The sequence below is a fragment of the Malania oleifera genome, chromosome 9 (genome assembly GCF_029873635.1).
Source record: "Malania oleifera isolate guangnan ecotype guangnan chromosome 9, ASM2987363v1, whole genome shotgun sequence".
Taxonomy (NCBI): Eukaryota; Viridiplantae; Streptophyta; class Magnoliopsida; order Santalales; family Ximeniaceae; genus Malania; species Malania oleifera.
In genome coordinates, this window is record NC_080425.1 from 81,034,745 (window position 1) to 81,178,923 (window position 144,179).

The window sequence follows — 144,179 nt, forward strand, 5'->3', positions numbered from 1 at the left end:
TAAAATAGCCTTTCTAATCTCAGCATCTGCAATAGCACACAGTCTAGTATGAAACCATAGGGTTCCATCATCTAATATACTGAACTCCTCCCCCTATCCATCCTACACTTTCTCTATCAGCTCAACCAATTCTGCGTCATTTCTCTAAACAACTTTATTTCTTTCTTGCAAGGTAGGCTATATCACCAAGTTGACAACAAATGCCTAGTGACCATACTCTATTAGCTCCACGCCTAACCTCTCCAAACTCATTCGAATTGGATGTTAAATCTCCTCTACTGACAATGTTGTACTCACTGACTTTCAGCTCAGCGCATCAGGCACCACGTTTGCTTTCCCTGGATGATAGCTGATAGTGCAATTATAATATTTAATGAGCTGCCTCATATTCAATTCTTTCTGGGTGAAGAAATACTTCAATTTTTTCACTCACCACTGTCATGTGTAGATTGGTGGTTCTGCTCACGCAGTGAATCGTGATGGACAGGTACAAGTCATTATATCCTTTTTCTGCCCATGGAGGTGTAAGCCCAGGGAGTGGAAGCTCCCTAAGTATGTAGATGACATTGTCCAATCCGTGTTGCCACATTTGGACGATACACTCATACTTATTGCGCGAGTTGATTTGATGACTGTTGTGCTGGTCACAGTCGTGTAGATTTGAATTATGGTTATCGGGGTCGTAACCTGTAATGACCCAAAAACTGCACTATTTATATATATATATATATATATTTATATATATATAAATTACTTAGATACCCCTATAATACCTGCTATAACATCTCAGACCCCAAATGGGCACTAAGGTATCCCTGTATACAAATTGACACACCTATGTAGTGGAAAACATAAAGTCATACACCCATATTTACAATACCAGAATTCATTGTTTCCAAACCATACATACATATTTACACATCACCTCAGTATCATCTACTTAAAAATACAATCTCCTGAATACACTTACCCTATGAACAGGGCAGTACAAAAGATCTCTTTATTTAGGAGCCTGATCTACTTACCTAACTAGATCACCTGAAAAATGTTAAATCACTGGGACAAGACAACGCTCAGTAAGAGGAAATATGCTATTACTAGTGTGTGGCAACTGAGTTTCGTAAATGCTATACTGACAATATCTGAAATTGTAAAAGCTGGTAAATCAATATATAGTATAACTTGCATCTATCATAGTTTAAAGTATAATTGTAATATCTGAGTTTCTACTTTTTCTTACTTCTAGTATCATACTATATCTGCTGATATTCTGCAAATCTGTATACATATACATAACTGAGATGTTTACCTTGGAAAACTATACGTCATAATTTAATCCCTCATGACAAGGTTGTGTGGCCCGTAGGTGGGACTTAATCCTGGTTGGCCTACCACGTAAGTCAACTGTAACTCTACCAATCCTCAGCGTGGCCAAACTGCAACCTCTCCTAGGCACAAAACTGGTAACTATCTCGTCAAACCTACCACCTCAACCCAGTCTTCTGAGGAGTCTGCAATCCCTCTAGGCACGGTTGATGAAAACCATCCACACATTATCTAAGATGGTGGTTGCACTCTAATCTATACTAGAAATGGTACCGTGCTCTACTAACTGAACATAACTTGATTCATTAGTGTATGATATTGTATATACTATTTCTATAGATATCCTACTGTTTTCATCATGATTCCAAAATAACCATAACACTATAAATCTAATTTGAAAATACAATAACATTTGCATTGAAATAACTGTAATACTTAAGCTGTAATTTCTGACTGAATAAACTGAATTATCTGAGTGTTATTGTTTTGAAATTCTGGAAATCATGTTATTCTGTTAATACTATAAAATATGTCTGTATGTATATATATACTGCAAGTTATACTTTCGTAAAATCTATAAGAGCATACTCCGATACATATTTACTGTAAATCATAACATTCTGAAAACTATTTACGTTATGTACTATACTAATATTTACTCATGCCACACAATTACCAAATAATACACTTGCTCTAAAATTTATATAATTTATACTCTGTAAACAATTACTATAATTTGCTAATAAAATTCTTGAATTTACTAGCATAACATATGTCCCTTACTTAACGGACTGGGAGGCTTGCCTCCAAATCCACTCTCACACCCTTAGCGTACTATCCTCAAAATCTTGAAATAATACATATATACCAATTCCTCAGTAAATCACTGAATTCCCCAGAAGATCATCTCACTCATATTTCCTGAACCTACGTACCCATAATTTTCTAAACTATAATTTACCTAGGCTCCTTTAAAATATCTGTTGGGGTCCTCAACCCATGCCTGCAGGGTCCTAAAAACACCTTAACCCTAAAAACATAACACTCAAATTTTACTCCACAAAGCATCAATATACTCTTATATAATACAAAATTTAAACTCAAATAAACCTGCTAATACTAAAGATACCTAAATAATCTACTTACCATGATTTTGGGATGGTGCCCAAGTTGCCCTAATCGACAATCTGTTTCGGCACACTTGTAGAGAATCTCTCTAGGATCAACGTAGCAGCTTCTGATCGTTGAAATGGGGAGAAACGAGGCAAGAATTATAGAGAGAAGGAGAGAGAACCGAGTTAGAGAGAGAAAGAAAATAGAGAAAATGAATTTCTCTCGCTGAAACCTGAATTTGGCTATATATAGAATGCTCTCCACGTGGACTCGTTGATGAACCACGACACCTTGTCGACGTGACCAGGAAGAAAGTTTGTTGATGAACATATGACTCTTGTCGATGAAATTCATCATCCCCTCGGTACATTCTCGTCAATGAAATACACATCCATGTCAATGAGCCCAAAAAGACTGTTCATCGATGAACGCTGAGTCCCATTTAAAATTTCCTTTTTTTCCTTATTTATTTATTATTTAATTTATATAATTAGCCAGGTTTCTACATTCTCTAAGCTGGACGAGGGATCTGCTGCCTCAGCCCAAACTGCCGCATTACACGATCCGGTAAGTGCCCTTTCATGATCTAAAAGCAAATCATAGGAATGCAAATAAGCCAAACTTGTACACCTATGAATCATATAAGTGGTAGATTCGTATAGACATCTGTAGTGTATGACATCCATATAAACTGCTAACAATGAATTTATGTCAAAAAATTACTATGACTAGTACCCACCCCTATTAAACAATTCAAATGCAATAAATATGGTATTATCTGGTCTTCACTCATCATATCAATTTCATATCGATATGACTACAGAGTATGTTGAGGGACATGCGTGGCATGAAATGAAGCTCACCATCTGATTACATGTGGGAACAGGCCATCATCGACATTAGTAAGCAGATGTGGCAAGCCAACTCTAATTGGAGCAAGAAAAGGCATGCGCTCCCATGCCCGAACCTATAGGAGGAATAGTATAACGACCTGAAAATTTTTAATTATTTAGAATAATAAGAAAGATAATAAAAGGAAAAGGGGAAAATAGAAGAATTGGAAAAAGAAATTTTAAAAGGGTAATAAGTAGGTGCTTGTCGACGAGCAGGATTTTTTTGTCGACGAGCAATCTTCTGAGCCTCGTTGTTGAGTATCCATGTCTCATCGGCAAGGGTTTACCGAGAGAGGTTCTCACATTTCTGAATTTCGTCAACGAGGTCCTGATTTTGTCTACGAGTGGTGTTCTTGGGCTTGTCGACGAGTCCAAATTTTCGTTGACGAGACCACGTGGCGAGTTGCCTATAAATAGGAAAAAATCAGATTTTCAGTGGAAGAATCCATTTTTCCTTTTATTTCTCTCTCTAACCATGGCTCCTCCGCCTTCTCTCTTCGATTCAGGGCTGAATTTAGCTCGGTTCGATGATTGAAAGCTACCACGAGATTCCAGGGAAGATTCTCTGCAATATAGGTGGAGCGAATTTTCAATTTGAGAGGTTTGGAAAACATCCCAAAATCAGGGTAAGTGAGTTATCTTGGAGTTTCCTTAACAAAAATAGTTATTTGAAGCCTAGGAAGTATTATATGGGTATTTTTTTGAGATTTCAGAAAGTTGGAATTTTTGGAATGCAAGATCTTGTTTTGTTAATTTTAGGCCGAATCCCAAGGAGCGGGTAAGGGGAATACTTTATAATAGCTTTTTAATAATTTTAAAATGGTTATATTTGGGTATAAAATTATATATATATATATATATATATATATATATATATTGGTATAATTATCAGAATGATGCAGGAAATGAAAATGTTGTTTTTTTTATTATATATTATATTCGAAAAAATCGTGTGGTTTGAAACCATCTTTGTGAATTAAATGGTTGTGAGTACTGTGGAATGATGAATCATTGTGATTGCGAATATTGTTGGGTTGCGAATTTTGCTTGATTGAAAATACTGGTTGGTTGAGAATGCTGGTTGATTGTGTATACCATGGTAGTTGTGTGGATGTGTTAAGTGATTGGATTTGCTATTGGTTTGTGTGTGGTTCATGTAAATTGTGATATAGCATTGGCAGTTATATGAGGAGGTTGTTATATCGTACCTGATATAATCGTCATATAACGTTGGTAGTGGTATGAGGAGGTCGTTATATAGGCATTTATATTGGGAGGTAAACATTGGCGGTGGTTTGAGGAGTTTGTTTACCTATTTACCATGTACAAGGTGGTTTGTGTTGTGTCTTGTGTGGACCAGTACTGTGTGGATATGTATGTTGTGTGATTGATTAGTCCTGTGTGGACATGTATGTTGTATGGTTGACAGTCCTGTGTGGACGTGTATGTTGTGTGTACTAGAGTCCTGTGTGGACGATTACATTTTGTGTGGATATAGACCCTGTGTGGGTAGGATTGAAGACTATGTGGATTGATTGTGATATGTGTTTATATGTGGAACTTTGTGAAATGATTAATATTGGTTGCAGGTGATTTTAAATAATTAAGTATTTATGGTAAAGTAGATTATTCCACCTGAGGGCTTGCTGAGGAAGGCGAACACTCTGGTAATTATTTGTGGATACTAGGAAAAAGGGAAATCGCTTGTCTGGGCGAGTGACCTTCCTTATTTTCAGCGACTTTACCTAGATAGGTAACCAAAGGGCTTACTGAAAAAGGTGAGTGCCCTGATATTAGCACTAGAGCAGAGGGAATCTACTTGTATGGGCGGGTAGATTTCTCTATTCTTAGGAATTATCAGTAAAAATAATCATATATGTGGGCATGTAATTAGATGACGAAGAGGTTGACCATGGTGTGATTATGAATGCGTTATCTTGATTGTAATTGGATTATGAATGCGTTTTTATGGATATTTTAAATATATATTAAACACTTTAGCCACACACTATTGTAAACTATTTCTTCTTTATTGAGAGGTGTCTCACCCCATCGAATTATTAATCTTTTCATGTTTTTCAGGTGATCGAGCTTAGATAGCTCCAGGGCAAGGTTAGTTTCTTTGTGAGTGGACATTAAAATGGATATGTATTTAGTTTTATGTTTAATATATTTATATTCAGGTTTTGTAATATAGAAAATGTGGTTGTATTTTATGAGTTTGTTGATGTGAATATAGAACTCTGGTATTATGTTTGCAGTTATTTAAATTACTTTTGCCACATGAATGGTATACAAAATGCGTGTTGATCTCTTAACACTTCGAGCCCCACGTGGCGGGTCCAGGGTGTTACAGTTGGTATTAGAGCATAATGGTCTTGTAGACTTTAGGAGGATTAATACCAGAGTATAGGTTTGGGTTGAATGAGGGCAGGAAGGAGTAGATTAGGGTATAGACAGGAGTTTGAGATTTTTTTGTAGCTTGGAGGCAGAAATCCCTTGACGAACTTCTGTGATTTTCTAAATTAGTCAATGGTTTCAGAAAACCACAGTAAATCCATCGAAGGTGATGTTTCCAAGTGGAGAAACTGAAATTTTGAATTTGAATTTGAAAGTTAAGATAGTTGTGGATAAATGGATGTTGGATATTTAATAAGAGGATTTAGATATTAAATTGGTTTCATGTTTTGTGATTATGTCAGATATATTATGATGTGGAGATTCAAAATTGCCTCTATTGTATATTTATATTTAGGGATAGATCCTAGAGGCAAAGGCGTGGATGAAGGAGGAGGAAGCGAATTGGGAGCTTCCAGTGGGGATGAGATTGACACCTCTCAACTGTTACGAGGAATAGCTCATCAGGTTAGGGAAGAGACGAGACGAGATTTTGGGGGATCAAGATATCCACCGATGCACCAGGGTTGCACAATCGATCAATTCATCCATCTGAAACCCTCATCTTTTAAGGGTGGTACTGATCCAATTAATGCTAAGATGTGGGTGCAGGAAATGAAGAAGATACTGACAGTGTTGAATTGCACCGAGGAACAAAAGGTTCTTTTTGCCATCTTCAAACTGGCTAGAGAAGCTGAACGGTGGTGGCATGCAATGAAACTCTTGGAGGAACAGCGAGCGGTACCTATAGCGATGACTTGAAGTCATTTCAAGTAGGTCTTCTACGATCGATACTTTCCTGCCATCACTAGAAATGCGAAGGTGGAGGAATTTTTCAGCTTGACTCAAGGGCGCCTCACTGTTCAGCAGTATGCTACTAACTTTTTAGAACTATCTCGTTTTGCATCTTGCATGGTTCCAAATGAATACCAAAATGTGAGGTGGTTTGAAAGGGGCCTGAATAAGAGGATTCACGAGCATATGGTGTGTTTGCAGATTTAGTATTTTGCGGAATTGGTGGAGAAAGCTACTGTTGCAGAGTTGAGTCTACAGAGACCTACAGAGGCATCAGAACGAAGGAAAAGGGATACATCTCCTCCTTCCCAAAAAAATGTTAGACAAGGTTCGTGGAGGGGAGATAGAGATGCAGCAGGTCAGGGGTTGGAAAAAATGATCGAGGACAACAAGGTGATTCGTCACACCCCTATAGCCCCAGATGTAACTAGTGGTATTGGGGAGAATGCCGGAGTAGGGGTGTCATATGTTATAGATGCGAAAAACATGGTTACATAGCCCAGGAATGTCAAGAACCTCCGAACAATGCACTAGCTCTGAATCGAAACCCAAGGAACAACCCGGTGCCTCGCGGCGGCGACGCCCCGACACGTTTCTATATGTTGGGTACACCTGAGGAAGACAACACTAAAGACTGATGTAATATATTTATGTTAGCATGTATGTTAATGTTGTTTGACTTTGCATGATTTGATGTTGTAGATGTTTGAATTGATTGAAATTTGTGAATGTGGTTAGTTAGCTTCTTGGTTGTGGAAATGGATAATTAACGAATTTTGGGGACCAAATTATTTTAAGCAGGGGAGAATGTAACAACCTGAAAAATTTTAATTATTTAGAATAATGAGAAAGATAATAAAAGGAAAAATAGAAAATAGAAGAAAGGGGAAAAGAAATTTTAAAAGGGTAATAAGTAGGCGCTCATCGACGAGCAATCTTCTCAGCCTCGTCGATGAGCAATCTTCTAAGCCTCGTTATCGAGTATGCATGTTTCATCGATGAGGGTTTACCAAGAGAGGTTCTCACATTTCTGAATTTCATTGATGAGCTCCTGGTCTCGTCTATGAGTGGTGTTCTTGGGCTTGTCGACGAGTCCAGATGTCTCATCGATGAGACCATGTGGCAAGTTGCCTATAAATAGTCAAAAATAAGATTTTCAGTGAAAGAATCCATTTTTCCTTTTATTTCTCTCTCTAACCACGACTCCTCTGCCTTCTCTCTTCAATTCCGGGCCAGATTTAGTTCGGTTCGACGATTAGAAGCTACCACAAGACTCTTGGGAAGATTCTCTGCAATATAGGCAGAGTAGATTTTTGATTTAAGAGGTTTGAGAAATATCCCAAAATCATAAGTGAGTTATTTTGGAGTTTCCTTAACAAAAATAGTTATTTGGAGTCTAAGAAGTATTATATGGGTATTTTTCTGAGATTTGAGAAAGTTAAAATTTTTGGAATGCAGGTCTCGTTTTGTTAATTTTAGGCCGAATCCCAAGGAGAAGGTAAGGGGAAATACTTTATAATAGATTTTTAAAAATTTTAAAATAGTTAGATTTGGGTATAAAATTATATATATTTTTTGGTATAATTATCTGAATGATGTAGGAAATGAAAATGTTGTTTTTATTATTATATATTATATTGGGAAAAATCATGTGGTTTGAAACCATCTTTGTTAATTAAATGGTTGTGAGTACTGTGGAATGATGAATCATTGTGATTGCGAATATTGTTGGGTTGCGAATCCTGCTTGGTTAAAAATATTGGTTGGTTGAAAATACTGGTTGATTGTGTATACCGTGGTAGTTGTGTGGATGTGTTGAGTGATTGGATTTGTTATTAGTTTGTGTGTGCTTCATGTAAATTGTGATAGAGTGTTGGCAGTGATGTGAAGAGGTTGTTATATCATACCTAATATAACCATCATATAACATTTGCAGTGGTATGAGGAGGTCATTATATAGGTGTTTATATTGGGAAGTAAACATTGGCAGTGGTTTGAGGAGTTTGTTTACCTATTTACCATGAACAGGGTGGTTTGTGTTCCGTCATGTGTAAACCAGTTTTGTGTGGACATATATGCTGTGTGATTGATTCGTCTTGCGTGGACCAGTCCTGTGTGGATATATATGTTGTATGGTTGACAGTACTGTGTGGGTGTGTATGTTGTGTGTACTAGAGTCCTGTATGGATGATTACATTTTGTGTGGATACCCTGTGTGGGTAGGATTGAAGATTGTGTGGATTATCCTGTGTGGATTGATTGTGATATGTGTTTATATGTGGAAGTTTGTGAAATGATTAATATTGGTTGCGGGCGACTTTAAATAATTAAGTGTTTATGGTAAAGTAGATTATTCCACCCAAAGGCTTGTTGAGGAAGGCGAGTATTCTGATAATTATTTGTGATACTATGGTAGAGGGAAGCCACTTGTATGGGCTGGTGACCTTCCCTATTCTTGGAAACTTTACCTGGATACATAACTTGAGTGCTTACTGAAAAAGGTGAGTGCCCTGGTATTAGCACTAGAGCAGAGGGAATTTACTTGTATGGGCGGTAGACTTCCCTATTCTCAGGAATTATCAATAAAAATAATCATATATGTGGGCATGTAATTGGATGACAGAGAGGTTGACCATAGTGTGATTATGAACGTGTTATCTTGGCTACTATTGGATTATAAATGCGTTTGTATAGATATTTTAAATATATATTAAACACTTCAGCCACACACTGTTGTAAATTATTTCTTCCTTACTAAGAGATTTCTCACCCCATCGAATTATTAATCTTTTTAGGTTTTCCAGGTGGTCGATCTTAGATAGCTCTAGGGCAGGGTTAGTTTCTTTGTGAGTGGACATCAAAATGGATATGTATTTAGTTTTATGTTTAATATATTTATATTCAGGTTTTGTAATATGGAGAATGTGGTTGTATTTTATGAGTTTGTTGATGTGAATATAGAACTCTGGTATTATGTTTGACGTTATTTAAATTATTTCTGCTGGATGAATGGTATTAGAGACGCTTGTTAATCTCTTAACACTTTGGGCCCCACATGGTGGGTTCGAGGTGTTACAAATAGCGCACCTCCAACTGATTGTGCCTGCACACGACCAACCTGTCACATCTCTCTGTACAGCAATGCAAGGGCAACGCTACCCCAGCTATACGTCGACACCCTCTCCAAGTCACTTAGCAGCGGGAGGAATATCAGCGACACATAGTATTGTGACTTGTTCACGAACAACAAGCCGCACATTAGATGTAGTATGTACTCTCGAGCATACTGTAATACAACCTCCTCAGATGTTTCATAAGCTAGATTAGGCAAGTTCCCGTCCATCCATGTCATTGATAAGGACATGCCATTTTGTCTGCTCCAGCCAGTTGGGGGGGGGGGGGGGGTTGCATCCAAGTAGGCTTTGACATAGAATCTCCCAATCTTGCTGCATTGTGCCCATAGTAGCATCGCCATCGACGGGTAATCCTGTGATGATTTTGACATCTTGCAATGTTATCGTCGCCTCGTCGCAAGGAAAATGAAATGTGCGCGTCTAAGGCCTGCAATGCTCCAACGATGCACTAATTAAATGATGGTTTAAGCGAATGTACCGAATTTGGTACAGTGGATAGAATCCTGCTCATTGAATCTACGAAATGCTTTTAGGATGGACATGCCATATAGTCTCTAATGTGCGCATACACTGACGCCCTTTAAAGGCATTAGAATGATCCTCCTCCCATGCCTTATAGGAAGGATATGCAGTCCCCAATGTCAATATAGATGAATCAAGTGGACCAAATTCCATCTTTAAGTGTTTTATATAGTGGAGAGTATGCAGGTAGAATAAATATTTTTTTACGAAGAAACTAATGAAAATAATGCAACTGTAGAAGTGATAATGGGATGAGGATAGTTGGAGGGCAGTTGGAGGATGATATAAATATATATATATGAAGAGAGAAAAAATTTACTGAACCGACTTTTCAAAAGTAGGTTGAAAAGTCGGTTTGGTCACTTTTGAAAACAAAATTTAATTTTTTTTACCAAATCGACTTTTCAAAAGTCTATTTGGTCACTTTTAAAAAAAATTTAAATTTAAATTGGTACCCACGACATGCAAAACCGGCCCCCTCGCCTCTCTCCCCTCTTCTGACACCCATTAATGCCCCGTCCCCTCACCGTTTTTTTTTTTTTCCTGCAAGCAAACTTCCCCCGCCTTTTTTTTATTCAGCTGACACATTGGCATTTTTTTTTTCAAAAAAAAAAAAAAAAAAGAGAAAACCCAAACCGATTTTTCAAAAGGCAGTTGGATACAAATTTATAATTTTTTCCCATTTCATCCATTATTGTGTGTGTGTGTATTTTTTTTTGTTTGGATAAAAAACTCTACCAAGTAGTGGAGGCACCATCCGCCACCGGCTGCAACATGGTCTTTGCCTAATAGAAGCAGCGATCCTTTGTACCCAAAGAAAGTGAAAGTGCAACGGTGCACATAGGGTTTACCAGGTGTAAAAGGAGGGTCCTCTCCCTTAAGAAGTCAGTTCCTTCTGTTAGACTTGATTCCTGCCAACTCGAGCCTGCTCAAGTTGCTTGTTTTCTATTTTTCTTGCAAGACTCGAGACTGATCTATTGATATGATGGCTGCGCTTTCAAAAGCGAGAGATGTCAAAGCCACCAACATGGGAAAAGCACTTTTCAAAACTTTTACCAGAAAATTGACGTACGAAGAAACCATTTAGAAGTAGGCCGCATGGCATGCATTTCAAGATGCCAATTGAATTTAAACATCACAATCTTCAATCCAGGGATATGGAGAAGGTATTATGGGACGAGAGAACTGCCTTGTCCTCTTCTTTATTTCTTCACATAACTCAATTATTATTATTATTCATTGAAATGGTAGGGATTTGGTTAAGGAGAACAGGCAACAACAAGGGGAATAGGAAATCCTCCTTGGAAACGAGAAGTACCAAAAATATCAAGGCAGCAGTGCCAAACAATCATGCAGCGACTCTGGAAAAGGGACGACTCCGAAACAACTTGCCAAAAGGAGGCCGGCGAATCCAACCCCAAAACATAGTTGCAGACGTGCTCTTTTCCCAATTGCGTTTTAAAGAAATGCAGTTATACCCAATCTTCACAATTTCTTTTAGGACACCTATTTCAATGTCACCTAATAAACGTCTAACAAGGGGTAAGCACCCGCTGTTTTCCAGAGGAAAGATTATAATGACAATAATAATAATAAGTTACAAAGAGATGCAAACTCCGGTATGGCAGGAAATAAATAAATAAAAAAAATTGTGGCAGGTAGCTTCTGCTTTTTGCGTAGTTGAGGATGCAGAAAAGGTCTTGTTTGACAGCCTCCAAAGAGATGGAACACAACTGCTCGTTCTTCTAAATTTTGATTCTTTTGGATGGGCCTTGGTCAATAATGGGATCAACAGCAGGGTGTTGGGGTTCCACCGCTTGCTGGTGTTCAGAGCCTTTCTCCCCTTCCGCAGCTGCAGGTGGAGCATAACCTTCTGGAAATGGTGGCGGTGGAGGGGCTGGCGGTAGCTGCACATAATACAAAACACATTACCTACTAGAGATAATTTCCTTCATAAATGCCTATCCAGTGCTTTGGAGAATAAGGGGATCAAATTCCATTAACTTTTTAAACTGAAGCAAAAGGTCAGAATCTTTCAAAGACCACCGGAAAAACTGAAGTAAATCCCTCCTGAACTAAATTTCAATAAAACTAAAACATTTATCCTGAAAGAAAACACAAGAATCTTTAACACTGGAGGCAGGTGTGAAGCTAAAGTCTGTTATGAAGAACGGTAACATGAGATCAAGTCAGCAAGCAGAGGTGTGCACAGTTCCGCACTCCCCTCCCCCCCCCCCCCCCCTTTTCCTCTTTTTATATACCACACTCAAACCAAAAAGAATATTATGGTTTAATTTTTTCCGCTTGGTTTTCAGATAGGCAAATATATAGTATAAGTATTCAGTTTAGCGCAATATATAAGACACATATATAAAAGCTATTTCTATATATAATTACACAAAAATATATATTAATGATATATTTAAAAACATAGTAAACTCCAGAATCACATCATCTCTCAATTTTCTTTTGTTCTGTATTGTGTATTGTATTGTATTGTATATCTTTATGATAAACAAACACTTACCAGAGAATAGATAAAAGCAAAGCTAGTACCGCATGAGAACACAATTATAAGACAACAAAATGAAGTTAACACTAAATAAAACTTTTCCTTCATGGTAAGTGCCAAATAGTGGCATAGCTGCACACATGTACCAAAACATGCTAAGATAATTATCCCTCACCATACATGTGAGAAAAAGGCTCATAAAGCTTGTACATATATACTTGCATAAGCCCTGGACACTCGAACTATTAACTAAGAAATTATCAAATGACCACCCTTTCCTTGGGCAACCCATATGACATCAGTATGCAACTGTTCCTTCCCCATTCCTCCCAATACTTGGCTATTAGTTCATTCATGATTTCTACTCAAGAACATGACAGATACCTGTTGTGTATCACACACAATACGATACCGTATCGTGATATAGATCCTCACAGAGTGCTCAACTGAACACGACTTCCAATTGGCCCTAAAAAAAAAAATCCCTCTCTCTGTATTTTTTTATTTTTTATTTTTTATGATGAAGCTATATTAGATTGAAAGAAGAGAAGGTGCAACTGAAGGGACAATGACTCTAAGAAAAGGCCATTTAAAAAAAAAAAAAAAGAAAGCAAAAAAAAAAAAAAAACACATGCACACAAACAAAAGATCACAAAATAAAACTAAAGAAAATTAACCAAGGAAACCCCTTTTCAAAACCTTTCCGTCATGATTACCGAGCTCTTCAAATTGGCTAATTCCCTTTGACCAAGATCTTCGGACTTTTGCCACTGTCCATGCACTTCAATTCCTCCAAAATCAGTGAACCTTAAATACATTTTATCCAAAAAATCTTGAGCTTCTAACTCCTCAGGAATCTCCTTCACGGGTCTAGGCAAAATTCCATCCCTATGCTGTAAATTGTGTAAATCAACCCATCACTTTCGAAAATAGACACTCCCTCCAAACCTTCCAATGGAGAGGATAAACATAAGATAAATCCCTATTTCGTCACAAGAACCAGAAACGCACCTTTATTGCTCTCAAATCTCATCCAACAACCACCCCCCACTACAGTCACTCACTAATATCGTTACTCTCTGAATCTGAAAAATCCCCCAATTTCTTTACCTTCTTTCCTTTACTTGCCAATTGCAGCCCCCAGCATCCTTTGCAGGAGAGTCTTCCACTATATATAAACTCTCCTTTAGAACCTCTTCTTAATATCTTTGCCACTGATTCACCAGATTTTTCTCTCTTACCAACAAACACCTTCCTCATCTCACCACCCATACGAGCTGCCTTCCACCCCCACTGCAGTTTTCTTGGGGGTGGGGGGGAGGGAGCTAGCTTCTGATTTTTTCACCACTTTCCACCCCATCTTTTAATTCCTCTTGGAAACTTGTCTCATCTCTAACACCACAATCTTGTCAAAAAACTAACTTGCAAATATTCTACGCTTGTTCCGAAGCTTGTTCAGTTCGATTTGTTACTTGGAGAGCTGGAGACTCTGAAAAGAGTCCATTATCCAAAGGTATTGAATCCTCCTTCCCACTATTCGTCTCTTGAGTGCAAGGAGAAGTAGTTTGGGCCTGCCCATTGTTGGGGTCCAGCAAGGAAGTATCTAAATCACCTTGTTCATTCAGTGTTGAGAGCCCAAAAGTGAGGTCCTCTCATAAACTCAATATTACAGACCATATAAGATTTACCAAAACATCGAGTGTGCTCAAATAAGTGGCCCAGTTTGGACAAAAGAGACATTCCTCCTTTTTCAATTATTTGGGTTAAGTCCAACACGAAAAAAAAAAACCACCCAGCCTACTCCTCTTCATGATCTCCTCCCCGAAATCAAGCATGGCTGGCTCAGAGAGAAGTGCATCTCCCACTGGAACCCTAGCTTCCTTCGCATTCTAGTCAGCCAATTCTGATCAGTTTGCGCTGGAAGCTGTCTCCAAAATCCCATAATCCTTCTGCTGTAGGGCACCTTCACACATACAGCACCACTCTTCTCTTTGAACCTCCATACCCTGATTTTTAGAAAGATCTTGACTTCTGCGACCCTAGTCTTCACCTTTTTTGCTTTCCAGCACCACCTGACTCCACAATCTGGGATGTGAAGAACCATTTGCAGCTACACCTCAAAAATCCTTCCAAAAGTCCCTAGCTAACTCGCAAAATCACTTTGAAGTTCACCATCCATTGCCCTTTGTGCTGCAAGGAACAAACACTGAAAATTTCTTATCTTTCCACCCCAACCCATACTCCAAAAACTTCACACCTTCATCCACCTAATCGAAAGCTGACACTGCATGATACACTTGTGCAAACATCAAAATTCCCTTTCCATTCAAGATGAACGACAATCCATCAGCAAACCAGGATGCAGCCCCTCATGGAAACATAAACCATCTGTTTCAAACAGCATTATTCTCAACCAAAAGCAAAGAAGAGAACCCCCCCACCCTCGGGACCTTGTCCAAGCATAGATTGAAGGATTTTCATTCAATCTGTTCTTCGATTATAGTGTTGACCCTATGGGTCATACCTTGTTTTGATTATGACAAATATTCAAGTATCTAATGTCTACCAAATTGATGTGCAGGTTTATCTTGATGGTATCATATGATGACACTCGGAGACTTGGAGGAAAATGAAGACCCTCGTTATAATTTAATTGTTGTAATTTCTATTCGGGTCTGTAATATTTAATTAAGAAAATGTCTGTAATAATCTGCATTTCATGCATATAGGAACTACAAGCTCAAGACCATAGAACAACTCTAGGTCCCTACATATCTTCTGAAAATCAAAATGACCATAAAAAGACCTTAAGGAACACCCTTCGGTCGACCGAGACCAGATATTTTTGGTGCACTCAAAAAGGCCTAGAAATGACCCTAGGACACTCACTCATGCATACACATGTTTGATTACTTGAAATAGGGTGTTTGTTGGATGAAACAGGACTAAATTGCACGAAATGTGCACCTTCGGTTGATCGGAAATTCATGTTCATTTTGCCCCCGGTCTACCAAACCTGGACCGGGTCAACTAGTTGACCACGGTCCGGTCGACCGAACTCCTATAGTTCAATTGGCCCCGGTCGACCAAACTTCCAAGGAAGTCAACAGTTTGACTTCCTGGTCGACCGAGTGATTTTTGACTACCGCCAACCTAGTCGACCGAGTTCCCACACGGTCTAGTTGATCGACAGGCTTAGTTCAATTCAGCCTAGTCGACCGAACCTCGCAAATATTCAAAATTGCCTTCGGACTTACATGTTCAGTCGACCAAAGACCACAGTTCATTTCACGCTTGGTCGACCGAACCCATGGTTTTAAATAAAGGCCGCGACCGTTACGTAATGCCGTTACGTAAAGGTTTTTTGGGTTATCGATACTGTTACACACCGCGAAATTGGTGGGAAGAAAAATCACGGCCGTAGTGGTCGTTACGGACCACGACCGTTACGTAAAGGCCGCTACGTAACTGCTACAGGACTGTTACACCAAAAAAATATTTTATTTTTTACTTTTTCTTCTCATTTTTTTTCTCTCTTTCATATAGCATTCTCAATATACCAAATGGCAAGAGGGGGAAAAGATTATAATGAGAATGACAATGATACAAAATTTAGTATTTCTTTAAATACTCACAATAGATGCATTAATTAACAATATCAAAATACTAACTTGTTAGGAATTTTTTTTTAATAATATTAGTAATGTGATATTTATGTTCTTTATTTTTCAACTTCAACCTTCTTTCTTTTCTAGCTATTTTATATTTATATTATTCGTATGTCTTATGTGTCTAATAGATTAATGGAGTGTATAATGTATTTTATTTTATTAATTCATTTAGCACACAAAAGAATTTATCACTAGATAAGAACAATGAGAAGTATAAATACGCACACACACATAATTTTTTATCAATGATGGTTTAAAACAAATGTAAACTTGTTGCCCTAACTAACTAACTTAGTTACTCGAACTAAAGGTCCAAAATACACTAAAACCCTTTCTAAGAATGGCTAAAAGCTTAAAACATGCAAGTACACTAATATGCACAAGGTTGTGCGTGCTTCAAAAAAATTCACGGCCGTTGCACCCGTTTCCCGTTATGTAACATCCACTGCTCCTGTTTCCCGTTACACCCATTACCGTTACGTTACGCTACCCGCTACCGCGATTTAAAATCATGACTGAACCCCAAGAACTTCGGTCGACCAAACTTGTCCTGGTTGACCGGTGCTCTCGGGCTGGACTTATTTTTTTTACCACGATTAACACGGTTAAACAGGGTTAAAATAATTAAATAATGTTAAATCTTTTATAATTATTTTAATCATGTCCTTAACGGTTATAATTCAAGGGAAGTCTATAAATACCCCTTCATTTGGAATAATTAGCAAGTAGATTAGAAAACCAAATTAGCAAATTTTCTCTCAAAATCCAAAATTCATACTACTCATTTCTGAGCTCCATACACTCATTCTTATCTTCTTATATTGCCAAAAATCCTTTGTAAGTTGTTTTGAGTGTTGATTAGATTTGCTCCACTAAGTGTTGTGCTTGATTGATACGGTTTTTTTTTAGAGCAAAACCCTAAGTATTCTTAGGGGACTTTGTTAATAAGTCTCTTCTAAGAAGACTTCTATTGAACTTCTGATTATTGCATATTCATTGCAATATCTTGTGAAGTTTGTATTTCATTTTGGTTGCAAAATTTTTTCAAAACTTTTTCAAATATCTTGTATGTTTTATCTTGACAAACCTTTGAAAAAATATTTGTTTATGTGATAAAAATCTTTGTTGCAATATTCATTGACTTATATCTTTTGTTGAATACAAAGATTAAACTCTTTTTGCAAACCAAACATATACATTACTTGAGCATCATACGATTGAGAAAATCTGCTGATTGAAATATATATATATATATATATTGTTTGGCTAATATTTTTGTTTGAGCATGTTGATTGAATACATCTTGTGATACAAAGATTTTATTGATTGCACTCTCACGCACTGATTACATCGATTGCAAATATATTTGAGAGTTGATATATTACACCATTGAGCTTATAGTTCTTACATGTTTGGTGTGGATTGATTATTACTTGCGCATATTGGGTACATATCTACTTTACATGAAAGTACAATTACTGTACCAACTTGATTGAGAAAAATACTGTTGTATTTCTAGGCACGGGCCTGAAGAGAGAGACTAGCCCTTTGAAATAGTCCCGGATTGGCTTAGACCCGGTTAGGAAAGCTAGGTGCACCATCCCGTTAAGGTGTAGGTTGAGGTCAGCCCCGCTAATTGACTTGATTGTAAAGGTTGAGGTCAACTTTGTGCTAATTGACCTGATTGTAATCGGTACCGCTCCACCCATTAAGTGAGTCTTTCGTGGAATCCTCGGTCTTGTAAGCTAGAGGCAGGGATGTAGGCACATTTGGCCGAACCCCGATAACATATCGTGTGCCTTGTTTATATTTCTACACTTTATATTTACTGCACATGTATGATATGGTATGAATGATGCGCTTGATTTAAATTTCCGTACATTATATTATTGGCGCATTGGAATTGCATAGAAAGACCCTAGGTTGTATTATACATGTATTTCATTTAACCTAGGAGATAAATTTTTAAAATTCCAATTCATCCCCTCTTGGGAACACACCAATTCCAACATATAGTAATAGGCTTCATAGCAACGTACGCATGAGGGGGGGAGAATCGTTTCATGAGAGGGAAAGAGTGAGAGTGAGACATCCCCCACCTTGTTTACTTAGCCTCTTTTCTCTCTTTTCATCAAAAGTGAAAGTTATGGATCCCTAGCCTTAGAAGAAGAAGGTTCTTTCTTAATCTTCAAGGGGGTTTTAAAATCCATTTTTCCCACTTGTTCCCACAAAGAAAATAGGAGCTATAGTATGTGGCTTCTATAGGGTTTTGTGGTTCCATTGATTTTGCAGATTTTGTTCATGTAAGTGGTGGCATGTGAAGTTCCTTGATCCTTGTTTTTCTTTTTTTTTTAATTGAAGAATGATTAACACAAATGGAAGGGAAAGAGAGGGGTTGACCCCACATTGGATTATTGATGTAGAAGATGGTGGAGCTTTAAGAGTGATATGTTCAAGTTAATATGCCAATATTGTTACACCCTTCGGGGTGCTTGACTTGCCGTACCATGGTCTGGCATCCCCTAGATGCCTTTTCAATAAATTTTCCTCATAAAAAAAATATACACATACCAATATTATGGGAAACAATATTGGGTGGCAGAATAAGAATCAAACAACACTTGGCTCATATAAACAAGGATGTAGCTCCATGTCAAAAATTATCCAAGGAAGTTTGTGAATTTTTTAGTAGCTGGACACCTTGACTGAAAGGAAGGATTTTGACAGGGACAATATTGAGTGCTTTTAGAATGTGGATGCTTAACATGGTGGTGGTTGGTGGAAGCATTGGGGAGGAGTGGGAAAGAAAAAACCAAAGAACTGAAACAATATTGGGGTGGCAGAATAAGAATTGAACAACACTTGGCTCATATCAACAAGGATGTAGCTCCATGTCAAAAATGACCTGAGGAAGTTCGTGAATTTTTCAGTAGCTGGACAACTTGACTGAAAAGTAGGATTTTGACAGGGACAATATTGATTGCATTTAGAATGTGGATGCTCAACATGGTGGTGGTTGTTGAAAGCATTGGGGAGGAGAGGGGATAGAAAAAACCAAAAAACTGAAACAAAAAGCAAAACTGAACCAAATGGAACCAAAAAATTAGGTAACCATTTTATCAGCTTGGAGTTTTAATTTTTTTTTTTGGTTAATTGTTCCATTTCAGTTTGGCAATTCAATAACTGCATTAACCAAACCAAACCAATATATTATAAATATTTAGAATATATGTTATATTATGTTCTAATAATTTATGTCCAAACCCCAGCTGCACAGCTATGTTCCTCCTTATGCCCTTACACCTTATGCCCAACAGTATTCCACAATCCATTGGACCCTTTTCCCCTCTGCAATTATTTTCCTTTCCCTCGCCATAGTTCTAGTGGATAATTCTAGTGGTAGCTGATAATTGATCTGTCTAGCATCCAGCATTGACAATGCAGCAGCAAAGAGGAACAAGAGAGCGGTAGCCACCGCCATGACCTTAGATGACCATCTTGAAATCACATGATTTTCCGTCTTTGTGGGGGATCAGAAAACACGCCAACTTGTAGCGATAGAGAAGAGCATGAGGGCACCAAGGCAGCCAATTTTCTTGGAAGTATAAATATTATATTGAGAGAGAGAGAGAGAGATCTCACCGCGTGAGTGTGAAGAAAATCGGGTAAGTCTCTGTGTCCTCATGTTCTTCTCTATCACCACCCTCACCTTCCACTGCACTTGCAGTGCTGCATGTGCACCATCTCCAAGCTCCTAAGTTCGGTTCAATTCAGTTAATTATTGGGTACAGACCTTGAGCCCAGCTAACGAAACTTCAATTAACCATTTGAAACTGTTTGGTTTCATTTAGCCTTTTCTCATAAACCAAAATATCCATCCCATTCCCGTTAATTTTAGGGGTATGGTTCGGCTGAGAAACCATGCCCAGCCCTAGGACAGCATAAAAAACAATGAATTCCTTTATTGAACCTAGAAGGAAGAAACAAGTCACCTAGCCAAAACTGGTGAAGGATCACGTGCTAGCATGTTTAGATATATGATGATTCTTGCATGGTCATGCTTTGCCATTCAATTTAGTAAAAGTCCATGGATTCTGTTGGTGAATTTGGAAAAGATTTAAATTTAAATCCCTCTAATCATGAAGCAACATACAGTAAATGGGATTTATACACGAGAATATATTCATTTACTTGTGTATCATACAACACTAACAACACTAGACAATAAGAAAACATATCATACTTTTGGCTAAACCAAATAGTGCAACCCTTAGTGGCAAGGAGGTCAAACTTTGGATTTTCGGTCTGTTGCTTAAATTTAAATTAGCCAGAGGAGGAAAAGCTTCAGAAGGCAAATAGCTAAATTGTAAAACTGATATGCAGCGAGAAAAATATATTTGCCCCAAGTAAATTGGTCCTAAGAAAATATATACTGCAATTACCAGTATGCATACACCATCAAAATGACTTGTAATTGTTGTTCTTCAGTACATCTTTTTCCATCAAAATAATAGAAGATGCTCCATATATATGGTAGAAGATGTGCTGAAGAACATTTTGATGGTGGAAAATGTGCTGAATAAGACTCTGGGCCACTCAAGGAAAATGCTAGACTTGGAGATTAGGGCCTCCCTTGTAGGATCAGCACCCATTAATGGCACTCTCGTCCATTCATATGATATAATAAACGCTATGCGTTATAGGCATATAGGGACTTAGTCCACACATAACCAAGTTACCCTGCAACTTTCATCCATTCATGTGATATAATAAATGCTATGCAATGTAGGCATATAGGGACTTAGTCCACACATAACCAAGCTACCTTGCGTTGTAAGGATGCAAGAATGTGATCTACTCGCTTGACTTCTTTAAAATCAATTGTCTCTTTGCCAACCTTCGATTCAAAGGCCGCACTCTCATTTTCAGCATCAACTGCATTAGATATGAAGTAAACACTGAAGGTTAATGATGAAAAAAAGTAGCATCAATTAACAAACATTGGCAAAACATACATTAGAGAGAGTGATAAAATTTAAGGTTAACAATGGAAATGAGCTTAACAAATCGTTGCTATACATCAGCAATTGTATTCACACAAAGAAAGGATATGCAATTGAATAAAGATGGAATACTTACTATCAGTATTTATTTGGTGCAAACCATGAAAAGGACTCATGTTTAAGAAAAACTCAAATGATTCTAAACTCATAAGGGGGTCAGTGATCATTGATATTTTTTGAGACTAGTTTTTTTCCCATGCAAATACTTTTTAAAAAAAATTATAAGTCCTAATGTTGATAAGAACCTTAATAAGTTAATGGCTTAATGCCAGGGCTGGAAACAAGCGAAGCTGGGTCAAGCTTCATTATTTCATCACTGAGTTTAAACTCACCATTGAGCTTTTAGTTTATTTCATTTTACGAATACGTTCACTCACTAAATTTATCAAACCATATATAAATAAATTTTTACAAATTGAATTATCAAATACAAGTAATTGTAAAAAAAAAAAATCTACATCATCATAATAGAAGTTTACCTGACAAAAGAAATCTAACAATATTACCTCAAGGATATTAGAATTTTTTCGCTTATTTTTTAAAATTTTAAACTAATTTCTATATATGCTAGTTCATTAAATACCATTCGTACTCAAATAAATTTACATCACAGGTTAAACTAAACATTATATATCTATAAACAAAGAAACACCTAGAAACAAATAAGCTTACTCACAAGTGTCAAAGTATAATAAAGTGTCAGAGTATAAGAAATTTTAAAAATAAAAAATAAAAATAAAGATAAAAAACTGTATTTCCTAGAGTATTTTATAGCAGTTGTCAAATATTGTTCCTTGCATTTATTACAGTTGGCAACAAAATAAAGCACATTACATATTATCATGAAACAAAGATCATAAATCACAAATAACTCTTATTCTCTTGCAATCTTAATAGAACTAATTCACACCAATCGTTTTCAGAACTAAAATAGAGGCAAGTGATTAATTGCTTGAATTGCCAATTAACTACCTTCTTTTGATACATGAATCTATTTCCATATTTCCAGCAAATACAAAGTTATGAAGTGGTATGCATGTAATCGCATGAGAACCAAGAATTTTTCCATCATGTCAATGCAATCAAACAGCTAAAAAGTAGCTTCTTAACTCAAAGTGTCAATGCAAACAAAACATGATCAGAGAACACGTGTCAATGGCTCATTGACAGTGAAAAAATAATTATTTGTTAATGCAAAACACTGACTCATTGTAAAACAAAACAGCATCCAGCTGACCACCATATCATCAGCCAGGGCTTTTCTGGGTTTCAACTTTGTTGGAATTCCACCAACATATAGCACAGGCTTTGCAGGCATTTGACTTCATTGGAATTCCACTGAATGGCAGCCTCAATATGAGAAACAAATGGAATATTGAAGAAAAATGAGAAAAGCAGGATCACGTTAGCTTAGACTGCCATAATAAGGGGAATTTTATTTTATTATTATTATTATTATTATTATTATTATTATTATTATTAATGATGATGAAGTTAAGAAAGACATGAGCCTTAAAACATTCTTGATCAGGAGGAGCTATTTTGGAAACAGGGGCCCGCATACTGTTTGCTGCCCAGCCTCTTTACCATAAACCCATGGGAGCATGCCTCCTATGAGCATTGGTCATTCTATGAAAGAATTTTGTGTTGAAATCCCTTTACGTTAGTCAAAATACGCGTCTAGTCAAAACACACTAGATGAATGGCATCATAATAAGGTAGTCTGGCATCATATGCTAATGGTAAGAATCACATTAGCAACCTCCCTTTCAACTCCACACTCCAAACTAAATTACTATTATAGCATGTCTGACTACCAATTTAGCATCTAAGTCAGTTTATTCCCAAATGAGAGCCTCCTTTGTCCCAAACATTAAAAACCACCATTTGCTTCCATCTCTTCAGGTGACTTTCAATAAAATTTTCAATTTCTCCACCAACACAGAACTAGCGAGCCCCACTACATTCGACTTGTTCCACCTCCCCAACAAGGCATATAAGATCTCTACTTTCACTTCTCAAACCAGTAAAATAGAGTAATGATTGGAACATATGCTATCAGGAAAAGAAAAAGAAGGGCACTAGAAAAATGCTCTTCTCATTCCCCAGTTACTCAAAAGTCTATCAATTCTCAAACAAGACAGGATATTGGCCAAGACTAGACCACATATAGAAGCCACCACAGAGGGGTAAATCAATGGAACTAAATGAATCAATAATATATGACTTCTTTTGAGGAGATTACTATCTCACCATCGCTTTTCTCATGGAGAAATATGATTCTTCAAAAATTAGTAATATATATCACAAAAAAAGAGTTATTTCATAAGCATAATGTTAAAAAGTCCAACCAATTCATCGGTTGCTATTTTTTCTTGGGAATTAAGAGTTAAGTGGCTGTTTTAAAGCCCACTGGCAATTGCATCGGCTCATTGTTCTCAGCAGCATGTAACTGTATAGGACAGTCATGTTGTAGGTACATACTACCAGTCTACCATACCAAACAAAATAAAATTGAATGAAATATATTATTAGGGGAAAAAATCCTTTTTATAGATAATAAATTTTAAAATTGAAAAAATAAAAATAAAAAACAGGCACCGCATGTACGAAGGAAGTTCAAAAAATATAGAAAATAACTTTACTCTAAGAAATAAAAAATTTATTTTGAATACTATCTGCAACGTATTTTGAAATCTATTCAAACATAATTTTAGTGTTGTTCATGCATTGAATCCATTTGGACAACCAAATACTCCCAAGAAAGATAGAGCAAAACAGAACTACCACAATCAGTGAATAAGATTTAGTGCCCAGCAGCAAATAATGACAAAATCAACAAAAAACTACAGGTAGTCCAACTTCCATGTTGAGAAATATAAAATTAGCCATTTCCTCTCACCTATATATATTTTTTCACCATTCATATAAATTAAGTGTATTCAAATGCATCTACTATTAAAATTCTCTAAGTTCAGAACTCTTACATTCATTAGCTGCACAACTTAAAATGGAACTCAAATTTTGAAAAAAATATTTATATGGAAAAAAGGCCAAAAAAAATATGCCAAGATAAACCAGCAAATATAGCTATATAAAACTTTTGTTCCTCTTTTTTCCTCAGTTGCTAGGAATCTAGAGTAGTCATGTTACCTGATATGGTAACCATAGCATTTTACATTCTTAAAACATTTAAACATCTGTCAGAAATGATGACTTCATCATCAATAAGAACCAAAAACAAAAGAATGAATGAAATTAACATATACCGTATCCAATCTTTTCCAACTTCGATGCAACAGCTGTAAAAGCCTTTGATATATGATACAGAGCCCTTCCCTACCACATAAGTATACAATCAAGATGCAGCAGCAACTATCCTGGGGAAAAAAGAAACACTGGACTGCCTTTCAATGTAACCTGAAAACCTTAAATATTCTACCAGATGAATCCATCACCATCTGAAACCCACAATGGCATTTGCATTCCCAATTTCAACACTAGGAAGACTAACTAAAGCTCCCATGCAAGAAGGCAAAGCATACGAAAATTTCAGTTTAAATTTAAAGTAAAGTCTGCGTTAAGTCATTTTTTCAAAGGCAGGGCACAAGGAAGTCGTTTGATTGAATTGCAGAAGAGAAACATAATACAGACAGAAAATTTAAATTATCATGAGTGAAACAGTGCTCTTTCCTAGTGCTTAAATGATAGGCTAACAGCAAGGAAAATCGCAATCAACAATAATTTTGGTGATGCATGTCTCTGATGTAGTCATTGATAACTAAAAAATGGTGGCATCCATTGGAGAAATAGATCAATTTTCCAACTGATTCAGCAATGACCTAGGAACATAAATTGATTAGTGTGATCGTTTTTATGGTTGTGACCATAAAATATCTGAAGTACTTAAGTACCACAGTATCAGTCATGGGAATAATTGTTTCACCAGTTAAATCGATATGCTCTGCAATTTGGTTACCGAATGTCAGATGCAAATAATACATAGAAACTAGCAGGAACTATAGGAAAGGAAAAGAAAAGCAGGGAAAGTTCTTACAATTCGAGCTGAAAAAACATTGCACAGCTGTGGAGCTTGATAAATGGAACCATCAAAAACATAATAAGTCAGCATTGGTGTGACCTTTTCAGGACTATCCCTCTTTTGTTTGCGAATAACAAAGAGGTGGGGTTCCATAACTTCACTCAAGGCATATTCCGTGCCTGTCATTTTCCTGTAGTACAAACTAATCAGAGTCTTTTACAGTGCCTTATGCCAGATGTATGGTATTGGAAGAACACTTCTTATTAACTACTCTGTCAGTCTATCAAATGAAATATTCATAAATCAAAGCACAAGATTTTTCGTATGGTGTGCATACGCCTTGCCCTCACCAGAACCCCCGCGGATGGCATGGTAGCCTTGTACACTGAGTGTTACATTCATTTTATTTTAACCAGCCAGTCTGCCAAGTTATACATGGTCCATCAGAAACAAAAAAACAGGCTGACAAATGTTGAGAATTGAGTTTGTGCATTAGCTACATATGTCATTTGATAAGAAAAGATATAGAATGACATAAGCGCTCAGCTAAGCCTAGTCCATGGTTCAAAGCTGGATTTGCATTTTCCTCTTTTCTTAATCCATTATGTCACCAAGGCTACATTGCAGTTCCAAGAGTGTAGAAAGACCTCCATATGAGGTTATCTTTGAATTTTTCTACCCTCCTACAATTACTTAGCATTGATGATTAATGACCCAAAAAGTTTTGTTTAAGAAAAACAAAAAAAAAAAAAAATGATTCCCATAGCCTGCACTTTGCATTGTGCAACCACATAAAGGTCACTAAAAAGGTAGAACCACCAGCACCTTATTCCAAGAAAACCTGCTATGGTTCAAAAATTTTAGTCACTAATTGTCCGTTTTTGTCAACCTATATAACCAATGTGCCTTCAAAATGAAAAGTCACTGCCTTAGTATTCGGGGAAAAATTTTGAACCCACGGGTGGTTAGGGTGACATTGGGATATCAAAGAAGGGAGCCTGAATGAGCAGCTCGAGAGCTTGGCTTGGTAAGAGCTCCTTCAAGTTCCTTGATTCTATAAATTAGTGATTCTTGAGCCCAAATTTGAGGCATGTTTAACAAAAGCCTGAGCATGAACGGGCTCAACTCGTTTTGGCTCGAGAGCAGCTTGGTTAAAAGCTTGGTTGGGCTCCTTTAATAGGCCTGGATTATGCTCAAATTAGGCTAGATAGACTGCAGTGGCCTTAAAAGCAGGGACTATGTGGGCTTCGACTTGTTTAGTTCAAGCTCCATAACCTAAATTTAGTAATAGGGTTAATGCTCACGAACAATAGGTTGGCTCAGTGGGGGCAAAAAAACCTTGAGGCAGTATCAGTAAAAGCCTCTTCACTTTTTTGCTAAACAAATTCGTAAGTCTCTCATCCTTCACAATACGAGGTTCCAAAAGAACCAAAAGGTTCATGAACATCTTAGTAGCTTATCTTGGTAAGGGCTCATGAGCTCATTCATTTGCATAAATGAACAAGCTTGAGCAACAATATTCAAGATCAGTTTAAGCTCAGCTCGAGCTTGAGCTCAGTTAAAAAATTAATAAACAAGCTTGAGCATGGTAAAGCTTGGCTCAGCTTGGCTCTTTTGCAGTCCTAGGAATAATATTAAGAGTAGACCATAACATTAAGCTACCTAAAAGGATAAAGATGTTTTCCAAATCAAACACAACAATTGCATGCTAATGATCAAAAGAAAAACCAAAAGTTTGCACCCTAATTGAAAATAATCTGAGAGTAAGAGCATCCCCACCACTGGAAGACAATTAAATTCCAATTCAAGTTGTTAAGAGTTCTGACATTGGTCTCACATAAAAATGGGGTTTTCCTCAAAATTAAAGCCCAACAACTATATCCTAATGACCAGTTGGCAAAAATTTTGTCACTCTAGGAGTTACGGCATTGATTTTTTTAAAAAATAAAAAAATTTAAGGTTCAAGGGCCATATCCAAATGACAAAATGAGTCATGGCTATGTCCTTCCTTGTCCTTGAAGTTAAAGAATTTAAGCCTCGACCTAAAGAATAATGAAAACAAAACATATATTGACATCACGGTCTCAGATTCTGGAGGGTTCACAACAAAATCAACATCCAACTACGCTTTTTTTTTTTACATTATTTCAGCTGAAATTTCAGGAATTTAAATTAAAATTGAAAAAAAAAAAAGCAAAATTTGAGGCTCCTTACTTTGTTGCTAAACTACTTGCAATCATTTTTTTTTTTTTCAAATAGAAAAGAAGAAATTTTATTAAGAGAAAAGAAGTACACAAAAAACAGCAAAAAAATCTTCCTAAAAATAAAAAAAGAACCAAAAAAAAAAAAGGAAATATAGAAATGCTCCACCCTCCAGTCATGCTGTAATTCTGAAAAAATAATCTTTTAAAACAGCCAGCTGCAAAAGCCCACAACAAAGCCAAGTACTGAATACTGCCCCAAAGCATAAATGAAGGCATCTTCTTTCCCATGAATATATGTGCATTCCTCTCCAACCAAATCCCTCGTGACACAGCAAAAATATGACACTTTCACAACGCGACACCATCTCTACTCCTCCCAAACTTGTAAAAGAGATAGCCAATAGATCCTCAAACAATTCCAGATACATTCAATTCTCTCCAAAATGTACAAATAAACTACTCCACAGTCCAAATAAATTACTCAACAGTCTAGATCCTCCATGAAAAGGAACAGTGAAGAAACAAATGAGAGACAGATTCTGAATTACCAAAACATAACAAACAAACATACTGAGATAAAACCGTGAAAAGGGCATCCTACTCTGCAACAGTAGTGTTAACCCTTTTAAGAACAGCTAACCAAATAAAAGCCTCAATCTTAGAGGGGACTCTGGCATTCCAAAGAGTACAATGAAGCTGGAAACACATGTTCGTATGGGACAAATACTCAAAACAGATTTACAAGAATATTCCCCCAAAGAACCAAGGACCCATATCCATCAGTCTGCCCTTGAAGAAGGACGATCCTCCAACAAACATAAAAAAGAGGTGAGCTCCAATACCTCTCTATCATTAAGAGACCTTCGAGAATGGAAATATAAAGCGACATCATTACCATTAGAAATAAAGAACTAAGAAATAGGATCATTATGCAAAGAGGACAGCCTATAAAGATGAGGAAAAGAAGTGCAAAGTGCAAAATCTCCCACCCAAATGTCATCCCAAAACCAAATGTGGTACCCATTACCCACAATACTATAAGGAATAAAAAGAGGGTAAACCTGAAAAATACTGTTCCAAGGACTCTCAAAAGAACATCTGAACAACAAATTAGCATTCCACACATTACCCTGCATGCCAAACTTACTTTTAATAACTTCGTGCCAAAGGGAAGACTCCTCTAAAGGAAAAGACCAAAGCCATTTATCCATCAAAGCAATGCTCCTAGACACCAACCTGCCAAGACCCAAACCCCCTCCTTTTTAGACCCAATAATATTTCCCAGTGTTTTATTCATAATTTCCATAACTTCTTGTAAGTTTCTTGTGTTTCTTTAAATTGAAATCAAATTTTCTATTGAAATTAAAATTTGTGTAAACTGAAACCCTCAAAATTTCCACTGAAATTGAAATTTAAGTCCACACTAGGAATTGGAGCACAAATCCTTAACCTAAGTTTGCCCAGGTGAGTTAATTTTGAAAAAAGAGATGTTAAAAAAAAAAAAAATCATCTAACAGTACTTTGGCTACTTGGCAGCGCTATACAAAAGCGAGACTGTACACTTAAGAAGCAATGGCTGCCAATTTTGCCATGACGGAATATTTCTTTGAGGTGCTTAGTACGACACTGTTAACCCAACTAAAGAACCCAGCAACCAGAATAAGGAGTCCATCAACACCTTTGATGAGCAGCAATATCAAGAGGGAGATGATAAGTCAGCTATCTCAATAAGCTTGCTCATGAAAAGAAAATGACAGAGACAGATGTCCTAAGAAACAAGATGGAATAGTTGAAAAAACTCTCATAAAAAATAATGGGATAGCAAGCCCTCAAATCACTTTCCACGTGCCATAAAGCATGCCTTCCTCAAAAAATTATCATGCCTGAGTTGAACTGCATTGATGAGACAGGTTAGCCATCTGTTCATCTTATGAGTTATGTTACAACTATGTAGCTGCATGGTCCGACAAAGACACATGACTCAAACTTTCCACTTGTCCCAATCTGGGGTAGCCAGGCATTGCTTCTTCTTTCTAGATAAGGAAAATATGAGAAAGAGGGAGGATCTCTGCCACGAATTTAAAAACCAACAACAGTACAACTTCAAGCTTAGGGTGGCTACGAGGTATTTGGAGTAGCCAAGCAAAAACAAATGAGACTACAGCTTCCTTTGTTACAAGATGGGAAAATAAAGAAACCAACATGATGCCATTGAGTTAATGAAATGAATACCAAAACAACCCCTTAAAATGAAACCTACATAGTGAATGCCATCCACCCAACCAAAGGTTGCTCCAAAAATGCTGTCATTATAATGAACTGTGTGTGTCTAAGACGCCCTGGTTTTCAACCAAAGGTGACTTTGTAGGCAAAATAAAAAGGAAAGGAGAAAAAGGATCCCCTTGTCTTAGGCCTTTTGAAGAGTTAAAAAGGTCAAGAGGAGCTCATCAATGCAAATGGAAAAATTCAGCAGAGAGACCCCTCTTCTAACCAATTTCCAAGCGAGACTTGAAGCCAAACCCATCTGACTCAATACGTAGAAAAGGAAACCCTAGAGAGACATGTATGTACACTTTCTCCATATCCAGTTTAAAAATCAACCCTACACGACCTCCTTTTATTCTGCTATCCACCACTTCGGCAGTAAGGATCACATCAAGGATTTGATGACCCTCCACGAAAGTATTCTGATAAGGCCAACAGCTTTTCCCACCACCTCATCTAATCTATTAGCCAAAACCTTAGCCTAAATGCAACCAAACAATTTCCAATAACTATTTTCTTCTTATCTCTAAAAAAATTCTTGTCAATGAACTACTAAAACCTTGATGGGGATCAATATGTACCTCGAGTATCTTTCGCGGGTATTGTAACACGTGGATGACCACTTGAAGTTCATTGGATGTGAACTTTATTTGCAGCAGTTGAAGCTTCTCTTGGAAGCTAGCTTGGAAAGAGGATGACAATTTGCAAGTCAAAGAGTCTTGGGTTGTCAAGAAGCATTTATTTCATTTCAAGTTCCTAGACTTCACTATTATAATTATTCTAGTTCCTAGGTACCTATTTCCTATGACAAACTATTTCCTAGGAACCTCATTACCTATGTTTTAAATGTTTTATTTTACTTTTGTATTTTCTTTAATATCTTAAGAAACCATGTGCAAGTCATGTGCATGGTCATGTAAGGCTATAAATATGCCATCACTTGTATTATAAAAGGGGACTTTTGAATTATCAATTAAAGAAGCCTTTGCTTAAGCTTGTGAAGCTTGCTCCTCTCCTTATGAGTGTGTAGTGTGAGGCTACATTCCGTCTCCCCGGAGATTGGATGGTGAGAGACCACGACTCAACGTCATCATCAACACTACACGCCCACTCCTCTTTCATAGCTCACAGCCACAACCTTTCTCAAGCTTCATTCTTGTCTCAAGATTCCTAATGATCAACAAGCTTGTTTGTGGTGCGATCGAGTACTCATGTGTCTTGGTGTTTGTCATTTCGAATCTTTTGGTAAGTTCGTTTCAATTCCTTGTTTGTGACCATCTAAAACAGCCCCTAAAGGTACCTTGTAAACCTTGAAACTCTAACCGAATATTTGATTGAAAAACCTTGTTCATTCTCTCTGAATCTTCCTAGATTTTCAACATGAACATGCTTGCTAGTACCGTGCTTAGGGATACTTGATTTGTATGCTAGGACTTGTGATCTAATACTTTAATATAACATCTTTTAAGTGAACTTGATTACTTGAATGAAATGAACAACTAAGGGCTTTTAACCAAATTATATACGTTTTCAAAATCTCAAAAACTTGTGATCATTAGAATATGTTTGTGATGTTCACGTTTGGTTAATTCAATTCTTCCCATAGATTGTGATATTGTGTGTGCGCTACAAAGAGGGTCAATCGTAGGACTAGGGCTACTTAGAACCGTCCTACATCAAACCTTCTGTCCTAGAAAATGTCAGTGTCGTAATAAGAAACAATTCATCACACCCAGTAGGAGACTGTAACAAGTCCTAGACAGCCTGGCCAACTAAAAACTACAATGCATGCTTGCAAATAGATGGTAGAATAACATCAACAGCAAAAAATTTGTGATCTAGCCAACTAAAGCCCTATCTCAAGTGATTTCTTTAAATGCAGCCAATTCCAAAGATAAGAAAGCAATTCCAACACATGAACACACTCCCTTTCACCAATGAGAAGTTGAAAAAAGAAGATTAAATGAAGTGTGAATCTTAAATGATAAGCTTTTTCATGCTTTGGAATAGCCTTGTAGAAGGTTGGGGTTGCTTGTAAACCATGAAGTGACGTTAGGACATGAGTTATGACACAAATTGAAAAGAACATGACAATAAGTTAATATAGAACCACATGCCTACACTGTATATGATGGATATTCTATATATTATTTAGATAACAATATACATTCACTTATATAAACATATACATTATATACCCAAAGAAATTCTTGATATATCACTTCTTCCATTCTAAATTAACCAAGTTTCTTAAATATAACTTTGTTATAATCACAATAGAATGGAATTCTTTTTTTTTTTTTCCGAATAAACATGGCTCCTATTATAGAACTCTCTCTGCTAAACAATGAGAAATTCGCCTACCAGCCTTAAGGTCCGAAACTTCATAGTACTCATATTTGTTTTGCAGATAATTTATTGGCTTTAGTGGAGGAGGAATTATAGAATTTGTTGATGCAGCTACTAAGGAGAACTTAGCTGACTTCTTTTCTGCTTTTGGATTAAAGCCTAATAAACTAAAAGCTCTGTTTTTATAGCTGGGGTTTCAGCTAAGAAGATAGATAATATTCTTTTTTTTTTTAGATGAACAGATTGCTAATATTCTTAATCTGTTGTTTTTTAAAAGGATACTGACTCCCTATCAGCTATTTGAGAGTTTTCTCCTCGCTTGTTTCTTTCAGGCTTACTTTCAATGACTGTCTATAGCTAGTGCCTTTTACAATGCCCAAGATGTTGTTTGTTGCATCAGTCTTGCAAGCTTAGAGGTATTTTTATTCATTCTCCCAAAGAAGTGGAGTAAATCTACATAAATTTTTCATCAAAGATAGCTCTAATTTAAACAAGAAAAGTTGGGCTGCTTTCTTGGCACAACTTAATGATGTAGGACGGTTCTAAGTAGCCCTAGTCCTACGGTTAACCCTCTTTGTAGCACACACAATATCACAATCTATGGGAAGAATTGAATTAACCAAGCATGAACATCACAAATATATTCTAATGATCACAGGTTGTTGAGATTTTGAAAACACATATGATTTGGTTTAAAAACCCTTAGTTGATCATTTCATTCAAGTAATCAAATTCACTTTAAAAGATGTTATATTAGAAGTCTTAGATCACAAGTCCTAGCATACAAATCAAATATCCCTAAGCACGCTACTAGCAACTATGTTCATGTTGAAAATCTAGGAAGAGTCAAAGAGAATGATCAAGGTTTTTCAATCAAGGATTAGGGTAGAGTTTCAAGGCTTACAAGGTATTTCTAGGGGTTGTTTTAGATGGTCACAAACAAAGAATTGAAACGAGCTTACCAAAAGGTTTGGAATGTCAAACACCAAGACACACGATTACTCGATTGCACCACGAACAAGCTTGTTGATCCTTAAGGGTCTTGACACTAGAATGAAGCTTGAGGAAGGTTGAGGTTGTGAGCTATGAAAGAGGAGTGGGCGTGTAGTGTTGATAATGATGTTGATGTTGTTGTGGTCTCTCACCACCCAATCTCCAGGGAGATGGAGCGTAGCCTCACACTACTCACTTACAAGGAGGGGAACAAGATTCACAAGTTCAATCATAGGCTTCCTTTTTTTTAATTAATAATGCAATGATGCCTTTCACAATACAAGTGATGGCATATTTATAGCCTTACATGCACATGACTTGCACATGGCTTCTTAAAGATTAAAGAAAATACAAAAGTAAAATAAAACATTTAAAACATAGGTAATGAGGTTCATAAGAAATAATTTTTCATAGAAAATAGGTGCCTAGGAACTAGAAAAATTATGATAGTGGAGTCTAGGAACTTAAAATGAAATAAATGCTTCTTGAAAAAAAAAAGACTCTTTGACTTGCAAGTTGTCATCCTCTATCCAAGCTAGCTTCCAAGAGAAGCTTCAATTGCTACAAATAAAGTTCACATCCAATGGTGGACTTTGGGTGGTCATCCACGTGTCACAATATCCGCAAAAGATACTCTAAGTGCATGTTGATCCCCATCACTTAAGCTGTGCTATAAGGAGGATGTAGGACTATAATGTAGAACCTATGTTAAATGCTTAAAACACTTACAGAGCTTTATCACAAAAGAACCTCCCTTGCAGTTTATTGGATGCACGAAGTGCTGACCAAGTGTATTTGAAGCGTTAAAGTTAAGTTTGGATTGTGAAATGCCTATTCCTAGGACTAGATTAGTTATAATAAATTAGTTACAATTAGTTAGACAAAATATTATCTTGTTATCATAAAGCAAATAATAATGTGAAATTTTTTATGATACCATGACAGAGGAATAGACAAGTAATAACTCTTCCCAGATTTCATCATGGAAATGCATATTCCCTTCTTATTACATGTTAAATAAAATAATGAGAAACATATAAGGAACAACAGTTACCTACATTCCCAAAATTTACACTATATTCAATCTTATTCCAATGAATAGCCATTCTGTGAACCAAACAGACACTAGTGTCACAGGCAGCATAGTTCGTTGGCCATAAAGTCTTTCCCATGACTGCCCAGATTTCACAGTGGAAGCACAACCATGCAACAAAACTCCACAAAGTCCCATCCCACCATCCTTATCTATGAGAACACCCATGGATCCATTTAGTGGCCCAAGCTTAGTAATAAAATTGCTGTATGAACCTCACACAACGTAACTCCCAAAATAAACTGTTCTTTTTCTTCTTTCGCAACAACCAAGCGGAGTTATCAAGTTTCTATTTCCAATGTTAATTTAATTTCCAGGATAACTGGCATATGCTTCAAATTCCCAAAACTCGAACATCAAAACTTGTCCGGTAATCGACAGCTAGGCTCAAATTCTTGAGAGATGGAACTTACGAGAGATGAGAGGCATCGAGAGGGTGAATGGAACGCATACGGAGCTGCTCGTTGTTGCAGGCCCAATCGTAGAAAGGGGACAGCGCGAAGTAGTCGAATACGAGGTTTCGGTCCAAAGGGTACGTGTTCAACCACAGCTGGTCCTTGAAGCATATCCCCGTCATGTCCGTCCCCGGAGGCGGAGGCGCTGCCGCCATGACGGCGTTCCCCTCGAAGTTCTGATTACCGGGAGCGGCGTTCGCCGACACCATCGGCGTCGTCGCCATCCTTCACGCTCCGGGTTCCGAAGCAACCGAGTCTTCTGGACCTGCCCTCCCTTGTTCGGGTCGGATCATCTGGAACCTGAAAGGGAGACTAACATGTCAACAATGATGAAAAATTTGCTTTGTGCTCCCTGAGCATTCTTTTAATTACAAAGATCACCCCTTAGGTTTTCGAATTCGTGCTCATCTGGCCGTCAACGTTCTTAATTCTTAACAAATGAATGTGATGGCAAAATAGAAAATACACGATAACTGAATATAATTTATACTTTGTTTCATTGTATTTTCTTTTTAATTTTTTGTTTTAAGCCTTTCATATCCAATTTTATTTCACAAATTCAATATGACGCTTGTAGAATAACCAATTATTTAAAAATTAAAAGTAATTAACAATCAAAAATACAAATTGGCTGCACTATCACAAAAAAAAAAGAGAAAAAAATCATAACAGGTGAAATATATTTTGTTAAATCAAGAGACATAAATATGCTTATAATTTTCTATAATGTTAAAATAATAGGTTACCAAAGGTCCTTACTAATTGAAATTAGATAATATGTTGGCATTAGTTATTAGGAATACAAATTGAAATTAGATGACACATATAAAGCAGTATGTAAAATCAAATTAAAATGAGAAATGTAAAGATCGCCCAAAAAATAGATATTGTCAAAACCACAAAATCAAACCTAAAAAAATCAAGTTTCAGTTAAATTGTCTAAAAGAAAAGAAGATGAGATGAGTCATGAATGACCTATCAAAATTTTAAGTCAATTGGATTTAGTACACTATTTTGTTGTCAAGACCAAACTTACTGTGCAAACACATTTAATGCTAAATTTTTAAGGAAAAAAAAAATATTTTCTTATCTTCATCACTTTCTTCTTAACTACCCAAATGATGCACAATAACTTTCTAAAACAACTGTCTTTAGTTTTTTCAAATATGATCATTCATCTTGCGTATTAACAAATTACAACTAACTAATTAACATACCATTTCTTACACTTGATTATAATTAAGATTTATTAATAGTGAGATGTCATGAATCAAAACAAATGCGTTTTATCACAATAAACCAATGTATTTCAATGTATGTGTATTTTGTTTCCCATTAAAATTTATATGGTTATGGACATGTTATTTTATTTCCACCAGTATATTTTTTTAAAAAATAATTCTTAAATATTTAAAACTTTACATGCATGAAATTAAGCCATTTCACATGTTTATAAAAAAAAGATGTTAAAAATGTTTAAAAAATATTATTTTATACGATAACACCATAAAATTTAAAATTGTGTCACATATATGCCCAACGCATAATAAAATATTATGTGATATAACACATACAATTAGGTAATACATTTAATAGTAATTAATAAAATAAGAGGTACATTATTGTATTTAAAAAATTGAAGAAATAATTTAGAATTTATTTCTTATATTAAAATAGTAAACTTATAAAACTTGAGTTTTAAATTTAAACATGTGAAGTAAATAAAATTGAATATAATTTTATACTACTTCTGTTAGCAAAATCTCATGAAATTAAATGCGAGACTCAATTGCCAAATGTTTATTAAAGAAAGTTTAAAATTAAAAAATAAAATATATTTATTATGCATGTGAAAATATGAATTTCAGATATTTGATTTGAATTTAAGTAAATTTGAAAAAATTTCAATATAATTTTATATTACATTTTTCGATTTACTAATTGTTTTCTTGTGGATGAATGATAATTATAAATTAAAACCACTTAAAAAGCCAATTTACAAAAGTAGGCCAATACGGAAGTTGGAATTGCGGAGAAGATGCATGCGGACAAGTCATCCACCAGTCCAAATTCCAACGGTAGAAAATTACGCGATCGCCGCCCTCTACCATTTCTTCAGATCATCTTTATGCAACCCTTGCATTCTCCATCTCAATACCCTCAAATTGCTCGCTCCCGAATCATTAACCGAGGGCGATCTAATTTATATCCTCTGCCAATCCTTCCATTCAATCTACAGGCACACTGTGGGCTAGGTCAGTCGTATTTTTCATTCAACCTCATGATTTTTCTCTCGTCTTCCTTCTATTTTTCTCGTTTCTGTAATACATTGTTTCTTTACAGATATCGTCGACCAAAGATGCTGTCGCGGGTGTTCAGCAAACCCAAGCCGGAACCCAAAGCCAATGCTCTCACAAGCTTAGACAAGTTGAACGAGGTTCTACACTTCGCCCATTTCAAGCTTATTGTATGTGTGTGTGTGTGTGTTTCAGCTTATTTTTAATTGCTTTTGCAGTAGTTTTCTTCTTGTTTTGTTCGACAGGTTAGAAGTCTTTCTTTCCTTTTTTTTAATTGAAACAAGTGAACCTATTTCTTTTTGGGTATAGCCACATGTTTGGTTGCCCAGAAATCTTTCTGAGTAAGTGAAAAAAAAAAAAAAAGGATGGGGAAGTTGGTTCTTGTTTTTTCAAAAAACAGTGCAAAATTTCCGAACTTTTAATTGGGTTACTACTTACCAGTGCCCTTAAGAGTTGGATCTTTGCATGAAATGAGCAAACGCGCTTGATTAAACTCCAAAGAGTGCAAGTTTTACTTTCCTTGTATAGGTTTACCTGTAATAAATGGCCATTATTGCTATTCTTATGTTGTTTTAATTAGAAATACTTTTATGTACTTAAATTCTTAACTGTTTTTTTTTCCCATAAAAAAAAGCGGCACCTCATTTATTTATTAGAAAACCCCTCACTTATGGTGGAGGAATACTGTAATTCCAGCAAAACAAGTTACAAATAGATAAAAACGAAACGGAACGAAAACGAAATGAAAACAAAACGATACATTAGACTCTTAAATTAGGAATACCAATTTTGTCAATTTGTATCATGCTTATTTAAGGTCTGTGTAGTGGCAGGAAATAATTATTGTTTCCCTTTTCAGTTTTCAAATAATTACAAAAATACACAGTTTTCTAACATTTGTGTTGGAAAGATGGAAAACTTTAAAAGATATCTTCTAAATTTTCCATACCAAGTGGAGAGGCTGAAAAATAAGGTGGCATTTTTTATTTATTTTGAAAAGTGTAATCGGAAATTAAAACTATTTGCCACAACTCTCTTGCCCTTATTAGCAATACTAGCACCACACAGGATCAGACCTCACAGCACAGCTACTCAACAAATATTTTTTGTTACAGCCAGCAATCTCCAGAATGATTTTCTGTTGCATATGTGTCCTATTTCTCTTTGTAATGCTGAAATCTGTTACAAAGAAGATTCCTTCTTTATGTATATAAATACCATGTCTGTATCAAATGCTGAAATATATGAGAATGATATAATTCCTCTCAATTTTATTTTATTTTCTTTGTTTTTGTTTTCTTTGCTCATGCCATGGTATCAGAGCTAGCTAGGACTCACGTCCATTGTTCCAGGTCTTCTGTCTAAAGCTCATAAAGCCTTTCTCTAATGGCTGAAACTCTTGAACAACCAAAAATCCCTGAACAGATGATTCCTTCACCCCCAAACCTCTATTGTCTCTCTTTCCTCCCCCACAAATTTCATCATTGTCAAATTAAATCGTGAAAACTATCTTTTGTGGAAGGCACAAATCATGCCCTACCTCAGAGGACTGAACTTGTTCCCCCCCAAATGCTTGATGAAAGTTCACAGCAACCAAATTCTGCCTTCTTATTTTGGCAACAACAGGATCAAGCCATCATGAGTCTTCTGATTTCCTCCCTATCAAAAAATTTGATTGCAGATGTTCTAGGGGCATCCTCTGCTCGTGAAATATCGGATATCCTCGAAGAACTCTTTGTTGCAAAATCCCATGCTTGCATTATGCAAGTGCAACTGCAGCTGACAACCCTCAAAAAGGGTTCGGATTCTATTGCTAAATATTACCAACGAGCCAAACTTCTCCAAGATACTCTTGCTATGGCTGGTAAAACTTTATCTTCCTCTGATTTTATCACATTTCTCTTGGTTGGCTTGGGCATAGATAATGACTTGGTAGTTACCTCCACTACTACTAGTGCGGAACCTCTCAGTCCAGCTCAAGTCTATAGTCACCTCCTTACTCATGAATCTCGGTTAAACTATCAGCAAATTGGTCTTACGACGTCCCCTGAGTTCTCTGCCAATATCACTAAAAAACAACCTGGTAGCACTCCTTTCCGAGGTCGTGGTTTCTCTCGTGGAAAGGGAAGTTTCTGAGGGCATGGTTGAGGAAGAAATAATGGTCGTTTCCCTTCATCCCCATCCCCTTTTTCACCTAACCGTCCCACTTGTCAAGTATGTCACAAGCAAGGCCATACAACCAGTGCATGCTACCATCAATTTTATTACAACTTTCAATCCCCTCAACCACCCTCCCTCTCAACACATTTCATCTTTGTTCCACACTACACTCCAGCACCTCACCTCCCTGTCGACAATAATTGGTACCCTGATTCTGCTACTACATACCATTTTACACATGATTTCTATAACATTCCTCTTAATCCATCTGAGTACAAGGGTGAAACACAAGTTCGTGTAGGTGATGGTAATTCTCTTACAATTCACCATGTTGGCAGTTCCACCATCCCCTCGACAAATGGCAATTTTCTTCTCTCAAAACTTTATCATGTTCCCTCATCTAGATCTACAACTCTTCAACTTCTATTTTCAGACTCGTGGGGGCCTGCACCAATGCTATCTCATGGTGGTTTTAGATACTATCTTTCCCTTGTAGATGACTACAATAGGTTTACCTATATTTTTCCATTAAAATGTAAATCCGATGTAGTCATGGTCTTTCTATCTTTTAAACGTCATGTAGAAAATCTCTTTAATACAAAAACTCGAGCATTACAATCTGATTGAGGTGGAGAATTTAGATCTCTTAATAATGTGTTGCATTCTTTCGGTATTTCTCATCGCATTTCTTGTCCCATGCTCACTCTCAAAATGGTTTGGTAGAAAGAAAACACCGACACATTGTTGAGACTGGACTTGCACTCCTTGCTCATTCTTACTGGTCCAATGCTTTTGTCACTGCTGTTTTTTTAATTAACAGATTCCCTACTCCTGTTTTGCACAACAAATCACCATTTGAAGTCCAGTTTCATCAAAAACCAGACTACATGTTTTTAAAACATTTGTTTGTCAATGCTAGCCTAATCTTAGGTCGTATAATAATCACAAAATGAGCTTTTGGTCACTCCCGTGTGTCTTTCTTGGATATAGCTCTACTCACCATGGCTATATGTGCTATCATGTTCCCACAACAAGAATGTACATCTCTCGCAAAGTGTTGTTTGATGTAACTAACTTTCCCTTTTCTTCTTCTAACCCGAGCCCATCTCCTTCCTCTCGGCCCAATTCCTCGCGTGTTCACTGACCACTCATTTCCTTTTCTCACACTTGTGGGCTTTCACAGCATCTTCATTCCCATTCTACTCAGCCCAACTCATCAGCAAATCCTTCCATCATTAATCCATCTATCTCCCACTTACCCACTTCGATACTTCATAGTCCTAGCCCTATTACACTTACATCTCCACCCAACATTGACTTAGCCAAATCTTTTTCAGACCCAAGCCCACCTACTGACCCCTCTAGGGCACACTCTACCTCATCTTCCTCAGAATCAACTTACTTGTCGAGCCACCTCCTCCTTATGTTCATCCCATGCAAACCAGAACCAAATCCAACAAACATTGTCCCAAAATCAAAATTGACGACACCATTTCCAGCCTCTTCCATTGCTATTCCAGATGACCCCACCTTTGTAACTGAAGCTTCAAAATTTCTCGAATGGAGACACGCGATGTAGCTTGAATTTGATGCCTTCATGCCCACTAATACATTATCGTTGGTTCCCCCTACCTCTACTCAGAATATTGTTGGTTGTCGATGGATTTTTAAGACCAAGCATCTGTCGAATGGTTCCATTGAATGGGGAAAAGCAAGACTGGTAGCCAAGAGCTATAGTCAACTTGAAGGTTTGGACTACAACGAAACGTTTAGTCTTGTGGTAAAGTCAACTTCCATCAGGTTAGTCTTATCCATTGCAATTTCTTCTGGTTGGCCGATTTACCAGCTAGACGTCCAAAATGTCTTTTTGTATGGGACTCTTGATGAACATGTGTTTATGACTCAGCCACCTGGGTTTGTACACCCTCAATTTCCTCAGTATGTCTGCAAGCTCAATCGAGCTTTATATGGCCTTAAACAGGCTCCTTGCACCCGGTATGCTTGTCTTAGTTCTTGGTTGCTAGAATTGGGCTTTGTTGCTTCCAAATCAGACACCTCACTGTTTATTTATAGACATCAATCCGTGGTTCTCTATTTCATAGTCTACGTGGATGACATCGTACTCACCGGCTCACATCCGAGTGTTTTAGCTCAAATTATTTCAGTTTTAAGCACTGATTTTCCTATTAAGGATCTGGGGTCTTTACATTATTTCTTGGGCCTTCAATGTCATTGTATTGGTATTGGTCTCATGTTATCTCAATAGAAGTACATTTTGGATTTGCTCAAAAAGACAAATATGTTGCACTGTAAACCTGTTGGCAGCCCCATGTCACCTTCCACTAAGTTGTCTGCTTTTGATTCCACCTCTGTGGAAGATCTTTCTTTATATCACAGTGTAGTAATACTTGCTATTTACCAGACCAGATTTTGCCTTCTCTGTCAACCGGGTTTGTCAGTTTATGCATACCCCTTGCCTCTTCCATTGGCAAAGTATTAAGTGCATTTTACGCTAACTAAAGCATGCACTTCACTATGGTCTAGTTATCACACCTTCTCCTACTCCATTTTTAACTGCCTATACCAATGCAGACTGGGCAGGATGCCCAGATGACAGGAAATCGACTGGTGGCTATTGTGTCTTTTATGGCAAGAACTTGGTTTCGTGGAGCTCAAAAAAACAATCCACTATAAGCCAGATCTAGTACGGAGGTAGGATATAAGGGCCTTGCCCCTGCAACCTGTGAATTGTTGTGGCTGCAATCACTTTTGTCTGAGCTGGGAATTTTCTTGTCAAAACCTCCTACTCTTTACTGTGATAACTTGGGGGCCACATACCTCTCCATGAATCCTGTGATGCATACTCGTACCAAACATGTAGATATTGACTATCATTTTTTACGGGATCGGATTCAAGCAATAGCTCTTCAAGTCTCTTTTCTCTCAAGCAAGGATCAACTTGCCAACATATTTGCAAAGCCCTTCTCTGTTTCAAGGTTCTCAACACTTCGATCGAGCCTCACTGTTCTTCCAGACATGCTCGGCTCGCAGGGGCAAATTAGCAATACTAGCACCACACAGGATCAGACCTCACAGCACAGCTCCTCAGCAAATATTTTCTGTTACAGCCAGCAACCTCCAGAATAATTTTCTGTTGCATATGTGTCCTATTTCTCTTTGTAATGCTGAAATCTGTTACAAAGAAGATTCCTTCTTTATGTATATAAATACCATGTCTGTATCAAATACTGAAATGTTATTTTATTTTCTCTGTTTTTGTTTTCTCTGCTCTTGTCGGCCCTAGACCCCCCATCATGCATAGTATGTTTCATGATTTTGAGCCCCAGTGTCAATATGAGAGTTATTTTGGGGTTTTCACATGGGGTCTACATATATCAAAGTTGAAATCCTAAGGTAATTTTCATTGAAGATTGTGGAGATTTCATGGAGGGTCTTCAAGCATATTGTCTAAACACATTTTCTTTTATTTTATTTATTTATTTTTCTTTTGATTTACACATGTGTGCATGCACGAGCATAGCCCTAGGGTGTGTTCCACAACAATAGAAAAGATGTGCATGAAATCTATTCATGTGGATAGACTGCAAATGGTCCTAATCAAACCATCTGAATTTGTGCCTTTATTGCTGGCAACTCAATTAACACTGCATGACCACAGGTGACCTTTTATAGAATGATTGCTCCTGCAGTGGGGTTACTACTGAGTTCCCCTCTTAGTCATGAAGGCTCAACAGACTTTGGAATATGGCCTTGAATAGTTAATGGAGGAAATATTTTAGTAGAAATCAGGTGGCTGAGACAAAATCCTTGTTAGTGGTAGGTAAAATTGAATTGTGTACTATTAGTTTGTGTAGTCAATGTTATATTAGCAGCACATTAAGTTTGTAACTTATGTACAATACTTTAAATTGTAATCCTCTAGATTTTTTCTTGTATATATATATGTGTGTGTGTGTGTGTGTGTATTTTCTAGTGACGTTGATATGGCATGAGAGTAGGTGTTCATATTTTTGGAATTTCTGTTTGGGCATAGCTTCTCTTGGTGTAGCCATTGGCCCGGATGACTAAAACAACCATTGTATCTTTTGCATCAACATCAAAAGGACATGGCTGTCTAAGGGATCTATTTAGTTAGGTGTGATTTGCTTGAAATATTGAATTGGTTACATTTGATTATTTTGGAGGGAGGAAAGGAGCTAAATTCTTTCTGCTTTTCCCTCAATATTCTTAAAAAATACATATTGTTTTCTTTCTCTAATAATATGTTATACTTAAGTGGTTTTTGCTCATCAAAGAATAAATTCTTTTGTTCTTTGATTTCACATAATTTCGTATACTTTCTCTTTAGGCAATACTTTCTTTGTGCAAATTTGTGTGCATGAGGGATAATTAGTTAATCTCATGCAGACACTTGAAATGCTGGAGAAGAAAGAGAAAGTTCTTGTAAAGAAAGCTTCTGCAGAGGTTGAGAAGGCTAGGGAATTTACAATATCGAAGAACAAAAAGGGTATGGTCTTCAATTGGATCAATTGTTATGCTTGTTAAAAAATATTTTTATATCGTACTCTTTTGCGCTATTTTTATTTTTAAAAAGGGTTACAAATTATATTTTCCATGGACAGTTGGAACATTGCATTTATACTTTTTTCCATTTTCTCATACATAATAACATTTTCATTGCCATACTGAAGTTTCAGAAATTGACTCAAGAAGTCATTCAAAAATAGTTTTTGATGTTAGAGATAAAAAAGGGCAATTGCAGTGCTGGAATTCTTAAGGGGCCAGTTTTTTTCTGTGCATTTATTTAGGACAATACTAGGTTTCTAGCATCTTTCTCAGGGTCTCAGCTTGATCAGCTGATTGTTTCTTGGAATCTGTTTTACTGACTTACAGTGGGATTGGATGGTATTGTTGAGTTGATTTTTTTTTTGTTTAATGTTCCCTAGTTTTTTTTCTCTTTCCTTTTTGTTTTTGTTTTTTTTTTTTCCTTTTTAGGAGGATGTCTTATCCTTTTACCTTTTTCACCTCTTACATATTTTGAAAAATTTAAGATAAAAGTATGTTTGCAAAGTTCAAAGCAATATAATGAAGTAAATGCAAGAAATAAAGCACATAGACAAAGAGTAAAGGAAATGCAGAGAATGTAGAGAGATAGAGAGTGAATACACAGTTGCACAATGACCATACATGTTTGGCTCCTGATCTACACCCTTTCCCCAAGGACAACATTTCCTTCATTGTTCTCCACTAAGTATCAACTTGATATAAAATTGCTTGCTTCAACCGTGCAAGCTTCTGCAAGGTGCTTCTAGGACCCTACTACAATTACAAATAAGGGTATCTCACCCTCTTTCACCGTAAGAGGAGTCAAATATTACAAAGAAGATTTTTCTTGAGAATTGACTTACAATGATCAAGCACACTAGGAGGAGAAGGATAATGCAAGTTGAAGCTCAAGATTCTCTTCGGAAGGTGTAGGACAGCTTAACAATATAGCTAAGGAATTGGTTAAGATTGGTAGAATAGCAATGAAGCCTCATATTTGTAGGTAGAATTTGAACATAGTGAATAGAAAATTCTAGACCAGGATCAGATGTTTGGAACTTCATGGATCGGTTATCTGACCATACTAGTTGCTCGTAGCTGTATGATCTGCTAGTACAAACCAGGTCTTAAATTTTGATTTCGACTCAAATTTTGAAGCTCCAAAAATATAGAAGGTTTGACATATTTTTGATTTTGATGTCAATTTTGATTTTGATTTGAAAAAATAACAAAAATTAGTCCTGAAGCATGAAATTCTTTTATGAAACCTTAGAAATGGTTAATAGACATATTAATGTAAGTTTTAGGACTAATATCTTACAAGTTAAATACATCTATATTGTGTATGAGGTGGAAAAATTGCAATATAATGTGCATCCAACACATTTGTAAGATAATGTGCATTAAACATATTTAGTTAATATAAATGAAATTCATAAATCATTTAAATATTATTTATTATATAAATAATGATAATTTAAACATGAATGGTTAAATAAAACGTTGTAAGTTTATATGAATTTAAATATTATTTATTTTGCAAATAATGATATTTTAGACATGAATGGTTAAATAAAACGTTGTAAGTTTATATGAATTTAAATATTATTTATTATGATAATAATGATAATTTAGACATAAATTGTTAAATAAAATGTTATTAGGAGATAAAATTTCACTTTGCTTCTAAATCTCTCATTTGTATTCCAAGGAAATTTCATTCTATAGTTAAAATTTTGAGATTTCAATAATTTTGGATGATTCATTGAGATTTCGATAGAAATTATGTAAGGCAGAAATTGAGTGCCATTTCAATTTTGAGGGTGATGGAAATTGGAAATTTCAATAGAAATTTCAACAATTTCGTTGAAATTTAAGACCATGAGTACAAGTAACAAATGACAGGGATTGGACACCCAGTTCGCTTGACGTTTGGAATCTTTGGATCTTTTAGTCTTTCACTGAGAGATTCCTATTTAGATTGGGCATCCTATCAAGGAGGATAGACTGTTAGATCCTTCATGGTTTTGCACTATAGGCTACCTTTTTGGCCCCAAACATGTTTCTCTTAAGGCCCCAAAATCTAAAATATAGTAATAGCCATTAGGGTCTATTGTGCTGTTCATGTGCGTATCACTAACTCAATATTGTTTTACAAAAGAAAATACAATACTGAAAGGCCTAAGCATGTCTCTGAAATTTGCATGTGCATCCTTTTCACCCTCAAGCTTCTTTTTCTTAAAAAAATTCATGTTGAAGCCAATTAATTGAGTCCTATTAGCCTACCATGTTGCTACAAACACAATTTTTAAAAAATAATGCATTATAATCATAATGAACACTTTGTTATGATTGTAATTGGGGTCTTGACACCTTGAGGCCGTTGATGATTTAAAAGAAAATAATTTTCTTTTTGTTCGAAATTGCAGAGTTGATAGGATGACTCAACTTATTATTTTTGTAGAGAAGTTGTCATTTCACTTGATTAATAATTTGCATTATAATTTTTGTTATTCCTGTAATCAATGGCATCAGCTCCCTTTGAGTGTTTGACTAATCTGAAGGGTGGAGGGGCCTTTCGTTGATTTGAAGTTTGATTCTGTAGGTAAGCAGATTTGAACCCCTGAAAACAACACATATTGTCCATGCCTTGGCCATGTGGCAACTCATGGGGGTTCAGATTTATAGATCTTATTTTGACAAAAAGTTTTCATTAACATTTGAAATGTATTGCAATGGATTCTCTCTCTCTCTCACTTCCCCCCTGCATGCGTGCACATATGGTGTTCAGATGCTTCTTAAACGCCTTAAAACCTTCCTTAAAACTTAGAAGGACGCACATTTATTTTCTTGGTTATAAGATCTTTTTTTCAGTTTTATTAAGTAATCCTGTGTCTGTGTGCCGTCAGCTATGTTGCTGCTGACTTTTGTTTGCTTCTTCTTCTTGTAGGACTGGATTCTTATGATATGACAATTTGATTTAATAAATGGACTTCTTAGCATTAAATTCTTCCTCATGGTCTAGAATATGAAGATTCTCCACCTAATGAATCTCTTACAAAATACTCACTTAAAGATTTTACTCTTGTTTGAAAAATCTTGCTCCATTGCCATCTTTTATCTATGGTGTCGCGACGTCCCGGGAGCGCGTGTGCCCCGGGCGGCGAAATTAAAAATCAATTTTAATTTTCAATTAAAAAAATATGGAATGTCGGAGTCGCCACTAACCTTTTAGTGTGGTTAGAACACATGATTACAATTCCGTTAGGGGTAAAATAGGTCTACGTTACCAGAGTTAGGCTCGGGAGTTCGGTTACGCAAGGGGAAGGTACAAGCACCCCCTACGCGCCTGTTCTTACGAACTGTACCTAATTAATTTGAAATTATCCCTAAGTTAATCTAGTAAGTCTTTAAATTACTCCTTTTTATGAATTTATAAATACACATGAAAAATAAATAAATAAATAAATAAATATGATATATACATATATATTCCCTCAGAGCTTAAGGTACGTGATGCCTAAAGGCTCATACCCCCGCAATAAAATCATAGGGATTAAAAATCAAAAATATTTTATCAAATACACTCCCAAATTTTAGAAATTTTATGGGTTTTCCTAAGTATGAAAATACTAGTTTGGGAGGTTTTGGATAATAGACATAATAATTTAAACATAATAATAACAATAAAAAATAGTAATAAACTAGAGTATTAGGATACCACAATACATACTAATCAACATATATAATATAAGCTAAAATACTAAAACTAGCACAATACAAAATACTAGATATAAATATTTGGTATTTACTAAGATTCTAAACATACCACCATACTATAAGACTAAATATATAACACGAGCTAAAATATCCAACGTACTAATGATAGTAGAATATAAAATATATAATATAGAATAAGATAATGACAATACCATGATATTAAAATACTACATGTACGTTATAAACAAAAAATCTCAAACTTACCATAATACACATGATCACGATAATAATAATAAATATCCACAAAGACTATAATACGTAACAAATTACTATAAAACTATATATACTAAAATAGCATGATACCAAAACACCAAATATATTATATTACCTAAAATATTAAACTTACCATAATAAATAATACATTATATATTAACATACTAAAAATATCATAATAATAAATATATAGTATTACTCAAGATGCTATATTAAAAGTTACCTAAAATACTAAATTAGATGTATGATGTTACTTATAAATCTTAAGTTGTTAAATACCTAATATGACTAACATTCTAGAATACTAAATACACATACAACTATAGTTTTAAAATACCACATGTACTACAACTAATCTACTAAAAATCCTAACATGATATATAACATGACCAAAATTCTAAAATACTAATAATATAATATAAAGTTAACATACAATATAAGCATGAATAAAATAAAAAATATCTTACACATAAGAACCACAACAAGATAACAACCCGAAACCTAAGAATACATATTACACATACAACTTGAATATTGTGCACTAAAAAAAATAAAATAAAATATGACAACAGAAAATATTACAAAGGAAATCTTACCTTGGCAATAAAAAGAAAAAATCCTACAATAATGAAGATAAACAAATTAGTATTTATAAATATGGAAATTAATTATTAAAAATCCTAAAACAATAACCAAGCAAAATTCAAACTTTATAATAAAAACATGTGTGTGCTGTGTGTGTTTTACTCTGTGTGCAGTGTGTGTGTTGCTGTATGTGTTGTGTGTGTGTGCAGTGTGTGTTTTGTAGTGTGTGCTGTGTGTGTATGTTGCTGTGTGTGTGCAGCGTATGTTTTGCAGTGTGTGCTGTGTGTGTGTGTGTGTTGCTGTATGTGTGCGTTTCTGTGTGTGCTGTGTGTGTGTGTGTTGCTGTGTGTGCTGTGTGTGTGTGTTTCTGTGTGTGATGTGTGTTGCTGTGTGTGTGTGTGTTTGGAGAGAACTCACAGAGGGGGTACCGGAGGAGTGGCCGCTGCTAGAGAAGGTGACCGGAGAGGGGAAGACACGTGAGCTTCTCGTCGGGGAATTGCCGGGGCCTGGGCTGTGCGTGAGTGAGGGAGATGGACTTGTGCACTGCTGTGGTACGACTCTTGCTGGCTTGTGACTCTCTTGCTGGCTGCTGCGTTGCCGGAGTTGATGGATGAAGACGTGAAGAGCTGCCGGTGTTGGTTATGGCTGCTAGGTAGCGGGAAGGTGAGGCCTGCCGGTGGTTGTGGCAATGGGTGGCTGAGAGAACGGAAGAAAAGAAGAAGATGGAGGAATGGTCGTGGATTGGTGGGGCTGCAGGGATAAAGGTATGCGGCAGTGTTTCCGTGAGGGAGGCTGGATGAGTGGTGGCTGGGTGTGCGTGAGAGAGAGGGAGAGAAGAGAGGCTTCGGTTTTTTTTTTTTTTTGTTTCTTTTTCTTTGGTTGCCTCCGCCCGCTGCTCCGTGTGCTGTTCCCCCCCAATTGGTTCCGTGAACGTGCCTTTAAATAGGCATCTCCCCAAAAACCCTAATGAACACTTTCCTTTTTTTTTTTTTTTTTTGTTTTTATTTTTTATAATAATAATAATAATAATAGTTATAATAATAATAAGAATGGTAAGATAATAATAATAATAATAATAATAATAATAATAATAATCATAATAGTAATACTAATAATAATAATACTAATAAATACCAATAGTAATAATAATAATAATAATAATAATAATATAATAAAAAAATAATAATAAAGATTGCAAAAATAACAAAAATAATAATAATGATAATAATTAAAAATAATACTAATAATTAAAATAATAATAATAATAATAAGGATAATAGGAAAATAATAGTAAAGTACTAATAACATAGGAAAATAATAATAATAATAATAATAATAATAATAAAGTATCAATTTTGAATAAAATAATAATAATAATAATAATAATAAGGTAATAATAAATAAAATTAATAGTGGTAATAACAATAAGAATAGTAATAATCCAAAATAATTATAGTAAATTAATAATAACAATAATAATAAAATAATTATAAGAAAGTAATAATAAAAATACTAATAATAATAATAAAATAATAAAAGGGAACCCCTTGTTCTATTTGGCTAGGGCAAAAATAGGGTGTCTACAGTGGGGTCGAGGTTGGTTCCTGGTTGGATACTGGAAATTATTCTGGTGACCGACTGGCTTGAGCTTGAATTTTGGACTGGCATGTGTGTCCAGAACTAGCCCATTTATATTTGGAAAACTTGAACTGTCAGATTGTTTGAAATTAACATATTTAAAACTGTTAGATTGTTTGAAAATTAACATGGTATATTGATTGTAATATCATTTTAAAATAATCCTCATTATATATTGTATACTTCTAGCTGCATTTATAATACTTTTGGCACATTTATTATAGTTTTAGATTTGTGCAACATGTGTTATTTCTGACTGGGATTTCAGACAAATATAGCTGTCATTGACTAGGTCAATAACATGGATTCTTTAGTTTTGCAGCATTCAAAGATTTTCTGCATGCATTCATTATTTAGAGATTCATGTGATATGCAGCTCTCTTGGCATATAGATATGCCCTAAAATATTGTTTATACTGATTACCTGTATCCTGGTTGAATTGCTTATTTTGCTGTCGTTATCTAGCTGCTATAAAATGTTTAAAAAGGAAGAGGCTATACGAGCAGCAAATTGAGCAGCTTGGAAATTTCCAGTTGCGTGTTCATGATCAGGTCAACTTCCAATTACATTTAATTATGTTCTTAAATATTTTTTTTATTTGTGTATGTTTTTAGGTTCCTTTAAGAATCTAGCATGGAAGAACCTAACTGCTTTTGGTTTGTGTTTCAGATGATTTTGCTGGAAGGAGCAAAGGCCACAACTGAGACTGTTGATGCTTTGAGAACTGGAGCAGCTGCTATGAAGGCCTTGCACAAAGCAGTGTAAGTGCCACCTGGCTTCCTTCATTTAAATTTCATGAAAACTAAGGTGTAGTCCCAAGAGGGGGGGTGAATTGGGTTAAAAAATTTCTTTTAATACTTTTTAAGAATTCGTAACCTCTTTTAATTCTTTTAATGAATTCTTGACTTGTTGATTTATCCAATATACAACAAATACTTAAGTCTTTTTACAATTCTCAAAAACAATATTCAATCCACAACCATATATCAACAAAAGTATTCAACACGACACAAGTAAATAAAACTTAAACAATCAACCAACCATTCATCAATCAATGTGTTTAATCCACCAATACCCAATCAAGATAGCCTTTTGGCAATTTTCAGTTTTTCAAGAATTCAAGATATTTTCTAGTTTGTAGCCCTATAAATATATGTAAGCCCTGTAGTGATGAAACTTGTTTTTTCAATGCAAGCTAAAACTCAAATTCCCAACAACTCAGAATTTAAATAAACTCTTAGTTAATTTGTCTTTGAGTATTAACCAATCCACCAACTCCCTTTTGAGGTTTCCGCAAAGTATTGATCAATCAACGTACTCCCTTTCGGTTTCCGCAATCCCAAATCAAAATTAAACTTTGGTTTATTTAATTTCCGATCCACGTAGTTTTTATGATTAAGGAATTAGAAACATCCACGCAGTTTATATGTTTGCTGAAAATAAAGAGAGTAAGGGAAGGAGAGTGAGACTGAGTTTTTTATGAAGTTTGGCTTATCCCCAGCCTACGTCCTCGCCTTTGGCAAACCACCAAAGGATTCACTAAACTAGTTCCTTTTCGGGCGGAACAAAAATCGTTACACACTCCTTCTGTAGGCTAGAGCCCGCCTCTCCAAGTGATACCACACACTCGGTCACTCCTTCAATAGGCTAGAGTAGTCACCTCTCCAAGCGATACCCCACGCTTAGTCAACGATCCAAACACCTTGAATTGTTCAAGAACTACAAGAAATATGAAGTAAATGTTGCGTACAAGAATACTCTCAAACAGAGCAGATTAGTACAAATTCAGTACTATGTACTTCAAGAATTTAAATATCAAGATGAAATATAATTGAAGCTCAAGTATAAGATATCACCAATTTCTTCTCTAGATGAATATCAACTGTAGTTCAGTAGAATTCTCCCAGCAAGAGTGTGAGCAAGAAAGAGCTTTGTGAGAGATTGAGAGTTGAATGCTTGAATACTGTGTGATTGCTTGGTTATTTTATTTCTTGGGTTTAAAGCAGTATTTATAGACTTTTTAGGATGAGTTTCCTTGTTTCCCAGGTTACTTGGAGTGTCCAACAAGTTTTTATAACGTTCATATTTGAAAAATCAATTTTTAGATTTTTCCCGTTGAAGTTTAAAATTCAAATTCCCGTTGGGTCAATTGGCTAGACAGGCGACTGGTTAGACATTTTAAATAGGGTTAGTCAGCTGGACAGATGGCTAAGACCCTTTTGTCTCCAGAAATTAATTTCACTAAAATTGTCAGTCTGCTGTCTGAACACAGTTCAAAAAGAGTCAGTCGATTGGGCTTGTCAATCGGCTGGCTGATCGTAGTTCAAATTGGTCAGTCAGCTGGGCAGTTAATCAATGGTTATATTTTTCAGTCGGCTGGGAAAATTCAGTGCGTTATGGTCAGTTGGCTGACCAGTCAATTTTTTCAATTCTATTTTTTTAAGCTTTTAAACCTTTTGTTATTTGAAAAAGTTGAATGTGACTTTTCAAAAACATTTTCCAGGGTTTAAAAAATATTGGTCTCTAAGTCCATATTTAACCCTAAAAGAGTTTCAAAAATATTTCAAAAGATATTTAAAATATTAAGCACTTACATAAAGACTTTTTATGAGTTTAGACATTCTAAGTACTTGAGTCTTCATGCTTGCTTTGCTTTTCTTTGGCTCTCTTGTATTGGTTTTCTTTGACTCTCTTGCTTTGCTTTTTTTTGGCTCTCTTGTCTTCAAGCTTTAAGCTTTTAGCACGTTCGCTTTAACATTCACACTCTCATGATCTTCAAGTTTTAATAGATATCATCTTTGCATCCATGATTTGAGCTTCATATGATCATCCTTCTTTGAAATATAAGCTTTTATGAATCTTTTTGTATACTTAACTTTGCTTTCTTATGGTTGTGTCCTGAAATGTCATCACTGAATCAAATATGTTAAGTTTCACTTGCTTGTTAGCATCAAAATAGGATGTTAAGCCTTGTAAGGCCAGCAATCTCCCCCTTTTTGATGATGATAAATAAGGAGCAAAAATTTGAGTGAGCCTTAAAAAGACTCCCCCTTATAATAAGCATCATCTCAACATATTTAACTATGTCAAAATCAATTTTAAAAACTCTTTTACTATCATGCTCATTACATCATTCATGTTCAAGATCATTCATGTGAAATACTTCTCCCCCTTTTGATACATATATCATGTTCAAATTTTTGCTCAAAACTTCTCCCCCTTTTGACATTAATAAAAAAGAGTAAGATATAAAAAATGATTAAGTTCAAATAAAATCATATTTTGAGCATATGAATATCAAACATGCATATCAAGCATATGTAGACACTCAATTCATTATTTTTCAATATGGCATGTATAGTGTGCTTCAATAGTCAAATAGTCATGATACCAATTTAAAATTTCAAACATTTCATTAATTCATGATATCAATTGAAAAATTAGGGAAAAATCATAATACAAACAATGAGTCATAATACTTCCCCTAAATTTAATACATTCAGATTTGATATCAATTATGCTTTCTAAATTTATCATCCCATGTTTCAAACATTGATTTATATCATGTATGTGCTCATGAATACTAATATTAAATACCAATATCATGTCAATGTCATAACATACTCATGGATATAATTATGCTTGTCATGCTCAAATATTAATTGATATACTCATGAATACCAATATACTTTATAGATACCAATGCTAATGTCACATTATGCACTGCTCATGGATACTTAAATTATTTAGATGCAAATTTTTCAATTTATCCATGTGATCCATTATTAGCGTGCATGGTCAAGAATTTATTTCACATTCATATATCAATATCATACCAAAATTTATGCTTATAAATCATGCTTAATAACTTTATGCTCAGATTTTCAAAATATAGTGAGCCATAAATCATCAATATTTTCATTGTCTTTAGAGTTTTCAAGATACCAATTTCAAGATATACACGTGTAGCATATTGCATATCATATAAGCATGGAGTATATCATTATCATGTGCATTGTATTTTTTCTTTGATTGTTCTTATGTTGCTCAAGTATCTCTTATTCTCAAATATATTTCATATTAAACTTGTTTAAAATTTGACCTTTAGCCAATCGGCTGAGCTTATGGTCAATCAGCTGACCTATCCGTTTCTCCTTAAGGTGTTTGTTCAGTCAGTCGGCTGAGCGTATGGTCAATCAGCTGACCTTTGTTTCTTTTAACGTTTGTTTCTTTCATAATTTTTTTGCCAAGCTCTCTTCTTTATCAAAATACTCATGTAGAAAGCTCAATTTGCTCCAGATTTTCTTTTCTTTTGATTTCATATAAACATCCAAACTTCATATATCTTAATACTTTCTAATTTAAGGCTTGTATGATTCATTGATTGATTAAGACCAAGAATTTTCATTAGTTTTAATAAGATAAGCATTAATAAGCTTGATTAATTTTTATCCTTATTCTCTATTTCAATTTTGTTCGATATCCTTGTTTGATTTTTCATAGATTTGATTTCAATTGAAGGATTTAGTCATAATATTTCATCTTGGTGCCCATACTTTCTTGGGTCCGGATGTTTTAACAAAAGATGTTTCTTTTACTTTCCATACTTGTTTGATTTTCAGACCCTTTCTCTTTAATGGACATTCAAACTTTATTTCCTTTTTTCTTACATAGGTAGTATGTGGTGTGAGTGTAAGCATTTGAAGAAGTGCTAGCATAATCTTTGGATGCTTTTGTAAAATATCCCATGTAGAGATTCTTTTTCTTTTTATTTTTAATTCCATTGAATCCTATGCTTTCTTTATTTAAAGACATTCTTTGTGAGCCAATCATTCTGTCAAAATTTTATTTTCCTTCTGTGAAATTGTAAATGATTTTGGCTTGATCCTCAATTTCTTTCTTAAGATCATAGATTTTTGAATTTTGTATGTTTTTACCATTTTTTTGATTTTGAGACATTTTTGTGATTTTATTCTCTAATTCAGAGATATATTGATCTTTCTCATTTTCCATAGAAGATTGGGATCTCAAGTCTTCTAATTCCTTCATCAACTTTTCATTCTTACTTTCTAATCTCTTGATTTTCAAGTCTTTTTCTTTTTCAGTAAGAATTTTAGATTCTAACTCTTTTCTCATAGCTTCATTCTTATTTTCTATTTTCTTGATTTTTGAATCTTTTTCACTTGCAGCAAGTTTAAGGGATTCTAACTCTTTCATAACTCCTTCATTCTTGTTTTTCAATGATATGTATCGTTTAGTCACATTAACGAACATCTTATGTACTTTGAATAAATCATTTTGAAGTTCTTCATAAGATGACATACACTCATCATTAGATTCTTTTGTTGAATCATCACAAGAACTATTTAAGGATTTGGATGAGGACCTTTCCTCATCGTCCCAAGCCATATAACAAGCAACCTCTTGGTTACTTGATTCATTATCAGAACTACTTGTACTCATATTGTCCCAAGTAGTGGCTTTCATTATCTTTTTCTTTTTCATTTTAAAATCTTTCTTAAGTAGTGGACATTCCGGTTTTATGTGTACATCTTTCTTGCAATTATAACATGTGGGGATTTTATTCTTTGATTTCTTTTCATTGGTTTCTTCTTCATCTGAACCCGAGTTTTGGACTATTCTTTTGAATTTATTTTTTCTTCTTAGTATTCTTGCAAGTTTCTTAGATATAAAGGCTAGTTCATCCTCTTCATCTTCACTACTAGAGTTTTCTTTTGAAGCTTTGAAGGCTATAGATTCTTGGGCTTTAGTTTTTCCACTTCTTTCATTCATTATCATTTCATATGTGAGGAGAGAACCTATGAGTTCATCTAAGGAGGTGTTTTTCAAATTTCTTCCTTTGGTTATTGCAGTAGCTTTTGGTTCCCATATAGATGGCAGTCCTCTAAGAATTTTTCGAATCATCTCATAGGTGGTGTATGTTTTTCCTAATGCATTTAGGGAGTTTATTATGTGGGTGAACCTAGTGTACATGCTAGTGATGGATTCTTCCGGGTTCATCCTAAAAGCTTCATACTCGCTAGTGAGCATATCGATTCGATTGCCCCTTACATCAATAGTACGTTCATAGGTAACTTCTAATTTATCCCAAATTTCTTTTACTGATTTACATGCCATGACTCTATTAAATTAATTCATATCAAGGGCACAATACAATGCATTCATAGTGCTACGAGCCGAGACAGAGGAAGGTGGGGGAGTCCAAGCAAACGATCAGAGAGGAGAGGTGGCTCGGACAGAACGGCTGGTTGCAGGGGAGCTCAGACAGATGGCGCTGAGTTGGGGGCGTCAGAAGAGGTTGAACAGAGTGAGCGCATGGGTAGACCGGCCATTCGCAGGACGGCCCTTCGCAGCTCGAGTCATCGTGGGCCAAGGCGTGGATCACGTGGCAGCTGGGCTGGGTGCTGGGCCGAACTCCCTTAACGGCTCATTGTTGTCTTACGTGTAAAGGGGCCAACGGTAGTTGAGCGCAGGGGGGGTATTCCAGAATAGTTAGTTAGATGTTGCTACGTATAAAACTGGGAGCAGCGGGAATAGGGGGTTTAGCTGGGAATCTGTTTTGTTTCTTTGTTTCTTTGGAGAGTGGCTCTCTCGAACCAGCCAACCTGTAACTTCATTTCTATTTTTTATTGCATTTAGTATTCGTTCATTCATTCCATTTTCTTATTGAAATTCATCCATTCATTTCCCTCATTCCATTTTCTTATTGAAATTCATCCATTCATTTCCTTCATTCCATTTTCTTATTGAAATTCATCCAATCATCTAGTTCACACTAGGAGATTCATTACAATTGGTATCAGAGCCAAACTCCTACCACCATGGAAGAGGAAACTCGCATGAACCAGATGTGGGAGTCCATCGCTGCCCTAAAGAGATCACAAGAAGAGCAGCAAATCACTCAAGCCGAACAGCAGAAGCTACTCATCACCATGACTCAACAGTTGGGAGCTCTCTTCGATGCTGTGAAGCTTCTCGGCAAGCAGAAACTCGACCAGGAAGGACTAGGAGAAACATCGAGCCATGACTTCAGATACCAACACCGTGAGAGCTTCAATGGGGAGCAACACATTATAGACAGAGCAGAGGCAGAGACATTAGCGTTCCAGGCGGAGATCATCCTCCGCGAACTTATCAGTAACTCCTCCGATGCTCTGAACAAAATTCCGATGAAGGGTGAGGCGCTCAACGAGGAGGGGGTTGATGAGATGGACGGTGACAATCAGTGCAAGATCATGAAGCTCGACGCTAAGGAGTCGCTTGTCGAGCACATCCAATTCTGTAGGGTCTGTAGAAAGGGGATTAAGCGAGATGTCAATCTGAGAAAGCACATGCAAGCTCACGAAAATCAGCTCACAACCCTAGAAGCGCTTGTCAAGCCACTGAGCTACACTGAGACCAAGAAGACGAGGTTCTTGTGCCCGTTCCAGGGTTGCAATCATATAAAACCTCACTATCTTGTGTTTGGTTTGATTTCCTTGATGAAGTCATCGGCGGGTGTCTCGAAAGCGAGTTCTATGGGGGCTTTCGAAATGTCTTCGTTCAAGGGTCCTCCTATAATGGAGTTTTTGCAAGGGTCAAAGCCGCTTCTTGCTAGCGGGGTCTCGGTAGATGAGGAAATGGATAAAAGGGGAATATGGTGTTATGAGGATGAAGATGATGAGAAATATGAAGAGATTTTTGAGCAGTTCGCTGAGATTTCTGAGAAGTTTGGTCAAAAGGGACTGGAGAGGAGCAATTGGCTTGCACGATTGCTGAATTTTTGTTGGGAGGACGTGAATGCTAATTTTATGGCTTTGACTGTGAGTCTATTGTTTCATTCCTTTTTAACGGTGGAATGCACCAGGCATATTTTTATGCATGCTTTATATCATGGAATTTGTTCCAAAGAAAACAGAGCCATTAAAAAAGAGGTACTGAATTTGGTTTCTAATGGATTGGAAGGCAACTTGTTATCTGTTCTCCAAAACCCTCTATCTTCTAGCCATCCTGAGCATATGGATGTTGATTTGTTCACTTTGTGGGCTGAGGAGATATTGATAGAAGAAAATTTGGTATTGGACATCCTTCTCCTTGCTTATTATGAGTCATTTTGCAGTTGCAATAGTGAGCAATGGAAAAAAATATGCTCAATTTATAAGGGAATCATATTTGGGTCATTTAACTGTGGAAAGATGGTAGTATCCATTGAAGTAATGCTGTCAATTTATCATGCCAAAGTTCGACTTTCACTTATCTTTATAGAAACCTTGGACCTGAGCAATCCTCTTCAAATGATTCATGATGAAACACCGTTCACGCAGGGTTCCTTGGTGGCTTCTGTGACTGATATGCAAAAGCTAGATACTATAAATTCTGGTTTTGATGTGTTTCAAACAAAAGAAGCTGGGCCTTCAATTCTTACATGGGCAGTGCTTCTTTGTTTAATTTCATCACTTCCAGGAAAAAGGGAAATTAATTTGTTAATGGAGATTGACCATATCAGGGTTGCTTCGTCAAGTTTTTGAGGCAGCATCATTGAACAATTTTCTTGAGATCCTTCAAAGCGATGTATTGGAGGATTTTGATGTACCTGTTGCTGGTTATAGAAGTGTTATGAGAACATTTGTTTTTGCACTTATAGCGTCTTATGAGATCAATCATCAGGTAGAAGATAATATGTTGCAGTGGGATGAAGATACTCTAGAGTCACACCATCCCTCTCAAGCAGATTGGATTCGTCACTATGTGGAGCAACAAGAAGAGGATGAATCTAAAATGTGGAAAGATAATGCAGTAAATGTGGGTTATGATGAGCAGGCTATTTCCGTGGTTGAGAGAGTTGCTCATGAGCGCCGTGAACCCTCACCTGGTTTGGATAGTTCTCTCGTTGGTTATCAAGTTCATCTTGATAGTGTAAGGAGCGAGAAAACGAAGCTTCTATTATGCACAACAAGCATTCTTCTGAGGAAAACTGCAGCTGACAGCAACTTGCCTGGTGTTACTCATGTCATTGTTGAGGAAGTGCATGAGCGGTCTCTTCTAGGTGATTCTCTGCTTATTGTTTTGAAGAATTTGGTTGAGAAACAATTTGTTGATGGCACTCAGAAGTTGAAAATTATCATAATATCAGCAACATCCGATTCAAACTTATTTTCAAGATATTTTGGTCATTGCCTAGTTGTTACTGCTCAAGGCCGAACACATCCTATTACCACAAACTTCCTGGAGGATTCATATCAGAGCCTCAACTACCATCTTGCTTCAGATTCTCTTGCATCTATACCAAATAAGTCATTCAGGAAAGCAAAGCCTCCAAAAGGTCCCATGAGCCACCAGAGGGGGGAGAAAACTCTCATCTTATCTGCTTGGGGTGACGAATCTCTGCTCTCTGACGATTATATTAATCCATACTATATTCCTGAGAATTATCAATCATTCAGTGAGCATACTTGTCTTAATTTGAAAATATTGAATGAAGATGTGATTGATTATGATCTTCTTGAAGATTTGGGTTGCCATATTGATGAAATTGATGTCGAAGGTGCCATACTCATATTTTTTCTTGGAGTCTCAGAAATTAGTGTGTTGCTTGATAGAATGGCTGCTACATATCATTTTGTTGGGGCATATTTTGATTGGATTCTTCCTTTACCGTCATCCATAGCTGCTGCAGATCAGAAAAAAGTGTTTCTACGAACCCCCCATGGCATACAAAAGGTTATAATTGCAACTAGTATTGCAAAGACTAGCATAACAATGGATGAGATGGGTTTTATCTCCTCGAATTTCACTTACAATAATCTCATGGGTCTCTACACACAAGCTGGCATGCTTGAGAAAAGTCCCAACGTGCTATTAAGGATGAAGGAGAATGGGTTCTCTCCCAATAATTTTAGCTACAGAATTTGTAGTAACTCGAATGGTACAAGATCTGATATTGAGAACATGGAGAAACTTCTAGAAGAAATGGATAGTGAACCTGACATTTCCATGGATTGGAGCACTTCCGCCATGGTGGCTAATTTCTACATTAAAGAAAATATTAATGTGAAAGCAATTGCAGCTTTGAAGAAGGTTGAGGATGAAGAAGAGAAGGTGACTTCACTATTATCTGAGCTCCAGTTCGAAGAGGTCAGAGTAGGGGAAGTTTTGAGGAGAGCTTCTGTTGAAGTTGTTGAGGGACAAAAGAAGGAGGATGCGTGGAAGTGGTATCACAAGTGGAAGGAGAAGTTTCCTCACCTTGTGGGCAAGGTGCTCAAAAGGGGAGGGTATTGCTACGAGCCGAGACAGAGGAAGGTGGGGGAGTCCGAGCAAACGACCAAAGAGGAGAGGTGGCTCGGACAGAATGGCTGGTTGCAGGGGAGCTCAGACAGATGGCGCTGAGTTGGGGGCGTCAGAAGAGGCTGAACAGAGTGAGCGCATGGGCAGACCGGCCATTCGCAGGACGGCCCTTCACAGCTTGAGTCATCGTGGGCCAAGGCGTGGATCACGTGGCAGCTGGGCTGGGTGCTGGGCCGAACTCCCTTAACGGCTCATTGTTGTCTTACGTGTAAAGGGGCCAATGGTAGTTGAGCGCAAGGGGGGTATTCCAGAATAGTTAGTTAGAGTTTGCTATGTATAAAACTGGGAGCAGCGGGAATAGGGGGTTTAGCTAGAGAATTGGGAATCTGTTTTGTTTCTTTGTTTCTTTGGAGAGTGGTTCTCTCGAACTAGCCAACCTGTAACTTCATTTCTGTTTTTTGTTGCATTCAGTATTCGTTCATTCATTCCATTTTCTTATTGAAATTCATCCATTCATTTCCTTCATTCCATTTTCTTATTGAAATTCATCCAATCATCTAGTTCACACCAGGAGATTCATTACACATAGCACTTGAATTTACTTGTAACATCCTATGGTCATTGTCGGTCTATTCTTTTTCTTTTGTGGGTACTTCTTTACCATTTACAAGTTTGGTAGGGATAAGGTCACCATGTGTGACAACCTTCCAAGCTTTCCAATCCATAGTTTGAAGGTAGATTTTCATCTTTTGTGTTCAAAATGTATAATTTAAACCACAACAAATGGGAGACCTAGTTGAAGATTGACCCTCTCCCAAGGGAGCTACGCCTAAGTGTGTCGTATAGATCTTTATATAACTACTTGTTAGGATTTGTTATAACCACTCTCTGATAACAATTGAAAACTAAGGTGTAGTCCCAAGAGGGGGGGTGAATTGGGTTAAAAAAATTCTTTTAATACTTTTCAAGAATCCTTAACCTTTTTTAATTCTTTTAATGAATTTTTGACTTGTTGATTTATCCAATACACAACAAATACTTAAGTCTTTTTACAATTCTAAAAAACAATATTCAATCCACAACCATATATCAACACGACACAAGTAAATAAAACTTAAACAATCAACCAACCATTCATCAATCAAAGTGTTTAATCCACCAATACCAAATCAAGATAGCCTTTTGGAAATTTTCAGCTTTTCAAGAATTCAAGATATTTTCTTGTTTGCAGCCCTGTAAATATGTGTAAGCCCTATAGTGATGAAACTTGTTTCTTCAATGCAAACTAAAACTCAAATTCCCAACAACTCAGAATTTAAATAAACTCGTAGTTAATTTGTCTTTGGGTGTTAACCAATCAACCTACTCCCTTTTGAGGTTTCTGCAAAGTATTGATCAACTAACGTACTCCTTTTAGGTTTCCGCAATCCCAAATCAAAATTAAACCTTGGTTTATTTAATTTCTGATCCACGTAGTTTTTATGATTAAGGAATTCAAAGCATCCACGCAGTTTATATGTTTGCTGAAAATAAAGAAAGTAAGGGAAAGAGGGTGAGACCGGGTTTTTTACGAGGTTTGGCTTATCCCCAGCCTACATCCTTGCCTTTGGCAGACCACCAAAGGATTCACTAAACTAGTTCCTTTTCGGGCGGAACAAAAATTGTTACACACTCCTTCTGTGGGCTAGAGCCTGCCTCTCCAAGTGATACCACACACTCGGTCACTCCTTCAATAGGCTAGAGTAGTCACCTCTCCAAGCGATACCCCACACTTGGTCAACGATCCAAACACCTTGAATCGTCCAAGAACTACAAGAATTACGAAGTAAACGCTGCGTACAAGAATACTCTCAAATAGAGCAGATTAGTACAAATTCAGTACTATGTACTTCAAGAATTTAAACCTCAAGATGAGATAGAATTGAAGCTCAAGTATAAGATGTCACCAATTCCTTCTCTAGATGAATATCAGTTGTAGTTTAGTAGAATTCTCCCAGCAAGAGTGTGAGCAAGAAAGAGTTTTGTGAGAAATTGAGAGTTGAATGCTTGAATGCTGTGTGATTGCTTGATTATTTTATTTCTTGGGTTTAAAGGAGTATTTATAGACTTTTTAGGAGGAGTTTCCTTGTTTCCCAAGTTACTTGGAGTGTCCACCAAAGTTTTTATAACGTTCATATTTGAAAAACTAATTTTTAGAATTTTCACATTGAGGTTTAAAATTCAAATTACCGTAGGGTCAGTTGGCTGGACAGGCGACTGAGTAGGCATTTTAAACAGGGTCAGTCGGTTGGACAGGCGGCTGAGACTCTTCTGTCTCCAAAAATTAATTTCAGTAAAATTGTTAGTCGGCTGGGCAGTTAATCAACAGTTATATCTGTTAGTCGGATGGGAAAATTCAGTGCGTTCTAGTCAATCGGCCGACGAGTCAATTTTTCCAAAACTTCTATTTTTTTTAAGCTTTTAAAGCTTTTGTTATTTGAAAAACTTGAATGTGACTTTTCAAAAATATTTTCCAGGGTTTAAAGAAAATTGGTCTCTAAGTCCATATTTAACGCAAAAGGAGCTTCAAAAATATTTCCAAAGATATTTAAAATATGAAGCACTTACATAAAGACTTCTTATGACTTTTGACATTCTAAGTGCTTGAGTCTTCATACTTGCTTTGCTTTTCTTTGGCTTTCTTGTCTTCAGCTTTAAGCTTTTAGCACGTTCTCTTTAACATCCACACTCCCATGATCTTCAAGCTTTAATAGATATCATCTTTGCATCCATGCTTTGAGCTTCATATGATCATCCTTCTTTGAAATATAAGCTTTCATGAATCCTTTTGTATACTTGGCCTTGCTTTCTTATGGTTGTGTCCTAAAGTGTCATCACTTAACCAAATATGCTAAGTTCCATATGTTTGTTAGCATGAAAGCAGGATGTTAAGCCTTGTAAGACCAACATTTCATTTACTTGTTTCTTAGTGTTCTACTCTGTTCGATTACCACTTGACCTGAAAATTTTACGCTCTTAGATTGTGGGACAACAATGTTCTTGTTGAATAATTGGGTAAAATGGAAGATCTCACTTCAATGATAGGTCTCTCCCTTTATTTATAATATATGTCAAGTACAATGGCAATGACCATAATACCCTTACTAACTCACACTTACTAACATAACTCTTAACACATAGTAATATTGCTAAATGACTAAATAACCATTAACACTCCCCCTCAAGCTGGAGCATACATATCATATGCTCCTAGCTTGTTACAAATGAATTTCACACAGGCACCTCCCAAGGCTTTAGTTAACAAATCAGCAAGCTGAAACTCAAACTTCACATGAATGGTTGTTATGAGTTTTTGTACAAGGTTCTCACAAATAAAGTGATGATCAACTTCAATATGCTTTGTCCACTCATGGAAGACCGAGTTGGAAGAATATGAATAGCAACTCGATTATCACACTTCTACTCCATAGGCTAAGAATGTGGAAAACCTAGTTCTTTTAGCATGTTCTTTAACCAAACAAGTTAACCAAACAAGTTCACATGTAATTTGCGCCATGGCCCTATACTCTAACTCAGCACTTGACCTAGCCACCGCAATTTGTTTCTTATTTCTCTAAGACACCAAATTACCATCAACAAAGAAATAGTACTCAGTTGTGGATCTTTGGACGGAAGGTGACTTGGCCCAATCTGCATTTATATATCCCTAAATACGAGTGACCCTGATCCTTAAATAAGAAACCTCTCCTTGGTGCACTTTTGAGATATCTCAAAGTGCGAATTACTGCATCCTAGTGACTTGTTCTTGGGGATCTAGAAACTAAGGGATCTAGAAACTAACTCACAACACTTGTTGCGAAGGATATAGCTGATCTAGTGACTGAGATAATTCAACATTACGACAAGTCTTCGGTATCGACGTGGGTTAAACTTACTATTGGGATCCATGGGTGTAACAACAGGTTTGGATCCTAATAACCCTATCTCATCTAAAATATTAAGAACATACTTCCTCTATGACAAGACATGTCCCATACGAGATCTCGATCCTTCTATACCCAAGAAGTGCTTCAATGGTCCCAAATCCTTAAATCTAAAGCTTACTCTGTAGGAAAAAAGCTTTAGGTACTGGATGCCTCGATTATCGTTACCATTGATCACAATGTTATCCATATACACAATAAGCAAAGCCCCGTCAGATGGAGTATGATGATAAAATGCAGAGTTATCCACTACACACTGTCGGGGGCCAAACTCAAGTACATCAACACTAAATCGGCCAAACTATGCTTAGGGAGTTTGTTTTAATCTATATAATGATTTCTTATGTCTACACACCGATCCTGACTCCCCCTAAGCAACAAACCTAGGTGGTTGCTCTATATATATCTCCTCATGAAGGTCACCATGTATGAAAGCATTCTTTACATCTAACTAATGTAGAGGTCAATGACAAGTAGTGACTAAATAGATGAATAAACGTATTGAGGTAAGTTTAGCGACTAGAGAGAGAATATGCCTGAATAGTCCAAACCATACACCTAAGTCTATCTCTTAACAACAGGGCAGACCTTCAAACGAACCACAAAACCATTAGGATTGACTTTTACATTGTACACCAACAACAACCAACCACACACTTAGTAGGAGGAAGAGGTACCAAATCTTAAATATCATTATCATGTAACACACACATCTCTTCAACCATTGCAATTCTCCATCCAGAATGAGATAGGGCTTCAGAAATAGATTTTGAAGAGTAACAAAAGTTAGAGTACTAATGGAATAGTAATAAGAGGGTGACAAAAAATCATAACAAACAAAATTAGAGATTGGATGTTGGGATAATCCAAGTGACGGAAAGGACTCAACTGGATGAATATGTAAGAGGATTGGGCACAAATTATAGGTTCGGATTTAGAAGGCAAGTCAAAGGAAGAGACTCATCAAAGTCAACAAAACTCAAGGAATTAGAGTAGTATGGTGTAGACTCAAAAAAGGTGACATTGACAGAGATAAAGAATCGATGTAAAGTAGGGCTATAAAATTGATATCCCTTTTGAGTGTTCATAGCCCGGAAAAATACATTTGATAGCACGAAGATCCAACTTATCCATTCCTTGAGTTAATCAATGGACAAAGGACACAACCAAATATATGAGGAGGAAGGGAGAACAAAGGAGCCTTAGGGAAGATAATTGAATATAGGATTTTACTGCCAAGGACAGAGGATGACATTTTATTGATAAGGGAGCAAGTTGTGAGCACAATGTCATTCCATAAACTTTTGGGACAGTCATTTGATACAATAGGGTATGATTGACTTTAAGAATATGTTTGTTTTTCCGACCCTGCAACTCTATTTCGTTGTGGAGTGTGGGCACAAAGGGACGGATGGATCATACCAAAATTAGTCATATAGGTAGTGAATTGGGTACTGAAGTACTCCTTAGCATTATCATTATGAAGTATCCTAATTGACATATCAAATTGAGTCTTTATTTGATAATAGAAGGCACAAAAGATATTAAACAACTTAAAATGCTCTTTCATTAAATGTAACCAAGTCATCCTGGAGTAGTCATCTACAAATGTAACAAAGTACCAAAACCCCAGCTTAAATGTGACACAACTAGGACCCCAAATATTGGAATGGATTAGCATGAAAGGACTAACCACCCGTTTTCAACTTGGAAAGCAAAAAAGAATGTAATGATGTTTTCCTAATTGACAAGAGTCACTCTCAAGATTAGACATAGAATTCAATGTAGGAACTAGCTGTTTTAACTTGTCCAAGGATGGGTGACCCAGGCAACAATGGATTTGAAGTGGTTTAGCTGTAGCTGTGCAGACAATAGAAGGAGAAAGCAACTCAAAGTAGTAAAGCCATGAGCCTCACGTCCTGTGCCAATTGTTTTCCTCATCTTCAGATTTTGAATAACCACAAAATCAGAAATGAAAGTGACAAAACAATTTAGTGACTTTGTGAGCTTACTAACTAACATGAGATTGAAAGGGGATTTGGGAGTGTATAAAATAGAAGAAAGAGAGATGGAAGGAGTAGGATTTACTATTCCTATCCCCTTAACAGTAATGGTGGACCCATCAGCAAGGGTAACTTGAAGTAGATTTTTATGATATTGGAGGATAGAAAAGAAGTTGGTTGCAATTGTTATATGGTCAATGGCAGCAGAATCGATAACCCAAGGACTAGTGGGAAAGATACTGGATGACATATAGATTGTAGGTTTACCTTCCTGGGCAAAATATGCAATGTGATAAGATGCTTGTTGAGACGATTGATGCTATAGAAACCTTGAATACTCTTCTTCTGATATAGTCACATTATGCAGTTCACTCGAACAAGTGACTAAGAGGGAACCATACTTTTGGGATTTGCAAACCCCATCCCAACACTCACAAACTTAGACCAATGATGACAAGATTAATTGCTGGAACAATTGAAACAACCCTGACCAAGGTGACCCACCATGAATGAGTCACAAATAAATCATTACAAGGCTGCCACAACACCAAGAAACTGAGACGCAGCCCCAAGAAACCAACACACAACACTGGAACAAATGGAGAGGTGAACCACCGAGAATACCATGGACAAATCACCAACAAACTTATATAACACAGCCACAGCCTCATAAAAACAGCTTATGAACACTACGAGAAAGCAACACACAGCACTGAAACAATTGGACAGGTGAACCGCTGAAACTTCCATGGACAAATCACCAACAAACTTATATAACACTGCTACGGCCTCTCAAAAACAGCTTATGAACACTACCACTGCTCCAAGAGAGTCAGCAATGACCTTTACCAACACCGAAAAACAACTAACGAATTACCACAAGTTCATGGTCAAAACAATGATTAGATCTTTGAGCAAAACACATGCCCAACAGCTTGATATTTTGATCTATGGAAGGAATTAGTACATTGAATAAAAACCCACTGTTTGTCAGACCCTGTAAACTCAATAACCATTGACAAACAGCTTCACGAAGCATCAAACCAACCATTCCTTGGTGCCGCACATGAGCAATTAAAAAAGGTGATATCTTTGGACAAAAAAATCACGAAAAACTCCATTAATATGTTTATAGAGGTATTCAACCACTGCTGGATGATTTTGGGTCAAAAACATGCCTGAAAGTAGCTTGGCGCATGGGGTCGGCCCTGGCGCCTTCCGCCAGTGTGTGAGGGCATGGGGGGCACTGCCTGCAGATGAGATTTCAGTGGAGGGCAGATCAGCAGTGTCTGTGGGTGATAATGTTGTTGTGCAAAATCTGTAGCAGATTGTGTGCTCCTGAACTGGCAGTGTTGCCCAGGAAATTTCCAGCAACTGGTCTGACTTCCAGCAGCTGCTGACTGTTTTCTAGGGCTATTGTGTTGCTGGAAATTCTTCTATGGTGGTAGATATGCGGCAGATTTAGGGTTTTAGGCTTCGGTTTTGATGGTGGTTGTAACAATTAGGGTTTAGGTTTCAAAATCATGCTCTGATACCATGTTGAATAACTGGGTAAAATGGAAGACCTAGCTTCAATGATAGGACTCTCCCCCTATTTATAATATATGTCTAGTACAATACCAATGACCATAATACCCTTACTCACACTTACTAAAATAATTCTAACACAATAATAATGCTTAATGACTAAATAACCATTAACAATACTCAAAGCCTTAACTCCTCATGTGCAAGTCAGTTGCATCTGTACAGTAAGAAAACAATAAAGAACACACATTGTGGGGAATTGGATGAATTCTAATAGATAGAAGATACACATAGGAAACAAGAATTGAACCGTAGACCTCATGGCAACAATGAGTCTAGTATCAAGTTAGATTAGATTATCACTCAACCTAACAGGTTAAGCTGTAAGGTTGTGCGCCAACAATGTATGTAGAGCCTTAACATAGACCATTTGCCCATAACTTTCTATAATGCCCTCATTTATTTATGCATATGTGACAGCCTTTAAAGTCACGATTTTACCTGAAATCTGAAGTTATTTGGTTGTGGACGAACAGTGTAGATGGAGTCTTGGCAATCCCCTACATGTGTAGCTCAATTGCTGTGGAGAGTTAAACAAACAATGAATAATATCCACTATGGAGAATAAGATAATTCGTAACAAACAAACAATAAATGTGTGCAACAAGAATAGAACTCAGGATTTCTTGGCAACCAATGCCATATTAAGCTGTTTTTGGACCAACAATGTATATCAAGCCTTAGAATAGATATTTCACACATTATGCTTATCTGAAAAAAATTTATGAGATTATGTTGGTTAGATCATGTATTGTTCTATTTAGCATTTTTTTTCCTATTGTTCTTTTTTTCTCTTGTGAAACAGTTGTCTCAATTTCAAAAAATTGGGATTATTCTTCTACACGCGCATTTGCGCACACATATTTTTATATATATAATAATAGAATTCTTTTATTGATATAATAGCAAGTAGCATTTGAAAGATGTGGATGAGATAGTTGTGGCAATGCTAGGTTCTATGAAGTTGTACTTCTAGCATCACCACAAATCTTTCATCCTTAATACTGGAACTTCATATGTGATAAGACAATTTCTCACTGAAGGTAATCTCCTAGTATTGGGTGGTATATTGCCTTTGGAGTCATCACCCCTCTAGAAAATGCAATTGCCTCTTTTATGGGATGTGTCTTTTGAAGAAATGGAAGAATGTTGTGATATGAAATTTTAGTTAAAGAAACGTCAAAATGTCAAATGTAGGATCTGGAGATAAAGGAGGTCACAACAGGTTGTTTCACATTCACTCTTCATACGAATATTGTTAGGGATTTTGGCTTCAAAATTTCTACATGTTTGTTGCTGTGAGTTCATGTATGTGATGATGATCAAAAGTTCTAAAAACCTAAGCAAAATCCGAGACATCCAATTTTCAAACTTATCTTCTGACATATTAAAGACCAGTATAATATTAGCAGCAGGTACTGACCTGAAGCCTCAAAGAAATTTGGGCTTTCAACAATTTTTTCGACATGGGCATTGGTTGAGATTTTGTTGGAAATTGGACGGTAAAATATGATTACAATGCTGCCCTGAGTCATGTGTTGATATGCTCTCCTTTAAGCCATTCATTCATCTGGTGTATGCAAAATAGGTTCCATAGTAAACTTACTCCAACACATAGTGGAGCCCAACTGTAACACCTTGTTGTTCTCCTATAGTTTGGATTTCTAAAGACAAACCAAATATCCTCTTGTATGAACCTTTAAAGAATGGAATTTTGTATCCACAGAATGCAAAATCCAGAACGTTTTTGAAAATCTGTGATAACAGGTGATGAGAGTGAAAAGAGGAGTTTTTTGCCCTAATTGTGGGTTTTGGTTTGGTTATGTTTAGTTTTAAGGATATTGGAAGTTTAGAACCAAACCAAAATATTTTAATTCTGTAAAATTAGAATCAGCCTAGCCAATATCCTTGGAACTGAACTGAACTGAAGCTTTTCGGTTTAGTTCTTGGGCAAAATGAACTTTGAATTGTGCAAAATTATGGGTCCAACAAATAGCCATTGACAAATTTAATCTGAGACATATGTGGGTCATTTACATTCAATGTTAAAGATAATTAGTTTATTATAAACACCCTCGATTGCAAACTTAAAACATTTCATTTTTAAATAAAAACAACAAAAAGATATGCTTGTTGCTTAATTTGATCATGAGTTGAATTTTCTTAATTTATCCAGATGCTAGTCCAACAGATTGAACAAAATTAAAAGCACTCAAAGTTCCAAGTCCTAAGTCCAAAAATTCCAAGTTTGCAAAGTTGCAATTTAAAATGCATTCCATTTTCAATCTATTAAAAGAATAACTTGAAAATAAATTGATCTAACTAAAAACATTTAACCCTAGTTCGAAGTTCCCAAAGTTCATGTCACATTATCTCAACTTAAAGCAAACGAAAAAGGCAAGATGGGAGTGTCCAAGTTCAAGTCTTAGGTGAAGATATCTTAGTGATACTAAAATTATGTATCCTAATTTTAATTCAGTTATGTAATATAAATTATGTATATTATCCAAAAATTAATAAAAATACATTTTGATTGAGTGGTCCATGATCACATAAATTGGCGAAAAAGGATTCATATAGCTTACCCTACCTAGTGGGACTTAAGGCTTGCTTTTGTTGTTGTTGGTTATGCGTTGAATCTCCGCTTAAAAATCAACAGCTTAAGTCTCAGTTTTACCAATTCTTTTATAAATACATATATAATTTCATTTAGAAAATTTTTTATATTCCTTTGGGTCTGTTTGGAGAGGTTTGTTTCTAATTCAGTTCAATTCAATTTGGCTCAGCTCCACTTATTGGTATAACCAAGAACAGCATGAAACTGGTTCTTGGCTTTCTAGAATTTGAACCTACCCAAATACTCAATCCTAGGCCCCAAAGTGGGGATCATGGCTAGGGGAGCAGCCTGCTGCACTCCAAGAACCTATATGATGGTGTTGTCTGCAGAAGTTGTGAAAATTATTGCCAGCTTCTGCCTCGAGGACTTTTAGATGCAGTAGGTTTCTGTCTATCGCGTTAAAAGATGAAAACATGACTAAATTAGATGGTATAATTTTTTAAATACCACACAATAAACGCGGGCAACAAGACTAGAACTCAGGACTTCCTGGTAACCAACTCTGATACCATGTTAGATTACTATTTTATCTAAAAGTTTAAGCTGTTAGGTTGTGGGCCAACAATGTATATGAAGCTTTAATAGTACCTACTCTAAAACACACTGAAGTGTTGAAATTCTTTCTAAACTATACTCCGGATTAACCACTATTGGCTAAAAGCTTAGGTCTCTATCTTAACCAAATATTAGATGTAGAAACTTTTGTGTCTTTGGGTTAATTCTTAATGGACCCCTAGTGGAAATTCATAGTTAACATGTTTGTGAAATCTCATAATCGAACTTTTAATTATTGTGGATAAATCATTATAAAAATGATTATCTATTTATCATATTTATTTTTATTTTGCATTAGCGCATTTTTTTGGATTGTAGGTTACTGTTATTACTATTTTAAAACCTTGAATAGAAGCTGTATTTTACTGTGTTGTCTCTTCCCCTTCCCCTGCCAAATAATAATCAATAAATAAATAAAATGAACAAAAAAATAAAATAAATAAATGAATAAATATATTAAAGAAGAACAGAGAACTCCAATTCTGGGCTAGTCTAATTTTTGTTAGATTTTTTTAACAAATATTTGAAGCTAGTTTTGTTAGAATAGGTTTTGCAAAGGATTATTCTAGCCATTACTATTTATTTGTGAGCCTCTCATCATTACTATTTAGTTGGTTACAATTTTTTGGGTGATTTTGGGAGATGGTGACAATCATGAATGTCAAATTGACACCTTATTTAACAGAAACGTTGACGACGTGGACAAGACAATGGATGAGATTAATGAGCAAACTGAGAGCTTGAAACAGATTCAGGAAGCATTGTCAGCTCCCATGGGTTCAGCAGCTGATTTTGATGAAGTAATCAGCAGTACCTTTTTCTTTCTGTGTATCATTTGGTTATTTTTTTATTTTAAAACTATAAAACTGAGATATCCACAATTGCAGGATGAATTGGAAGCAGAGCTCGAGGAACTAGAAGGAGCTGAGTTAGAAGAACAGCTTCTTCAGCCAGCTTCTACTGCCCCTGCTGCTTCAGCTCATGTTCCAGCTGGTGGGCAGACAACCCATCCAGCTCCACAGAAGACCACACCAGAGGAAGATGAGCTTGCTGCTTTACAAGCAGAGATGGCTCTATAAACAGGGTTTCCTTTTGAAGAAACACTGCAAAATAACCTTGTTACACAAATTGCTAATTACTATTGAAGGCAATCTATCACCCTTGTATAACCACTAGTACATCTCTTTGTAAATTATTTAAGCCTTTATCCAACTTCAGGCATTTTGCCTGGTTACCAAACTCTTTTTGCTGTTATTTAGGTTGTAAATAGAAATTCAAGAGAATATACAGCTTGAAGTAAAGGGAAGCAGGAACAGTCCATAGAGATTGCAGACAGCTGTGTGGAAGCTAATGGTGCAGCTGTTTGCAACTTGCAGATTCACTGTTTCATTCACTGACTTGCAGTAGCCTTGACTTTTGTTTTCTTTGCTTAGGTTTCTCTGTACACTCTCTCTCTCTCTCTCATTGAAACTACTTCCTCTTTTTTCCGTTAAAAAATATGCATATAAGTTTAAATAAAGAAAAATATAAAATATTTACTTTTAATAATCATACATATTTGCATTTTGAACTTGATATTTTACATAAACTCATTTTAAAAGCAGGGAACTCGTCATGGGATTTACCTAAGGGGATGCATTTTGGCAGTGTAGCAGAAATTTTTCAGTAAGAACACATATTTCAATAGTGTATACCATTTTGGGAATGAAATAGTATTGTCCAGAAAACACACTTTTATAAGATTTAATTTGTAATAGGTGAAAATCTGATTCCAAAAGTATAGCTAATTTTTTTACTTTCATGTGCATTTTTATAGCTAATTTTTAACTTTCTGTGCATTTTAACAATCTCTCTCTCTCTCTCTCTCTGGACGTCCATTTAATTAGTTTTTACTTTGTCATGTACGCCCGTTCTGCAGCTGTGTTAATTGACTTAGCTAGGTACTAAAATATGAATTTTTTTTTTTTTAATAGTCCAGGAAATAATTAAGAGGAACGGTTCTTTGGCATATTGGTCAATGTATAAATCGTCCCATGGACCTTCCAGTTGATCTAAATCATTTAACCCTATTTGGTATTATTGATGTTTTATATTTTATATTTTTATTTCACTACAGTAAAAAAAAAATTATAAAAATGCGTTTGTTTCTATTTTTGTTGTCAATTTTTAACCATTTTCTAAAAAAAATTGATAATTACATTTTATGGTTTTAAGGTGTTTTGATAACCTATTTTAAAAAATTTTAATATCTCAAAATAGTTTTTTTTTTTGTGTTAAATTATAAATTTTATACATTTTAAATTAAAAATAAAATTAAAATTAAATGATCATATTAATTTAAATATAATTAAAATAAAAATATACATAAATTTCAAAAAATAACAATGAATTTAAATAAAAAATACTTTTATAATTAAAATAAAAATATACAAAAATTTCAAAAAATAACAATGAATTTAAATAAAAAATACTTTTACTATTTTTCAATTATGATCCAACAAATTTTTATTGTAAAGTAAATTTCGAAAGTTGAACAATTAAGCAAAATAACTATAATAAATTTTACTTTTATTGTAGTAATTTTTTTAAAGTATATTATTTGTAGTTTTATAATTTTAATTATATTTTTATAATATTTTGATTTAAAGATAAAAATGGGCAATTTTTTAATTAAGTTTCTAATTTGTATTAGTTTTATGAATATTTAATCAAACAAGTTGCTAGTTTATAATTTTTAATTTTTTTTTTTCCCCTTGATTTTGTTTGTGGTTTTCATTTCTCTAAATTTTTTTTTATGGTGATACCAAACCGTCCATTGAAAAGCAAAAAGGACCAATGCATTGAATTCAACAATGAAAGGATCCATCTCTACCCCAACATGCAGCAAATTGCACTAGTTAATTTGCAAATTGCAAGTGGGTCATCCTGTTATAACTCAGAAAGTCAAACAAGGTAGTCACTTGGAAAATTTGGTAAACTGGGAAGCAATCCTTTTCATATCATGCCTCTTGTTGAATACTGACATATATATATATATATATATATATGTGTGTGTGTGTGTGTGTGTGTGTGTGAAAGCTGCCCTGCACTTGGCTGCTCGCCGATCTGCAATTTTAGTTAGAAGATTTCGACAAAGTCTCCAGTAATTAAAATATTAAACACCCTGCTTTCCTTCGACATTCTCAATCCATTGCGATATGAACACGCAATCCCACTGACCAATTTAAAGTAATTAATACTATTTACTTAATTATGTTGGTACTCATTTTCTAGTCTGTCAAATATATAAATATACCGACCGCAGTTTCACAAAAACGTTCAGGTTCATATTTGCATTGTTTCCAAGTATGTGTGTGTGTAACTGTATCACCCAACAGTTTATATAGAAATGCTTCCATTTAAGAGTTATGTAGAAAAGGTTGGGAGTATTTGAAAACAATGCACTAATCTGCTCATATACATTTTGACTATCTTTTGCATTTCTGGCTACAGCTAAAATAGGCTATGTTGAGCTATAATTAATGCCAATACAGTAATTCCCAGAAGCATGGTGGGGATTTTAATGGGTTTCCTACTAGCTTTGCTTGGCGGTTTTGCTCTCTCAGCGGTTCATGCCCAGGATCAACCAGGTTAATTTGACACACTTAGACTTTGAACATTGATATTATATTTGTTGGCAAAGTATAGAGCTACAACCTGATCTGTTTATGCCTCTGTTGCTTTTCTGTTAGGCTTCCTAAGCATAGATTGTGGGATATCAGAAAATGCAGGCTACGTCGATGCTAAAACTGGCATAAATTACATTTCAGATGCAAGCTTCACAGATACTGGTAGTGCTAAAAGCGTATCACCAGCATTTCAGACTAACAGCACTGAGCAGCAATTCTTGAATGTAAGGAGCTTCCCACAAGGAACCAAAAATTGTTACAAACTCAATCCTCCGCGAGGCAAAGGCACTAAATATTTTATCAGAGCAAGGTTCATGTACGGAAATTATGACTCCAAAGGTCAACTCCCCCAGTTCGACTTGCACCTTGGGGTTAATGTGTGGGATTCAGTGAAATTGGAAAATGCATCAACTATAGTAAACAAAGAGATTATACATGTACTCACATCTGATAGTATATATGTTTGTCTCGTGGATACTGGCCTTGGAACACCTTTTATATCAGCATTGGAGCTAAGGCTTTTGAACAACTCCATCTATACAATTGAGTCTGGATCATTAGTAAACATTTTGCGCTTGGATTTTGGTTCATCAACCAAGGAATTTGTCAGGTAGGCCACTTGTGTTAATGTTTTTGTTGGAAAAAACTAGAAAGAATGTTATGTTGCTTTTTTGGTTGAAGGAGAAATCTGAATCACTTGGGTGTGAATATGCTACTTAGGTACAAAGATGATATATATGATCGCATTTGGTCTCCACCTGTTAATTCAGCTAGCTGGGGAAAGCTAAGCACCCAGAAGAATATTGACACTAACAGTGGCAACATGTTTCGGCCACCAGTAAAGGTCATGCAGACGGCCTTCACAGCTCTTAATAACAGCAAATCCTTCAGATTATATTGGGTGCCTGACGATCCTTCTTTTCAAGTTTATTTTTACATGTACTTCTCGGAAATCCAAGAACTCAAAGCAAACCAGTTCAGAGAATTCAATCTCTATCTGAATGGGAACTTTTGGAATGGACCTTTTGTGCCAAATTACTTGTACACGAACACCTTATATACCACGTCAGCAGAGACTCAAACAGATTACAGCATTACATTTAATCAAACTGATAATTCAACCCTTCCGCCTATTATCAATGCCTTTGAGATTTATAGGGCAACACAGCTTTTTCAGTCAGAGACAGTACAAGATGAAGGTAAGTTCTTAATCAGCATCTACTTTCTACCATTAGTGCATTGATTCATTTTCCTTTCTGGGTATGAGTGTTCCATTTCAATCTACCTGCACTTTACAAATTCTCTCTCTTTCTCTCCCTCTCTCTCTCAATATATATGTTATTTATGTATATTGTTTGGCTGCAAATACTAGTTGATGCTGTTGTGAATATTAAGTCAATGTATGGAGTAAAGAAAAACTGGCAAGGAGATCCATGTGTCCCAAAAGCTTACTTGTGGGACGGTCTTAACTGCACTTATGATGGTTACAACCCTCCCAGGGTCACATCCTTGTGAGTTCATCACTTCAAAGAAGAAGACTAACATTTTGTCAATTGATTTAAATCAGATCCTAATTAAATTATTTGACTTGCAAACAGGAACTTGTCTTCAAGTGGTTTGAGGGGGCTGATAGCTCCCTACATATCCAATCTCACGATGATCCAGTTTTTGTAAGTGTTTTAATCTCGTATGAACCAAATTGATGGCAACTTGTTATTGATGGATAAGAGCCCTTTGTTCTTGTTAGGGATTTAGGAACAATAATCATACACACAAACAAAACAAGCACACAAAATAAAAACACTAGATTTACGTGGTTCGATCTAATCTGACCTACGTCCATGGAGCACACCAAATATACTATAACCTGGGAGAAAAAGCAAGAGGAGGAGACCCACACTCAACTCAACTCTTCTCACACTTTTCTCTCTCTCACCTTTAGCATTCTCACACTCTTTGCTCACTCACTTCACTTGCACACTTCACACAACACAAACGTTCTTTTTTATAGATATATAGGATAGATATAGAAGGAAAGGAGTTATTGCATTCTAATGGGATAATGAGCACAACTAATAAACGTGGTATTTAATGGATTATTTTAGTACGTGATAATTATGTTTTTGGTGGAATGAATTTGGTACGCGGCTACAGCTTATCCTCTTTAAGGTGTTTCCATTTCAGCTTAACAATTTCCCACTTAGAGACAGAGATACTATCTTAACCAGTATATAGATATTAATGATGTGCTCAAATTTGTCTTAAAGCATGAAGACCAACTGAAATTGAACACAACTTTAGTTTCTCTGTAGTCACCACCTTTGTCAACATATCTGCCGGATTCCTGCTACCATAGATTTTTTCCAATGTCAACACCCCATCCTCTAATAGAGATTTGACGAAATGATAATGAAATCTAATGTGTTTGATTCAGGATTGAAATACAGAGTTCTTTGCTAGATGTATCGTACTCTGACTGTTGCTGTGCAAAACATTTCTTTCCTGCTTTATTCCGAGCTCTATTAACAAACCTTGAAGTCAAATCATCTCTTTACTGACTTCTGTCACTACTACATATTCAGCTTCTGTAGTGGATAAAACAACAATCTTCTGTATCAATGACATCTAACTAATAGTTGTTGTGCCAACAGTGAACACATATTTGGTGGTACTTCTGCGATGATCAATTTCACATGGAAAATCGGCATTAACATGTCTTCGAATTTTCAAATCTCCTTTTTGAAACACAGACACTTATCAATTATGCCACATAGATATCTCAAAATCCACTTCACTGCTTCCCAGTGAGTCTTCCCTAGATTTGACATAAACCTATTGACAGCTTTCACTGCTTGACTAATGTCTGGTCAAGTACCAACCATGACATACATGAGACTTTCAATGGCTGAGGCGTAAGGTACATTAGTCATGAAGTCCTTCTCTTCATCTATCTGGGAAGCCTGATCCTTAATTAAAGAGACAAAAGTGACTGACCAAAGGCGTATTTACTCATTGGCACTGCTCATGTTGAATTTCTGTAAAACACAGTTAATATACTCCGACTGAGATAACCACAATGCTCCCTGTTGCTTATTTCTGGAGATCCACATCCCAAGTATCTGCTTGATTGAACCTAAGTCCTTCATGTCAAACTCCTTTAACATTTGTTGCTTTAATTTCCCGATTTCTCCTATATCTGGTCCTACAACTAACATGTCATCGACATATAGCAATAGTATGATATAACTAGAATGATACCTCTTGAAGTAACAATAGTGGTCGGCATTGCACTTTTGAAAATCTTTTTTGTGCATAAAGCCGTCAAATTTTCTATACCATTGACTGGGAGCTTGTTTGAGACCATACAAACTCTTCTTAAATCTGCACACAAGATCCTCTTTACCTTTTACTGAGAATCCTTCTAGTTGGTGCATGTAAATCTCCTCATCAAGATCATCATGAAGAAATGCTGTCTTCACATCCCACTGCTCGAGATGTAGACCCTCTGAGGCAACAATGCTCAAGACTAATATGATGGTTGTTAACTTCACAACTGGTGCAGAAATGTTAGTGTAGTCAATTCCTTCTTTCTGCTCAAAGTCTTTGACTACCAATCGAGTTTATTATCTCCTGGATCCGTCATGCTCCTGTTTGATCCTATACACCCACTTGTTTTGAAGAGTCTTCTAACCTTTGGGCAACTTAGCTAGTTCCCAAGTTTTGTTGGAGTTAAGGGACTTCATCTCATCCTTCATTGCAAGCTCCGACTTGCTCGAATCTCCTGATGACATGCTTCATCATAGTATCGGGGTCTCCTCCATCTGTAAGAAGTAAATAATTCATATACCTCTTATTTGGTACATGTTGTCGAGAAAATCTCCTAAGCTCCAGAGCTGGAGTAGGAGATGGTGGTGCGACAATCTGCTCCACAAATTCCTTTGCCTGAGGAATCTTGGCATTTTGCTATTGTGTCTCCTCTGCTTGAGGATTTTCGATGTTTCATTGTTGTGTCTTGACACCTTTTAGGACATCATCCAGGTATACATAGGTTGTTTTATTTTGAACTGGTTCTGCGGGTTTTGTTGGTTCTGTTGTGTGTTTGCTTTTGTACATCACCTTTTCATTCTACTTCTGACCACCTTCTTGTTTTCATCATCCCAAATGCGATATCCATACTCATCTTCACCATAACCGATGAAGGTGTATTTCTAGGACTTTGGATCAAGCTTGTTTCTAACATGATCATTAACATGCACATATGCCACACAACCAAAAACTTTCAAATGTGAAAGTCTCACGTCTTTTTTACTCCATACCCCTTCTGGTAGATTGTTGTCCAATGATACTGATGGACTCCTGGTAATCAAGTATGCTGCTATATTGACTGCTTCTTCCCAGAATTGCTTTGGTAAGCCTGACTGCATACTTTTGGCTTTTTCAATCAATGATCGGTTCATCCGCTCGGCTATGCCGTTGTACTGAGGCGTACCTAGCACAGTTTTTTCCATCTTGATACCATGCTCATAGTAGAGTTTCTTGAACCCGGTGTCATCATACTCACCACTGTTATCGGTTCTCAGGTTCTTGATTTTCAAACCAATTTCATTTTCAATCCTTACTTTCCAAATCTTAAAAGCATCAAAGACATCAGATTTGTATTTCGGGAAGTAAACTCATACCTTCTAAGAATGATCATCAATAATAGTCACGAAATAATTCCTTCCACCTGGGGATGAGACGGTCGTCGGTCCCCATACGTCTGAGTGAACTAGTTCAAGTCTCTCCTTTTTTGGGGTACCGGTGTATGTCTGAAAACTAACTCTCTTCTATTTCCCGAGTACACAATCCTCGTACATATCAATCTCTACTGACCGTAGATCACTCAACTTTCCCTTTGAGCTAGTGCAACACCCTGAGTCCCTTCTCACTGATGTGACTAAGTCGTTGATGCCAAATGTTGCTATCGACATTTCCTGTAACAACTGAAATAGACATACATGCATTAGAAGTCACATAAAGCGTTCCACTTTTCTTACCTTGTGCAATCGACAGTGCACCCTTTGAAATCTTCCATTCATCACTAATGAATGTTGTGATGTATCCCTCATCTGCTCGTTGACCAACTGAGATCAAGTTCTTTCTTAGGTCTAGAATATATCTGACATCCTTTAGCTTCCATACTAACTTGTTCATCTTGATCTTCACAATTCCTTTACCAGTTATGTTGCAAGGTTGATCATTGCCAAGGTATACCTTACCGAAGTCACCTGGTATATACTCCTCTAGGCAATCTTTACTATAAGTGACATGAAATGAGGCTCTAGAGTCCAAAACCCAAGAATCCTTTTTGCTTTCCAAAGAGCATATCAACATATCACCTTCTTCTAAAGCAACATTTGTTTCTGTCTTCGCTTCATGTTCCTTTCTTGGACCTTTGCACTGATTTCTGAAATAAGCAAACTTTCCACAGTTTCAGCACTCAATGTTTTTTGTGCCCTGAGAACCTTTGAGATTTCTAGATTTGGATCGCCTGGACCTAGATTTTCAGCTATTGTTTGATCAGCCATGCCCACTTCCTTTCTATGAATCTCTCCCTCGGCTTTCCACATTCAATGCTGAACTTGAAGTGGAAGCAGTGTTTGACATCTTGATCTCTTTCCGTCAAAATCATGCTGACGATTTCATCAAAATTTAGCTTTGATTTTCCTGCGGAACTATTGATCGTAGTAACAATACCTTTCCAACTTTCAGGCAACTGATTAAGAATCAGTAAGGTATGAATCTCACTATCAAACTTGATTTCAACTGAGGCAAGTTGATTCGATAACTCGTTGAAATTATTTAGATGTCTACTCAAACTCTCACTTGCGGACATGTTCATGGTAAACAATTTCTTCATAAAGTGTACCTTATTGGTGGCCGATAGCCGCTCATACATGTTGGAGAGCACATCCATAAGAGACTTGGTGGTTGTCATGTGCTTGATATTAAAGGTAATAGACTTTGCCAGTGTCATCTTGATAGCTCCGAGAACTTTTTGATCAAGCAACTCCCACTCGTCCTCCTTCATGGAACCTGGCTTCCCCTTCAATGGTATATGCAACTTCTTACCAAACAAGTAGTCATTGATCTGCATCTTCCAGGAAACGAAGTTGGTGCCATTAAACATCTCGATCTTTGAGCTATTATAGTTCGACATCTCGATTTGTAGATCTAGAGATGGAATCAGCTCAAATGAATAGCACAGTTGGATTTGGAACGACTGAAAACCTTAGAAATGGTTCAAGTCGTTCAAAAACAGACTTGAAATGACTCCGAAAACTTGGTCAAACCTTCTGGTCAAAATCGATCAACTTTCCGTTAAACTTAACGGAATATACTCCCACTTAACAGAATATTCGGATGTCGTTACTGACGATGTTAATTAACTCTGTTAACTAACTGCTAATAGGACAGGTGGAACCCGGTGATGATATGACACTGATATGGAAAGTGGTGCTGACGTGGCAAGTGGGGCCTAATGATGATGTGGCGCTGATGTGGTAGTAGGGCCTAGTGCTGACGTGTCTGCTGACGTGGTAGTGGAGCCCAGTGATGATTGTACTAAATTACATCAGATAAATTCCCAGGGAAGTGGGGGGTTATAATGGATCGATTAAGTCTCACTTTCCTAGACAGAATTTTCCTTAGACACGAAATTAGCATAATATAGCTCCTAAGATCTCTGATGATGCGAACCTCAAACGACACGCTTTGAGAGCCAACAACCAATATTGGAATGCTTGCTCAAGAAAGCTAAAATTCAGATTTTTGGATAGATATGAATGGTAGACCTTGACCCGTTGTTTACGACAAACAAGAACTTTGGTATATACGACCTCAACCCTTTGTTTAGTGCGAAACACGAACCTTGGTATAAGGAAGACGCCACAAACGGTGGTGGAAAGCCGTTTGATAAGTCATTGGTGAACGCCACGGGAAATCCCGATAAGTTCGAAAAGTTCTTCAAAAGAACCAAGAAGAAACAAAGCCTCAAAGCCTCACATTTTTATTCCCTTCCTTCTTTGTTTGATGTGTCACCCCTGGAAGACATATTTTAAGACTATAGAAAAAAAATGTTAGAAATAACCTCACAACACTCCCTTACGTGTTTGCACTCAAATTATGTCACTCACACTCGTGTTTCACTCTTAAATTGGCTTTTTCCCGATATTAGTCTCACACTCTCTAGCCTTTTTCCACTCATAGTTTCCCCTTTTTAGTTCTTTATTGAACTAACAAACGTGATCAAGAAATTCAACTTGCAGAATTTAAACTAATACTGACGGGAAGAAAAATATTATAGAAACAACGAATCAGAGGGAGAGGACAAAAACTAGATTCTTTGAGAGAAACGAAAGTAATGAAACTACGAAAGTCACGATGCAAGAGAAAAAGAAAATATTGACAAAAACTAATATATTGCTTCAATATCACCTTTTTTTTTTTTTTTGCTGTCTCCTTCTTCTTCTTCTTCTTTTTTTTCCTTTCTTTCCTTTTCTGACTTTTTTTTTTTCAACTTGATACACGTCACAAAAAAAAGAACAACGAAACAATATGAAAGCTAAAAAAAATAGAATGATAGTAGGAAACGAAAGATAAAAGGATGGTAAACCTGATTTTAGAGCCTAAGCTCTGATACTAAATGATGCGAACCTCAATCGACACGCATTGAGACCCAGCAAACAATGTTGGAATGCTTGCCCAAGAAAGCTAAAATTCAAATTTTGATAGGAAACTCCGACCCAATGTTTATAAGTGAAACGCGAACCGTAAGTATAAAGTAACAAACCCCGACCCAATGATTATAGATTAATCATGAACCGAAGGTATAAAATTTCAATGCCACAAGGAAGAATCCTTGATAAGTTCGAAAGTTCTCTAAAGAACCAAAGAAGAAACAAATCCTCACTTTTCTTGATTTCTATTCAATGAATAATTTAGCTCTTACAATGGCTATATATATAGCTAGCATGGGGGACAAGGATAATAAACACTTAACAATTCCCATACAGACATGGGAGACAAAAACATTAAATACATAGCAATTCCCACACAAACATGGGAGACAAGAACATTAAATATACCAACTTACTAGACACATTTAATGACTCTCACAACTTACTAAAATCCCATGCAAGCTAAGTTGTCTTACAAATTACAAATTAAATGTAAAGAAAAAAAAGGTCAAAAGTCAAATCTCCTAATTGACTAGCACACCATTAATAAGGAGATTATAGCCACTAAGCAAGATTAGCTTCATCCAAAACATGGATTAAATTTATTAAGCCTTCATCCTTGTTTGGGCCAAGCTTGGAGTGTCCCGTTTTTGAATAAGCCCAAATATCTTGAATTAGCCCATGAAGTGCTTCTTTGATCTTTTTGGATCTCGCTCTAGTGATGGGCCCAATAGGAACATGCAATGGATCTTTTGATGGTGTTTGTTGATTCTCATCATCTGATTTGCTCCGATCTGGGAATTTTGCTCTAATTTGTTAACTTTACTCCAACCTGGCTCTGATACCACTTGTTAGGGATTTAGGAACAATAATCACACACACAAGTAAAACAAGCACACAAAATAAAAACACAAGATTTACGTGGTTCGGTCTAATCTGACCTACGTTCACGGAGCACACCAAATATACTATAATCTGGTAGAAAAATAAGAGGAGGGGACACACATTAACTCAACTCTTCTCACACTTTTCTCTCTCTCTCTCTCTCTCTCTCTCACCTTCAGCACTCTCACACTCCTCGCTCACTTACTTTACTTTCACACTTCACACAACATAAATGTTCTTATTTATAAATATATAGGATAAATATAGAAGGAAATGAATTATTGCATTCTAATGGAATAATGAGCACTTGGTATTTAATAGATTATTTTAGCACGTGATAATTGTATTTTTGATGGAATAAATTTGGTACGTAACTGCAGCTCATCCTCTTTAAGGCATTTCCATTTTATCCATTTCTATATTTTCTCTGTTTCCATTTCAGCTTAACAGTTCCAAATATAGATGGCAACATGGTTTTTACAACTGATATTGAACAATGTAATATGCATATTTCAGGGATTTATCAAATAATAGTTTAACCGGGTCAGTGCCTGCGTTCCTACCTCAATTGACATTCCTGAGGGTCCTGTAAGTTAAATTCGGATCTTTAATATTGTAAAAAACTCTTGATAAGTTGTATAAGAACCTGTTTTCTTTGCATTACAGAAATTTGGCAGGAAACAATTTCACGGGTTCTATTCCTGCGGAACTCGTTGAAAAATCAAGGAATGGATCACTGTCAATGAGGTTTGAGGAGTGTTATAAATACGTTTCATGATGGATATTACTATGTTTTTACAAAAAAAAAAAAAAAATCCCATTAACTTGATAGATGATTGTTACAAACATCCCTACTTTAGCTAAATCAGTAGGAATTCCATTAAACCAGCAGGAATTCCCTTCCCCATTTTTGATATAGTGTTTTACATTTTTTCTCGTCTACTGATGTTAGTGTGGATGCAAATCTATGTTCGTCACTATTGTGCAACACCACCACCATCACCAAGGACAACAACAGCAACAACAATAAGAACAATGACAACAACAGCAACAACAACAACAAATTTGTTGTTCCAGTTGTAGCATCAATTGCTGCATTGCTCATCATCTTAGGGGCATTGGCCATCTTTTGGTTCCCTAAAAGGAGACAAGAAGGTATCCTGAAAACCATGGATTGCACAAGATGCAAAATATCATATTAAGCAAAAGGTTTTATCAAATAGAAATTCTTATTGGAGTTGTGTTGATCTAATCAGGCCGGAAGATGGGGAGGGTGGAAACTGAATCCCCTAAAAAAGATGGGCCACTGGAGGCGAAGAAACGACAGTTCACATACTCAGAAGTACTTTCTATTACCAACAACTTTGAGAGGGTTATAGGGAGAGGTGGATTTGGAACAGTTTACCATGGTTACTTAGACGACTCTCAAGTAGCTGTGAAGATGCTTTCTCTATCTTCAGCTCAAGGTTATGACGAGTTTCGAAATGAGGTAGTTTAGTCAACTCCAGTGTTGACAAGTTAATGCCAGTTTTTCCATTTAAGATAATTTCTCGAATTATTTTTCTTTCCTTTTCCTCTATGTTGTTTAGCAATCTGGAGATGCTTAAGAATGCATTAATGGATCTGTGTCATTAATATGATTTCTCTTATGCTACTGATGCGTGTGCATTTGCCGATATAAACTCTGGAATCATTTAGGTTGAACTAGCTTCTGGTATTTAATTACAGGCAGAACTTCTTATGAGAGTTCATCATAGAAACTTGACTTCTCTTGTTGGATACTGCAATGATCGCACAAACTTGGGGCTTATTTATGAGTACATGGCTAATGGGAACTTAGGAGATTATCTGGCAGGTGCTGTTTACATTTAAAAATTTTCACTAGAGAAGCATTTATATTTCATTAGTTTTCACTCGTGAAGTTTGATTTTTTCTAGATAATTCTACAATGATTTTTAGCATCATTCAGCAACTTTCTTGTGTACAAAACGAGCAAGATTCATTCGCTTGAAGTTAAAAAGTAAACAAAATTATTTGTGTACTTATATTGTGGATGCAGACACAAATGTAAATGCCCTTAGCTGGGAAGAAAGGCTACGGATAGCTATTGATGCAGCACAGGGTCAGCATGATGATAAATTGCTCCTTTCTTTCATAACTTCATTATTTGTTCTGCTTTCTTTATTTTCTTCTTTCTTTCTTTGTTTCTTTTCTCCACTTCTAAGCAGTATCCGTCAAATTGAATTTTAGGATTGGAGTATTTGCACAATGGTTGTAAACCTATAATAGTCCACAGAGATGTGAAGTCTTCGAACATCTTACTGAACAAAGAATTCCAGGCAAAGATAGCTGATTTTGGGCTGTCCAGAGCTTTCCTGACTGAAGGAGACACTCATGTCTCAACAAGAGTTATTGGTACCCTTGGCTACCTTGACCCTGTGTAAGCACTTTCTTGTAGATACATGCATACAAACATTCTTATGTAGATACATATATTTCACACACTGACACACACATTTTCAATTGATATACTGTTAGCATTCAAAATTTCCTGGAGCTAAGAATGTGAAATAATATTGATTATATTAAAGGGAAAGAATGAATGTAAATGTATACTTGGTCCTATGCGGTATCATTAGTTGTCTGTCTTTTTATTTCAAGAGAACCATAACATCTTTAGCATAAGCTTTTATCAGCACATTGACATAGAGAACTGAAACAAAAATTCTAGAACAGTAGTTCACAATGTCAAAGCAGAACAATCGATGAGGCATGAGCTTTCAAGATGAATGGATTGAGTTACATCTTTTGGTTTGCAGGTACCGTATGACAAACTGGCTGAACGAGAAAAGTGATGTCTATAGTTTTGGAGTTGTTCTCTTGGAGATAATCACAAGCCGACCTGCGATCGGAAAAGATGCTGAAAAGACTCACATAATTCAATGGGTCCGACCCTTGCTTGAAAATGGGGATGTAAGAAACATTGTTGATCCAAGGTTGCCAGGAGAAATCAACATTAATTCTGTTTGGAAGGCTGTAGAATTAGCAATGGCTTGTGTATCTCCAGCTCCCGCCAAAAGGCCAACCATGAGTGATGTAGTGAAGGAATTGAAGGAGTGTTTGGCATTGAAGGGAGCATGGTCTAGGGAGTGACATGAGGCTGGATCAGTTAATTCAAGGGGTGTGATCCCTCCAAATGTGAATTCTGTAATGAGTCCCACAGCAAGGCAGTAGAAGTAATACCGCAGAAGGCATAGATTGTGGTTTAACGGGTATGAAGAAGCAAGGAGGGGAATGAGCTATTTGTATCTCCTACTTCATATATATATTCTCCTTTTTATTTCCCTTTTTTTTTTTAAATAAGGAGGGTGACACTTCCATTTATTTATTGATAAGCCATCACTTTTGACAGAGAAATACTGTGATTACAAGACAAGCATCGAGAGATTACAAAAAAAAATAAATTTAAAGGCCTCTAAAAAACAACATCAACAACTAACCAAAATAGGACTACAAATCCAAACAAAATTAAATAAGAAACAAATATAAACAACCTATCAAAAATAATAATAATAAAATAAAATAAAATAAAAAATTCAAAAAGTCTAAACCTACCAAACAAAAATCGAGAGGTTGAACTTATGACGAAAGGAAGTGAAATCCAACCTATCCATCCAAAAGATACCTTTTAGAGAACGTAGTAAAAGATGTTTTTCATTTCCATTTCATCATGCAGTTAATTGGAAACTTATTTTAGTGTACATCATGGGTTGTCAACTCATTCTTCATAAACTCATTTATAATTGTTTAAACTTGAGGCTATTGTGCTTGTGGAGGACTTTTTAATTTGTTTGTGATTTGTATTAATTTGATTGTACTTTTACAAGGAAAACAAATTATAATTGTGTTTGGATTGAGATTATGCATAATATAGGATCACCTAATGACCAATTCCTCCTAAAAGTGGGTTTAAAGAGAAGTATGGGATGGTAGGAAATGGAAGTGGGAGAAAATCACCAATATATTAGACTAGTGAAGAAAGCTAGAAAATGTGAAGGTAATGGTATTCTCAAGAACATCTATTAACTTTTCCCTCTCCTTTCTCTTACGCTTTTTGAGTTCCAAACTGAGTCTCAAGTGGTCTCTCTAAAGTCCCAATGATAAGTTTTATGGACAGCTACCATTTGCTGTTAAATTTGGTAAACAAAAAGGATTACATTCATGCATGGGCACGAGAAGGAAGATGGGTGGGAGGGTGCCAATTTCAGCTTTTTAACTGGTCTGTGAATTTTGATGTAAACAAGGAGCCATCGATCACACCTCAATAGATTTTCCTATCAGGTTTGCCTTTACATTTATATAGAATGGATTGCTTGCAAAGTTTGGCCACTAGGTTTGGTAGATTCCTGGGAACAGATAATGCCACATTACATAGAACACGAGCCACTAGTGCGAGATTATGTGTTGAAGTGGACTTGCAAAGAGATCTTGTGGAGGGTTTTTCGTTGGTGGTAGGAAAAAAACAGAATTGACGAAGTGTAATATATGAGAAAAGAGGTTTCTATTGTAATAAATGTTGTAGACAATGTCACACTGAAGTAGTATGCCGATTTTGAGCTAAGACTAAGGATAAAAGAAAGGTAGGTATAAGGAAGGAGGGAGATGAGAAGGTTTGGAAAGAAGTGGGTAGAAAATAGAATATGATAGTTGAAGAGGAAGGTCCTGTTTTGAAGATTCAGGTTCAAAGGATGGAGGAAAAGAAGGATGGAAACGTGAGTGGATTATCGAAAGAGATTGAGAAAAATAAAGACATTGTGAATGAGGGTAATAATGTGGGCTCTAAAAAAGTGGATGAAGTTAATTTGGTAGAGAAAAAGAGTGGAGAGAAATTCAATCATTGTAAAGACCAGAAGTTATACGTGGTAGGGGTGTAGGTAGAATTGGGAGGTTGCTCTAGGTCTACCCAAGAAATCGAAGTTGTTGATGAAGGAGAGAGGGGAAAAGCTGAAAAGGACAAGGATGGGGAGGTGATTTTGGTGGAGGAGGTGGATGAGAGAGAGAGAGAGAATGATGTGGAGGGTGTAGAGTGCAGGGAGAATTATGATGTGTTGTCTGAGGGAGATATGGAGGTTTACATTGATACTCAAAAAGAATATCATTCTAATCCAGGTAATGTGACAATGGGTGAGTCGGAAGGAAGATATAAAGATGGTGGTCAAGTGAGAAAGTCTAAGAGGGCTAAGGCAGTGCCTCAAAAGTTGAACTTATGATGGAAAAAATTATGTTTTGGAATTTAAGAGGGTTGGGCACGTCGAAGAGAAGATTGAAACAAATTATGAAAGATCAGAAAGTTTCGATTTTGGCAGTTTTAGAACCTTTTCAAGATATAGAAAAGATAAGAAGGTGGGCGGTGTATTTGCAATTTACTAAATTTTGCTCTAATGTAGAGGAAGGTGGGAAGATTTGGCTGTTCTGGAAAGAGGATGTTCAAATGGATTGGGTGGGTGCCTCTAATCAATGTGTGACAGTTTTGTTAATAGAGGATAGAAGCCCCTTGCTTCTTACTTTTGTATATGCCAAATGTTATCATATTGAAAGAAGAGAGTTATGGGAACAGCTTTAGGGGCTATCGAGTTTTGATGTGGCTTGGGTTGTTATAGGGGATTTTAATGTAATTCGGTCGGATGAGGAAAGGGTTGGAGGTAGACCTCTTTTGGGTTCGTCTATAGCTGAATTCAATGGTTATATTAATAGATGTGGTTTATTGGACCTCAAATTCGAAGGAAGTCAATTTTCATGGTGTAACGACCAACAAGGTTTGATGAGAAGCTGGGCGAAACTGGATAGGGTGCTGATTAATAATGTTTTTTCTATAAAATATGATGAAGCTAAGACATCTTTGTTGAAAAGAAATACTTCAGATCATTCTCCTATCATTTTACAAGTGTGTGCGAATATGGAGAGGTATGGGCCAACGCCTTTTAGGTTCCAAAACATGTGGACGTTGCATGGGGATTTTTTGGAAATGGTTGAATCATCTTGGAAAGAACACATTGTGGCAGATTCAGGATTGTGTAAATTAGTAGATAAATTGAAAATGTTAAAACAAAGACTTAGGGTGTGGAATAAATAGACTTTTGGGCGTGTCGGTGGTTTTATTCAAGAGTTGGAGGAAATGGTGGAAAAATATAAGAATTTACTACAAACAGAATACTCAGAATCAGTTAAAGAAGAGTTCCTTGTTTCTAAGGTGGAATTAGGAGTTTGGTATAAAAGGGAAGAAGCTAGGTTGGCTCAGCAAGCAAAATTGAAATGGTTGATTGATGGTGATCAGAATTCAAAGTTTTTTCATGCTGTGATTACGCAAAAAAGGCGTAACTCTTGTGTTAATTCAATGGTGCTCCTTGATGGTTCGATATTGGAAAATATGCAGATGGTCCACGATGAAGCTATAAATTATTTTGAGCAATGCTTGAGGCAAAATAGTTATGTGCAAAGGTCAAATCTAGATGGTTTTATTCATCCGGTGGTTTCTGAGAAGGCTATAGGTTGGTTGAGGGAAGGACTGACTGAGGAGGAGATTTATGAAGCTATTTCTTCTATTTTCGTGAATAGTTGCCCAGGACTAGACGAGTTTGAGTCTTCTTTCTATAGTACTTGTTGGAGGATTATTAGAAATGATGTGATGGATGCAGTAAGAGAATTCTTCAGAGGTGATATGTTGCCTCGGTTTTTTTATTCCTCTTACATAGTGCTTATTCCTAAAGTAAAGGATCCTCAATCATTTGATAAATTTTGCCCGATAAGCCTTTGTAATGTAATCTATAAAATTTTCTCCAAAATCCTTGTTGATAAGCTTTCGTTAGTGATGAGTGATTTAATATCTTTAGAACAAGGTACTTTTGTGAAAGGGAGGAGTATTTTTGAAAATATAACGCTTGTTCAAGTGTGACAAAATCATTACATAGGCGGGTGAGAGGACGTAATATAATGCTAAAGCTTGATATGAGCAAAGCGTATGATCGAGTAGAGTGGTAGGTGGTAGATCAGATTTTCCATGCTCTTGGTTTTCCAGAATGGTTTTGTAAGTTGATTCAGAATTGTATTTCTACTCCTTGGTTTTCTGTCATGATGCATGGCACATATAGAGGTTTCTTCAAGTCAAAAAGGGGCTTGAGGCAAGGGGATCTATTGTCGCCGTATATTTTCATCATCATGGAAGAAGTTTTTTCTAAATTAGTTAAAAAAAGGATATCTAAGAAGAGGATTTTACCGTTTGCAAATTCGTGTGGTGCACCTATTATATCACATTTAATGTACGCGGATGATGTTATTATATTTTCTAATGTTGGAAAACAATCTGTTAGACAGATAATGAAGGTGATCAAGGAGTATGAAAGTTGGACTGGCCAAAGGGTGAATAAAGATAAATCAGTCATTTTTTTCTCAAAGAAGTTGGGTGTTCTGAGGAAAGGAGAAATTCTTCAAGAAACTGGTTTTAGTGAGGGTAAATTTCCTTTTACATATTTGGGTGTGCCAATAGTGGATGGTAAATTGAAGGGCTGTCATTTTGACCCTTTAATTCAAAAAATAAGTAAGAGAGTTGAGGGCTAGAAAAGTAGACTGTTGTCTCAAGGAGGTGTCTTGTTTTGTTGAGACATGTGTTGTCGAGGATGTCATTGCATTTGTTAGCTGTTCTAAATGTCCCAAAACTGGTGTTAAAAAAGATACAAGGTATGTTTGTTTCTTTTTTCTAGGGTTTTAAGGATGGAAAAGAAAAAGTGAAATGGAGGGCTTGGAAAAAATTGTGTGTTCCTGTAGAGGAGGGGGAAAGAGGAGTTAGGGACATTTCGAAAATGCAACGGTCTTTGTCCATGAAGTTTGGTTGGCAGTTATTAACTCAAAATTCTTTATGGGCTAGGTTTTTTAGAGCTAAATATATGAAGGGAGGACACATTGCTCTTTGCAGACATCATGGATTGGATTCTTCCTTTTGAAGGAAAGTTCTGTAGGGTATGCCTGAACTTTTAAGTAAATCTAAGTGGAAGGTTAAAGAAGGAGATATAAATTTTTGGTATGATAAGTTTCTAGATTCGGGACCTTTGGTTGCAGAGTGTCCAGATGGTGCACATTGTCATATCAAATTAAAAGACTTGGTTATCAATAATGCATGGGATGTGGAAAATTTGCAGAGAATTCTAGGGTTTAATAAAGCGAAAGAAGTAATGGAAAAGGTGGGAAATCTTAGAAACTCTTCGGACATACTGCTTTGGCTCCCGGAAAAGGATGGTTGTTTTTTTACAAAGTCCACTTGGGATGTTATCTGAGTTAGAGCTCCAAAGTTTGAGTGGGCAAAATGGGTTTGGAGTAAAGGGTTACCGAAGAAAATTGCTATCTGCATGTGGAAGGCCATTTTTAGGTGTTTAAGTGTTAATGAAAAGGTGAGAATGGTGGGGGTTTTGCTGGCTTCGGCGTGTAATTGTTGTGAGATGAGGCAGCCAGAAGATATAGAGCATGTGTTAAATAGGGGAGACTTTGCTACTAAGGTTTGGACAAAGGTTTCGGTGGAGGTTGGTGTTCCTTTCCTTAGACAACAAAGTTGGAAAGAAAGAGTCCAAATTTGGTTTAATAGGGCTTCTATATTTTCTCAATTGGGATCATTGATGGGTTTGATTCCTTATTTAGTAGTTTGGAGGCTGTGGAAAAGGAGATGTTTAGCTAGAATAGAGGGTAAATTGGAGAATAGTTCAGATGTGTGGCTGTCCATTAAGTATTGGGTGGGGGTTTTGAGCAGGAACATGACAAGATTGACTCAATTAAAGGATACTGATTTTCGGATATTGCAGAATCTGGAAGTGCAAACTATGAATAAAAGAAGTAAAATTATGCAATGTGTGAGATGGCTAAAACCAGGGCAAGGGAGGTTGAAACTAAATTTGGATGGAAGTTGTTTGGGGAACCCAGAGCCAACGGGTGGTGGTGGCATCCTTAGAGACCATACAAGTACTTTTGTGTTTGGTTTTTCAAAATATTTTGATTCTTGTTCAAATAATGAAGCTGAATTGAGAGCTGTGTTAGAGGAAATAAAGATTTTCAAACATTTGGGCCAGAATAGTATTGATATTGAATGTGATTCGAAGATTGTTGTAAATTGGATAAGAACACGGAGGTGCTCCTTGTGGTATTTATGGGATTTTTAGGAGCATCTGATTGGTTTATTGGAGAGAGTAGACCTTTCGATAAAGCATTGGTATAGAGAAGGAAATATAGTGGCAGATGCCTTGACTCGTCAAGGTGCTAGGGGGAGGAATAGATTGTTTACAAATAGTAGTCAAATCCCTAGTGTTATCAATGGGTTATATAAATTGGAGAAGATGGGTACGGCTTATTTGAGGTATGTTTAGCTAATTTCCTATTGGTTTTGGTCTATGCTTTATGTTATTTATCTTTTGTTTGTTTTGTTGTGTGATATTTGGTTTGTAGGTCCTTGTTTTGTTTTGATTTGATTGGTTTTGTAATCTTATTTTGGCTGGATGTTGGTGTTGTTATTTGGGAGGCCTTTAAAGGTTTGTCTTTTGTCCCTCCCTTTAAATATCTTGTAACCACGATATTTCTCCACCAAAAGTGAGGGTTTATCAATAAATAAATAGAGGTCCCATCCTTAAAAAAAAAAAAAAAATAATCAAGGCACAGAGGTCATGAGGCTTGAATCTGAAATTGAAATTGAATAATAGCCAACATAATGGAGTCAAGTGTAGACTGAGGTGAGGCCGTGACGGAGAGGGAGAGGGTAGGGGGTTGCTGCTGCTGGTGCTGGGTAGTGCTGACTGAGATGAGCGGTGGGCCATGAGGGAGAGGGAGAGGCTGAGAGGGTAGTTGCTGCTGCTGCTTGCTGACTGAGGTGATCCATGAGTGGTGAGGCCGTGAGGGAGAGGGAGAGGCTGAGAGGGTAGCGGCTGCTGGGTGCCGAATGAGGTGAGCTATGAGCAGTGAGGCCGTGAGGGAAAGGGAGTAAGGTTAATGTGTTTATATAGAAGGCAAATAGTAATTAGGGTTTTATGTTTAAGGGAAATACGAGTTAAACCATTTATAAATGGATCAATTTGTATAAAACACAAACTTGTTTTAAACGGGTGGGTCACGGGTCATTGAAAGTGGAAAAGTGATCCCAAGAGGGGGGGTGAATTGGGTTATTAAAATCTTTAAGTTCCTTTTACAAATTTTTACTTACTCGTTTAATACATACAACAAAACTTAAGTAAGCCATTCAATTCACAATTAAAACTCAAACAATCCAAAAATTAACTGAAAACTTAAACAACCAATCAATTTAAGAGTAACCAACCACAAATACCAAATCAGTCACAATTTTAAGACCTTTTTGGAATTTCAGTTTTTGCTTTTGTAAGCAGCCCTGTAAGTAAATTGCAAGCTTTTTTTTTTTTAATTGATTTTATTGCGTTTTCTTAATTAATATTTCCGCAAATTAACCAACGTACTCTCTTGTGGGTTTTCGCAAACGGTTAATTGAAACGTACTTTCGCTAAATTAAGAGTCTTCTTTCTAATTCGGCATTTGAGCCCTGCAACCAGCACTTAGCACATACACACAAAATATATGAAGTATTGAAATTTAAAAAAAATAGGGAAAGAAGAACACCACGTTTTTACAAGGTTCGGTTTATCCCTAGCCTATGTCCTCGCCTTTGGCCAATACCACCAAAGGATTCCACTATGAACGCTTCTTTTCGAGTGGAGCAAACCTTTTACAATTTTCCCTCCTTAAGGGTAGAGCACCCTCTCCAAGCGATTCCCCTCGCTTGGTTTAACGATCCAATACCTTGGAATTGTCAACAATCTACAAGAAAATAATCAAGAGAATTTTGTACACAAGATACTCTCCAACAGAGATGATTAGTACAATAGCAAAACTATATACTTCAAAGTAAATCAATATGAAATTGAAATTGAAGCTCGAGGAGTTTTATCACCGATTGATTCTTTCAATGAATGAAAGATTTCATACTTGAAGCACAAACTCAGTGATTGAGAGTTAGCAATATGAAGTGAAATCGTGAGCAATATGTGAGCAAGAGAGCCTTTGAAAGATGAGAGTAATTGAGAGAGTTTGAGAGTTGAATTTGATGCTTGGTGAATAAAATCAATGGCCTTGGGGGCTATTTATAGATTTAGAAAAGCATTTAACTTGATCCCCAAGTTTACTTGGAGTAGTATCCATGTTTTAGACAAATTTGAGCCCCAAGAAATTAATTTTAAAGACTTTACCATTATTAAAAAAAATTTGAATTTTCTCGCATGGTAGTAGCTTGTCATTTTTGGTCAGGCGCTTGTCACTTTAAAACTTGATTTTATATCAAAGGCAGAAGGGTGGCAGTCACCTGACAAAACCCAATCAGGCTTCTCAATTTACCACGTCAGGCACCTATCAAGTTCTAGTCAGTAGCCTGACGACATTCTGCCTGTCCATCTTAAAAACGTAAAATATGTCAGCCTACTGAGGGTTTTTAGTCAAGCTTCTGTCTAGTTCAAAAACACTATTTTTAAGATTTCTTTGCAAAAACTTTATTTGCTTCTCAATTCTTGAATTTTTGATTCGTTTACTTTAAAAAATATTTTCCAAGATTAAATTTTAGGTCTCTAGGTCTTTTGTACCTAATGAGCTTCGAAGAATTTCATATTTGAGTATACTTGAAGTATTTACAAAGCATTTCCTATAAACTCATTCAACTTTTCATTTCTTGAACTCCTTGTAGTCTTCTTATATGAAGTTGTAGCTTTGAGTTCTCTTAGGCCTGAGCTTTATTGTTCTTCGAGCTTTCATTCTTAATCACTTGAATTGAAATGAGCTTTCAAAATGTTCCTTGTGATCATATGAATTATGCTGAGTTCCAAGATTTAGTTTACCTGAAATATCACAGCTTTGAAGCATATTAAATTACCTAACTTTGTTATCATCAAAATTAAAAGTCGTAAGTCTTGTTAGGCCATTAATTTCCTTTTTTTTGATGATGACAAATAAGGAGCAAAAAAAGAGTGAACCTTAAGAGGCTCCCCCTTACAATAAGCATAAAAAATATCTTCAAGTTTCATTATAGTATTCATTTCATGATATAGCTTTTAGTCCATAATTTCATAAACCTAATATGCACCAAATGGCATAAACAGCATACTCATAATAATTTCATAATATAGCATGCTCATCAAAATTCATAAGATATCATATCATTAAGTAGGTAACCATCTTTCGCTCATAATGATACTCCCCCTTTTGACATCATTCAAAAAGGAGAAATACAAAAACATAATAAACATAAGAAGGTTTTAATTTACAATACATCCATAGGAATAAAAAAAAGTGAGCAACAAGTCAGAGGCAAAACATCACAAAAGATCTAAATCAATCATCAGATCTGGTATCAACATCTTCAGCATCTACATCTTCTTCTGAGCCTTCTTTAGAGGCTTCATCTTCTTTTTTAGTATCTTCAGAATCCTTAGCAGATTGTTACTTAGAGGCTTCACCACTCTCCTCATTTTCTTCTAACTCTTCATCAGATTCAACATCACTAGGAGGTGCAGAACTAATGTCCATAGGGGCCGCACCTCGAGAGGATCTAGTAATATGCTATTCCAACTTTTTAAGGTGCTGATTGAGTGAGACATACTGAGTTTGCACATTGGTAACTTTCTCATAAAGATAAGTGAGTCCAACTCTCATTTCATTACTGAAACTGGAGTAGTGATGATAGAATGGGAGGAACCACGCAGGCATGTTTGCTTCCTCTGGAGTAGGGATAGGATCCTCTGGGTCTTGCTGAGGTGGTTTGTTTCCTCTATAAAGCCATCCTTATGTATATTTCTTATAACCCATCAATTTTAAAGTGGTGGAGGAAATTGATCATAATGGGTCCTTTTTACAAATTTTGAAGATGGTGTGATGACTTGGTAGTGTGCAAAAAGCAAGGATAGAATTCCTCCATGGGGAAGAACAACGCGTGGAACTTCTATCTTCATTACCATCCACTTAATCATTAGGCTAGCCAAATCCAACTTTTTTCCCTTTGAGCAAACACCACATGACAAAACAATTTAGGAATGAAACATGGTCATATGATTCGACTCTAGGTAGGATATTGTAAGCAGTTATCTTGTGTAGGATTAAGGCTTGTAGATTGAGTTGTTTGTAAAGTGGAGGATTGCCAAAGTATATGGGTTGATCATTCATTACAAGAGGCAAAAATTCTTGTGGGGTGAAGTCTTGCTCCATAATCCATTGCTTTTCTACAAGTTTACATTCAAACTCTCCTCGTTTTATTCGAAGCAATTTTCCTAGGGATTGAGGTGTGAGAATAATCGAATGTCCTATGAGGTCAGTTGAAAAACCTACTTCCTTTTTTACTATATTGGTGTAGAAAATTTTGATCAAGTCTGGATAATATCCCTTGGCTTGATTATGAATAAATTTGTCCTAGCCAATATCCTTGAATAATGCTAAAATTTTGAGAAAATCAAACTCAAAGAAGGGAACATCTAGAAATTTACTGAATTTGGGGTCGATGTTCCAAAAATGATTTCAATACAAGGATTTAGCATGAGAAGAGATTAACCATTTTTATATTTCATCGTCACTGGCTTGTCGAGAGGAGGAAGCCCTGTCTTTATGTCCGGTCATCTTTGTTCGTGGCATAGTGAAGAATTTTCTTAGAATCAGATTTCAAAACCCTAGGAGTTTGATACATAGGGTTTGATGGAGTGAAGTAGGAATGGAGAAATAAAAGGATTTTTGGAAGGAGGAAGAGTAATAAGGGAAGGAGAGAGAGTTTAGGAGATGGAAGGAACAGAGTCAGGCGACTGATGTGTTTAAAATGAAATATTTTTTGTGTTTAAGTAAGTAACCCGCCGTGAGTCAAGCGCCTATTACTTGAAAAGTCAGGAGCCTGATGACTCATATTCATCAGGCAGTAGCTTGGCAGGCGCTTGCCTTTTAGGTGGCAGTCGCCTGCCATTCAGGATGTTGTGAATGTTCTCTTCTAAATGACTTCACGAACATGTAACATCCCTAATTATCATCTATTAACTACAAACCGATCCTCTGAAAGTGGTTTAGTGAAAATATCCACTAATTGATCATTAGTATTAATGAACTCAAGGGTTATTTCTTCTTTTTATATGTGATCTCTCAAGAAGTGATGTCTAATATCAATGTGTTTTGTTCTTGAGTGAGATACTGGATTTTTTGAGATATTTATAGCACTTGTGTAGTGACCTAGAGAATTATGGTATTTAAATAATGGAAGAAAGAGGAAGGAATTAAAGAAGGTAGTTAAACAGAGTCTCATCGATGAACACAGAGGATTTGTCGACTAGAACACATGAGGGACTCGTCGACGGGGACGTGTCTCGTCGACGAGAAGATATCGAGAGGGTGTTTTGGAGATTTTGAATTTTGTCGACAAGGGGTGAGAGTTCATCGAAGAATTGCCTTCTTGACCTCGTCGATGAAATGACGTGACTCGTCAACGAATGACAGTGTATAAATAGCCCAAAGTTCACTTTTTGGCTAAATTTTGACGCACCAACCTCTCTCTCTCTCTCTCTCTCTCTCTCTCTCTCTCTCTCTCTCTCTCTCCTCCATTCATCCCTCCTTCCTTCTCTCTAAGATTTCGAGTTGGATTCTCGCCGGTTCGACGATCTGAAGCCACCACGACGCTTGTGGGAAAGTTCTCTACAAACCTATCGGAGTAGATTGTCGGTGGAACTACTTGGGAATTCATCCCTGATTTAAAGTAAGGATTTTTATTCAAAATTTTGTTTTTCCATAGTTATAAGAAATGTTATACACGAAGAAGTACTGAAGTTTAGTTATGAGAGATGTTGGTTTCAGGGTGTTAAACGGGGAACCCTGCAGGTGCAGGACGAGTGTATTTTAGAGGCTTTCTTTTCAGAAATCAGGTAAGAGAATAAACTAAAGTAGTCACTTTTCCAAGAAAATACTATTAAATTACTAGTAAATTTATGTTCAGAAAGCATGTATTACATTTGAGTATTATTGAGAAAATGTTTATTTGGGAAAGTACTGCTATTATATTGAAATGTATGTATTAGTATAAAATGCCAAAAAAATATGATTTCAGTATAGAATATATGGTCTTATTCAGCATTGTGTGGCATGAATATTATTTTATGTTTAAAGTATTTTGTTAAGGCAACTTTACAGACAAAGTATGTTTTCAAAAAATATGGAATAATGCAATACATTACGATTTTATAATACATGATAAATAACATGTTTATTCCGATCATTATCTATGAAATGTTCAGTGCAAGGCCATGTGTTATGTATGATTTCGGCGCAAGGTCGTATTTATGAAATATTCGGCGCAATGCCGCAGATGTGAAAGTAATCAGCACAAGGCCGTATGTATTTATGTTATTACAAAAAATGCTATCAATCTATTTACGTTAAACTGTATATTATCATGTATTATATATTATCAAAACCTTGATGATAGTTCACTTCAGTTTCAGGAGCACGGTACCGTAACTATACATATTAGATTATTATGTTTCAAACTTGTGCTAACCGCCCTTGCAAGTAGAGGGGGTGGGAGATGGATAGTCGATGTAGCTTTTATTGTAGAGTTGTAGACGTCCACCTGGCAGTCCGGACCAAGGTGTGGTGGGCCCATCATACTTATAGACATTTTTGACTCATCAGTGGTCGACCAGCCATTTTCGGGTCCAGCCTTCGGGCTGCATAACCCGTCATTTGGGGTAATATATGACATCAGCTAACTATATATCCTGAGTAAATTTCAGTATTATTAGCTATACCAAATAGTTCATGAACAGTACGATTTATTAGAAATATGAAAGTATATGTTTGTGCAATTATTAAATGATTAATATTTTCTAGTATGCAAAATGTACTGTATATCTACAATAGCATTAAATATTCATGTTGCCACACAACTGTATTTAGTTTATTTTCCTTTATTAAGAGGTGTCTCACCCCAACTTAAATAATTTTTAGGAAACCCAAAAAGACGAGTGGAGTGAGGTTGTCGTTGAGTTAGTTGTGCTACCTGCTAGAAGGGTAAGTTTTGAGTTAGGATCGGGAGATATTTGACTTGGGATCCTAGATATATTTTTGGATATTTTGGGGATTGTGTATGAGTACAATATTATTGTGGATTGTAGTTAACTATGATATTATGTATTTTATGGTGTGCTGGATGTAATTTATGTTTAATGCTGCTTAGGTTTCCGCTGTGCATGTCAGGTGTACCCCGTTACCCATGGGTTTGGGTTCACTTGATTGATTATGATTAATTATATAGTAAATTAAGCAGGTCGTTACAACTTGTGTTGTCACACTTAATTGGTATTGTTTGATATTCTAGATTAAAATCTTTTAATTGTTGTTTTATGTATAATGTTTGCACATAGCAACTCTCGTCTGCAACATATTCAGCTTCAGCTGTGGATAATGCTACGAAATTTTGCTTTTTAGAAAATCAAGAGACTAGTGAGTTTCCTAGAAAGTGACAAGTACCACTAGTTCTCTTTCTATCTATTTTATATCCGGCATAGTTCGCATCTAAATAACTAATCATTTCAAGACCAGTGTCTTTGGGATACCATAATCCTAGATCAAGAGTTCCTATTAAGTATCTTAGTATCCTAAAAGCTTTACTTTTCAATGAATACCCTAAAAATATTCCTTTATCAGCTTTTGTATTGAATTTTCCTAACTCATCTTTATCATTTAATACAAAGCATTTACATCCGAACACATGAAAGTATGAGATATTTGGCCTTCTACCTTTCCAAAGTTCATATGGTGTCTTATTTAACTTTGATCTTATAGATACTCTATTGATTACATAGCATGCAGTATTTACTGCTTTAGCCCAAAAATATTTTAGTAGATTATGTTCGTTTAACATAGTTTTAGCCATTTCTTGTAGTGTTCGGTTCTTTCTTTCTACAACTCCATTTTGTTATGGAGTTCTACGTGCTAAAAAAGTATGATTAATACCATGTTCATTACAAAATTTTTCAACATCCTTATTATTGAATTCTATACCTTGATCACTCCTTATGTTTGTCACATTATATCCTTTTTCATTTTGGAGTTTCTTACATAAATTTATTAGTAAGTTAAAAGCTTCATCTTTGGAGGCTAAAAATAATACCCAAGTGAACCTAGAATAGTCATCTACTATTACAAAGGTGTATTGCTGACCTCCTAAGCTTTGGGTTCTAGTAGAACCAGACAAGTCTAGATGAATGAGTTCTAAGGGTCTACTAGAAGAGATATGTTTCTTCTTTTTAAAGCTTGTTTTAATTTGTTTTCCTAGTTGACACGCATCACAAATTTTATCCTTCATAAATTTTGAATTAGGTAATCCCTTGACCAAATTCTTTTTAGATAATTTTGATAGTAAGTTTATGCTTGCATGACCTAGTCTTCTATGCCAAAGCCAACTGGCTTCATTTATGGCAGCCAAGCATGTTACACTTTGATCAACTAGACTGTCAAGGATTTTGAACTAAACATTTATCTTACTTAAAGATTATGTAAAAACCTTTGTCACTAAGTTGACTTATACTTAAAATATTATGTTTTAGTCCATCTACTAACAACACATCATCAATAGTGAGTGAGGGTTCTTTGCCTATTTTACAGATTCCAATAATTTTACCTTTAACATTGTCACCGAAGGTTACATATCCCCCATATTTTTGCACTAATGTAGTGAACTTGGATCTATCTCCGGTCATATGTCTTGAACATCCGCTGTCCAAGTACCACTTTTCCTTTGATGGTGTTGTCCTAAAGCATACCTACAATAAAGGATTCACGGTGTTACTGTTGGAATCCAAACTTTCTTAATTTTCTTTAAATCATATCTAGTTCTATTGTTTACTTTTTATTCATTTTTAACTTTGACATACTTCATTTTAAGAGGACAATTAAACATGATAAGTGCCTTGTTTTTACGCAAGTAGCATGGGGTATGTTCATGTATGTTAGTTGAAGATGTACTAGCATAGTGTTTTGCCTCTTTTATAAAATACGCCATGAACAATTTCTTCTTTCTTTTATTTGTGATTCCATTGAAACCGATTCCTTCTTTATTACCATTCATTCTTTGTTGTCTAACCATCTTCTCAAAATTTTCTTTAACTTTAGTGAAGTTGTTAATAATCTTCTCTTTATCTTCAATTGTATTTTTAAGATCAATTATTTCTAAATCTTTCTTGCTTTGATTATTTACTTGTAACTTGACTAATTCTTGTGGCATGTCATTTATTTTCTCCATTAGATTACCAATGTTTGATTCTTTTTCTTTTTCAATGAATTTAGAAGATTCTAGTTGGCTTTTAAGATTTTCATTTTGTTCCTTCGAGGCTATATTCCTTTTAGTAACTTTTATAAATCTATTGTGAAGAGCAAATAACTCAGCTTCAAGTTCTTTGTATGATGGCATGCTATCACTAGAGTCACTACATGAACTATGACTAGATTCATCAGATGAATAGTAGGAGTTTACCTCATCTTTGTGTGCCATGAAGCATATGTTGGCCACTTCTTGATCACTTGATTTGTTTTCTGATTCACTCAAGTTTGTGTCATCCCATGTGGCTTTCATCGCAATTTTCTTCTTCTTCTTTTCCTTCTTGAGCCAAGGATAGTCCAACTTGATGTGTCTTACCTTTTTGTAGTGATAACAAGTCCGTGGATCATTCTTGTTTTTGTTCTCTTTCTTACTTGTTTTACCTTTTTCAGTTTTTGATCCTCTGAATTTTCTAGAGAACTTCTTGTTCCTTTTATAGAATTTTCCAAGTCTTTCAGTAATAAAGGTTAATTCATCTTAATCTAAGTCACTTGATTCACTATCTTCATCATTTGAGCATTCTTTTGATGCTTTAAGAGCTATGGATTTCTTTCTTTTTTTTTTCAAGATTTCTTTCTTTTAAAGCCATTTCATAAGTGAATAGCGATCCTATAAGTTCATCTAGAGATTTGGTTTTAAGGTTTCTTCCTTCGGTAATGACCGTAGCCTTTGATTCCCATATGGATGGAAGACCCCTAAGTATTTTTCGGATCATCTCATAGGTGGAATAATTTTTTTCTAAAACATTTAGGGAGTTTATTATGTGGGTGAATCTAGTATACATACTAGTGATGGATTCGTAGGGATTCATCTTGAAGGCCTCATATTCACTGGTTACCATATCTATTCAATTATCTCGTACATCTTTGGTTCCTTCATAGGTTACTTTAAGTTTGTCACATATTTCCTTAGCTGTCTTGCAAGTCATGACTCTATTAAATTTATTGATATCTAGTGCACAATATAGGGCATTAATTGCACTTGCATTTACTTGAAGCATTTTATGATCAAGTTCAGTTATGTCTTTTTCTTCTTTTGGGACTTGTTTACTGTCTACCAACTTTGAAGGAATTAAGTCACCATCCGTGACAACCTTCCAATCCATAGTTTGAAGGTAGATTCTCATACGTTATTTCCAAAAGGTATAATTCAGTCCACAAAAGATAGGTGGTCGTGTTGAGGATTGAACCTCTTCGAAGGGAGCTACTCCTATATTTGCCATGTAGATCTTTGTGTAACTACTGCTTATGATTTGTTACAACTTATTCATGATACCAATTGAAAGTGGAATAGTGATCCCAAGAGTGGGGGTGAATAGGGTTATTAAAATATTTAAGTTCATTTTACAAATTTGTACTTATTTAATACAAAAAAAAAAACTTAAGTAAACCAATCAATTCACAATTTAAACTCAAAAAATTCACAAATTAACTGAAAACTTAAAAAACCAATCAATTTAAGAGTAAACACCACAAATACCAAATCGGTCAAAATTTGGAGAACTTTGTGGAATTTCAATTTTTGCTTTTGTAAGCAGCCCTGTAAGTAAATTGCAAGCCTTGTTTTTGAATTGATTTTATTGTGTTCTCTTAATTAAGATTTTTGCAAATTAACCAACGTACTCCCTTTGTGGGTTTTTGCAAACGGTTAATTGAAACGTACTTTCATTAAATTAAGAGTCTTCTTTTTAATTCAACGTTTGAGCCCTGCAACTTGCACTTAGAACATACACACACAATATATACAGTACTGAAATTTAAAATAATAGGAAAAGAAGCACACCATGTTTTTACAAGGTTCGACTTATCCCCAGCTTACGTCCTTGCCTTTGGCCAATACCACCAAAGGATTCCATTATAAACGCTTCTTTCCGGGTAAAGCAAACCTTTTACAATTTTCCCTCCTTAAGGACAGAGCACCCTCTCCAAGAGATTCCCCTCGCTCGGTCGAATGATCCAATCACCTTGGAATCGTCAACAATCTACAAGAAAATAATCGAGAGAATTTTGTACACAAGATACTCTCCAACAAAGTTGATTAGTACAATAGCAAAACTATATACTTCAAAGTAAATCAATATGAAATTGAAATTGAAGGTCAAGGAGTTTTATCACCGATTGATTCTTTCAATGAATGAAAGATTTTAGACTTGAAGCACAAACCCAGTGATTGAGAGTTAGCAATATGAAGTGAAATTCGTGAGCAATATGTGAGCAATAGAGCCTTTTAAAGATGAGAGTGATTGAGAGAGTTTGAGAGCTGAATTTGATGCTTGGTGAATGAAATCAATGGCCTTGGGGGCTATGTATAGATTTAGAAAAGCATTTAACTTGATCCCCAAGTTTACTTGGAGTAGTGTCCAAATTTTAGACAAATTTGAGCCCCAAGCAATTAATTTTAAAGACTTTACCGTTATAAAAAAAAAAATTTTGAATTTTCTCGCGTGGGAGTAGCCTGTCGCTTTTGGTCAGGCGCCTGTCACTTTAAACTCGATTTTATATCAAAGGCAGAAGGGTGGCAGTCACCTGACAAAACCCAGTCAGGCTTCTCAATTTACCACATCAGGCGCCTGTCAAGTTCTGGTTAGTAGCCTGACAACCTTCTTTCTGTCCATCTTAAAAACACAAAATATATCAGCCTACTGAGGCTTTTCAATCAGGCTTCTTTCTAGTTCAAAACACTATTTTTAAGATTTCTTTGCAAAAACTTTATTTGCTTCTCAATTCTTGAAGTTTTTATTTGTTTACTTTAAAAAATATTTTCCAAGATTAAATTTTAGATCTCTTGGTCTCTTGTACCTAATGAGCTTCAAAGAATTTCATATTTGAGTATACTTGAAGTACTTACAAAGCATGTCCTGTAGACTCATTTAACTTTTCATTTCTTGAACTCCTTGAAGTCTTCTTATATGAAGTTGTTGCTTTGAGTTCTCTTAGTCCTGAGCTTTATTGTTCTTCAAGGTTTCATTCTTGATCACTTGAATTGAAGTGAGCTTTCAAAATGTTCCTTGTGATAATATAAATTATGCTGAGTTCCAAGATCTAGTTTACCTGAAACATCACAACTTGGAAGCATATTAAATTACCTTACTTTGTTATCATCAAAATTAAGAGTCGTAAGCCTTGTTAGGCCAACAGTCACCCATCCAATTTCGACCCATTTTGCCACCCCTAGTGCTCTGATACCATGTTGAATAATTGGGTAAAATGGAATACCAAACTTCAATGATAGGTCTCTCCCCCTATATATAATATATGTCAAGTGCCATACTAGTGACCATAATACCCTTACTCACACCTACTATCATAAATCTAACACATAATAATAATGTTGAATGACTAAATAACCATTAACAATACTCAAAGCCTTAACTCGTCACTTGCAACCGAGTTGCATCTGAAGAGTAACCAAACAATGAAGAACACACATTATGGGGAATTGGATGAATTCTAATATATAGAAGACACACATAGGAAACAAGAATTGAATCGTAGACCTCATGGCAACAATGAGTCTAGTATCAAGTTAGATTAGATTATCACTCAACCTAACAAGTTAAGCTGTAAGGTTGTGGGCCAACAATGTATGTAGAGCCTTAACATAGACCATTTGCCCATAACTTTCTATAATGCCCTCATTTATTTATGCATATGTGACAGCCTTTAAAGTCACCATTTTACGTGAAATTTGAAGTTATTTGGTTGTGGACTAACATTGTAGGTGGAGTCATAGCAATCCCCTACATGTGTAGCTCAATTCCTCTAGAGAGGTAAGCAAACAATGAATAATATCCACAATGGAGAATAAGATAATTCTTAACAGAAAAACAATAAATGTGTGCACCAAGAATAAAACCCAGGATTTCTTGGCAACTAATGCAATATTAAGTTGTTTTTGGACCAACAATGTATATCAAGCCTTAGCATAGATATTTTCAGACATTATGCTTATATGAAAAAAAAATTATGAGATTATGTTGGTTAGATCATGTATTGTCCTATTTAGCATATCTTTTTTTGTCTCAATTTCAAAAAATTGGGATTATTCTTCTAAATGCGCATGCGCACACACGTATTTTTGTGTATAGATATTAATAGATTCTTATATTGATACAATAACAAGTAGCATTTGAAAGATGTGGATGAGATAGTTGTCGTGATGATAGGTTCTAGGAAGTTGTACTTCTAGCATCACCACAAATATTTCATCCTTAATTACTTGAACTTCATATGTGATAAGACAATTTCTCATTGAAGGTAATCTCCTAGTATTGGGTGGTATATTGCCTTTTGGAGTCATCACCCCTCTAGAAAATGCAATCTCCTCTATTATGGGTTGTGTATTTTGAAGAAATTGAAGAACGTTGAGTTATGAAATTTTAGTTAAAGAAACATCAAAATGTCAAATGTAGGATCTGGAGATAAAGGAGGTCACAACAGGTTGTTTCACGTTCACTCTTCATACGAATATTGTTAGGGATTTTGGCTCCAAAATTTCTACATGTTTGTTAATTGTTAGCATATCTCCCTAATAAATTTGATTGACCAATCTCCATGATTTGGTCAATCTCCATAATTTGTGTAATTAGAGCATGATTTGTGTAATTAGCATTAATGTCATTAATGATTTACCTTTGTGAGCTTGCCTCCTTCACCTATAAAAGGATGGTCCTTGTACAGTTTTATATGCACAAGAAAAATACAGAAGTTATTTACAACTCTTTCTTTCTTCTTTTAGTTTTAACATGGCATTAGGGCCAAGTTTGGTTCTTGACCACTAGTTGGTGTCTGTCTTTTGGTTCCACCACTGTTTTGCCACTGGTATTCCAATACCATAAATTGATTCCATTGCTCCAGAGTTTTTCGCTTGGTGCAAAAATATTCCAATCCGACGCCGCACGCCTCATGAGCCAAGTAACCAGTGGCCAGACACCCCCGCATTCGCGGCCACTCGCCGTCATCTCCGGTTACCTTCCAGCAATTTTCCAGCCATCGCCCACCGCCACTTTTGACGGAGCTTCAGCAAAGTTGGTTTTCTTTGACTAGCTTTTCATGATCATTTTATCGATACCCTCCTTTTTCTCTAAATCGGTCAACATTATCATTTTTCCTGTTATGGCTTCTTTAAATGATGTTGCTCGCCCTATAGAGATTGTTTTGAATGACTCCAACTACAATGCTTGGGATAAAAAAATGACAGTTTTTTTGATTGGTCAGAGATTATGGCGTTTTTTTACTGAAACAAAACAAAAACCAATAAAAACTTACAAGCAATCCACAGAGGATTTTGATGAGGCTCTTGATGAATAGGAAAGTACTCACTATAAGATCCTTACTTGGTTTATTAATACATCAATTCCCTCCATTTAAAGTCTACTTCCTAAGTTTTGGAATGCCAAACTTGCTTAGGATTTTTTGACGGAACGATACAACTGTGGTAGTGATGCTACTCTCGAGTTTCAGTTGGAAACTAGGCTTTCCTTGATGCGTCAGGAACCTGGACAGTCTATTACTGAGTTTCATGCTCAAGTTAGTAGTATTTGGGATCAGCTTTCTCAAGCTGACCCTGTTTTTTCTGATGAGCAGTCGATTAAGATTTTTGTTACATATCGAGATCGTTGTTAGTTTAAATATTTTATTATACATATCCGGGATGGATTTGAGAATAATCGAGCATCTTTGTTACATTGATCTCCTCTTCCTACACTTGAGGTTGCTCTTGCGGAGCTAATTTCTGAGGAGACACGACAACAGACTCGTCAGGTTCATTCTACTGATATAGTCTTGGCTACTGCTCCATCTAGCTCATCTACTTCGGCTACTCCTGCTACAGCTGTTGCTTCTTCCAATTAGAGTTGTTTCAATGGCCAATGCCACTATTGTAAGGAAGATGGCCACCATATTTCCGATTATCCTAAGAAAAAGGGTAAGGATGCTAGGGATGCTCTTTAGGCTAACGCATCTTACTTTTCCAAGCATGTTGCTGTTGTCTCCACCAGCTCGTTGGCTTCTAATTCATCTTCTACACCTTCTTTGTCGTCTCTTTCTATAGCTGACCTTAAGGAAATTATCACTCAGGTTGTAGTGACCCGGAGATTTTATATTATTTAAATAATAAAGAGGGAGGAAAAGGAAATTAAAAAGGGGACACGACAGGTCCTCGCCGATGAACGCTTAGTGTTCGTTGACGACGCGACATATTGGGCTTGTTGACAAGTGTGCTATTTGTCGACGAGAAAATATCGAGAGGGGGTTTTGGGTGATTCTGAATTTTGTCGATGAGGTAAGAGTTCGTCGATGAGTTGTCTTCATGACCTCATAGACGAGGTGACGTGACTCGTTGACGAAGGCCAGTGTATAAATAGGTTTGACCTTCATTTTATGGCCAAAAAAACCTGCGAGAATGTCTCTCTCTCTCTCTCTCTCTCTCTCTCTCTCTCTCTCTCTCTCTCCTAATTTCGTTTTCACTTACTTCCCTCTAAGATTTTAGGTCGATCTTCTGTCGGTTCGACAATCTGAAGCCACCACGATACTCTTGTGGAAGTTGTCTGCATATCTGTCGGAGTAGATCGTTGGTAGGGCTAATTCGGAATTCATCCCAAATTCAGGGTAAAACTTTCTACTCAATATTTGACTTCTTGATAGTTGTAGAAAGCATAGTACGCATAAAGATAGTGAAGTTTAGTTTTGGAAAATATCATTTTCAGGGTGTTGAACGGGAAACCTTGCGGGCGCAGGACTGTTTATCTTAGGGGCTTATCAGGAATCAGGTAAGGGGATAAACTAAACTAGTTGTTTTATGAAAATTATAAGTAAATAGTATAACATTTGATTTCATGAATATATATGTATATATGAGTATTATGTGGGGAAATACTACTGAAAATGACGATATGTTCTAAATATATATAATACCCATTTTGTGTGGCATGAGTAGATTTTATGATGAATTATCGTTTTCTGGGAACATGATAATATTATGGATTTTTATAATGGAAAATCGGCGTACGGGCTGAGAGCTTTATATGTTTTTTTGGTGTACGGGTTGAGCCATGTATATGTTTTGCTGGCATACAAGCCAAGTTATGTGTATGATTTGCCGGCATATGGGCCGAGCTATGGTAAAATATGAAATGTCGGCATATAGGCTGATGATTTTCATGATGTATATATATATATATATATATATATATATATATATATATATATATATATATGCAAAATGATATGATGATATTGATTTGGTAATTAATGGTATGAAATATCCATGTATCACAGTTTCATTATATGTTATATGTTATCATAACCTAGTTGGCTTGGTTTAAACTAATACTTGCACGGTACTAATGTTATGTGTTCATGATCATCATGATATTGTGTTAACACTGCTGTACAAAGTAGCGTGAGGATGGATAGTTGATGTGGTATTAAGAAGTGTGAGGACCCCTGGTGTACGGACCAAGTCTGGTAAACCCATCAGACTTATAGACTGTACTTTTGACTTGGTAGTGGTCGGCCAACCATTGTCAAGTTCTGCTTTTGGGCCACACAACCTAGTCATGTGGGGGTAATACATGACAACAACTAGCTAACCTACCAAGGTTGTTTTCATATTATTATCTTATGAGATGAATTATGCTATGAAAATCCAGTATGTTTTGCCATGTTATGATGATACATGTTTTTCCCAAAAATGATGCAGACGTATTTACTAAATATGTTTATATATGTTTTTATGTATAACACGAATAACCTCATCTTGCCATACACTAATACTAGATTATTTCCCTTACTGAGAGGTGTCTCACCCCAAAATTTCATAAACATTTCAGAAGCCTCGGATAGAAGAGCGGATAAAGCTCCGCTGTGATAGATATAGTTGACCTGCCCTTTCTAAAGGGTAAGTATTTTGTGAGGGTCGGATATATTTTTGTGATAAGTGACTTTAGGACTCTTTTGGGATGTATATTTATAAATACAAAGGATGTAGTAACTCTAGTATTGAGATGGATGGTATTGTATTTAGTATTATAAGTTATTTATAATTTTATATTTCGTGCTGCTTAGGCTTCCATGCTATATTACTGTTGTATCCTTGGTACCCACGGGTTCAGGTTAATTATGATATGCTGGAATTGTGATAATGGGGTTTTTTTTTTAAATGTGTAAATTAAGCAGGTTGTTACAGTTTGGTATCAAAGCCTAGGTTGTTAGGTTCTGTAGACTTTAGAATGCTGCAAAAATGATACCAGAGTATAGGAAAATGATTTGAGATATTGTTCTACAGTCTAGAGGCAAGACTTCCGTGGTGGTTTCTGTGTTTTTCCTAGGGTGATGATTTTAGGAAAAACATAGTAAACTATTGTCAGGTTATGTTCCTAGAATGTGGGATTGGGGTTAGAAATAAGCTGAGAAGGTTAAGACAAGAAGTGAGGTTAGGCGAGTAAATTATACGGATGGGATTTCTAAATTACGTTTGTTATTTTTCAGGATGGATCTGGGAGGAGGTAGAGCCCATGCGAGTAGCAGTGATGGGGTAGGGCCCTCGAGTGCAGGCGGGACTAACTCTGACGCAGTATTATGTAGCGTGGCTTAGCAAGTTATGGGTGAGATCGCTATGAGTTCGAGGGAGTATGGTGGTTCGTTGGCAAGCCATGGGTGCACTATAGAGAAGTTTACAAAGATGAATCCTCTGACATTCTCAGGAGGGGTTGATCCTCCAGCCACTGAGAATTAGATGCATTATATTGAGAAGATCTTGGCTGTGCTGTAGTGTATAGAAGAACAAAGGGTCCTCTTCGCCACCTATAAATTGACAGGAGAGGCTGAGAGGTGGTGGACTGCTATGAGACTTCTAGAGCAGTAGAGGACTATGCTAATAGCTGTGACTTGGGATAGGTTTAAAGAATTGTTCTTCAATAGATATTTTTCTGTTACTGTGAGGGAGGCTAAAGTGGAAAAGTTCCTGAGTCTGAAGCAGGGACAATTATCAATTCAGCAGTATGCGGCGTGTTTTATTGAGCTCTCTCATTTCGCTTCGTGTATTGTCCCTAATGAGGTGAAGAAAGCGAGGCATTTTGAAAGAGGTTTGAGGCGGAGTATATTCAAGCAGGTGATAGTGCTACGGATCCAGGATTTTACCGAGTTAGTTGATAGAGTAGCCTTGGCATAAGTTGGTGAGCATCTAGATACAGAGGAGCAAGGACAAAGGAAGAGATCTGCATCTTCGGGCTACTAGCAGGGTCCTAGACATAATCAGTGGAGGAGAGGAAACCATGGTAGAGGAGGTAGGTAGGAGATTGGAGGGCGCGAGGTTCAGGAAGTGCAGGGTCCTCTTGTCTGCTAGACATGTGGGAGGAGGCACTGGGGAGAGTGTTGAGTAGGTGGAGTTGTTTGCTACCACTATGGTAGGCCGAGACATATGGTGCGAGACTGCCCTACACCACCAGACGTAGATCCTGCTCCCAGATCATACCTTGGAGGATATCAGGCATTACGTGGGGGCCAGTAGAGAAATATGGCTCCAGCCATGGTGTTTACTTTGACGCTAGGTGAGGCTGAGATGGCGGGTGACGTGGTGATAAGTATGGTTATTATGTTTTCTTTTAAAGTTATTGCATTGTTTGATTCAAGAGCTACACACTTGTTTTTGTCTTTAGAGTGCACTAGATTATGTGGGGCAGAAACACAGCTATTAGACACTGAACTATTGGTATCTACATCGACTGGGTTAACAGTGAGGTGTAGTAGGATGATCCGGGGTTGTTCAGTTGAGATTTAGGGAAAAATCTTGTCTGCCAATATAATAGTGTTGGATATGCATGGGTTCAATGTGATCTTCAGTATGGATTGGCTAGTAGCTAATTTTGTCAACATAAAGTGCCATTCACGAGAAGTGATATTTAGACCTCTGGGACGAGCCTAATTCAAGTTCGTAAGGTCGCGAGTGCAATCCTTGCCTCAGCTAATTTTCGCTATTCAGGTTAGGAGACTACTGCTGAGTGGCTGTTAGGGATTTGTGGCAGTTGTGAAGGAGATGTCAGAGAATGAATTGAAACTTGCTAGGATGCCTGTAGTAAAAGAGTTTACAGATGTGTTCTCAGATGAGTTACCAAGCTTGCCACCTGATCGCGAGGTAGATTTTCCTATTGATTTACTTCTAGGTATAGCATCGATTTCTTAAGTACCTTAGCGAATGACACCAGCAGAGTTGGTTGAATTGAAAAATCAGCTGCAAGATTTGCTTGATAAGGGCTTTATACGGTCCAATGTATCTCTGTGGGGAGCTCCAGTTCTATTTGTGAAGAAGAAAGATGGGTCTATGAGGATGTGTATAGATTATAGAGAGATTAATAAAGTGACAATCAATATTTCTTGGGCCTATGCAGCTCCAACTGGTGGTTTGATTGCCCTTACCAAGGGGGGGGGGGTACATTCACCTCTTATAGGCAAATTGGACAAGACCACCCTACACCTCTCAGCACAAGTGTGCGCTCATACAGCCACATAGCAATGGTACCGTACTCACAATACATTGGTCCTCAGGGTTCCTAAAACATATCATACAATTTAGATAATAGAAAACACCATTTAAAACATCAATTCACATATATTTCCTGTTATTCCAAAAACCCAATCCCCCGGCCACAAATACAATTCGGTTCACAGTCATTTACACAAAACCCCGGCCCTCGACCATCATATCAAATGCATTATTCATAAGCATTTCTAGTATTTCGCAAAAAATTTCAGTATTTCACAAATAGTTCAGTATTTCAAAATGCCAAATCCAGATATACAAAAATCCATGCCAATTAAAACATCTACCACACGATTTCTATATTTTAACATAATCATATAAACAAATAAGCTTTCCACCGTTTATTTTGTTCAAAAATACCATACCATATATCTTAGGTTTGTAAAATCCATTTCGAATGGCTGGTCTTTAAAATAACCTTTAAATTCATAAATAAATAAATAAATATATAAAAATTGTTAGAATTGGTGTATTCCCAAGAGGGGGGGGTGAATTGGAATTTTTAAACTTTTCTCCTAGGTAAAACTAGATGTTAGCAGGATATTACAACCTAGGGTATTTCTAAGCAATCTCTAATGTGCCGATAAATATAATATACGAAAATTTAAATTATGTACATCATTCACACCAAAACATATGCGTGCAGTAAATAGAAAGTACGTAAATATAAATAAACACACGATATGTTATCGGGGTTCGGCCAACTGTGCCTACGTCCCTGCCTCTACCTCGCAAGCTCGAGGATTCCACTAAAGGCTCACTTAAGGGTGGAGCTGCACCGATTACAAATAAGTCAATTACCACATGGCTGATCTTAACCTTTACAATTAGGTCAATTAGCGATGCTACCCTCAACCTACACGACTTAACAGAATGGCGCACCTAACTTTCCTAACCGAGTCAAAGCCAATCCAGGACTATTTCAAAGGGCTAGTCTCCCTCTTCAGGCCCGTTCCTAGAATACAATAATTTCGCTCAATAAATAAAATGGTACAATGATTATGCTTTCAAGTAAAGCAGATATGTACCCAGTTATGCGCAATCATATACACCACCAACAAGATATAATAGGTAAACTTAGTGTGGTCTAATATTTCAACTCTCAAATATATTTGCTATCTATGTAATGAGCGTGTGAGAGTGTCAACAAGAAATCTTTGTATTTCAGGATATTCTCAATCAAGGTACTCAAACAAAGATATCACACAAGTTTCAAATATTCCAAAGAGCAGAATATATCAATCACGCAAATAGAGTATATACTTGGTTTGCAAAAGAGATGTAATCTTTGTATTCAGCAAATGATATGTAATTGAATAAAAATTGCAACAAAGATCACTATCACTAACACAAATATCTTTTCACAAATATGTTGATATAAATCACACAAGATATTTGAGTATGTTTTTGAAAACGTTTTTGCAACCCAAAAACAAATGCAAGCTTCCTAAGATATTGCAATGCAAATGCAATACACAGAAACTAGATGCAAGTCTTTTTAGGATGGGCTTATTAGCAAAAACCCCCTAAGAATACTTAGGTTTAGCTCTCGTTGAAAATTGATTCAATCGCACACAATATGAGAGCAAACCAATTAACACTATCACTCACAACACTTACAGAAGATTTAGGAACTTGAAGAAGATAAGTTTGAGTGATTTGAGTAAGAGTATGAGTAGTAGAGAGTATTTGGCTTGAGAGAGAATATATTAATCAAATTGGCTAATCTCTACTAGTTGTTTCAAATGAAGGGGTATATATAGACACTTGATGAATTATGACCGTTGGGGATAAGACTGGTATTATTAGAAAATATTAATGATGTTTTTATTATTTTAACCCTATTTTAAAAATTAACCACGACAAAAAAATTCAGGACAACTCGAGAGATCCGGTCAACCAGAAACCTTTTAATTGACTGAAGTTTATATGGCTCTATTGACCAGGCCAAGTTTGAACTTCACGGTCGGTCGACCAGGAGAGGTGATTTTCCTAACTTGCGCGGTTCGGTCGACCAAGGATATTTGAACTGGGTGATTCAGTCAACCAAATCGTTGGGACTTCTCCCGACGACCCTCGGTCGACTAGAGCATTGGAGTTCATTTTGTGCTTGGTCAACCAAGTAATCAAACTATTGACTCTTGGGAAGTTCGGTCGACTGGGGTCAAATGAACTATAAGGGTTCGGTCGACCAGACTATGGTCAACCGGTTGACCTAGACCGGATTCGGTCGACCGGGGCAGAATGAACTGCATGGGCCGGTCCACCGAAAGTGCACAAAGTGTGCATTTTGGTCCTGTTTTGATTCACAAACAGCCTATTCAAGTGCCTAACATATATGAGTGCAAAGGTGAGTGTCCGAGGGTCTCTTTAGGTCCAATTATAGTTACGTTTTAACTCTGAGCTTACCTTTTAGACCATGCATGTGGGTGTGATGACAAGTAAATCACCCTAATTTACTATTACAAACCAATTTTGCAACTGAAATATATATTGCAATACAAATGGAATTTGGTCTTCAATCTTCACTAGTTTTATGTGCATCTTAATCTTGACAATTTTAGGTTCCTGCACGAATTCTCAAACACTCATTAGATACAATGAGTAGTTGTCATAATCAAAACCGGGCGTGACCTATAAGGTCAACATTCTCCCCCTTTTTGATGATGAAAAATACGATCAGCAAAAATATGGGTTTAAACCTAAAGGGCTCCCCCTATGCATTCACTTTATTTTAAACCAAGTCATTTTACCCCACTTTATTTTTAACCAAGTCATTTTACCCCTTATTTTTGCCCCTTTTCATCTCACCCTTTTGGCTACAACAAAAAGGGCCAAATGAGTTAACATTCTAGGCAATGGGTAAGTATTACATTTATACATGAAAATTTTTGGAAAGGTTTAGAAAAATTTCGACAGAGTGCCGTTTGTAAATTAGACTTTCCAAAATAAATCATGTATAAGTGTAACCTGTTTGAGGTTAAATATTTCCTAATAGTTTATTCACAACTACTCAAACAGTTCAGTAATGTCCAACAAGCAAATAAACTTTCAATATGATCATAAAGTGGACAAGAGAGTTGTGCATGACAAGTACTAACCAATATTCATCACATTCAATATGGGCATGCTATAGATATATAAAATGTGCACACACAGATAAGAGTCATTTTACTAAGTCTAATCCAATGAGAAATACCAACAATTATAGTTTAGTTAGACTTGTAAATTCTACTCGAGACTCCTTAAATATCTTATGATTATGTGAAGATGAGTTTTAATTTTCATTTGGTTTTCACTCATCCTTTCAAAAGGGTTTTAGGTTATTTATCATAATCATTTTAGGTGTCCCAAAACAAGCATGTATTTTCGCATAGTATGGTATGATGAGAGCATGTCGGCCTACTACCAAGTGTTACAAATATACGGTGAAAAATACGTGATTGTTTCTCAGTGGCTAATGATTGCAATATTAAGCAACTCCCCCCAAAAATGTGCATTTGTTTCATAAATTGACTTGAGCATAATTCAAATACCATTTTAGTAACACAACTCAAGTTTTAAGTAATTTAGCATTTAGAAATGATTTAAAGTTATGTGCAAAGAAAAAGAAAAAAAAAATTGGCAACATTTTGTCTGAGCATTTAATCACTTCCATAAAACCTGCCAATGTCCAATCACTTTAAATATATATGCACAATCAGCCCCAAGGAATTTAAAATTTCAATGCAAATGAACCAAGCATAAAACATTTAAACCTTGCACACATAAAAAATTGTTTCAATCATTTGGGCAAATGTCTATAGAAAATTCGGCAGCATGCCGACTATAAACAAGACATTTACCAAAATTTTCTTGCACAAAACGATTCTCAAACAGGCAGTATCTCAAGAGTAAGGCATACGAGAACCTATAATCTACCAGCAAACAATTCTCAACAACTACATCCACCTAGTAGGAGGCACTTTATACTAAGCATGCATTTCAACAAAGTAGTCATTTAAACACTAACATATGCAAATCAAAGTACTACAGATATATATCATAATCAAAAGCACAATCACCATATCATAGTATCTATGTGTGTGTGGTGAATGTGATCGTCAAAATGAGACAAAACAAAGGTAAAAACTATTTTATATAGGTACAGACCAGATGATATAGAATAACATAAAATGAATCAAGGCCACACAATCTGATATGCAAACTACTCTCCTGAATCTAGAACTCCCCTCCATCATCACCTCCATCACCACCATCACCGACATCGAAGTCAAAATCCATGGTCATCCGGTCTCTCTCATTCTGCATCTCCTGAATATGATCATTTAGCTCACAGAAGCTGACTGTCATGGTCCTCTCTAAATCTGTGAATTGACTAGTGGTAGAGATGGAGAACTGCCGAAACTCATCACGAAGGGTGATGGATGACGATGCCAAATCTTGTAGGTCCGACTGTACTGATTCTTGAAATTATCCAAATGAGTCAGATAGACTAGTGATGGTAGCCATTAGATCGACATTTGACGACTACATGGGCTGTGGTGGCTCTTGTGGGGCCTCTCCCTATGCTGCTGCACCCCTAGAAGGCAACCAGATGTTGCCAACCAGCTCATACCCCATAAGCCTCAATGTGATGTCAGAGAATAGATCAACAGGTCGTCTTCTTTTCATAGAAGCCACATTTGAGCATGTGACTCGAATGGATCTAAACAACTTGTTTAGGATTCCCCCGTATGACATTATAATTCTGTGGCCAATTGTTTGGCCATCATCCATCGGATCATCAAGCTGGGAAAATCTAACTTCTTCCGGGCAAATAAACACCACATAATAAAACATTCTAGGAAAGATATGTGCACTCTAGAACCTGCCTTGGGCAGGACATTATAAGTGATCAAATGGTGTACAACTTTGGCCCCTAACATAAATTGCCTATACTGTGGGGGATGGTTTTGGCTGGCAGTGTCTGGATCAGATAAGGTCAAGTTTGCAAATGTGGCAACCATAAATTCCTGTTCATGAATCCACGAATTTACCACATCTGAGCACTCAAAATCTCCACGATCTAAATCTATCTAAATCAAGGAGATCTGAAAGATACTGAGCATCAAAGCGAACATCTGTCCTTAACACTCTGGAGAAGTACCCATTTTCATCATTACCCAAATTTGCATAAAATAGCCTAAGGTACGTTGGGTAATGACCCCCAGGCTGATAGGAAATGAAGGTTTTCCAACCTTGATATTCAAACATATTCATTACATTCCCAAAATACTGATTCATAAAATTCAAATCTAAGATCTTACCCAGTAATGCCTCCTTAGGACAAAACTCCCGTATGTATCTGACCTTGGATCATTCTGATAAGAACTATTCATCCTCAGCGTGCGCTAAATCATGGGCATCAATGTGCTCATTTTGATGTTCCATGAATGTAGGATGAAGGATGTCAGGCACAGGTCTAAGTTTTCTTGGTAATGTTTGGGGGAATGGTGATAAAGCTCTCGAAATTTTTCACACAAATGAGCTTTGAAAGAAGGAAATATATCTATATATATATATATCGTAGTTCGACCAACCAGAAGCAGATACGGCAAACCGACGGTTCATTTTCTTCACGAACCAACACTGTTCGGTCGACCGGAGAGAATTTAAATTGAAATGGACGGTCGACTGAGATGGAGTACTTTATCTATGTTCGGTCGACCAGGGTAGATAGGTTCACTGAGGTTCGATCGACCGTAAGGTCAAAGTCAATGCTTGTTCGGTCGATCGGAAGCTTTTACTTAGTCATTGCGCGGTCAATCGAGCATAGTGAATTTTCCCAATTTGGCTTCATTTTGATCCAAAGTTCTCTCTTAGGTTCAGATTTGATGTGTTACAACATAAACATGATTCTTAGGGATTCTTGGTGAAGAAATATTACACAATTGAAGCATGTACCAAGATTTGACATATTGAGCGTAGATTACTTCCCAGTGTTGCAATTACTTTGACTGTACTTTCCTTTGAGTCCTAACTATTTTGGCACTGAGCACTAAGGAGTATGTGACTTTTCTTGAACAATGCTTTTTGGTGATTGGGGAGTATCCTTCAAAAATGATAACATAGAGGAACAAGGGTACATTCCAAGAAATGAGTGAAACCTCACCGAATATGATCGTGGTTTGGTAATAATTTCCTATGGATGGGATAACCAAGACTAAAGACTTTACAATTTAAGCTCAAAAGGACCTATCCCCTAGTGGATGCCTGTAATCTGGTTATGGCTATGAGAAACACTCAGTATATATATTAGTCATTTATGATCATTAGTGCTTTAATCCTAGAGTGGTGACTTGACTTTGATTTAAGCTTTTCATATTCAAAAGTGAGCTTAGGGTATAGTGATATATGATATAAGATAGAACCCTAACACTTAATTTTGTGCAAAGGACAACATTTGCTTAACTTTTGTGATTTTCATGTTAGCTTGGGTTAAGCATTTAGAATTAAGTGCAAGGCATAGATGCCATATCTATCTGGAAGTGGATAAAATGTCTTAGTATAACAGGATTGTTTAGTGAGTGTGTATACTAAGAGTTTCGTTTTAAGCAACAATCAATTCCCAAACCTACAATCATCACAACCCCTAAACGTAGGAACAAAGGAAAAATTAACTAGAATACAATTTCAATTTGAATATGTTTTTCTTTAAGTCCTACAGGATCTGCTTTCATGATCACCCATGTCATTTCTTTGTCTAGGCCTCGGGCACTTCTAAATAGACAATTAAAATTGATGTGCTCTTTCATTTTACTAAATAAGCAAATTTTGTATATGCATGAAGGATTTTGCTTATTTGTTATATTTTTACAAAAATAGGCAGATAAATGACTATAAGATTTATAATATGAAGCCTTTTTGAAAAAAATTATTTCTTTTGATTCTTAAGGGTTTATTATGATTATTCTTTTCATAGTCTACTTTAGGTGCAACAATAGGATAATCATCTCTTTCTTCCAAGAAGATAATTTTCAATATCTTCTCAATTTTTCTCTTCTTAATGATAGCATGATAATCTTTTAATTCTTTTAATGGCTTAGCTATCCCTTTAATCTCAATTTTCAAAAATGATTTTTTCTTAGATATCTTAACTAGAAATTTATTTATTTTCAATAAGGTCTTTTGTAGTTTTTCAAATGACAACATGCTTTTTTATTCAATTCAACACATGATTCATCATGAGAGTTAACACAATAGTTTTCATATGAATCATTGCATGAAATTTCAACAGTATTGTCACAAGGAATATTGGATGATTTATCATATGACACAACATGACATTCAACATAAGAATCATCACATGCATCATCAACAGAATTATCATGGTATTCAATTGATGATTCAGCATTTGACATATCACAATAGTTAATGTAAGAATCATAAATTAAGATTGAGTTAGAATCATATACCTCTTCTTCTGTTAATGTCATTTCCTTATCACTTACCACTCCCAGATCATTTGAGGACGACACCTCTGAAGTGATGGTCTCCTTTTCATGGGATTCTCCACACTTCTTTTCAAGTTCATCCCAGATTTCCTGTGCACTGTGACATGCCATAAACTCAAGCAAAATACTAGTGTCTAAAGCACAACATAGCATGTCCATGGCATGTGAGTTTGCATGCATCGAATTAATATCATTTTCTATAGGCATACAAATTCCATTTACAATCACCTGCCAGACCCTCCAGTTCATTAATTTTATAAAATTGTTCATTCTAATTTTCCACGTGGTGTAGTCGACACCACAAAATATAGGAGGACTTAAAGGTGATAGACCCTCTCCGAATGGGGATACACCAAATTGAGCCATTGCGATCTTTTTGCAAAAACATTTAAGTCTAGTGCAAGAGGCTCCGATACCAATTGTTAGAATTGGTGTATTCCTAAGAGGGGGGCTGAATTGAAAATTGTAAACTTTTCTCTTAGGTAAAACTAGATGTCAGCAGGATATTACAACGTAGGTTCTTTCTAAGCAATCTCTAATGCGCGGATAAATATATTATACGAAAATTTAAATTATGTGCATCATTCACACCAAAACATATATGTGCGTTAAATATAAAGTGCGGAAATATAAATAAACACACAATATGTTATAGGGGTTCGGCCAACTGTGCCTACGTCCTCGCCTCTAGCTTGCAAGTTCGAGGATTCCACTAAAGGCTCACTTAAGGGTGGAGCGGCACCGATTACAACCAGGTCAATTATCACAAGGCTGATCTCAACCTTTACAACCAGGTCAGTTAGCGGGGCTAATCTCAACCTACACGCCTTAAAAGGATGGCGCACCTAACTTTCCTAACCGGGTCAAAGCCAATCCGGGACTATTTCAAAGGGCTAGTCTCCCTCTTCAGGCCCGTGCCTGGAATACAACTATTTTACTCTATAAATAAAGCGGTACAGTGGTTATGCTTTTAATTAAAGCAGATATGTACCTAGTTATGCGCAATCATATAAGCCACCAGCAAGATATAATATGTAAGCTCAGTGTGGTCTAATATATAACAATTGTTAGAATTGGTGTATTCCCAAGAGGGGGGGGTGAATTGGAATTTTTAAACTTTTCTCCTAGGTAAAACTAGATGTTAGCAGGATATTACAACCTAGGGTATTTCTAAGCAATCTCTAATGTGCCGATAAATATAATATACGAAAATTTAAATTATGTACATCATTCACACCAAAACATATGCGTGCAGTAAATAGAAAGTACGTAAATATAAATAAACACACGATATGTTATCGGGGTTCGGCCAACTGTGCCTACGTCCCTGCCTCTAACTCGCAAGCTCGAGGATTCCACTAAAGGCTCACTTAAGGGTGGAGCTGCACCGATTACAAATAAGTCAATTACCACATGGCTGATCTTAACCTTTACAATTAGGTCAATTAGCGATGCTACCCTCAACCTACACGACTTAACAGAATGGCACACCTAACTTTCCTAGCCGAGTCAAAGCCAATCCAGGACTATTTCAAAGGGCTAGTCTCCCTCTTCAGGCCCGTTCCTAGAATACAATAATTTCGCTCAATAAATAAAATGGTACAATGATTATGCTTTCAAGTAAAGCAGATATGTACCCAGTTATGCGCAATCATATACACCACCAACAAGATATAATAGGTAAACTTAGTGTGGTCTAATATTTCAACTCTCAAATATATTTGCTATCTATGTAATGAGCGTGTGAGAGTGTCAACAAGAAATCTTTGTATTTCAGGATATTCTCAATCAAGGTACTCAAACAAAGATATCACACAAGTTTCAAATATTCCAAAGAGCAGAATATATCAATCACGCAAATAGAGTATATACTTGGTTTGCAAAAGAGATGTAATCTTTGTATTCAGCAAATGATATGTAATTGAATAAAAATTGCAACAAAGATCACTATCACTAACACAAATATCTTTTCACAAATATGTTGATATAAATCACACAAGATATTTGAGTATGTTTTTGAAAACGTTTTTGCAACCCAAAAACAAATGCAAGCTTCCTAAGATATTGCAATGCAAATGCAATACACAGAAACTAGATGCAAGTCTTTTTAGGATGGGCTTATTAGCAAAAACCCCCTAAGAATACTTAGGTTTAGCTCTCGTTGAAAATTGATTCAATCGCACACAATATGAGAGCAAACCAATTAACACTATCACTCACAACACTTACAGAAGATTTAGGAACTTGAAGAAGATAAGTTTGAGTGATTTGAGTAAGAGTATGAGTAGTAGAGAGTATTTGGCTTGAGAGAGAATATATTAATCAAATTGGCTAATCTCTACTAGTTGTTTCAAATGAAGGGGTATATATAGACACTTGATGAATTATGACCGTTGGGGATAAGACTGGTATTATTAGAAAATATTAATGATGTTTTTATTATTTTAACCCTATTTTAAAAATTAACCACGACAAAAAAATTCAGGACAACTCGAGAGATCCGGTCAACCAGAAACCTTTTAATTGACTGAAGTTTATATGGCTCTATTGACCAGGCCAAGTTTGAACTTCACGGTCGGTCGACCAGGAGAGGTGATTTTCCTAACTTGCGCGGTTCGGTCGACCAAGGATATTTGAACTGGGTGATTCAGTCAACCAAATCGTTGGGACTTCTCCCGACGACCCTCAGGTCGACTAGAGCATTGGAGTTCATTTTGTGCTTGGTCAACCAAGTAATCAAACTATTGACTCTTGGGAAGTTCGGTCGACTGGGGTCAAATGAACTATAAGGGTTCGGTCGACCAGACTATGGTCAACCGGTTGACCTAGACCGGATTCGGTCGACCGGGGCAGAATGAACTGCATGGGCCGGTCCACCGAAAGTGCACAAAGTGTGCATTTTGGTCCTGTTTTGATTCACAAACAGCCTATTCAAGTGCCTAACATATATGAGTGCAAAGGTGAGTGTCCGAGGGTCTCTTTAGGTCCAATTATAGTTACGTTTTAACTCTGAGCTTACCTTTTAGACCATGCATGTGGGTGTGATGACAAGTAAATCACCCTAATTTACTATTACAAACCAATTTTGCAACTGAAATATATATTGCAATACAAATGGAATTTGGTCTTCAATCTTCACTAGTTTTATGTGCATCTTAATCTTGACAATTTTAGGTTCCTGCACGAATTCTCAAACACTCATTAGATACAATGAGTAGTTGTCATAATCAAAACCGGGCGTGACCTATAAGGTCAACATTCTCCCCCTTTTTGATGATGAAAAATACGATCAGCAAAAATATGGGTTTAAACCTAAAGGGCTCCCCCTATGCATTCACTTTATTTTTAACCAAGTCATTTTACCCCACTTTATTTTTAACCAAGTCATTTTACCCCTTATTTTTGCCCCTTTTCATCTCACCCTTTTGGCTACAACAAAAAGGGCCAAATGAGTTAACATTCTAGGCAATGGGTAAGTATTACATTTATACATGAAAATTTTTGGAAAGGTTTAGAAAAATTTCGACAGAGTGCCGTTTGTAAATTAGACTTTCCAAAATAAATCATGTATAAGTGTAACCTGTTTGAGGTTAAATATTTCCTAATAGTTTATTCACAACTACTCAAACAGTTCAGTAATGTCCAACAAGCAAATAAACTTTCAATATGATCATAAAGTGGACAAGAGAGTTGTGCATGACAAGTACTAACCAATATTCATCACATTCAATATGGGCATGCTATAGATATATAAAATGTGCACACACAGACAAGAGTCATTTTACTAAGTCTAATCCAATGAGAAATACCAACAATTATAGTTTAGTTAGACTTGTAAATTCTACTCGAGACTCCTTAAATATCTTATGATTATGTGAAGATGAGTTTTAATTTTCATTTGGTTTTCACTCATCCTTTCAAAAGGGTTTTAGGTTATTTATCATAATCATTTTAGGTGTCCCAAAACAAGCATGTATTTTCGCATAGTATGGTATGATGAGAGCATGTCGGCCTACTACCAAGTGTTACAAATATACGGTGAAAAATACGTGATTGTTTCTCAGTGGCTAATGATTGCAATATTAAGCAACTCCCCCCAAAAATGTGCATTTGTTTCATAAATTGACTTGAGCATAATTCAAATACCATTTTAGTAACACAACTCAAGTTTTAAGTAATTTAGCATTTAGAAATGATTTAAAGTTATGTGCAAAGAAAAAGAAAAAAAAAATTGGCAACATTTTGTCTGAGCATTTAATCACTTCCATAAAACCTGCCAATGTCCAATCACTTTAAATATATATGCACAATCAGCCCCAAGGAATTTAAAATTTCAATGCAAATGAACCAAGCATAAAACATTTAAACCTTGCACACATAAAAAATTGTTTCAATCATTTGGGCAAATGTCTATAGAAAATTCGGCAGCATGCCGACTATAAACAAGACATTTACCAAAATTTTCTTGCACAAAACGATTCTCAAACAGGCAGTATCTCAAGAGTAAGGCATACGAGAACCTATAATCTACCAGCAAACAATTCTCAACAACTGCATCCACCTAGTAGGAGGCACTTTATACTAAGCATGCATTTCAACAAAGTAGTCATTTAAACACTAACATATGCAAATCAAAGTACTACAGATATATATCATAATCAAAAGCACAATCACCATATCATAGTATCTATGTGTGTGTGGTGAATGTGATCGTCAAAATGAGACAAAACAAAGGTAAAAACTATTTTATATAGGTACAGACCAGATGATATAGAATAACATAAAATGAATCAAGGCCACACAATCTGATATGCAAACTACTCTCCTGAATCTAGAACTCCCCTCCATCATCACCTCCATCACCACCATCACCGACATCGAAGTCAAAATCCATGGTCATCCAGTCTCTCTCATTCTGCATCTCCTGAATATGATCATTTAGCTCACAGAAGCTGACTGTCATGGTCCTCTCTAAATCTGTGAATTGACTAGTGGTAGAGATGGAGAACTGCCGAAACTCATCACGAAGGGTGATGGATGACGATGCCAAATCTTGTAGGTCCGACTGTACTGATTCTTGAAATTATCCAAACGAGTCAGATAGACTAGTGATGGTAGCCATTAGATCGACATTTGACGACTACATGGGCTGTGGTGGCTCTTGTGGGGCCTCTCCCTATGCTGCTGCACCCCTAGAAGGCAACCAGATGTTGCCAACCAGCTCATACCCCATAAGCCTCAATGTGATGTCAGAGAATAGATCAACAGGTCGTCTTCTTTTCATAGAAGCCACATTTGAGCATGTGACTCGAATGGATCTAAACAACTTGTTTAGGATTCCACCGAAAGTGCACAAAGTGTGCATTTTGGTCCTGTTTTGATTCACAAACACCCTATTGAAGTGCCTAACATATATGAGTGTAAAGGTGAGTGTCCTTTAGTCTCTTTAGGTTCAATTATAGTTACGTTTTAGTTCTGAGCTTACCTATTAGACCATGCATGTGGTCGTGTGATTATTACAAGTAAATCACCCTAATTTACTATTACAGACCAATTTTGCAACTGAAATATATATTATAATAAAAATAGAATTTGGTCTTCAATCTTCACTAGCTTTATGTGCATCTTGATCTTGACAATTTTAGGTTTTTGCACAAAGTCTCAAACACTCATTAGATACAATGAGTATTTGTCATAATCAAAACCGGATGTGACCTATAAGGTCAACAACAATTTAATCGGTTCATTTTTGATAAAATTATAACTTAAATTAATCCCTTACCTAATTCCTAAAAAGCCCAATAAAACCCTGACCTACACCCGACGATGTTCAAAACCCCTAAAACCATGAAATTCAAACTTTACCATATTATTCATCATAATCCCAGAGTAATTTTTCCTAAAACTCCTTTAAATTCTGAATACCCTAAATAGCCTATTAAAAGCTTAAATTATTAAACTTACCCTCGATTTAGCGTTGGTGCCTCGGAGTTCCAACTCTAAAACTTGCTCTAGTTAGATTGCAAAGAATCTTCCCACAAATCTCTTAGCAATTTTCATTTGTCAATTGGGCTTAAGATTTAAGAAAAATTAAGGTAAGAGTGAAAATTGGCCTTACCCCAAGAGATATGCCTACGCCGCTCCTACGACAAATCTGCTCCAATAGATATGTTGGTGGCGGAGAATGGAGTCCAGTGGTATTTTTTGATTTTTGATCGGGAAAAAATCAATCATGAAATTAAAGAAAGTGGAAGAGAAAGAGAGAGAGAGAGAGAGAGAGAGAGAGAGAGAGAGAGAGAGAGAGAGAGAGAGAGAGAGACGAGATGATGCTGGGGGAGGGGGGTTCTGTTTCTGAATTCAGGAATCAAAATCCTGAAGCTTCACAAAAACTTCAAGTTACTTTCTTTACTTTTATTAACATATATATATATATATATATATATATATATATAATTAAATTAATAATAATAATTTATTTAAAATTAAAATTTTTATTTTTATTTTTTTAAAAATTTTAATTTTAATTTTTTATTTTAATTTCTACATTTCCTTGCATATTCTTTTTGGGGTCGTTACAACATAAATATAATCTCCACAAATATAATACCAGAGTTTACTATTTCTATAACAGCCTAGATAATCCATCCATCAATCTGCATCTACATATATACACATTTCTCCAACATCCAGTACTCACAACCATCCATAACTTAGAAAACTTAAAATATAAAACATAAAACTTAATACAACTCAAAAATATCATCAAAATTATACCTTTTTTTTTTTCAAAAAAATGCTATAATAGTTTGGGCTCTCTAAGCTCAATCTCGTGGAGGTCCTAAAAAAGATAAGTTCATATTCGTGTGAGACACATCTCAATAAGGGAATAAACAATATATTAAATCAGCGTGTAACCAACATAAGGTTTGAAAATAACATATTATATATCCTTTGCAAATCATTAACATAATTTCTAAAATCATTTTCTGATCCTATTCAAACACATGCAAGATATTTTACCCACGAGATTACTTAAGGATAGGGGTGATTACCCACCTATACAAGTAGCACCGCTCTACTTTGATACATTAGGCAACTTAAAGGTCACAGTTGAAACATACCAGGGTACTCACCTTACTCAGTAAGCCCTCAAGTGATAGATTAATCTCGTGCTCACATAGTTCATTGAACAGTTTACCGACGAAGGCTCCCAAGAATAGAAAAATATATCCATCCATAAAAGTAGTTTCCCTCTGCCCTAGCATGTTATGTAGCCTACTGCTACACCTGATACAACCAGGGCACTCACCTTTCTCAGCAAACCCTCAGGTGAAGAGTTTGCCTCACCCAAATGTAACATGCTCTACTAGCATGAATATTGATAATATCATAATACATTATTTTGTCGATCATTATTCTGTAATTCTCTTCTGTTCATGTTCTCAACTTGACATTTCGTAGCATTTTACTTTACATGGCTTTTTCCCATTTTACATCGTTCACATTTCACTATTCATACCATTTCATTCATTTTCATTTCATACTCATTTTTCATTTCTTTCTTTTTCATAACCAGCATCTTTTCAGTTGTTGTTAATTAATTTTGGCATCTTTTCAGTCGTGGTTGGTTAGTTTCGACATCTTTTCAACCGTGGTCAATATCTTTTTAGCCATGGTTGGTTAGTTTCGGCATCCTTTCAGCTGTGGTCGGTATCTTTTCAGCCGTGGTTGGTTAGGTTTGGCATCCTTTCAGCCATGGTTGGCATTTTTCAACCATGGTTGGTTAGTTTTGGCATCCTTTTAGCCGTGGTTGACATCTTTTCAGCTGTGGTTAGTTAGCTTCGGCATCTTTTTAGTCATGGTCGACATCTTTTCAATCATGGTTGGTTAATCTCGACATCTTTTCAGCCATTGTTGTTTCCATGGTTGCATTAACACTCACATGCAGCATATTTCATATATAATTTTAATATTCAGTTTATTTCATGTATATCCTATTTCATATATATAACATAATTCCACACAAAGTTCTATTATACTCATGCCACACAATTTAACAGTAAATTTTATACATATATTTCTTGTAAAATAAGTCAACTTACATTTAACATTTATATGCTAAAAATATACCTTTCATTTCTTACATAATTATCCTAAAAATATTTTTCACTTTCATCAGTTCATTTTCCCATATGCGTATCTAATAAACAACCTTAAGCACACAAAACATAATTTAAATGGTTGTCATTTTTAAACTCATACTGAAACATATACACGTATATATAACTCAATTCATTTTTCATTAAATTCATAAAAATCTGGGTTTAATATATATTTCCCCTTATCTGATTTCTTGAACTACGTCAATAGGGACCTCGAAAAGATACATATGCCGCTCACCCGAGCCCTGAAATGAAAATCCTAGTTCCATTAAATCAATCATAAATAAAACACTATTTTAACATTTCCTAGGCCCATAAATTCCAAATAAATAATTATACCCTCAAATATAACCAATTTACCTAATTCCCCAAATCCCACTCCCGCTTTGGAGTGGGGCCTAGGAAACCAAAATTGGAAATTTACTCCAGCCAAAATGACAACGATCATGACTAGGATCCCGTGGTGGTGCTCAATCTTCGATTTAATGGCATATTTAAGGAGAAATTGAGAAAATAAGGAAAAGTTACCTTACCCTAGAAATGGTGCCTACGCCGCTCTCACGACAAATCCGCTCCAGCAGATAATTTATTCCGTCTTACTGAGATGTGTCTCGCAAAATCATTTAACTATTTCCAGAAACCTTGCTAGACTTGGTGATAGAGCTCCGAGATAGAGGGGAGCAGATACCCTAAGTAGTCAGGGTGAGTATTTTGTACTAGGGAGGTTTGATTCCCCTAAAGTTTCCATGTTTGACTTGTATATATGGATGGTAGTACTCTAGTATGTGTATTTTCTGTGGAATGTATGTATATATATGAAATGACTTCCACTGTTAGAGTTGTGTATATGAGTATAATTGTATACCTGGTATCCACTTTCGGGTCGGGTTATATATTATGGTATCAGTGGTTGACGTGGCCGATATGTGGATATTTATGTTGTTTATATGAAAAAAAAAATTGGTATGAAAATCGATGCATCATAGTTTGGTATCAAAGCCTAGGTTTGATAGGTTCTGCAGACTTTAGTAAACAAAGGAATACAATACCAAAGTATAGGAATGGATATTGATGAGATTTGAGTCAGTTGTTGTTGGAGGATGACAATAGAATTTAGGGTTCTATCTTTCAACTTAGAAGTAGGAGTTCCGTGCTTGTTTCTGTGTTTTTCCTAGAGTGACGACTTCTAGAAAACCATAGATACTATTGTCGGATCGTGTTTCTAATTTGAAAGATTGAATCTAAAATGGGGATTAGGAATGTTAAGAGAAATGTCCATGGCAGAATATTTTTTGAGTTTGAGTATGCTGAGTGTGTTAGAATTCTAAAACAGTTTTATACCCTTTGCTGGATGGATCCAGGGAGTAGCAGTGCACATGTTGGGGGTGATGATGCAGGGTCTTCTTGTATGGGTGGCGGAGACCTAGATGCTATACTACGTAGTGTCACCCAGCAGGTGAAGGCTGAGATGGCTAGAGGTTCAAGAGAGCGGAGCTGCATGATTGAGCAGTTCACGCAGATGAAACCCCAATCTTTTTCTGGAGAAGCTAACCCACTTGTGGCTAAGAATTGGGTCTAGTATATGGAGGATATGCTGGCAATTCTTTCATGTACAAATGATTAGAAAGTTTATTTGTGACATTTAAATTGATTAAAGAGGCAAGGCGCTGGTGGAGATTACCGAGGTTGTTAAAAGAGCAGAGACCAGGTCCTGTAGTAGTGACATGGAGCCACTTCAGGGAGATATTTTTCGAGAGATACTTTTTTGCTATATTTAGGAGTGCGAAGGTAGTGGAGTGTCTACATCTGACACAGGGACTGATGATAGTACAGCAGTATGCGACGAGATTTATTGAGTTGTCTTGGTTTACTCTGTATTTGGTACTTGAAAAAGAGAGGAAAGCAAGGAAGTTTGAGGAGGGTATGAGGTAGAATCTATTTGAGTAGGTCATAGGTTTTAGGGCTCATACATTTGTAGCAGTAGTAGATAGAGCTGCAGTGATTGAGGATGAACTTCAAAGAGGCACCGCAACACAAAGTCAGGAAAAGGCCCACACCTTCAATTAGGTAGGGTCTAGCCGAGGGCCTTGGAGGAGGCAGGACAACATGATAAGACAGAGATAGGTAGTGAGATATTAAGCTGTACAGGGTGGTCAGATGCCCCCTCCTTGTCCTATATGCTATAGGGGACACTCGGGAGAATGCCAGGTTAGGGAGATGATATGTTATCAGTGTTATCACTCTGGGCATATGGCGAGAGATTGTCATACACTGCCAGTTGCTGCATTTGTTCCTATACTATACCATGGAGGTTCATTAGGTACCTCAGGGTGGATAACAGAGGAATATTGCCCCAGCAAAAGTCTACGCGCTGACACCAGGGGATGTAGAGGCTGCAGAAGATGTTGTGGTAGGTACAATTTCAATTCTATCATTTATAGGTATTGCTTTGTTTGATTTTGGGGCGACATATTCTTTTATGGTATGAGATTTTGTTAAATTTTATGGGTTAGAAATGCAACAGTTGGGTGTCAGTTTGTTAGTGGCTACGCTGACAGGAGCTATGGGGATATGTGGTAAAGTACTTAGTAACTGTCCAATAGGCATTCAGGGGAGGATTTTATTAACTGATCTATTAGTCTTGGATATCCATGGGTTTGAAGTGATACTGGGGATGGACTGGCTAACTGCTCACTATACTAGCATAGATTGTCAAAAGAGGGAAGTAGTGTTCAGACCTCTACAGAAACAGGAGTACAAGTTTGTGGGGTCTTTTGTGCGTACCCTACCACAGTTGTTATCGGCCATTCAAGCAAGGCAATTGTTGCTAAAGGGTTATCAAGGTTATGTGGCCTGTGTAAAGATGGTATCATAAGGAGAGTTAAGGATTAAGGATATCTTAGTAGTGCGGGATTTTCCTAATGTTTTCCCCGAGGATTTGCTGGAACTACCTCCTGATCGTGAGATAGAGTTTGCTATTGATTTAGTATCGAGGACTGCGTCAATTTCAAAAGCACCATACAGAATGGCATCGATAGAGTTAAAGTAATTGAAGGATCAGTTGCAAGAATTGGTAGAAAAAGGATTTATTTGTCCTAGCGTGTTGCCCTAGGGAGTGCCAGTATTTCTTGTGAAAAAGAAAGATGGGTCGATGAGAATGTGCATCGACTACCATGAAATTACCAAAGTGACTATCAAGAATTAATACCAACTTCATCGCATTGATGATTTGTTTGATCAACTACAGGGGACACAGGTTTTCTCGAAGATAGATTTACGGTCTGGGTATCATCAGGTAAAGGTCAGAGCAGAGGATGTTTCAAAGATGGCATTCAGGACTTGGTATAACCATTACGAATTTTTGGTTATGCCATTTGGATTGAAAAATGCTCCTGCAATGTTTATGGATTTGATGAACCAGGTATTTCACCAATATCTAGATCAGTTTGTGGTAGTATTCATCGATGATATACTGGTGTATTCAAAAAGCTCAGAGGAGCATGAGAAACATCTGAGGATAGTACTTTAGGTACTGAGGGAAAGGAAACTGTTTGCAAAATTCAAGAAGTGCGAGTTCTGGCCAGAGCAGGTTACTTTCCTTGGACACGTAATATCCCGGGGTGGTATCTCAGTGGATCTGAGTAAGATCGAGGTGGTAGTAGATTGGGAACAACCGAAGAATGTGCAGGAAATTAGAAGTTTCTTAGGATTGGCTAGATACTACCGCAGGTTTGTTGGTGGTTTTTCTAAATTATCGGGTCCTTTGACTAAATTAACCAGGAAAGGGGTGAAATTTGAGTAGTCTGATGAATATGAGTAGAGCTTCCAGGAGTTGAAGCATCGACTTATTACTGCACCGGTGTTGACGATTCCTTCAAGTGAAGAGGTTTCGTGATTTACAGTGATGCATCGCATAAAGGGTTCGACTGTGTTTTGATGTAACAGGAGAGAGTGATAGCTTATGCCTCATGACAGTTGAAAGAATATAAGAAGAATTACCCTATCCATGATATGGAGTTTTCAGCAATGGTATATGCAGTAAAGATTTGGAGACATTATCTTTATTGGGGGTAAGTGTGAGATTTTTACTGACCACAAGAGTTTGAAATCTTTTTTCATACAGAAAGAGTTGAACATGAGGTAGAGGAGGTGATTGGAGCTGATAAAAAATTATGACTGCACCATCAGCTACCACCCGAGAAAGGCTAATGTGGTGGCTGATGCCTTGAGCTGAAAATTAGTGGGTTCATCGGTATCTGCAGTAGAGATTCGACATTCGGTTCAAATGGATTTGGAGAGATTGGGGATAGAACTCATAGAGGGTGATCATCAGAAACTTATTGCCAATCTGGTGTTACAACCGACTCTATAGGAAAGAATTAAAGCATCACAGAGGAATGATGCAGAACTGGTAGAGCTTATAAAGAAAGAACATGATGGGTTTGAGGAGGATTTCAGTATCTTAGATGATGTAGCCTTAAGGTTCTGTACTAGGTTGTGTGTACCTGCTAATCCTGAGATTATGAAAGCGATTCTAAAGGAAGCGCACCGATCCTTGTATACAGTACATCCTGGTAGCATTAAAATGTACAGGGATCTTCGGGAATCCTTTTTGGTGGAATGGGATGAAAAGAGAGATTGCTGAATTTATAGCACAGTGTTTGACATGCCAACAAGTGAAAGTTGAGCATCAGAGACCAGTGGGGTCATTGCAACCGCTGTATATTCCTGAGTGGAAATGAGAGCATATAGCGATAAATTTTGTCACTAGGTTACCGCCAACACCACATAGTCAGGATGCCATTTGGGTAGTGGTAGATCGACTTACGAAGACTGTCCATTTTTCGTTTATCAGTGAACTACTCCTTAAACAGATTGACAGAGATAAACATTCAAGAGATAGTGAGAATACATAGCGTGCTAGTGTCCATAGTTTTAGATCAAGACCCACGGTCTACATCCCATTTCTGGAGGAGTTTACAAGAGGACATGGGTTCTCAGTTGTCATTCAGCACAACATTCCATCCTTATACAGATGGATAGACGGAGAGAATGATATAGATATTGGAGGATATGTTATGTGCATGTGTGCTGGACTTTGCATGCAGTTGGTTACAGTTTATTCCACTGGTAGAGTTTGTGTATAACAATAGCTATTAGGCCAGCATAGGGATGACACCATTTGAGGTATTGTATGGTAGGAGATGTAGATCCCCACTATACTGGGATGAGATTGGGAAGAGACAGATATTGGGGTCAGAGCTAATACAACGGACTCAAGATAAAGTTAGACTCATCAGGGACAGGATTGAAACAGTGCAGAGTCGGCAGAAGAGTTATGCAGATACGTAGAGTTTGACATTGGAGATCATGTATTTCTTTGAGTGGCACCATTAAAAGGGGTTATGAGATTTTGGAGGAAAGGAAAGATATTGGAGGATATGCTACATGCATGCATGTTGGACTTTGTAGGTAGTTGGTTATGGTTTATTCCACTGGTAGAGTTTGCATATTACAACAGCTATCAGACCAACATAAGGATGGCACCATTTGAGGCGTTGTATGGTAGGAGATGTGTTGACCTTATAGGCCATATCCTGTTTTGATTATGACAAATACTATGATATTTAATGGTTAATGAGTTTGTGTGCAGGATCAATCGGAAGTATCATATGGTGCACGCACATGGGCTTAAAGAATACGAAGATTCAGAATGTTTATTTATTGTAATTTATATTTATCATTTTGGGTCTGTAATAGTAACATAGGAACATGATCTGTAATAATTAATGCCTTACTTGCATGTTAGGATAGATAAGTTCAAGACCATAGATGGACCTTAGGGATCACCCTTCGGTCAACCTTCGGTCAACCAATGCCGGATTTTTGGACATAATTGAAAAGCCTTGGCCATTGACCTTAGATTGACCCTTGGTTCCTAATCATCATATGAAAAGTCCCCCATAACTTAAAATTTATACCTATATAAATAAGGGTGACTTCTGAAAAAGAATAGGACTGAAACTGCGCATTTAACAGTGCTTTGGTCGACCAAACTTTCACAGTGTAATTCACTCAATCAATTGAGCAGGTCAGAGGTCAACAGTTCAACCATAGCTCGATCAACCGTCCCTTGCCAAGTTCATACAACTTGGTTGATCAAACTCCCACCAGGTCAACATTTGACACCTCAGTCGACCAACCAGAAATATTCGAGCAACGCTCTCATCGACTGAACCCCCATGTGGGAGAATCCAACTACTCGGTTGACCAAACTTTATAATTCAAAATCACCTGGTCGACCGAACCACGCGAAAATGGAAAAATCACCTTTGGGACCCTTAGTCTGGTCAACCAAACTCTCAGTTCAAATTTCTCTCGGTCGATCGAGCTTCATCACTTGGGGAACCAAACCTCAAGTCCACTCAACCAGTGCTCTCAGGTTGAACAATAATTTTTACCATAGTTAAATTTTTTAAACAAGGTTAACTTTGCTAAAATGTTTTTAAACAATCTTAATAATACCCTACATGTCCTGAACGGTTATAATTTTGGGGAACTCTATATATATACCCCCTCATTTGCACAAATTAGGTAGAGATTAGTAATTATAATTAGAAAATATCCTCTTATTTTCAAAAAGCCAAAATCTCATATTCAAGCCATATACTACTCCTCTTACTCATTCTTATTGCAAATACTTCTTTGTAATAGTTTTCTTGTGTTAATCTCACTAAGCTTGAGCTTTCTCCTGTTCTGGATTGATTGAGATTATTTTATTAGAGAGCAAAGCTTCAAGTTTCCTTAGGAGACTTTGTTAAAAAGTTTTCCTTAGGAATACTTCATTGAGCCTTTGAGTTTTGCATTGTCATTGCAATACTTAAGGAGTTCACATTGAAATTTGATTGCTAAAATATTTTATAAATCACAATATCTCTTGTACTTATGTTTGAGAAATATATATTTTGAGATATTTGCTTGAGTGCTAAAAGATCTTTGTTGCTATACCGTCTGATTGAGATTCTCATTTTAATACAAATATCAAATAAATTTTTACAAACCATTTTGAATATCTCTTGTGGTTTATTTTGAGAAAAATACTTGTTGAGATATTTGAAGTGTGCTTGTAATCTTTGTTGCTGCATTGTGATTAAGACTATTATTTTGACACAAAGAACCTATCGCATACACTTTCATGAACTGATTGTCATATTTGCATTAATCTTTGAGAGGGCATTAAGACTACTCTGACCTTATCGTATTTTATCATTCGGTAGTGCGCATTGGTTTGTAATATTGAGCTATACTAGTATACATATCTGATTGTGAAGAAGCGTATTTCTGTGTACAAAAATTTCATATCATTTTTGTATTCAAGGCGTGAGCCTGAAGAGGGTGATTAGGCCTGTGGAATAGTCCCGGATTGGCTTAGACCCGGTTAGGAAATCTAGGTGCACCACCTTAGTAAGACATGTTGTATTAGGTGCCGCTCCACCCGTTTAAGTGAGCCGTAGTGGAATCCTTGTGCAGGTGTAGTCAAGGCGGGGATGTAGGCACTTGGGCCGAACCTCGATAACATATCGCGTGTATCGTTTGCTTTTCCCGCACTTTGCTTTACTGCACATCTATGTTTATTTATTGATTGCATAAACTAACCCTAGGTTGTGTAACACTGTTGTTAAACCGATTGACTTAGGCGATAATTTTTTAAATACACAATTCATCCCCCCTCTTGGGATTGCACCAAAACTAACAAGATGTAGATCCCCAGTGTACTGGGATGAGATTGGGGAGAGACAAATATTAGGGCCGAAGCTGTTACAGCAGACTCAGGATAAAGTTAGACTCATTAAGGACATGATTGGAATAGTGCAGAGTCAGCAGAACAGTTATGGAGATACGTGCTGACGAAAGTTAGAGTTTGATGTTGGAGATTATGTGTTTTTGCGAGTGGCACCATTGAAAGGGGCTATGAGATTTGGGAGGAAGGGCAAGCTGAGCACTAAGTATATTGAACCATTCCAATTTTTTGAAAGAGTGGGTCTAGTTGCCTATAAGTTGGCATTGCTACCAGTTTTGACTAGAATTCACGATGTATTTCATGTATCTATGCTAAGGAAATACATCTTATATCCCTCCCATTTGATCAGATACGAGGCATTAGAGCTTAGTGATGCCAATAAGAACAGCGTATGAAAAGCATACCATTGGCAAAAGTTTTTTGGTGCAACCACGAGGTAGAGGAAGCTTCTTGGGAGTTAGAGGAGCAGATACGTTATAGATACCCACACCTATTCAGTGAGAACTAGGGTTAAGGTATGTGTTTTGATTTGTATAGTATAGGTAGTATTTTGGTTTTAATGGCTTTAAAGAGAATTTTCTTTCAATGGTTGTAATCTCCCAGAACCCTATGTAACCACGGTATTCCTCTGCCATAAGTGAAGGTTGTGATGACCCAAAAAATTGTATGCATGGAAATGAAATTTAAAAAATAATAATAAAAAAATAATTTTTTAAAAAATAAAAATAAATTAAAAATTAAAAAAATTAATTGATTAATATTATTAATTAAATAATATAATATTATATTATATATATAATACTATAATATATATATATATATATATATATCAATCTCTAAGCTTCAGGAGATTGAGAATTCAATTTAAAAGAATAGAAACCAATATAATATTATATTATATGTATATAATACTATAATATATATATATATATATCAATCTCTAAGCTTCAGGAGATTGAGAATTCAATTTAAAAGAACAGAAACCCCCCAGACGTCTCTCCCATTCTCAATCTCTCCCTCGTCTCCTCTCTCACTCTCAATTTCTTCTTCAACATTCGGCTGATCGAAAATCGGAAGATACCGTTTGGTTCCTACTTTTGCCACCGACATTTCTACTAGAGTCGATTTGTCGTGGGAGCGACGTAGACATATCTCCTAGGATAAGGCCAATTTTCACACTTACCTCAATTTTTCTTAAATTTCAGGTCCAATTAATGAATGGAAATTGTTAGGAGATTCGTGGGGAGATTCTCTGCAATCTAGTTGGAATGGGTTTTCGAGTTGGAGTTTTCGAGCATGAACCCTAAATCGGGGGTAAGTTTAACAATTTAGGCTTTTAATAGGCTATTTAGGGTATTAAGAATTAAAGCAAATTTTAGGAAAAATTACTCTAGGAATTGTGATGAATAATATGGTAAATTTTGAATTTTAAGGTTTTAGGGGTTTTGAAAACCGTGGGGCGTAGGTCGGTGTTTTGTCGGACTTTTCAGGAATCAAGTAAAGAGAATTAAGTTAAGTCAGGATTTTATTAAACATGAATTTATTAAATTGTTAAATATTTATTTATTTATTTAAGAAATGAAAGGCTATTTTGAAAACCAACCGTTCGAAATGGATTTTACAAACTTAAGATATTTGGTATGATATTTTGGAGTAAAATGAACGATGGAAAGCTTGTTTGTTTATATGGTTATGTTAAAATATGAAAAATCGTGTGACAGATGATTTAATTAGTATAAATTATTGTATGTCTGGATTTGAGATTTTGAAATACTAAATTGTTTGAGAAATACTAGAAATGATTGCGAAAATACTGGAACTATTTATGAAATGCAAGAGTTTGAAATAACGGCCAGTGGTCGGGTATTGTTTGATTGGCTAAGGGCAAGGACTATTATTTGATAGATGAGGATAAAGTTTTAATTGACGGCCATATGTCGGAGTGTATTTGTGGCCGGGGGCCACGTTTTTTAAATAATAGGAAATATATGTGAATTGATATTTTAAATGGGGATTTTTATTATCTAAATTGCATGATATGCTTTAGGAACCCTAGGGACTAGTGTATTGTGAGCACGGTACTGTTGCTAGTTAGACCATGTGTGCCCACACTGTTCTGGATAGAAGTGTAAGGGGTCCCAATCGATTGCCTGCGTGAGGTTGAAGTAAGGGCATTAGACCTGCAGTTTTGTTGTGGATGCCTGCAGACGTATTTTTAGAAGATGTTGTTTTTTGACTTTGTTTGGGCTAATCACCCAGGTTTAGTCCAGCTTTCAAGCCGCACAATCCGTGCTATAGAGGAAGTAAATGGCGTGTTTGTCACCGGGAGTGTCTTATATGCAAATCTGTTAATTTGTGTGAATACGAATAATTAATAAGATAATTTCGAGAGCTTGCTGAGAAAGGTGAGTGCCCTAATAGCAGTCATGATATTAGAGCAGAGGGAAGCTACTTGTATGGGCGGGTAATCTTCCCTATCCTCGGCTAATTATGTATGTGAGCATAACATAAGTATGATTTCATAAATGTGTTTATCTACTTAGTGAACTGGTTATTTTCTATACACTAAATGCATGTTGGCCACACACTGACATTAACTTTGTCTTTCCCTTGCTGAGTTGTGCCTCACCCCTACTTTACAAATTATCTTTTCAGGAAATCCTAGCGATTGGGTCTAGTAGTCTAGAGGAGCTGGGCTAGAAGTTTAAATTTATGTAGGTAGTGAAAATGCCAAGACTCAGAAGCCATAATATGAGTTTTTCCCAAAAAGTATTTTTCAAGAAAATAGAATTGGAATCACTCTAACTTACTCTCTAAAATCAATTTCAAGCAATACACAATGAGAGATTTCTAAGCTACTAAAAATATGTGTGAGATGTAAGCACAATATCAAGAGATTAAACTCCTATGCAAATTGCAATTGGTTTGCAAGCAAGGAGTTAAACAATGATTATCCTCAAATATGAATTTTCAAATAAGAGTGTAAGGAGAATGAGCAATATGCCTCAAAAATTGGAAGAATATGAGCTATATGAGTAAAAAGAATTTCAGAGAATTTTTTGGCTAATAATTTTGTTAATCACTTACTAATAAACACAAATGAGGGAGTATTTATAGATATCCATGAAAAACTAACCGTTGGGGACATGGAGGTCTTTATGAAAAAGATTAATGGTGTTTAATTAAATTTTACCTTAATTAATTGTGATAAAAATTTGACCCACCCGAGAGGTTCGGTTGATCGAAGCTAAGGGCCGGTCACCCGAACAGACACAACAAGTTTGAATTGTCTTCATGGTTCGGTAGCCCGAAGGCAGTGGTTGATTAACCGAGCCAGGGCCATATCCCAATCCTTCGAGCTTCGGGCGCCCGAACTTAAGTTCGGTTTGCTGGATCATGGGCTTTGGTTTACCAAGACATTTTTGAACTAAAGGTTCGGCTTGCCATGGAAGGTGGGAAAGGACAAGGTCAGGGTTCGGTCAACCGTGGACGATGCGTTCAAATTTGCTTTGGTTAACAAAACCAAGTCAACATATTGACTTTCTAGTCGATCGATCTACCGAGATGTTTATAACGCCAATGGTTCAGTCGCCTAACCCCTTTTGAAAAATGAAATTTTCTTTCCTTTTGACCTTATTTGATTAATACTTGTTTTGTTTGTTTGCAAATAGGCTTAAGGGATTCCTATGGACATTGTATGGTCTTTTGAGTGAACCCAAAAAATCTGATATTGGTCAACCTTCGGTCAACCGAAGGTGATCCCTAAGTTCAGTCTATGACCTTTGAGCATTTAATTCTTATCATTCATGAGATGACAAATCATAATATATATAATTGTTTTGTAGAACTTTGAAACCCTACCATCGTCGCAACAAGGGATGAAGACGACGACGTTGAGGATTTCGGCAAGGTGCGGTGACTCTTTCTCCGATTTCTCTTGATCGTGCCCTAGTCGCCGGCATAATCTGCTGGTTGGAAATTCTGTCCCTCTAGGTTGAGCTCTAACTCTCATGTTTGTTTTAATTGGTTTGTTTGTGAAATCCAACCGCCGTCGCGACGAGGGACAACCAGATTTTGGCAAGGTGTGGAGTCTCCTTCTCCGACTTCTCTTGCTCGCGCCGCCGTCGCGATCTACTGGTTAGAAACTCTGCCCTGCAAGGTTGAGCTCTACCTCTGGTTTGGCTAGGCGCCCTCCATCGGTGCTGGTAGCGGCCATTGGTAGAGTTGGGCCTGGGTGCAGTTCCAAGGGGAAGAAGGATAATATACATTGCAGAATAATATTAATAAACTGAGAGAGAAACGATGATTCCTTTGTGAGCAAAGCTATTATGCGACATTGTGGATTGTGGTTTGAGAAAGACGAGCTACGAATTTCTTCCAAGACGGAGTGGTAGCCTTGCAGCAGTTTTCGCCTCCAGCGTTGGTAGCATTTCGGCTCTGGTGTTTTTTCGAGGAGGGTTGGGGAAAAGACGAAGTGGTGACAGTGAATCTGCATGAGCAACATACGGTGACGGCAGACGTACGTCTACGGGACTGTAGGTTTGGTTTTTATTTATTATTTTTGTTTTCTTTTTGGTGGTCAATATGGAAAACAGGTAATTTTTTTAGACATGACTGAGCCATCTTCGGTAGCTGTTACCAGAGGATTGAGGGGAGGTATCGATGCAAGTATACGGGAGATAGGGAGTGGTTCGGGGGATGTTAAGGTAGAAAAGGGGGAAGGTTTCACTGGGGGAAAATCGTTTGCGGAAGCCTTGAAGAGGCCAATTCCATCTTCAAAATTCAAAATCCCATTGAGGAAACCAGAACTAATTAATGGGGAATTAGGTTTTGTTTTTTCGGATGTGGAGATGGAAAAGGTTGCGGAGGATCTGAAGTTTGCTTTGGTGTTTAAATTTTTTTCTGCAATGATGTCTATTGATGTCCTTCGGAGGCATATTATCCAATCCTAGAACCTCTCTGAAGTTCCTATGATAAGTTTTATGGATAACTACCATGTTCTGTTGCATTTGGTAAACAAAAATGACTACATTCATGCATGGGCACGAGAAGGAAGATGGGTGGCAGGGTGCTAATTTTGGCTTTTTAACTAGTCCATGAATTTTGATGTCAATGAGGAGCCATCAATCGCACCTCAGTGGATTTTCTTATCAGGTCTGCCTTTACATTTATATAGAATGGACTGTCTACAGAGTTTGGCCACTAGATTTGGTAGATTCTTGGAAACGGATAATGTCACGTTATATAGAACACGAGCCACGGGTGCAAGATTTTGTGTTGAAGTAGATTTGCAAAAGGATCCTGTGGAGGGTTTTCCGTTAGTGGTAGGACAAAAGCAGATTTGGCAAAGGGTAATATATGAGAAGAAGGATTTCTATTATAACAAGTGTTGTAGGCAAGGTCACACTGAAGTAGTATGCCGGTTTGGAGTTAAGTCAAAGGATAAAAGGAAGGTAGGTATGAGGAAGAAGGTAGATGGGATGGTTTGGAAAGAAGTGGGTAGAAAAGAGAATACGATAATTGAAGAGGAAGGTCCTATTTTGAAGAGTTAGGAACAACGGGTGGAGGAGAAGAAGGATAGAAACGTGAATGGTCCGTTGAAGGTGATTGAGAAAAATAAAAAAATTGTAAATAAGGTTAATAATGTGGGTACTAAAAAAGTGGAGGAAGTTAATTTGGTAGAGAAGAATAGTGGAGAGAAAGCCGATCGAGGTAGAGACCAGAAGTCAGGGATGGTAGGGGTGCAGGTAGAACTGGGAGATTGTTCTAGGTCTGTTCAGGAAATAGAAGTTATTTATGAAGGGGGGAGGGGAAAAGTGGAAAAGGATAAAGATGGGGAGTTGATTTTAGTGAAGGAGGTGGAAGAGAGAGAGGGGGAAGTGGAGGGTGGAGTGTGGAGGGGTAATTATGATGTGTTATCTGAGGGAGATTTGGAGGTTTCCATTGATACTCAAAAAGAATATTATTCTGATCCAGGTAATGGGACAGTGGGTGAATCGGAAGGGAGAAATAAAGATGATGGACAAGTGAGAAAGTCTAAGATGTAATAACCCGAGAAAAAAAATTTTAAATAAAAAAAAAGAATTAATTAATTAAGTGGTTAAACACTATTAAATTAATGTATTAAATAAATAAATAAAAATAAATAGTATAAAAATAATAATAATTATTAATTAATTAATGAATTAATTAAATTTTATTAAATAAATAAATAAATAGTAAAAAAATGGAATAAAGATATATATGTAAGCTTAACATATATATATATATATATATATATATATATATATATAAGTTAAAGTATAAGTTATATATATATAAAGTAAAAGTAAAAGTAATATATATATATATATATATATATATATATATATAAGTTAAAGTATAAGTTATATATATATAAAGTAAAAGTAAAAGTAATATATATATATATATATATATATATATAAAAGTTAAGTTAAGTAGGTTAAAAAAAAAAAAAAGATAAGATAAAAGAAGATTAAAGAAGCCTGAAGTCTAGAAGCTTCATCTTCTTCTCTCTCTCTGCATTTCTCCAGCTTCTCTGTGCGAGCCGCCGTCTCCGTTTCCACTTTTTTTTTTCTCCTCAATTTCATCTACCTAACGAGCGCCGATCGGGAAACGGAAGGTGCCGTTGGATTCATAACTCCGCCACCGACATTTTTGCTGGGGCAGATTTGTCGTGGGAATGACTTAGACCCTATTCTTGAGGAAAGGTATATTTTCCCTAATTTCTTAATTTATGGTTAAATTTGATGTTGAATCGACGATCAGGCACCACCATAGGGTCCTAATCATTGTTGTCGTCATTTTGACGTAGGTAATTTTTCAATTGGGGTTTTCTAAGCCATACTTCAAAGTGAGAGTGGGATTTGGGAAATTTGGCAATTTGGCTAAATTTAAGGGTATATTTATTTATTTAGGAATTATGACCCTAGGAAATATTTAAATAATATTTTATTCAAGAATAATTTATTGGAACTAGGAATTTAATTTTAGGGTCTGGGTAAGCACCGCAGGTATTTTTCGGAGCCCTTGTTGGCGTAGTTCAAGAAACAAGGTAAGGGAGAAATTTATATATTAAATCAGATTTTTCATGAATTAAAAATGAACATGTGTTATTTATGTATATATGTTTTTTTTATGTGGGTTTAAAATGCCAGCATGAAATTTATGTTTTCTGAGTTTAGGATTGTTGATATAGTTATGTATGTGTGAAAGTAAACAAACGAAAGTGAAAGGAATTATGTAAGAAATGAAGTGTATTTTGAGCATGTAAATGTTAAATGTGGGTTGGCTTATTTTATGAGAAATATGTATGAATTTTACTGCTAAATTGTGTGGCATGAGAATCTGTGCAAATTATATGTTAAATGTATGAGATGCAGGCTAAGTAAGTAAAGCAATTAAAATAAAATATGATATGGACAATGTTGCCCGTGTATGTTAAATGCAACCATGTAAATGTAAGATAGCTGAAAGAGAGCCATGTTAGTAGATCTAGCACACTTCTGTGTAGACTAACTGATGACAGCTAAAAGGAGTTGTGTTAGCAGATTTAGCACGTTTCTACGTAGACTAACTGATGATGGCTAAAGACCAGCTGTAGTACGAAGTAATGAAATGAAATGTTATGCAATCAAATGACGATGAAATGACAATGAAATGAAATGACAAAGGTAAATGATGTAAATGGGAAAGAGTCACTTAAAGTGAAATGAAATGCAAAGTTAAGTTATAAACAGGAATGAATGTGCATGAATGTATAATGACAGAAAAGAATGATGTATTATGATATTAGAAGTACGTATGTATGTAGAACATGTTACGATTGGGCAAGGCATACCTTTCGCCTGAGGGCTTGCTGAGTAAGGCAAATGCACTAGTAGCTTCAGATGTGACAGTAGCTGCATAAGACACTAGGGCAGAGGGAACCTACTTGCATAGGCGGGTAGAATTCTCTATCCTTAGGGCCTTTGCCGGTAAACTATTGTTGAATGCGTGTGTAACGTCCCTCAATTTCTTAATATAAAATATCACATAATAAATAAAATGGTCAACCCGAACCCGTGGGTAGCGGGGACACCTGTCATACACAGCGGAAAACCTAGCAGCAGTACACATAAAATCTCAAACATCCAGTCATAAAATATAATACCAGAGCATTCTATACATCCTCAAAAACATCCAAATATCTCTAGGGTCAAACACAAAATAACTCTGACACTATTACAAAATCTTACCCTTCTCACAAGGTAATCTCACTAGCTCAACGGCGGCCCTGACCCGCCAGTCTCTCAGGAGCTCCTGAAAAATTAATTAAGTTTGGGGGTGAGACACTTCTCAGTAGGGGAAAATAAACTAAATACAGCTGT

At 36.4% G+C, this 144,179-nt stretch overlaps 3 protein-coding genes across 3 annotated transcripts; 2 read left to right on the plus strand and 1 right to left on the minus strand.

Annotated features, from left to right (window-relative positions):
• Positions 1 to 11,622: 11,622 nt before the first annotated feature.
• On the minus strand, positions 11,623 to 35,231 carry LOC131164098 (mediator of RNA polymerase II transcription subunit 6). The gene is made up of 6 exons (XM_058121064.1): positions 35,209 to 35,231; positions 34,786 to 35,127; positions 25,484 to 25,658; positions 24,696 to 24,765; positions 21,189 to 21,298; positions 11,623 to 12,087 (listed from the first exon to the last, which is right to left on the minus strand). Exons 2-6 carry the CDS (start codon positions 35,049 to 35,051, stop codon positions 11,926 to 11,928), a joined length of 783 nt encoding a protein of 260 aa, XP_057977047.1. The 5' UTR covers positions 35,052 to 35,127; positions 35,209 to 35,231; the 3' UTR covers positions 11,623 to 11,925.
• A 1,594-nt stretch (positions 35,232 to 36,825) lies between these two features.
• LOC131164134 (vacuolar protein sorting-associated protein 32 homolog 2-like) lies at positions 36,826 to 72,502 on the plus strand. The gene is made up of 7 exons (XM_058121115.1): positions 36,826 to 37,082; positions 37,171 to 37,264; positions 43,713 to 43,812; positions 50,533 to 50,618; positions 50,737 to 50,828; positions 71,782 to 71,896; positions 71,984 to 72,502. Exons 2-7 carry the CDS (start codon positions 37,187 to 37,189, stop codon positions 72,173 to 72,175), a joined length of 663 nt encoding a protein of 220 aa, XP_057977098.1. The 5' UTR covers positions 36,826 to 37,082; positions 37,171 to 37,186; the 3' UTR covers positions 72,176 to 72,502.
• A 2,141-nt stretch (positions 72,503 to 74,643) lies between these two features.
• Positions 74,644 to 86,755, plus strand: LOC131163530 (senescence-induced receptor-like serine/threonine-protein kinase). The gene is made up of 13 exons (XM_058120124.1): positions 74,644 to 74,725; positions 74,828 to 75,374; positions 75,485 to 75,963; positions 76,137 to 76,275; positions 76,363 to 76,434; positions 83,884 to 83,955; positions 84,034 to 84,114; positions 84,320 to 84,522; positions 84,624 to 84,856; positions 85,096 to 85,222; positions 85,427 to 85,489; positions 85,618 to 85,807; positions 86,187 to 86,755. The coding sequence occupies exons 1-13, from the start codon at positions 74,644 to 74,646 to the stop codon at positions 86,518 to 86,520; spliced, it is 2,622 nt and encodes an 873-aa protein (XP_057976107.1). The 3' UTR covers positions 86,521 to 86,755.
• Positions 86,756 to 144,179: the final 57,424 nt, after the last annotated feature.

Excerpts from the sequence above, each read along its gene's own strand:
- LOC131164098 (XM_058121064.1), bottom strand. The coding sequence starts at position 35,051 with ATGGCGACGACGCCGATGGTGTCGGCGAACGCCGCTCCCGGTAATCAG. Across the intron at positions 21,299-24,695 it reads GTTGGAAAAGATTGGATACG|TTGATGCTGAAAATGAGAGT; the intron begins GTATATGTTAAT and ends TATCTAATGCAG. Across the intron at positions 12,088-21,188 it reads TTGCATCCTTACAACGCAAG|CTACCGCCAGCCCCTCCACC; the intron begins GTAGCTTGGTTA and ends TATTATGTGCAG.
- LOC131164134 (XM_058121115.1), top strand. The coding sequence starts at position 37,187 with ATGCTGTCGCGGGTGTTCAGCAAACCCAAGCCGGAACCCAAAGCCAAT. Across the intron at positions 37,265-43,712 it reads GCTTAGACAAGTTGAACGAG|ACACTTGAAATGCTGGAGAA; the intron begins GTTCTACACTTC and ends AATCTCATGCAG. Across the intron at positions 50,829-71,781 it reads AAGGCCTTGCACAAAGCAGT|AAACGTTGACGACGTGGACA; the intron begins GTAAGTGCCACC and ends CTTATTTAACAG.
- LOC131163530 (XM_058120124.1), top strand. The coding sequence starts at position 74,644 with ATGGTGGGGATTTTAATGGGTTTCCTACTAGCTTTGCTTGGCGGTTTT. Across the intron at positions 84,523-84,623 it reads CCCTAAAAGGAGACAAGAAG|GCCGGAAGATGGGGAGGGTG; the intron begins GTATCCTGAAAA and ends TGATCTAATCAG. Across the intron at positions 84,857-85,095 it reads ATGACGAGTTTCGAAATGAG|GCAGAACTTCTTATGAGAGT; the intron begins GTAGTTTAGTCA and ends ATTTAATTACAG.